General features: G+C 46.7%; 1 protein-coding gene across 8 annotated transcripts; it reads right to left on the bottom strand.

Moving 5' to 3' along the window:
- Window positions 1–49759: 49759 nt before the first annotated feature.
- On the bottom strand, window positions 49760–109139 carry FUBP1 (far upstream element binding protein 1). 8 transcript variants are annotated; one of them, XM_069641649.1, is made up of 21 exons: window positions 108902–109077; window positions 106897–106993; window positions 103189–103227; window positions 102633–102678; window positions 102444–102493; window positions 102282–102353; window positions 101348–101405; window positions 100583–100745; window positions 100401–100499; window positions 100211–100312; window positions 99837–99939; window positions 99551–99651; window positions 96604–96742; window positions 94079–94248; window positions 83550–83698; window positions 83386–83465; window positions 79745–79873; window positions 79303–79377; window positions 68694–68759; window positions 50673–50860; window positions 49760–50429 (listed from the first exon to the last, which is right to left on the bottom strand). In XM_069641649.1, exons 1-20 carry the CDS (start codon window positions 109001–109003, stop codon window positions 50679–50681), a joined length of 2022 nt encoding a protein of 673 aa, XP_069497750.1. In that variant the 5' UTR covers window positions 109004–109077; the 3' UTR covers window positions 49760–50429; window positions 50673–50678. The 8 variants fall into 8 exon arrangements, with proteins under 8 accessions (XP_069497750.1, XP_069497749.1, XP_069497753.1 ...); XM_069641648.1 differs by having other exon boundaries at window positions 50685–50860; window positions 108902–109064; XM_069641652.1 differs by lacking the exon at window positions 79745–79873 and having other exon boundaries at window positions 50685–50860; window positions 108902–109139.
- Between the last annotated feature and the right edge of the window lie 35040 nt (window positions 109140–144179).

Below are 144179 nucleotides of genomic sequence, written 5' to 3'. Positions count from 1 at the left end.
GTGTTTCCCTTTTCACTACAGAGGGGTGCGTCCGCAGCACCACCCTCTTGTTGTGAAAAGATAAGGCTGTTTGCCGGAAACAGCATGGATCTCACCTACCCTCCTGGTGGAGGTGATAGCCACGAGAAAAGCCATCTACCACGAAAGCAACTCGAGAGGGGACTGATGCATAGGCTTGAAGGGAGCCCCCATGAGCCTCGTCAGCACCACGTTGAGTTCCCACGCCGGGACAGGGGCCTTCACCGGCAGGAACGATTGAAACAGTGCTTTGAGGAACTCCTCGACTAGACGCTGACACCAAAGAGAAGACTGTCCTGGAGACCTGGTGTAGCGGGAGATAGCCGCCAGATGCACCTTGATAGAGGCACTCGCCAGCCCCTGCGGTGGCATGACCCTCAGAGGTTTGATCTTCTGTGTCCAGCACCACATTGTGAAACTTTTCCACTTGTGCCCGTAGCACTGAAGAGTCTTCGATGCTCTGGCCCTGGCAAGGACCTCCATGTAGTCCGCCAGCAGCTCGTACCCTCCGAACTCTGAGGCTGCAGGAGCCAAGCCTTTGGGTTCAGCAATCCAGGGTCGTGATGTAGGATTGCGCTTCCTTCCCTAGCAAGCAGATCTGCGACTACCGGCAGCTTGACCGGGAGCAGCGCTGACAGGCTCGGAACAACCAGGTACCAAATCTGCCTCGGCCACGCTGGGGCGACAAGGATCATCCTGCATCAGCACAGTTTTAGTTGGTCGATGACTCGCAGCAGGAGAGGCAACGGGAGGGGGGGACGCATACAGGAACAAGCCTTCCCACTGGAAGGAAAACGCATCCCCCATGCTCCTCAGCTTGTGGAACCTGCTAGCGAATCTCTGGCATTTGGAACTCATCGCCGTCGCGAACAGATCGATCTGGGGTCTGCCCCATTTAAGAAAGAGGCTGTCCAATTGATCCTGTCAAAGTTGCTACTTGTGGCAAGAGTGAGGCTCCCTGCTGAGGGAGTCTGTGATGGTGTTCTTGACTCCCGCCAGATGAAAAGGAATGAGGAACATCTCTTGGCCGACGGCCCAGTGCCACAAATGCGCCTCTCTGGAGAGCGCCGGGGATCTGGTGGGTACCCTTGCTTCCTGATGTAGAACATTGCGGTGGTATTGTCCGTGAAGACCCTCACCACCTTGCCCTTGAGGGATGGAAGGAACGACCTGAGGGCCCAGAACAGTGCCAGGACATGAATGTGGAGATCCCTCTCCTCCAGTAGCCACAGGCCTCTAGCGTGGAGACGTCCAGTGTGGGCTCCCCAGCCCTCCAGGGAAGCCTCCTTGGTGACAGTGTCCTGGTATGGGGGCTCTGGAATTCTGTGCCCCCAGCAATGTTGGAGCGCATGCCCCACCATTTTATCGCTCAACAGAACTCCTTGTCGAGATCAATCTTGTCTGTGAAGCTTCCAGACAACTGGATCCACAGAGCATCCAGGAATTCCTGAAGGGGTTGCATCCGCAACCTGCAGAGTCGTATCAAGTAAATGCACAACAACATCATGCCGAGCAGCGACTTGATGGTCCGCACCGTGGCGGTCTTCAGTGCCAACAGCTGTTGCACCTTGCCCAACATGGCCGCTATCCTCTCTTCTGAGGGGCCGCCAGGTAGGAGACTGTTGAGCCTAGCGCCCCGGAATAGCACGTTCTGCGATGGTATGAAGCAGGATTTCAGAAAGTTTACGGAGAACCCCAGATCCGTCAGCAGCCGGATGGTTCTCTCTGTGTGTTGACAGCTACATCCCTGGACTTGGCGCGGAGGAGCCAGTCATCAAGGTATGGGTACACATGTATCCCTAGTAGACGCAGATGGGCCACCACTGGCGTCAGGCACTTCAAGAACACCCTGGGTACTGACTCCAGTCCAAAGGGAAGTGCCTTCAAATGGTAGTGCCTTCCAAAAGCACAGGGACTTCTGATGCTTGTGTTTGGGGACGTGGAAGTATGCAGCCTGCAGATCCAGCGACAAGAAGTCTCCTTCCTCCAGTTGGCCGAGCACATGCTGCAACGTGACCATCTTGAATTTTTGTTACAAGGTATTTGTTGAGGCGCCGCAGGTCTAGAATGGGCCTCCAGCCCCGGGGCTTCTTTACCAAAAAGTATCTGGAGTAGATCTTGGAGCCACAGAGTCACTTTGGAACCAGCTCTATCACCCCCTTTTTTTAACATGGGCCGTACTTCCTGCATGACCTGAGGGATGTCCTGCTCCTGCCGAGCCTCTGGTGGTATCCGCGGACACTTCTGCTGGAACTTTAGAGTGTGTCCGTAGGCAAGAGCGTTTAGCACCCATCGGTCCATGGAGATCTTTTCCCACTCACTGACGAAGCCCTCCAGCCGGCCTCCCACCGGGGTGCATGGGTGGGGGCCCCAACGTCCTGGCCAGTACAATCTTGCTTCGGGGGCCTTCATGCCACCTTCGGAGCAACGACGATGGCCACTTCCACCGAAAGCAATGGCTGCTTGGGAGGATCCTCTGCCGAACCCCTTTGACTATCTGCATGATTTTCCGCCGGATACACCAAAGAATGGACGATGCTGCTGTTGTGTCCATGTCCGTCCAATGGCCTGCAACGATTCGTCAACTGCTTTCCCAAAGAGGTTGTCCCCGAAAGGCATGTCCAGCACTCTCGTCTGGACCTCTTGTCAGAAGTTGGTGGCTTTTAACCAGCCACAACGACAGAGGCAGACACTGTTCCGCATTTGTCGGAACCCAGTGTCCGCGATGTCCAGGGCAACAGTGATGGCATGGTCCGATTCCACCTCGCCTTCCTGGAGGATCTCGAGCACCTCAACCCGCTTATCTTCGTGCCATTTTATACCACAGCTCCCTGTCATATATGGCCAGGATCACAAGTGCATTCGCTGCCTTGACTGTCATCGCCACCGAGTAGATCACTTTCTTACCCGTGGCGTCCAACTTCTTCCCCTCGCTGTCTTGGGGAATGGAGGCTGAAGACAACTGAGTCCGGGGAGGGCTGCGACCGTATGGTGCGGACTCTGGCACCTGGTACTTCTTCTCTAGCCTATCCCTCTTTGTCATGGCTGAGGCTGGGTTTCTCATCAGCGCCAGGCCCTCATCCCAAACGTTGTCTGGGAGAGGTAACGGTAGAATGGTCTTCCTTTTGGTCTCACGTCATTGGTAAAGGAAACCTTACTTCTTGGTCTCTTCTGGCGTCAGCTGGAAGAGCTCAGACGCTCAGCCGACCATGACGTGGAATGACCCCACTTCGTTCGGGGGAAAAGTGTCACCATCGTCCGTGTTCGTAGTGCCTGTCCCTGTATCCCCATGGGAGGAGAGGGTGGGGTGTGCAGCGGTGCCGCTTTCACTTCCTCGCAGTCGGCGGGCACTGTGTCGTCGGCATCCTCTTCTGGATCTTCGACACCAGGGTGTGGAGAGTTAAAAGGATACCCAGCAACACGTCCCTGGGAGGTGTCGGGGGGGGGGGGGGGTAGGCTTGCTGGGCCCAGCAAACACAACGTCATCAGCGTTCCCGTATTCTTCCCCGCTGCGTTCCCACCATCGTCGTTCCCCACGTCCTCCTCATACAAGGAAGAAACATCCATGCCCTGGAGCATGGTTGAGGCCTCCCCTCCTCCTCCTCCCCTCCCCTTTTTTTGCATCCTGTCAGTCTCAGGCTTAGGGATGGCATCCTCTTCTCTGGCGTTTTCTCTACCGGCTTGGCCGAGGCCTCCTACCTTGGGCCACTCTGGGCGCCGCCGGGGTGCCCTGGGCTGGGTCAGCCCCTTTCACCTTCAAGAGGGCGGCCACCACCAGCTCAATCGATGAGGATGACTTTGTCTGGACCACCTGGGTCTTCAGGGGCAGGTCGAACACCTTTCCCTGCTCCTTGGTCTTCTCCTGCTTCTCCCACAGCTTCCCTGGGTTAGCCGATTTCCTCTACGAGGAGGAGCTTGAGCGATGACTAGAGATTGAGGCAGATGGCAAAGATGAACGTGCCCTGCCCATCGTGGGACCCGCTTGCACGGTGACCCCGACGGAAACGTACTTGTGGTGCTTGGCCTGGTCTTGGAGCGCCCTCAAAGGACTTAAAAGCCCGCTCTTCAGACCGGCCGGTCGAGGGTGAGGCATGCCCCAGCTTGCTGCTTGGGGTAGAGGCCTTGACATTGAGCCACGCCGCCAACCTACTGTGACGATCATTGACGGTGCACTTGGAGAAATCAAGACAGATTTCACAATCCGCTTCCCTGTGGTCCGGATGGAGACAGAGGCACTGGGAGTGTTAGTCCTCCACAAACACATTCCTCAGTCCACAGCTGGAGCAGAGCTTGAAGAGGGAGCCTCCCTCCTTCTCCTCCGACATGGTCCGGCATGCGATGTAGGTCCGATGGCCTTCTGGAATCTTCGCTGAAACTCTCTGCAAACCTTGTCCTTGATGGGCGTTGAAAGACACCGACAAACGGATCCCCACTTGCCAGTCAAAGGAACGAAAGAGCACACAGGCTCTATTTGACAAAAATAGAAACTTTTTAAATCAAAAAAAGGCTGAAAACATAGAAAGCTCTGAGCAAAACACAAGGACTCCAAAAACTTGAATGTGCGGTAGAAATCTGAAGATGGCTGCCAGAGGAGGGGCTTAGGGAAAGGGCAGTCATTAGCTGGGGGCAGTATCACCCAGAGCTCAGGCATTGGTTTATAGGAGAAAGACAGTTTGTAAGTGAAAGTGAAACTTTTTCTTTTATCAAGGATTCCCAGCCGGCGACGGCAAATATTCATAATCATGTGAATCCATGCCAGACCCCATGCTGGAGAAATAGCCATACCTCGTAAATGCCTATGGAAAAAATCATAAGGCAAGCCTGCTGGCTTTGCCAATGCTCAATTTAACAGAACTTGAGTGCAAGGACATAAACACAGTTTATAAAGCAAGCAGTTGAAAGCATACTTGGGAAAGCAGCACATTTACAGCATCAATTGCATCACAGAAGATGGAGCTGAAGTGCCTGTCCGTGGGGTTTTCAAAGCAAAGTTTGAGGTTCCTACTTGATAAAGGTAGCTCACAGATCCTAGGAGGGTGCGTTTTGGGCAAGACGTGGGTAGGAATGGCTATAGGGATTAGTAAGCACCCACAGGCATCACACCCTTCCTAATATCCCACATAGCCTTACTCCAATGTACCAGGTTCGGATTACCACTATCTAAAACAAAACCAAAAAACTGCATTGTTTATGACTGCCTTGGGGAAGCCTCCAACAGGCAGGATAATTCCACCACTGGGCATCCCTGAACCTCCATGCATGTACCCCTCTCTGCCGAACTCTTGTGTACCAGCCTGACCTGGCTCCATAGAAGCCCCCCTCCCAGCCCCTCAAACTGTGGCCTGTCAATTGCAGTCAAAGCAAACGGGTTACTCCGTTGCATGCCGTTTAAACACTTACTTGCTTATTCCGCTGGTCCGCACCTCCTTCTGCAGTCTTCTCTGGGCAATCTTTAGAAAGCGTACATAATTGGATCCAAAAAAGTAACAGGGGGTCACCCTTACCCGTATATAAACTGCTCCATGGCATTGGCAATGACCACTCATCATGGTTTAACACTTTGTATATTCAATTTGAAATGGCCTGGGTGAAAAGCCCATGTACATATGAACACAAGAAAAATCACACACAATTGTCAAATAAACAGTTTATTGATGTGCTTCGTCTTAGCTCTACTGTAATGCAGCAACAATGTTTGCTTTCTTGTTTCACACTTACCCTTGCAGCACAACTTCCTGAAAATTATTCACCGCAAGTCATTAGGTATTGAAAGAGTTTCTGCACCAAAGATTCAAATACATGCTTTATGATTATGGGAACGCAAAGACGATAAAGAATATTCCTTTTTGGTAGAACCTTTAAGGCAAAATACACATCCTCATATTTCAGAAGATGAAATTACATCTCTTGATAATGTTTTTCTGCTCACAAATTCCTCACTTATATCTAGATCGCCCAGCACAGCTGCTCTTTTGACACCCCTTCCTGCCCTGTGCCGGCTAGGACAGGGCCAGTATATATTGCAGCACCATGCCATTTGACGTCACTTCAGCCCCCCCGGATCCCTCAGCCGCTGATGGACTGCAGAACCAAGGTGTATCAAAGAAACAGGCTCTTAGGTGGGAGTGCGATGAGGCATCCCTGGGAGAACATGCACCTGAAATAAAATTACTGGATTCCAGATATTCCTAATCTTTGATAGACTCCCATAGAAATAAGCAGACCTGGAAGATGGAAGAGAGCAAGGACACCACCTTAAACCACAACACTGAAGGACATCCCTACCAAATCAAGTGCTCTGACCAGATTGAGACTATGTAGCTGCCTGGCACATGTCCAGAACAGGGACTAAATATGTTATGTTATTTAGCATTTATATAGTGCTCTATATATCATACCTCAAAACGCTAGTAGGTTGAACGCCCTCGTGGGACCGTAGTCCAGGTCAGTTGAGAGAATAAGGTGTTATAAGGTGCTTGGGTGCACCAGTTATGTGTGCAGCTGATGCAATTGCCTGGTGGTAGCTGCATCCTAGCATTAAGTGTGGTGGTATTGATATCAGTTGAATGTGTGCAGTCTGGAGGATGAACACCAAGGCTGGGTTCTGGCTGCGTTAGGCCTGTGTAGGACGCTTATGTGTGCAGCTAGGCCCTTTTGTCATGGGATGTAGCTGCATTTTATTAGAATGAGGTGTTCATGGGTTAATGTACGTATGTGAACATCTAGCTTGAAATTGATTGAGGGTTGTAGCTGCACTCTAAGTGTGAGTTGGTGTAGATTAGAGAGTTAGCATACTGATGTGGGAGGTGAGCGTTTGGGTGCAGTTATGATCTACGGAATCCACTCTTCTGGATTTCAAGCGTGCGTTTGCTTAATAGTGACTTAATAAGCATATTCAGTGGTGTCATTGCTAAGGATCTGATTGAGCATTTGTCATCGGGTTGCAAGGACTGAGTCGCCTCAGATGGTCATGGTCGGCATTACAGAGACAGACATGTTTTTAGAGCTTTGCAGAAGGTCATATAGTCTTGGGTGTGTCAAATATGTGGGGCGAGTGAGTTTCACAGAGTTGGGGCCAAGGTTAAGAAGGCAGATCTTCCGATCCCGACAGAATTAGAGGTTGGAATCACTAGAAAGAGGGCAGTGCTTGATCTTAGGGTGAGATGGGAGGTAGGGTTTTATGTTTTCTTGTAGGTACATTGGGCCGGTCTTGTGCACTGCTTGGTGAGTAATGCATAGGGTATTGAAGATGGCCCTTCGTCTGACTGGGAGCCAGTGGAGGGTTTGGAGAGCTGATGAGATGTGGTCTCTTTGACCCAGGGCGAAGAGCAGTTTTGTGGCAGCATTTTGGGCTCTTTGGAGTTTGTTGTGTTGGTATGCCGGAGCTCTTAGGTATAGGGAGTTCTCATAGTCCAGTCTCTCTCACTCTTATTCTCCCCTCTGGCCCGACTCACTCTGCAGGCCACACTCTGGATGTTCTGATCTCCTCTGACCTTTCACTTTCTATCCCTCTCACCACTCCCCTCTCCTGGAGTGATCACTTTCTCCTTTCCTCCCAGTTCACCATCTCTTCCCCCCCAGACTAAGCCAAATCCACCACTGCCACCCACCTTCTCAGTTATCCGACCCATGAAGCGTGGGTCAGTTGAGGCTTTCGCCACCACTTTCTCACTCACACCCTTCCCCCTTTGGCTGACTCACATCCTGACACAGACATCTGCATGCTCCACTCTGCTATATCCAATACTCGCAATGCTCTTGCCCCTGTCATGAGGATCCGCTTGAAGCCCAAAGCCGAGTGTAATTCCTGGTATGATTCAGACTGTCACCCTCAAACGCAAGTGCAGGGTGGCTGAGTGGAAATTGGTGCTTCTGGTACATCCTCTGACAAACTGGCCTGCCGCCTGTTCCAAAGGCAATACCGGTTCTCAGTCTGCACCAAAAAGAGCTCACATCCAAACCCACGTCTCTGCGGCATCTAACAACGCGGCCAAACTCTTTAAAACCTGCAAGGAACTGGCTAACCCTGCTGCAGTCTCGAACTCTCCTGTCCCTTCCCAGATGCTCTGCACGGCTCTGGCTTCTCACTTCATCTCTAAAACTCTGGATATCCTGTCCTCTCCATCTTCCCCCACCTCTACTCCCTGCTCTTCCTCTGGCCCTTCTTTGGCCACCTCTCCTCCCTCCTTCTCTGCCTTTCCCCTTTTCTTCCCAGACAAGGTTTCTAGACAAGTTTGATCTATGAAAGTCTTGTCAAAACAGGTTCATCCCTGTTCCTCCAAAAACATCAAGGACCACATTGACTCCCTGGCTTCTGCTCTGGGCGACTTCTGCAACCACTCCTTCACCACGGGAGTCTTCCCATCCCCCCTGAAGCACTCCCTTGTGCACCCTCTTCTCATGAAACCCTCTGTCGACCCATCCTGCTCAGCTAACTATTGCCCAATATCCATCACTCCCTTCCTGGGCAAACTCCTGGAAAAACTGGCCATCTCCCAGCTTAATCTTCACACTGAATCTGTTGGTTGCCTTCATGACCATCAGCCTGGCTTCAAAGCTGCCAGAAGCACGGAAATTGCTCTCCTGAACATCCGTGAAGACCTGCCCTCAAACCTTGACTCCAACACCCCATGTCCTCATCTTACTTGATCTCTCTTCTGCCTTTGACACAGTCAACCATGCCATCCTGCTCAACCGTCTCTGTGATAACCTGGGTATCACGGTCAGGCCCTGGCGTGGCTGACTTCTTTCCTCTCTGATCGACCCACCCAGGTCCAACTTGGGCTTTCCTCTCCTCTATCTATATCTCTTACTGTGGTGTCCCCTAGGGGTCTAACCTCTCTCCCTGGCTGTTCAACCTATACCTGGCAATTCGTGCCCACCACATTATTGCTCTTTGCCCCAACTTTCAGTGCTATGTGGATGACACTCAGCTCATTTTCAGGCTACCTTCGGCCACCTCTTCTCCATCTCTCATCTCAGACTGTCTGCTATCTAGGAGTGGTGTGCCGCCAATGATCTCTGCCTTAATGCCAGTAAGACAGATTCTCCTCATCAGTGCACCAACTCCCTCCTTTCCCGTCACTCTCTGGCCGGCCGCTCTTGGCCCTCTTCCTGCTCCCACCTGCAAGGCTAAAACCCTCAGGGTCATCTTCGACTCCACACTCTCCTTTTCTGCGCACATCTCTGACGTTTCTAAGAAATCACACTACCAGCTGCACCGCCTCAGAGGTATTTTCCTTTTCCTCTCCTTCCCCCAGAATCTCACTGTCTCCAGAGCTCTGGTTCTCTCTAGGCAGGACTACTGCAACAGCCTCATTCTAAATCTGCCTGCTTCTATTCTCCACCCTCTACAACTCATCCAGAACAGGACTGCTAGACTTGTCCTTGGCCTCAAGCCCAGGGATCGTATCTCTCAAGGACTGAAATCTCTTCACTGGCTCCCAGTGGCTGCAAGGATTAAGTTCGAAATCCTCTGCATTGACCACAAGGCCTTCTGGGGCCGCAATACCTTCAACTCGCTCTTCCTAAATAGCTTCCTTCTCTAGCTCTTTGCTCATCTGGCTCCAACTCCCTCAGGGTCAGTCGCTTCTCCAAGCAACGAGTTGGTGGTAGATCTCTTTCCTCGGTTGGGGCCTCCCTGCCACTTGATGAAAACCATCTCCGGTTCCGGAAGCACCTCAAATTCCTGGATGAACTGTACTGGTTACCTGGCCACTCTCTGATCTCAGGCCCCGGTCCCCTTCCAGCCAGTTACACCCCGGCACTTGGGGACCATTTTCTGTATCCCTAAAGTCCCCCTCCAGCACTTGACACCTGATGTCTGCACTTATCCTAGCACTTGCAATGAGCTGGCCCTACTTCTGATATTCTTTTTTTTAATTATATTCCCCCCCCCCCCATGTACTGCACTGTCCCCACCCCCCCCTCCGACTCCACACCTTTCCTCTTACCCTTGCCCTGCACTTGTCCGATCTGAATGATACTTGGCCTAGTAGGGTCGTTGTCCGTCTTCCCTCTGCTCCCCCTCCCTTGCCTCGTCACGCATTGAAACACTTGTGTATAGACGCGTTAGAAATACCATATCATAACTGCTGCAAGTCGGTTGTCAGTGATTGGTTGTTAGGAGAAAGACAGTTCAGACATGAAACTGAAACTGATGATTTTTTCCTTTACCGAGGATTCCCAGCCCGACGACGGGGAATATTCATGAGCATGTGAATCCATGCCAGAGAACTAGCGCTTTGGCACACAACTAATTAAACAACACAGTAACCAGACACACAAGAATATAGTTATTGAAGTTAAAATGGGGCATATTGGAGTCAGGTCGGGTGGATATGGCAGCCAACACAGCACCTTGGGGGAGTTTCCAATGGTCAAGGGATAATACATAATCAAGTTGGGGCAGATGGTAAGGGTAGCGGGTTGGGGGAGGGAGTTAAAGGGGAAGTGCGCTCAAAAATGTTATTGTCCTGAGCAATCGGGCATGTGTTTTTAAGCATGGTGTGATCAATCGTAATTTCCTATGCAGCTTACCTTAGTTAACAGGTTGGACACGGCCATCTTGTGCTAATCTTATCTGTTGCTGTATCGCCCTAATATCAAGTGTCATCGCAGCACTAAATCATATCACCGCCCCAGAAGCTGACATCACTAGATGCTTACGCCCCTTTCCATAACACCAATGCACATCTCGTGTCAAGATTCTCTGCGTGCAAGCTATTGACGTGTCTGCTTGGAAATGGACGGATGCCTCTTTCCTCAATAAGTATAAACAGACCCCTTCTCAGCAGACAACAGAGTTGCTTTTTCAATCTTTTCACTGTCTTTTTTTTGGATCGCCTGTGACTCGTTTCTGCTCTGTTGAACTATCTTCGGTGCACGAAGCCCCTGTGTACAAATACACTAGCATTACTTTTGATTTCAATCTTTACTTGCGTTTTATTTAAAAATGTGTCATATAATGGCAACAATACAGCCCTACCAGTACGAGCCCGAGTATTCTGAGAAATAAGTAATTGAAAGAGAAAGATGGGGAAATCGAACGATATTTGGGAAGATGAATAGCATGAGCCTAGTTGCATGGAAGACGTTTCTACCTGGTGCACCTGCAATCGTTGTGAGGTCATGCCAACCAAGGTGGAGAACTGCTGCTGCCAAGAAAACTTTGGATGCTTGGCCTACATATCAGGAGACACACCACCTCTATGTGTTACCGAGCAGCACGAGTTCAATGCAGCCTGCCTCACAAGGTCCGTGTTGAGGATTAGGATGGTGCTTATGCACGAACTTTGTACAACATGTCATCCTCGCAATCCAAGTAACGAGTAAGTGTGTCATTTTAAACACTGATAACATTTGATGTTTTTCTCCACATTGTCGTAACTTCAATCGATCACTGGCAAATGAATGCCATTGATCCATGAAGTAACTTTTGTACGGGCAACTATGCCATAGAATACAGGGTGCATTTTCAAATAAGGGTTGTACACTTATCTGGTTCATTTAATTACAGTATGTAGGTTTCTCTTCCACAGGTGGTACACGCTGGTGGCCTACCATTACTTTACATTAGCTTTATGGGAAGCTTGGATTATGCGTTCAATGAGCAATACCCACCTGTGTCATTGGCACCATTCACGCCAAATTTACCAGTGACAGCGGACAGTACAGGGGATTTTCACACACTGTGTTGCAACCTCAAGTATACAATTGGTCATATTTTTGAGCCATCACCATACTAAATAAATACAAATGATCATATACAAATAGTTTTTTCCATTTTTCAGTGCATCAAGAACATGCTCACTCGTTTATGAGGGACATCAAAGAATGGTTGGTGCCCTTTTACTGTCACCTCCTCCGCATAAATCCATCCCCACTCCATTATATCCCAATCTGTTACTGTGAGGATGGGAACAGCCAAGGTGCCAAACACCATGTACACTTCAAAGGGTTCTTCTGCACGGTGACCATTGTTCTCATGGCCTCCCCAGAACCAGTGTCTCCAGGCTCCCCTCTTCAAGACCCATCAACAAACACATCACACACACTTTTCTAATTCTTTATAGACTGACATTTTACAGATCATCATCTAAGCTCTACAAGGGATCTCTGCATCGTGCTACCTGTTCCCCGGCTACTTGCTCCCCCGTTTGCTGAATGAGCTTGTTTGTTTATCCAGGTAAAGGTAGGTCACCAATTTACTTCTCTATATTTATCTATTGATGATCTCAAATGTTATATCTATTTACACCTAATGTACCCAGTATTGTAATTTTCATTTATCTCAATGACTTCACTATTGTCTGTTTAAAGTATTTTGATCTCAATAAATAGCACATTGCATCAATGTCCTTTCTTTCGTGGTACATGTTTGCAAGAATGTTTCCCTTTGATGCATGAAAGTACATTCAACGAATGAGTAACACGGTACGATTTGCAGTATACCAATCAATTCTGTAAGAAAGTTAATCGCCATGTTCATGCGACTAGGTTACACATGCTTTCCTTTTTTGACTAAAACAAATACATAGAAAGCTGTGATGTAATTCCATCAATTAACCCCATAAAGTATTTTTTTTTTATACCGATCTTACAGACTTTTCAAGAATGTCTGCTTGTATGGTTTTTGGTTGCCCTTCCAAGAGCCATCCAAAAGTCCAGGCACAGTTCTGCATACATTCCCCAAGGATATGGATTTAGTAATAAGATGGGTTAAATATTGTGGTTTTCCAGTGGACGAGATTGAAAGTAGAGCACAGAATGTCTTTAAGGATGTGAGGGTCGATCGATTCCGCATCTGTAGCCTGCACTTTACCAACGATATGTACGATTAATTGAAGTACACAAAAAAGTCGACCTAGATTTCTTCAAAAATTGCTTCCAAATACAACTAAATTTATGCACATGCTGCCCCAGGTGCATCATGGATGATGAATTAGCTGTGTTTTTTGTTGGACGATGATCTGCATAAATAAGTATTATGATCTAATTAGGGTAGGGTATTGAAAAGTTAACTTCATGAATGTATAGGATCTCTCGGTGTATATTTACTTGAAATGTGTCTTACCAAAGTTTTCATAGTTGCCAGATTGTATTGAATTTTTACTACACTACATTTTACTATACTTCATCTGTGCCCGCTTTCAGGAGCTTATAATAAATCAAGGAATTAGGACCATTAGAAAACAATGCCATAGAGCCCTTTAAAGGTTGCATAATGTTTTCGTAATCGGTTGTTTGACCTGTCCCTTTTTTTCATAAAGCACACTGATGGAAGCATAGACCCTCACAGGTGACGAAACCTCTGAGACGTCCAGTATCCCAATGGTGAGCCCTACCAACATGCACAAACTGATATTCCCAAGCGTTGGATCTGTCCACATATAGAATACAACTTTAATTTTCCCTTGTACCACTTTAAGACAAAGCACTGAAAATGAAGGAGCAAGATTCCGCATCAATTTTGTTGCCGGAGTCAACATCAAGTTCACTCGCCTATCAAGTCATTTTATTGTACTTGCTCTTTAGGAGAAAGTGTTCAACATTTTCATTTTGTTTGAAATTCAAAGCATATGTATACTATTGGTTATTTACACTAAGTGGCATGTATGGGTTGTCTCTCTATATGTACCATTGTCTGCATATCATTGTCTCAGTTCTATTTTGCTATTTTTGTCCGTACTAAAAACAAGTTCTGTGTTGCAGGGGGATGCTGGAACTTAAACTACAATCACTTCCTCCTTTGCAACCAGTCCAGAGTTTGAGGTATGCAAACTGACAGTTCCCTTGCAAGAATGAAAGTAAATCCTACAAAGGATATTATTAGATAGTGACATGCATGTAACTGTGCACGGTTTCAGAATTTTCTGATTTCAGGTCTAACGTTACACTTCCTCCCCAATGCAAATACATTATAAAAAGTTTTAGGGCAACATTACAGTCATGTGTCATGATTGTACATGTGTCAACTCAGAAGGTTAGTTAGGAGGTGAAATCTGAAATTTATTTTTTTGAATGAATATTCTGTTGAAGCAACGTACACAAGGTGTGGAATAAGAAGAGGAGCCACATGGACCAGCATAACCTACAATACAAACTGTACATCTCATTGCATTTGGAATACATTTTTATGTTGTAACATTTTCTATCCAATCAAGTTGGTTCTGTTTCTAGATATGTACATATGTTTGTTTGCGTAAAAATGAAATTTGCTTGATTTTAAACCATATAAAAAGCTCTTTTTTTCCAGCATGCCTGTGTGGTGGGACAAGAGAAGCCCACGGTTTCAAAGACAATCAAGAAAACAAGGGTAACAACCAAACAAATTTGTTTGTAGAAATGTTTAGGCTGGTTTTTGATTCATATAACGTTTTCATTTTTTAAGTATCTGCGCTATACATTGAGCATGTTTGTCAACACATCTCTTAGAGGGCCAGAAGGAAGAGAAGTATAAAGACACAGACAACAAATGAAACCAAAGATGTTGCTTGCCAAAGAGATTTCCCAATGGAGCAACTACTATTTGGGGCGCAGCGTGGTCCAGTCAATAAGCAGACTTGTGATGCATTTGCCCAATGGCCTGAAACTGAATGCATTGTGACCACCGAACCATGCAAAGTGTCCATGGACAATTGCTACCATGTGACAACTAGACTCGCAGACCCCTTAACACAATCTACACCCGCTAAACATGTTCCAAGCCAGGAAACATTAAATATTAACGGTTTCTCCAATTAGAGTGTAAATATCACAACCTGACCTAACAGACTGAAGCTTCAAGGCAATTGACCGAAGAACTTGCTAAAGATCTCAACTTCAGTTTGCCTAGTTTGTGCGATTTGTCCACCACAGTTGAGTCACAAACCACATTCATGCCAGGCGATTGGCTAATAAAGGAGCAAAAATACATTGTATTTGACAGCTGCCTGCTAGAGATTGTACAGATGCTGACATGTGTCCATACATTGGGGGAGGGGGGGGCATACGTAGGGAGCCATTGGTGAATGTCTCATGTATTACAAGGCACTAACCTGAAAATCGAAGCCAGCTGTGTCCACCTCCATAATTTCATGGTCCGCTCAACCGATGCTGGGTCGACTTTCAGTAAAATTTCCAGTTTATGTAAATTTGTGGGACTCTAGTTCCTTGCTAAAACCCAGTACTACAAATATCAAAGGGAATTCTTATTACACACTATTAGTAAAGCCTGGAAAATTGAACAGATGTCAATCAAAAGCCCCTTCGCTGGCAAACGTTTCTGGTGACGGACAGTGTGCCAACCCTGGATTTTCAGTACTGCACATACCACTTTCAAGAAATGGAAAGTAAAAAAAAATGTGAGTTGGAGATCGTGCCAAATCAGTCAAAACGATGACAGCTGCTAGTAATAAAAAAAAATTTAAACATTTTTTTAAAAAGGGGGTGGGGGGGTTTAGAAAATATTGTGGTGTCAGTCTATTAGTAACCATCTTTGGTAGAGCTCCAAAACATGCGATGGGTCTGTAGAAATTCTACTTGAAAAATGGCGCTCATTGATGCACCATTGTTCCAACTTACACTCTTGGACAGAAAACCAACATTTTCATGAATGTGCTCATGGACCTTTATCGAACAAGCAGGAACGCAAGAAGAAGTGGTTGGTGCCATGTTCACCAGCACACAAAGCTTTTGAGAAGATCGTGTACAATAAAACGCTTTCAAGAGACCTGAAGAGACTCACAGAATTCTGTCATACCAGAGATTTGGAGGCGTTCCAGAATATGTGCCTAAAGTACAGGCCCAAAAGCTTGCATTTCAGCACAGATAGTATCGAGGATGACGATGGTCCGCATTCAGAAATTGGAAAATACATCTTCAGTTGGGCTCCACTGATTATTCAGTCTCTTCATCAAACCTGCCTGGAAAGCAATCCAAGAACTTCCATCCAGGCGAGTGGGTGAGCCCCCAGCCCCCTTAGGCCTCGAGTCCTTGCCCGCATCCACTCAGAGCCCCCCAGGGCCATGCGTGTCCCCAGCCCAGGCCGTGTCCTTCCTGCCTCCCACCAGCCCTGATAGGTTGCCTTTCCCCGGGGGCATCATTCCCACCTCGACCTGCACGCCACTGCCATCCGGGCCGTGCAGGTGAGTGGGTGAGCCCCCAGGCACTCCATCTATCGGAGCGCGGTTAGCCTTGCACCTGGCTGCTGCGAGTGGCTTTTGGGATCATTGTGTGTATTCAACAAGGCCAGACACCCCTTGCAGACCTTCCCCCCCCACCCCACGCCCTCTTCCTGCTTCTCTTCCCCCCCGCCTCCTGACCTGTACCCATTGGCCCTTAGCCCGCATCACTGCTCCTCCCAGGGCAGCCCCCTGCCCATGCAGCCCGCGGGTAAGGGCCTAAAACCAGGGGCAGCTCCGGGAAACGCCAGCAGGTGTCTGCAGGGGAAGCAGTGGCCAACCATCGACTACAAGGACCAGTAAGGTAGGAGCGGCCTGGGTCAGGAGTAGAGCAACCACTCTACCCCAGATTCCGAGCCACTGCTCTGTATAGACCTATACAGGTCTCTCGTCTAGCTGGGGTTTCTGTCTCCAAACTGCAGTGTAAGATACTCAGATTGCATTGATAGGCCTCTCACTCCCACTATACAGGTCTCTCAAGTTTAGCTGGGGCTGTCCCCAAATTGCTCTGTATGATACTCAGATTGCACCGATAGGCCTTTCTCCCACTATACAGGTCTCTTAAGCTTCAGCTGGGGCTCTGGCTCCAAATTGCTCTGTGTGCGGCTCTGATTGCATCAATAGGCCTCTCTCCCATTATACAGGTCTCTGAGGTTTAACTGGGGTTCTGTCTCCAAATTGCACTGTATGATACTCAGATTGCACCCATAGGCCTTTTGCCCACTGTACAGGTCTCAGGTTCTGGCTCCAAATTGCACTGTGTGATGCTCAGACTGCTTTGATACACCTCTCTCCCACTACACAGGTCTCTCGTTTAGCTGGGGCTCTGGCTCCAAATTGCACTGTATGATACTCAGATTGCATCGATAGGCCCCTCTCCGACTATACAGGTCTCACAAACAGGACGCCGGACAGAGTGGTTCACATGCAAGACCCATGGAGACGGAGGTAACAACCCCAGCCAATCCTTACCAACATCCCCAACCGCCCGTTTAGCTCCTACTGGGTACCACTGGGTTGTGGAACTGTCGAGATACCACCAATCACCACACTAACTGAGATGTGGACACTAGCAGGCGCACTAGCCATGTACGTGAGAGTGAGGAACATGCAGGGTTGTTGACGGAGCGGGCAGCGAGATGTTCAAGGGGCCTCAAATGAAAAACGGGCACAGACCATCCAGAGGCACAGGGTGCCCAAGCACCCCATCAGGTGAGATTACGCAAGCCCAACTCCTCAACTCAGGATAGAGATGCCAACTAACCGATTCCACTAACAATTTTCTCCTCTGCATACACCTCTCAAACGCCAAACCAAACACAACCACAAACCTCCAGCACAACAAACCGCACAAACTTCACTACAACAACAAAACAATAAACACACAGACTTGCACATCAGTACACAACGATTTCCAGCCACAAACACCCCAGGCCCAGCCGACTGACCCACCGGGCTGCGGCTGCCAACAGCACATCACTGCACTCTTCCAGCCTCCTCCCACTAACTCACCTTCCCTCCCTCTTTCAGAGCGCCAGGGGACCACTCCAGTGGTGATCGTGCACGGTACAAATGTCCTTTAACATTAACATAAACAGTACGAAGGCCAGAACAAGACTAGCTGTACTTGCGCACAAGAAGGTTGGGAATGAACCAGCAAAAACTGCAGGCAACTTGTGGATGCTTCTCTCTTGGCCTTTACAAAACGAGGCCAAAAAAAAAAAGTTGCCCAAGCCAATATACCAGGAAATGGAATTTGTGAAAGATTCTACATTGAATGTGTTGGCCATGAATAGTCATGGAATCGATCCCGAATTTGTTCCTCAGACACATACAGTGCCACAAACCATTGCAAACGAGCCCTGTCCACCAAAAGCAGAACTTGTTGAAAAGTTGACTTCCCGATTTGAATGATTTGTAGCTCTCTTCATAATTTGCTCACAATAAAATGTTCAATATGTTCCCTAATGTTTGGGCAATGTACATCAACAATCAAATGCTATTACACATAATTTCAATGCTATAAAAAGTAATAAGCATTTAATTATGCAGATTTAATCAGATGTATGATTAATTAATGTATATCTTTTACCTTCCCTTCATTTATATTACTGGTCCTCGATCGATAAAGCACATTTCTGTGGCTGCTATTAGGGGTATATTTCAGAATAGAATTTCCTTAGCACATCGGTGCTGCACTGCCCATTTGGTTTACTGAAGTACTGATAGGCAAATGGATATTTGCCATCAGTCAAAGGAACACTGAGGCTTGGTGTCTATCAAACTCCTCTGCTAGACCAAAACCACATCCACACATGCAGTGTATGGCACTGGTGTGGATGGCCTGTGGTGGGTAAGATTTTCATAGCAATGATCAATCACCTGACCTGTGTCAACCCCATAACATCCATAATGTTTTGCTTTGGCAATGTATTATTTCTTTCAAACACCTCGGCGAGTGGGCACCTTTTTACACACTCAGAGCATTTTAGTCTTTTGATGTGTGATTTTTTTTTGGGTTCTCCATAGCAGATCCTTTGTCAACTTTTTGGCAATAAGTGCCTGTTGCTAGGTTGCTGTGGGTGCACCACTTTTGATGTTCCATGGCTAACTGACAGACCTACAGTTGGCGAAGGGTGGACTGTATCCTTTGATCCCTTTTGGTGACAGTTTAGTTACCATTGATGTTATGCCATTCTCGAAAGTATATATAAGGTTATTTTGCTCCCCTAAGAAATAAGTTACTCACCGTAGTGACTAACATACTCTTAGTCCATAGTCCCCTTTCTTCCATATTGTATGGCGTCCCTTCCAAGGGACAGGAGACGGAACATTTTTCACCAGAAAAAAACCTTTCCCTTAAGTTTAGAGGCGCACAAGGGCACGGCCCAGGGAGCATGCGCTGCCACGACTCCGCCTGCCGGCGCCACACCTCAGTCCCCATTGACAATAGATTTAACATTGCCTAATGACACCAGTATTATTGGGGGGAGGTTGGTGGGATGTATGGAGGAAAGGGGACTATGGACTAAGAGTATGTTAGTCACTACAGTGAGTAACTTCTAATTACTCTAACGTCCCATCCCCTTTCCTCCATACTATATGGGCGATTACAGCAGATTGTAGCCCCAGGGTGGAGAGGAGACCCTCCTTAAGCAAATAGGTTTCTGAGAACCGCCTGTCCAAAAGCCGCATCAGATCTAGAGCCGGCATCCAGACAGTAATGCTTGCAGAAAGCCGAGGGAGAGGTCCAAAAGGCCACCCTACTTATGACTTGCCAAGGGACATGGTGCTGGAAGACGATGGCCGTTGCCTTAACCCTGACCGCTTGGGCCTGTATGTTGGCAGGAAGCGGCTTTTGCTGGCCCTCATACGCTTCATTGATAGCCGAGATCATCCAGCGGGATATGGAAGTCTTAGAGGCCCAATAGCCTGGTTTTGAGCCTCCAAAAGTGACAAACAGGGTGTCCGATTTGCGGAAGCCCTTGGTCCTGTCCAAGTAGAATTTCAGAGCACGCAGCAATCTTTGTGCTTCGTCCTTAGGGTCGGGAAAAAACATAGGAAGGACTATTTCCTCGTTCAGGTGAAAAGCAGACAGAACCATAGGCAGAAATGCTGAATGCTTCTGCACGACTACCATGTCCTTGTGAAAGGTGGTATATGGCTCAGAAGCGACCAGCACCTGGATCTCACTGACTCTACGAGCAGAGGTAAGGCCAACTAGTAAGGCTGTCTTGTTGGTGACCAACCTGATGTCCACAGATGCCATTGGCTTGAATGGTTTGTGTGCCAGTGCGCCCAAGACTATGTTAAGGTCCCACGCCCGCCGTGTGCGGTCTCTTGACGGGCGGGTAGAGCCTAGCGAGACCCGTCAGATGTTTGACAATAGGGTTGGAGGAGGAACAAATGCGAGTTCTTGTAAGCCCCAATGGCTGCAAGGTATGTGCGGCAGGTGTACGCCTGAATGAGGTGCGCCGAAAAGGACAGCATGTCGTCCAAAGTGCAAGCCAAGGGGGTCAATTCCCTTGCTTGGAGTATGCCCAGTGGCAGAATCTGGTCCATTTGCTTTTGTACTGGGCCCTGGTGGCTTTGCTTCTGGCGCCTTGAATGATCTCCAGATTGGCCTGAGAGGCTAAGGTGCCGAACCGTTACCTGCTCAGGTACCACGCTGTGAGGGCTAGTTTCCCTGGCAAAGGGTGGATGATTCTGCCCCCCTGCTGTGCCAGATGTGGTGGGCCCATCGGAAGGTGTATGGGGAGGCTGAGTAGCTCCAAAAACCATGGCCTGGCCAGCCACCATGGAACTATCAGAATGAGGAGTCGTCGGCGAGACTCCTTGATCTTGCAAATTACCTTGTGGATCAGAGGAGTGGGCGGAAAGGCGTAGGCTTTCATGCCAGTCCACTGGAGGTGAAATGCGTCACCCAGAGAGCCAGGGCTCTGACCTTGCCAGGATGCGAACTGGGGACACTTCTTGTTGTGCCAGGTGGCATAGAGACCCACGTGGGGGTGACCGCACCTGTTGAAGATCTCCTGAATAACGAGGTTGTTTAGCTGCTACTCATAATTGTCTGTTCCTAACCTGCTGAGCCACTCTGCTTCCAGGTTGGATTCCCCCGGGAGGTGGACTGCCGAGAGGTAAATGTTGTTTTCCAGGGCCCAGTCCCATATGATTGCCAGTCTGCACAGAGGAGGGGAATTGTCTGTCTGGATGAAGACAACCTTGCCCTTGAGAAGTGGTAGGAGTGCTCTGAGCACTAGCCAGATGGTGTTCAGCTCCAACCAATTGATGTGGTATTCCTGCTCCTGTCGAGTCCAGGTGCTGTGGACCAAGAGATCGTCCAGGGTGGCTCCCCAGCCTTCGAGCGAGGAGTCTGTGGTGATGGTGGCCTGTGGAGAGGGCGGCCGAAAGGGTGTGCCAGTCCGTAGGTTGCAGTCCATGGACCACCATGTTAGGTCCGGGTGGAGAGAAGAAGGAAGTGGATGATCTCAGCTTGCGAGCCCGATTCCATGAGGCCGCGAAGTGCAGCTGAATCCTCCTCATCCTTAGTCTTGTGTGCGGCACGGCTAATAGGACCGCTGCCAGTAGACCCAGGCGATGTTGGTACCACCATGCCGAGGTCACCGCTCTGCTGAGGAAGTGGGCGGTGGCCCTCTTGATGGCCGAGATTTTGTCCTCCGACGGGAAGACCCTCTCGGAGCACATGTCCCAAATGAGTCCCAGGAATGTCGGAGTCTGCTTAGGTTGCAGCTGTGACTTCTTGAGGTTAAGCGAGAAGCCCAGATCATGCAGTGTGTTCATAAGGTCATGGGAAGAGTGGTGAACCGCTTCCGGAGATGAAACCCTGATGAGCCAGTCGTCAAGGTATGGGTAGATGTGGAGGCTCTGAGGAGGGCCACCACGGCGTTCATGCGTCTGGTAAAGACCCTGGGGGCTGGGTTGAGGCCAAATGGAAGGACTTTGCATTGAAAATGGTAGCCCATGACCCTGAACCGTATGAAAGACCGAAGGGGCTGCCAAATCGGGATGTGTGGGTACGCATCCTTCAGGTCCAGGGAGCACATCTAGTCTCCCTTGTCCAATGTCTCTGCTATAAAAGCTGGCGTAACCATCTTGAATTTTTGCAGGGGTAGGGAGAGGTTGAGGGTGGAATGGCCCAGCACAATTCTCCGGCACGCCTGGTTCTTCTTCTGTATTGCGAAAAATTCTGGAGTAAAAGCCAAATCCTCGCTGGGAGGCTGGAACTTCCTCCACTGCCTGGCTCTTTGCAAGCAACAGGATCTCTGCCAAAAGGGTTGCTGCCCCAACCTGTGGGAGAAGAGAGGAGGAGAGGCTGGGATGGAAAGGCAGTACCCCGTGGATGCTAGAGAGGATCCAGAGGTCCGCAAAATTCTGGCGCTAGAAATGTGCATGGAGAGCAAGCCTGCACCCAACACTAACCCCCCACCCCCCAGAGACACATGGACCCAGGGGGGCACGTCATGCCTTCTTTCCCTCAGAGGATGATGCTAAGGAGGGGGACTGGGAAGGGGGGGGGGGGGGAACGAACTCCCCTCCCCCGCTTTTGTTGTTTGCGCCGGTTCTGAGACAGCGAGCAGTCTGGCTGCCTGGATCTGCGTTCCTGGAAGCCGCAGAACCCTCAATATATACAACCCTTTTCCGAGCACTAGGAGATTGAGTGTACAATTTGGGCACGGTCTTAGTAAGAATGGATAGACTTCGCCGTTTGTGAGCTGTTTTTCTTTTTGTCCAGCTCTTCGTCCATCGAGGAGTGGAAGCGGTCCTCTTCGTCCCACCACCCCCACCTCCCCCGAACGGTAGATCTAGAATGCGCTGCTGGACATCCGGGTTGAATTTTATTGCCCGGAGCCAGGCTGTTCTTCTCAGGTCCGTGGCAATGCAGATTATTACACTACGATTTCTTGCTGAGAGCCACAGTATAACCGATGGGGTCCACTAAAGGAAAAGGAATTCGATGTTGGCAGAGTTAGCCTGCGCTCACCAGCTATTTTCACCTTTTGAAAACAAGGGCACATCCTACTCAAATAGTTTGAACCAATTGTTCATCGCCTCAGGCCCCTTCCTGACTTGCTACAGCCTTCCCAAGAAGAAACGCTTTTTGCTTGACCATCGTGATTGTGCGCCCTAATGCAATGTTGAGCAGAAGGCTACCGACTTCTCAGGTATGCATTCAATTGTCTAACGCTCATCCTCACTTACCCTATGCACTCGCACAGCCGATTAATACAAGACCTAGTCGTATCATGAATGCAACAAACTTGGCATGGGCAAGCAATGTAACCTGCCTCACTTGAACGTAGACAGGGCTGCCTTAGGTGGGATTGATAGTCTGAACGGACATGCATAAATTATAGAAGACGGCGTGCAATTGACGGCTGACCCCCTGTTATGCTCACAACATAATGAATACAACCCTCTCGGGAAAATGATAACTTTTTCAGAAATTAAATCAGAGGTGTCGAGAACATGGAGACTCCAGTATGAATGATTTTGCCTATCGAAAGGCCACAGCATCATGAATGACATCACATATAGGTTCATAACCCACACTAGTGATGGGTAAGACAGTATTCATGATCGCCCCACATTGGTGGATGCCAGCCAACAATTTGTTTATCTTTCAGGCTTATTTCGAATGCCACGTGGGTCGGCTGTGCTCATCGGGACATGGAGTGATGGTCACTTAGTGGGTTGCTGCTTATGGGAATAGAAGAAATAAATCAGTTCACACTGACACCCCTTGTCCGGTATGTTTTATTATTGTTGCATTCTTTCACAAGAACGAAACCCACTACGCATAGAAGCTGAAAACAAGCTTCAATTGTTATTTCACCTTGAACGAAAGGGAGCAATCGCTAGGACAGAAGGTGTTGAATGCCCGCAAAAATGATAACATTGACTATAGAGAAAGAGAAAATTGGAACTTTTAGTTTCAATTAATGTAAACTGGTGTTCCTAAACAGACACTGCATTACACCAAGAGAATGGAACTACCAAACATAATGTAAGTTCAACTATCCATAATATTAAAAACAGCATTTGTGCTGTATGCAGATGGCACAATTCAATTTTGCATTATTGGATGTGCCGGGGGCAGAACATTTTCTGAGGGAACTTGGTTTGCTTTCAATAGATAATATTCCCAGTTCCGTTATAATGCCATCTGTCTGTTCCATTTCTCCCTCAGTTTCTCCATCCCATTGAGAGCTATACCTACTGATCAGCACTAACCTTTCATGCACATCATAGTCTCAAAGCGTGTGTTCATTATGTGTGGTTTTTGTTCGTTACGTTTCATCCGCTGAAGAATTAGCGGGCAAAAGGATACATTTGAATAAAGAACAGCTACTGAAATATATTCTTATTCTATTATCTACACAGATATATTCTACCGTTCTGCAAATGCCATAGTTTCCAGCTACCGTGGGATGGCCTCGACAGCCAGCAATGGCAGATACGGCCAAATTATCAATTTGCATCACCGTCTTCTGGGACAATAGACCGGGACCAATATGCCCTTTCGCGGTACCAGCGACAAGGAGCAAAAGGTCATGATTTACAGTGTAGCAAGAAGCTGTCGCCAAAGCCTTGCAATTGGAGGTGCTTCGAATCCACATCTACACCCGAAAGGAACACACATGCGTCATAAAGTTTTGCTGATCCAACCAAAGGACACACAATTGGTCGTTGATCATGATAATGTGGTTTTTGAAGCGTTTTTTGTTAAATAAAAACACTTGCTAAATTGCAGACTAATTTATGTTTTTTAAAAGTATTGTTCAAAAATAAGATTTGGGACACGGTGTGAGAGGATGTGTTCAGGTTCTGGGTTAACTGGCATCATGGCGTGGGTGATGACTGGCCACATTTGTCTACGCTGCCCACTAACGTCATGAAAATAGGTGGAGCATATCATTTGTAATAGTCATGTCAGTTCCAGGGGCGGGTGATATGAATTAGTGTCGCAAGGGCACTTGACATTAGGGCGATGCAGCAACGCATAACATCAACACAAGAAGGCTGCGCTCAACCCATTGTTTTTGCATGTGTAAGGAAGGAAAACTAAGGTAAGATGCAAAGGATTTATTTTTGGTAACGATCGATCACACTATGCTTAAAAACACATGCCTAATCACTGGGGACAATAACATTTTTGAGCACACTTCCCCTTTAATCAAGTTAAAATAATACGTAGGAATGGGGCCATGGGAGCCCATACAGACCCGCACGCTATAAATGTAAAGGCTAGAGATCAAATTTGCAGTCGGGTGAACGGGATGACAGGGATAATAGACAGCACATTGATACAGTAAAAGACATGATTCATACGCTAGAAAGTAATGGCTAGAAAGTAATGGCTAAATCTAAAATTGATATCGTAGAACATGCAAGGGGCTAAATAATCCTATAAAGCCAGAAAGGTCTGGGCCCATTTGGAACGTCACTCATCCAACATTGTGACTCAGGCCCTTGAAGCGACACAAATGGCACCAAGGGGGGGTAATAGTTACTCACCGTAGTGACCAACATACTTAGTCCTGAGCCCCCCTTCCTCCATACTGCTAGGGACGTTAGACAGCCATTTTCACCAGAAAAAAACGGGACTTTAAATTCAGAGGCGCGGGGCATGACCATGGGAGCAGGCGCTCCCCTGACTCCACCCACCGGCGCCACACCTCAGTCCCCATTGACGCGGACAATATTTAACATTGCACAATGACACAAGTATTATGGGGGGGGGGCGGGGCAGAGGATGCTGGGACGTATTGAGGAAAGGCGACTAAGTACATTAGTCACTACATTGAGCAACTATTAATTACTCTTATGTCCCATCCCCTTTCTTCCATACTGCCTGGGGGATTACAACTGAATCTAGCGTGGAGAGGATACCCTCCCTAAGAAAACAGATTCCTCAGAACTGCCTATCCGAAAGCCGCATCTGACTTGGAGCCAGCGTCCGGCATCCAAACAGTAATGTTTACAGAAAGCCGATGGGGTGGGCCAGATGTCCGCCCTGCTGAGGTCCTGCCCCAGAACCTGGCATTGAACTGCAACGTTTAGATGGACGGAACGCAGGGTGTGTCTGCAGGACCATCTTATCCCTGCGAAAAGTGGTATAAGGCTCTGAGGCCACTAGAGCCTGCATCTCGCTGACTCTGCGAGCAGAGGTGAGGCCCATTAACAAAGCTGTCTTAATGGTGACCAGCCTGATGTCCACAGACACCCAACACTACCATTGAGGTCCCACACGGGGTGTGGTTTCTTGATGGGCTGGTAGAGCCTGGAGAGGCCCGCCAAATGTCTCCTGACTATCGGGTTGGAAGAGTAGAAGACCTCCTCAAAATTCCTGTAGGCCCCTATGGCTGCCAAATAGGAGCAGCATGTGTCAGCCTGCACACATGAGTGAGCAAGGTGTGCAGAGAAGGAGAGCACATCATCCAGCATGCACCTAAGGGGGTCAATCTCTTCCGCACAATGACAGAACCTAGTACATTTAACTCTTGTACTGGCTCCTAGCACCCCGATTTATCAGGGTTAACCTGTGGAAGGCTCAGGTACCACACTGCACGGGCCAACTTCTGTGGGGCAGGGTGGATGACTCCTGCCGAGTCCAGACTCAATGGACGCTGTGGCTGTTCAGAGTGGCTCCCCCAGGCCCTCTAGGGTGGAGTCTGTAGTGATGGTAACCTGCAGGGCCAGTTGCCGGAAGGGCTTGTCTGTTGCAGTCCACCATGTGAGGTCGGAGTGGAGAGAATGATGGATGTTGACAAGATCCACTTGGGAGCCTCTCTCCTGATTCCATGAGGCCGCAAAGTGCAGCTGCAATCTCATCTGGAGTCTCGTGTGGGGTACGGCCAGTAGGACCACTGCCATGATACCTAATAGGTGTTGGTACCACCAGGCCGAGGTCACTTGAGCTCGTGTCCCAGATGAGGCCCAGGAAGGTCAGTCTCTGCGTAGGCTGCAGCTGAGACTGCGAAGTTGAGCGAGAATCCCAGCTCGTGGAGTGTACTTATATGGGCGGACGAAGTGAGGTGAACCGCCTGCAGAGATCTCGCCCTGACGAGCCAGTTGTCCAGGTGCAAGTAGGTGTGGTGGCCCTGTGGAGAGCTGCCATTGTATTCATGAGTCTGGTAAATACCCTCGAGCTGAGTTGAGCCCGAAGGTTAGCACCTTGTATTGGAAATGACAGCCCATGAATCGGAGAAAAGCACGATGCGGATGCCAAATCGGGACGTGTAGATACACGTCTTTAAGATCCAAGGAGCAGATCCAGTATCCCTGGCACAGTATCTCTGCTATGAGTGCTGGCGTAACCATCTTGAATTTTTGAAGTTGGAGAAGTACAACACAACTCTCAGGCCAGCCTGGTTCTTTTGTATGGCAAAAATCCTGAAATAGAAGCCCAATCCTCACTGGGAGGCTGGGACTTCCTCCGCGGCCTGGCTCTCGACGAGCGACCAAACTTCCGCCAAGAGTTGCTGTCCGAATCATCAGTAGGCAGTAACCCGTGGATACTAGAGAGGATACAGGGGGCTGCAAACTTCTGATGCCAAAACTGCATGAAGGGCAAGCCCCCACTAGAGACACGTGGATCCGGAGGGACACATCATGCCTTCTTTTCCTCTGAGGCTGCTGCAGAGGCAGGGGACTGGAAAAAAGCCCTTGCTGTTCCCCCCCCCCCCCTTTTTGTTGTTTGTGCTGGTGTTGGCTCAGCGAACGGTCAGGCTGCCTGGAGCACTGTTCTTGGAAGCTGCAGAACACTGCATATGTACACCCCTTCTCAGAGCACTGCAGGGACTGGGTGTCCAGTTTGGGTGTGGTCTTTGTAAGGATGGATGAAGACTTGGCCGTTTGTGAGCTGTTTTTCTTTTTATCCATCTCCTCGGCCATTGTGGAGTGAAAGAACAGAAGGTCTCAGACGCGTTCCTGGACATCCGGGATGAATTTCATAGCACGGAGCCAAGCCGTTCTCATGTCCGTGGCAATACAGATGGCACGGCCAGAGGAGTCAATGTGGACTGCATAATGTCCTGAGCCACCATCTTGGCCTCTGCCAATCCCGCCTTGAATCGCAATAGGCTCTGCAACAGAAGCTCTGGGAGGAAATCAGCAATTTCCCGCCAGAGCCTCAGGTTAACGGCTGCAGCATGGCATCCGCATTGGCTTGATGGAGGTGCAAGGACTCACGTGAATACAGCTTCTTCCCATACACCTCCAAGATCTTCTCCTTGCCTAGCAGCGCTGCAGATGAGGCAGCTGAGGACAACTGATGCTTTGAGTATAGTGATGCTGCAGCGATCACCGAGGAATGTGGCGGAGGATGGGCCGAAAGGAAAGAATCCCCTCCATCTGCTTATACTTTGCATCCAGGCGTTTATTCACCAGCTGGACCGTCAGGCTTGAGCCAACCCTTCTTGGCCAAGGCAACTACATCCTTCTGCATCGGGATCCCCGTTCTGTTAACGGGATGTAGCATGAGGACTTCTGCCAGGGCCCTCTCAGCTGGCTGCTCAACCTCGAGTTGAGGAAGGCCCAAGTACTCTGCCAGCACCGCAAGACATTCAAGGAAGGCCTTGGGTGAAGATGGCGTGTCAGTGTCCTCCTCCTCATCTGTGTCCACCGAAGAGTCTGGTACCGTAGGGGAGGGTGCTGGGAGCAGAGGTGTGGAGTACAGAACCACCTGCACAATCGGTTGGGGGAGGCCAGAGCAAGCTGCTGAGGCAGAACAGGGGCGCCTGTACTGGGGCCTGCGGCACCAGAAACATTGGCGGGAGCACATCCGAGATTTCATGAGCTCGAGGAACCTTTCAAAGAACCTGTCCTCGCAGGCTGGCATTGGTGGTGCGATATTGACAGGGTAGTGGGCGGCTGCTGGAGCCGTTGCGTGCACTGCCCATATGGACGCAGCAGGAACATGCCTTGCGCAAAGCTTTAAGGCCACATACCTGGTTGACACCAGTCCCACCTTAACACACGTTCCTCTGCATGCTGCCTTCCCTGAAGCGGCGTAGGCCTGATGTCAGGAATGTCTGGCATGGCAGCCATCTTGTCGAACTGCATGCCTGCGTCGTGTTGCTCAGGTCACTGGGCCCCCAGCCCGTCCAGGGCTCGAGTGCGGATCATGGGGCCTACCCTGTTCCTCAAGTTGAGGCCTGGTAGGCATTTTTGCCATCGGCGGATCTGCCAGTAGAACTGCGTATAGAGGCCCCATCTGACATATCGCCAGTAGTAATAGGGCATAGCCCCTCAGGTGAGGACCCGGTCAAAGAACCTTCCGGTCCCTCGGCACTGTCACTGGGAGGATCAACCGACCCCTCAGCCGGTAGCTGGTGTAGCCTCAGTCCCTCCCACGCAGGAGAGTCCTTGCGAAGGAGTCTCCCTTGCGGGATGCACTGGAAAAAAAAGAGCGGCCTTACTTGGGTTTGGATCGATAATAAACAAAGTCCTTTAGGTCCTGTGGAGGCGATCTCTGGAAGAGTCTGTTCTTCAGAGACCTCGAGGAGAGTGCGTTGCATGCAGTACAAGCTTGCCAGCCATGGGCATGGCATGGCAACATAAGCAGAGGACGTGGGGGTCTTCAGTCAGAAAGAGCCAGTTGCAGGATGTGCACCTGCTGAACCCTGTAGAAGTCGACATGTGCCAGGGAGGAGCGTGACAACTGAGGACCAAGTACTTGAATGATTAAATAAAAAAAAAAAAAGGACAAAAAAAGACAGAAGATGATGTAGCCATGCATGTAATTACATGGCCAAAGCCAATCCCGGGAGTGCTGGTAAATTCGGCCTGTTCCCGTCGATGCAGGAAAGGGGACTGAGGTGTGGCACCAGAGGGAGGAGTCAGGGCAGCACATGTTCCCAGGGCCACATGCCTCGAAATTTAAAGGGGAAGGTTTTTTTCTGCTGAAAAAGGTTGTCTCCTGTCCCTTGGAAGGGATGCCCATGCACTAGGGAGGAAAGGGGATGGGACGCAAGAGTACACTAAAGACAGATCTAATACTAGAAAACAAGACAACGCGACAGCAACACAAATGATGCATCAGATTATGGCACAGTATACTCTTATTGATGCATGGAGGGAGGAACACCCAAGCAAAGCAGAATTTGCATATTACTCACGGTACACGACGCATTATCCCGAATTGATTTCTAGCTAATAATAACTACGTGGTAAAATAAAATGCACAGTTCCGCCAAATTACCACTCACTTTGTCCGATCATTCACCAGTAGTGATCCATGATGAACTAACCCCTGAAACAAATCCCTGTCCCTTATGGAGAAAGGTCCCAGCAGCACTCATGGACACCACATTGGTGGATACCTTAATAGAAATTGAAAGCTTTTTTGAGAAGAAAAAAGGGTCAGTAGTGAAATACAATATATGTTTAAAGTGTGGTTTTGCGGTATGAGGATTGCATCCACAGCTGGCATACTTAACACTTGCAGGGAACTGGGTGAATTGGAAGAATCTCTAAAGAAACTAGAGAACGGATATGGTAACACCGGAGACGGAGCACTTCTGGGATTAAGGGGAACCTACATGAAATTCAGAGACTTAGCAGACCATGCAGTCTGATTCATAGTCAAACAAACCCAGGCCGAAGATACGGCAAAGGGGACCAGACCAGGTCGCCTCCTGGCGGCAATAATTAGGGGTGAAAGGGGGAACGCAGCATATCACAGGCCTCACAAGCTCAGACAGGAGCCATACTACAAACACCAGAAAGATAAACAAGAGGTTTTGAAATGATAAGAAATGAAATAAGGCATTTGTTTATGACCCATTATCAAAACCTGTACACCAACTCGGATACAGAAACCAATGTAGTAGATACCTAGGAGAAGACTCCATTACCCAGTCTGGACCGTGAGGCGAGAGGAAAAAAAAGTTAACACTGGAAGAAATTACAGAAGCCATAACATCTCTTGCTTCTGGTAAGGTCCCTGACCCGGATGGAATATCCTTTCCCCTCGACCTATTGAAGGTGTGAGAGGAATCATGTAATCCAGGCAGACTCCCTCCCATCTTACCTAACCGAGGCAGTAATAAAAGTTCTTCTGAAACCTGGCAGACCCCCCCCCCCCCAATGAGATGTCCTCATACCTCCCACTCTCACCGATAAACACAGATGCAAAAATATGTTCAAAGATCCCAGCAAATAGGCTTCTCCCATACATGACAAGTTTAGTACACCCAGATCAATCAGGCTTCATCACAGAGAGGTCGACCGCTCTAAACCTGCGCCAGCTTTTCAGTACGATGGCCCAGCTGAACCGGGGGGCAGGGGTGTTTATCTGCTGCAGCCATCATACTAGATGCCAAAAAGACATTCGACTGAATCTAGGACCTTCTTGTTCGGTGTCCTAAGGAGATTTGGCCTGGGGACAGCTTTATAAGCTATGTGAAATTATTGTACACTGACCCAATTGCCAAAGTGCATACGAACCAGAAGGACACCCCCTTTACACTAGCGAGGGGAACGTCTTTCTAGGGAGGGGACAGGGGTGTCCTTTCTTCCCCTCCGGTTCACACCGACAACAGAACCATTAGCAAGTCGGATCAGGGTACTCCATGGCAAGAGGAATACATATATGGTGTCTCCGCACAAGTCATTTCACTGTATGCGGATGACACCCTTCTAGATCTTCATAACCCTAACAAAGACATTAAGCCAGTGCTGGATGAGGTTGACTACACTCTGGGTACAGAATCAATTCAGCTAAGTCTGAACTATTACCACTAACGGAGAACACAACAGAACCAGAGAACCTGCAAGGGCTATGGTGGGCACAGACCATAGTTAAATACTTAGGGGTTAAGGAATCATGGACACGAAAGCTATTGCTCGAAAAGAACCATGAAGAATGTTTAAATACACTAGAACAAACTAAACTTGTGGGCCAAATATCATTGTATGGCAAAATTACACTCCTGAAAATGGAGGTACCAAACTATTGTATTTCTTCTACACTATCCCAATATGGCCAGAGTGAAAGTTTAAGTTGGTTCGTAACCATAGAATTTAAAGGTAAGCTAGGAGACAATCCAGTAAGGGTGCTGCAACACTATCGTATGAGCACTGCCATAAAAAAAAAAAGAAGTGGCCATCGTTCACACAGGAACCTGAACCAAGCGTATGTAGGAGATGGTGTCCCTGGGGAACAACCATAAGGGCCAAGGTACAAAATGGGAAAGACCAACACAGTGCAACAAGACTGAAATGGGAAAGGGATACAGACGCTATAATAGAGGAAACTAAAGGTAGAAATATTGTAACCTTACAAAAGTCGTCTCGTTAAATGCACGCCTTCGATTACGGCGGTGAACAGATTACACTTTACACCGGCACAAATCATTTTACCCCAACACAACACATAAATGCCCAAAATGCAGAAACGAGGTAGCAGATACCATACACATTTTGGAACGGCCCCGCAGTAAAGGTTTTTTGGCAAAAAGTTGCTGAGGTGTTGCATGAAATAACTGGGATATCCCCAATACTTATTCCCCTTAAGTACTTATTTGGAGAGATTGGGAAAGCAAAAATAACAATACGTCAACTCCTCCACATGGGGTGCATAATAGCTCCAAAAAATAAGAACAATTCAGTGGGGATCATGAAAAACTAGCCCTGCTCTGGGGGAACCGGCAGCAAGATACATCACATTGCCAATCTGCAGGACCACGCAGACCAAACGAAGCAGAAAAACCAAAACAGAAGCATTGAGCAGGTAGAGGGTTCAGATCATGGAGAGGAAAAGGATCCCAATTATTCATAAAGATAAATCACAAATCATTTATATAACATGCAAATACATTTCAAATAACAATTCAATAAGATGTCTGTGTACCCAGTTTGTCTAAAACAAGGGTATTTTAATCAAAAGAACAGTATAACGATAAGCAAAACGCAACCCAAAAGGTCCAATATCAATAGCTTAACGCATTTTGAGGTGTTCCCCTCTTATCAGTAGCCTAATCGAACGGTTGATAGATGACAATCATAAAGGGGCAGGGAGAAAACAAAATGCTAACCGTTACATTACACCCATGTTGATTTGGTCATTTACATACAAAGAATAAAATACACATCTAATTATTCAGATATAATCCCTAGACACATCAATATACTAACTCAAGGACTGCATGTATGTCCTATCCCTCCAGCCGATTAGAATGGCAACGATGCACCCAGATAGTCACCAACCAAAAGGATCAACTGCTCATAACTTGTACAACTATTGTCTATAATTTCGACTTAGTTGTATTAGCGTTCCAAAAGGTAAACTGTGTGTTGCTTAATCAACCGTGTGGCAGGGTAAACATCTGCTTGAGTCGAGAAACAGCAACAGGTTCATAAATCTATGTTGAACCGATGTCTTGAATTGTTACTGGGAAGGGCACACACCAGAAAGGTGCTCCAATTTTGTCTCTAAACGCACCCAGGGCATAAAAACTCCTGTATCATGTCACAAGAAATTGAAGGACTCTAGGTAGTCCTTATCCTCCAGGACCCGTTCCAAGGGCTATTAAAAGTGGAATTCAGAGGATTCAGATCATGTCACCCAGCACCAAGCTGAAAAACTTACCCCCGGCTACAGGCATAAATGGTTGTGGTTGCAGGTCCGTCAGCAGAGGAGCACATACAGGACATCTGACAAATACCATGCCTTTCAGCAGCCAAGCATAAAGATTCAGGCTGTTACGGTTTGTATGCAGTACAGTACAATATGCCCCCTGTGATTGGGAGACGGTCCGATCTCTGCGGAAGATACCAGGGATGGAAGAGGTCATGTTTTGCAACTCCAGATACCACATTGTCTGGTCCCAGTCCAGAGCATTCAAGATCATTGTGGACCCAAACAGGTATGGCCTCTCGAAAACCAGCAGTATGACAGCAGGAGACTATGCGTTCATCAATGCAAAGCACCCCCAGGATTAGACAAGCCTTTTTTTTTTGGAGGGGCCAATTAGGCATACTTCACCCATTGGCCATTTCAAATTGTCAAGACCAGCAGTTTTACCCTCATACTGAAAGAGGGTTGTTGTGGATTTGCGACCAGGGTCAGCCTGCTCTTAACCCAAACAAACTGATGCACCTCCGGCGATCCAACAGACCTCTCCCTATCAGGTCTTGCAGGGGACACACTAAAGACCATGGCCGGTGTTGCAAGAAAAGAAAAACCTTTCAGTAAGTTGTTTGTCAACATCTCTGCACAATTCTTGCCAAGATCGGAGGTACTTCCCTGAAACAGACAAGTCAGAAGTCACTTTACCAATCTCATGCATAGGCATTACAAAAACTCATGCTTTAAGACCTGGCAAGAACAAAACAGCCAAGACAGGAACATTTTCCTGCAATTGGAAGGCACCATCTTGGAGAGGTTAGCTATGCAATCCTCAGACAGGAATGCCCTGCACAGGCAAGTGTCCAAGAATACCCATATGAACTGGAGTGACCAGTGCGAAACAGACTACAGTAAGTTCAGGTAGACGCCCAAGTCACGCAACAGGCTGCAAATCCAGTATGATATGGCATTTATAACGTGCCAGTACACAAGTGCTTCAAGGCGCAATGAGGCAAGGAAGGGGGAACAGAGGGAGGACAAACAACGATCCTACTAGGCCAGGTGTCATTCAGATCATGCAAGTGCATGGGAAGGGCAGGGAGAAGTGCGAGAGATAAAGGTGAAGAGGACAGTGCATTACATGGGGTAAGAAAAAAAACAAAATTAAACAGTAAGTAAAAGTATGGCCAGCAGGTGGCAAGTGCAAGGATAAGTGCCGACACCAGGTGTCAAGTGCTGGTAGTGGGACTGTAGGGATACAGAAACAGTCCAAGTGCAGGGGTTGCCAGGAGGGCAGTGCAGGAGTGCGGCTGGCAGGGAGGGGCCCAAGCCCGAGATCAGAGGGTGACCAGGTAACCAGTGCAAATTCAGCGTCAGCCAGGAGGTCAGCAAGGGAGAGGGGGAGAAAAAGCCAAAGCGAGAAAGGTTTTGGGGTGCTTCCGGAACCAAAGATGGTTCTGCTCAAGTTTCAGGGTGGCTGTTCCAGGAGGCCCCAGCCAAAGAACGAGATATGCCACCAACTCATTGCTTGGAGAAGCGACTGACCCCAAGGTAGTTTGAGGTAGAGGAGCGAAGAGCTCGAGACGTAATGTATTTGGGGAGAGGGATTTGAAGGTATTGAGGCCCCAGAAGGCCTTGTAGACGATACAGAGGGTTTTGAACTTAATCCTTGCAGCCGATGGGAGGCAGTGCAGAGATTTCAGCCCTGAGAGATACGATCCCTGGGCTTGAGCCCAAGGATAAGTCTTGCGGTCCTGTTCTGGATAAGTTGCAGGGGGCGGAAAGTAGAAGCAGGCAGATTTAGAAATAGGCTATTGCAATAGTCCAGCCTAGAGAGAACCAGAGCTCTGGAGACCATGAGCTTCTGGGGGAAGGAGAAGAAAGGAAGAATACCTCTGAGGAGGTGCAGCTGGTAGTGTGACTTCTTAGAGATGCGAGGAGAGAAGGAGTCAAAGATGACCTCAAGGTTTTCAGCCTTACAGGTGGGAACAGGAAGAGGGCCAAGAGAGGCCAGCCAGAGAGCTACAGGAAAGGAGGGAGCTGGTGTGCCAATGAGGAGGATCTTACTGGCATTAAGGCAGAGGTCATTGGCGGCACACCACTCCTGGATAGCAGACAGTCAAGAGATGAGGGAAGTGGAGGAGGAGGCTGAGGGTAGCCTGAAGATGAGCTGGGTGTCATCCGCATAGCACTGAAAGTTTGGGCAGAGCACGGCGATGCAGTGGGCCAGGAGTGCCAGGTATTGGTTGAACAGACAGGGAGAGGTTAGACCCCTGGGGGACACCACAGGTAGAGAAAAAGATAGCAGAGAGGAAGACCCAAGCTGGACCTGGGAGGGTCGGTCAGAGAGGAAAGGAAAGAAGTAAGCCACGCTCAGGTGATACCCAGGTTATCACGGAGACAGTTGAGCAGGATGGCATGGTTGACAGTGTCAAAGGCAGAACAGATATCAAGCAGAATGAGGACGTCATGGTTGGAGAGCAGGTCTTCACAGATGTTCAGGAGAGCAGTTTCTGTGCTTCTGGCAGCCCCAAAGCCAGACGGATAGTCATGAAGACAGCCAACAGATTCAGTGTGGAGATTAAACTGGGAGATGGGCAGTTCCTCCAGGAGCTTGCCCAGGAAGGGAGGGATGGAGATTGGGCAGTAGTTAGCCAGGCAGGAGGGGTCGGCAATGGATTTCTTAAGAAGGCGGTGCACAAGGGTGTGCTTCAGGGGAGCAAGCACAAACAAGTAGTGTGTAGATGGGTAAAAACACGGCTATGCCCTCCACCCACGTGGAACCACTGCCAGCAGCTTTCTGAAGAAAGCTGCTAATGCAGAAGAACCTTCAATTGATCGTAGCAGTTCCCCCACTGTAAACCTAAGTCCTGTGGCTGGGGACATGGAAGTGGGCACAATGAAAGAGCAGCCAATTCCACAGGCTTAAGGGCCTAAAGAACCTGCGCTACAGTGACCATCTTCAACTTGTTCATGGACAAGTACAGGCTCAAGAGCCCCAGATCTAGGATGTCCTCCTTCAGCAGTTTAAAGTGGATACCAAGCCATGGGTGGTAGGAGGGAACTGAGCAAAAAGGGAGACTGTACCTGGTGAACACACAACACACCTAGGCAACAAACACAGTATCCATTCAGCCTCCCACATGAAAGAACAGTGGAAGTCCCATTCATAAGGGCTTCACACCAGGGGCTGCAGAGGGACCAACAGAGGGTGAGAAACCTCCCCTAGGGGCACCGCTTCCCAGAGCCCTATTAGGGTAGCACTTGCCCGAGGGAGCAGGACCTGGCCTCTCAGTGGAAGAGATGAAAGGGAAGAAAAAAAACACAAACACACATCTGTTAGTGCACCAAGCATAGAGATTTAGCATTCTCCTTCAAAGCCTTTCGAGGGATTTATTGGCCATCATACCAAACCGATTGTTGCCATCAAACACCATGTGCTAAAGTTCTGCCAAAAGATACACAGCAAAACTGGACATTCTTCGCAAAGTGTCTTCTCAGAACTGTCAAGGTGTCCATATTTCTGGCCACATAGTTGGAAGCATCTATGCCCTAATAGAGGTATTTGATGGGACACCTGGTTTCCTTCACCATGCACCTGATCTTCAGGAGTGCCTGATCGACCGAGGCGGCACAGTTTGGCTCCCATTCACAAAGCACCTTGGGGGGTGCATCGACCAACTACTCAACATGCATGTCATGGTGCCTCACCGAGGCAAAAAGACAGATCCAGTGCAGGTCTTGAGCCAGACGTCTGATGTTTGCACATTACAGGTTTAAAGGACTGCCAACAGATTCTGCATGTCAAAAAACAAGCAGGAAACCTTTGAAAAGACCTAGTACCCACAAAACAAGCAGACCGCACAGAAAAGAAGGAACCAAGGTGACATGGCACAGCATGCCATAGCCAGCACAGGGTGGCATCGGACCAAGCCTCACTGCAACCTCTGGGAGCAGCAGAAACGTTACCAAAGAGCACCTTCACTGGGAGGTCAAGATCTCAGATAAGGAAACTGCAGGAAGGAATTCCAATTAGGTTTGAGACATTTCCTACCCAATGCGAGTGGCCCTGAAGCACCCTACTGCATAACGACCAGACTAGAATCCCTAACATTTAAAAACTTAGGAGTAGTGCAGCATGCTTCTCAGCCACAGGCCGCTTCCTCCATCAGCCTAATCCTGCCTCACAGACAGCCCATGCACCCAGATTGGCGTTTCTCCCATACCACAACACCTGGCCCACTACCGGATGCCTTCTCCACAAGAAGTGACATTCGAGACATTTCCTGCCCAACACGAGTGGCCCTGAAGCCCCTGCTGCAGTGACCTGACCATAATCCCTTTAAAAACCATGTGGAGTGCAGCATGCTTCCGAGCAGGGAGTTGTCGCTCTGCAAATGGACTCTAGGGGAACATTTGCAATGAATGCTATGGAAGCCCCAGTGCCTTGGGTAGAATGCACTCTAGGCTTGAATAGCAGTTCTCTCTTAGCAAGAGCGTAACAGAGTGTGGTGCATTGAACAATCCACCTAGAGATAGTAGATATGGAGACCGGGTCTCCGCTACCTGCTGCCACTGAAACGAAATTTGTTTTTCTTCGTGGTCGAGTACTCTCCATGTAAAACATGACTGCTCTGCGTACATCAAGTGTGTACAGGCTTCTTTCTCCCATGTTTGAGGGGTTCTGAAAGAACGTTGGTAGTTCAATGGATTGGTTCACATGGAACTTTGAAATGAATTTAGGCGCAAACCTAGGTCGAGTGCGCAAAACCACTTTAGCTCTACAAAGGGGTCTAGAACTGAGAGCACTTCTAGTTCACACTCTCCTAATGGAAGTAATAGCTATTAAAAATGCAGTCTTGTAGGTGAGATCTTGGAGACTTGCTCTATGCATGGGCTCGAAGGGAGACCCCATAAATCTAGGCCACACCATGTTCAGGTCCCACCCGGGAGCTGGGTTAGAAATGGGAGGGTGAATTCTCTTTACTCCTTTCCATGAAAACCTTAATAACAGGCATCTTCCACAACACCTTCTGTTGTGATGTAGTATAGGCTGAAAGAGCAGCTAAGATTGTTAAAGACAGTCCTGAGTCAAGTAAATGAGTCGGGTACAAAACAATATATGTAGGAGCAGTCAATGGGGTTGATGCTCAGAGTTGCACCAGATGACAAACCTCTTCCACTTACTGGAAAAGCAATAGAGTTAGGTTTTCTTTCCTCCCCGAGTATGTCCATACATCTTGGAGGGAGTTGTAGGTGGCAAAATTATGACTTCAGGAGCCAGGCCGCCAAGTTCAATGTCTGCGGGCATGGGTGAAGTGTCCTCCGTTTGTCTTGCGACATGTTGTACGGGCAAGGCGGTTTGAGGAGATAGCGTCATCTCCATCAGATGAGCAAACCAGGGTTAGTCTCAAATGGGGGGCCACCAATATCATTGTGACTGGTTCCTGGTGCATCTTGTGCACTCTCGTTGAAAAGGGGAGTCAGGGGAAGCGCGCAAACAAAATTCCCTGACCAGGTCATCCAGAGTCCATTACCCTCGCAACAGTTGTGGGGATACCTGGAGGCGTAATCTTGGCATTGAGCGGTCTCCAGAGTTGCGAGCTAGTCGATCTCTGGAATACCCCTTTCCGCAAAAACATTTGAGACAATGTCTTTGTGTAATCGTCATTCATACCATCTTGGTAGTGGGAAATCTCTGCTGAGTACATCTGCCAGAAGATGGGGTTCCCCTGGAAGATGTTGAGACAGCAGAAACATGTCATGTCTGAGAGCCCACTTCCAAATGTTCTGGGACAGAGCAAGTGCCCTCTTGTTTGGCCGGGGTGCTGTCTGTAAGGATCAGGACAGTCTTTCCCTGCAGCGGAGTTAGAAAAGCTTTCAGTGCTGAACAGTTCCAACAGGTTTATATGGTTGGATGCTACATCTGAAGACCAAACCCTGCGCTGCCTGTTGAAGGTGAGCTCCCCACCCTGTGAGGTTCTCCCTCGACCACCACCCCAACGAGAGAACAAGGGCTGGCGCGACAACCACTAGATCGTCCCATTGTCCGCTGGCCTGACACCACTGGCTGTTGATCTACTCCTGCATTGGACGCAAGTGCGCATGAGGAACCAAATAAATACACGCCATCTAACAGTCACATAGACTTGCATACAGTCAGCCTTCGACTGGATACATATTGAGGGATTTGAAACATGTTTTGGACCCTCTCATTGGAGAGGAAGAAGAGGCCATCCTTTGTTCGAATAAGAGCCCCCAGGAACTGCTTGACCCGACCAGGATGGGGGGGGGGGTCTATGCTGGATTTCTTCCCATTGATGGAGAATCTATTGGATCTTCGGGTCATTTTGAACCTGAGGCCGGGGAGCCTCTGGGGGTAGAGTTACGGCCCCTTCCTCTCCCATGACACTGACCCCTTTGGGGATATGGGGTGGTGTATCAGCTGGTTCCTTGTGGAGAAGACCAATTGTTTCCCATGGTGTACTGTTTTGGGAAAACATTGGCCACGAAAAAAGGCACCTGGACCCAGTTCCTAGCCTCGTGGAGTGACTTGTGTGATTTGATCTAGCGTCTTCAAGGTGGCATGCTCCTTCTTTGCGGTGTTGAGAATTTCGCCGACCGCTCTTCCAAATAAGTTCTTCCATGGTTTTATTAATAAGTGGCGCTTGAGTTTCTGGCTTGAACCCAGAATTTCTTACCCACACGTCTCTTTAGGAGGGTGCCCTGAGCAAACTATCGACCCGCTGTCTCAGCGGAATCCAAAGTGTTCTCGAGCATACTTTGGGTTGTCTGCCCTCAGTTACCGTGGACAGAAGACGTGCCCGCAGCGGTTCAGGAAACTCCTGTAGGCCTTCCTGTAAAAAGGCCCATTGAGCATCCACGTAGTTGGCCAACAAGGTACTATTGTTAGCAATGCACATAGCAATTGGGGGGGGGGGGGGGGGGTCCTGTGCCTCCCCAGTTGACAGATAACCCTTGCCTTTTTCTTGTAGTGGTCACCACCAGTGAGTCTGGGGTGGCATGACCTCAGATATAAAGGGGAATGGCAGAAATAGCTTCTCAATCCTTGGATTAACTGCTCTTGTGAGTGCAGGTGTTAATGAGGGAGCCAAATGCTTTTTAATTGAGTTAAGAGGAATAGCCTGGCTGGCCAGTGGTTTTTCTTAAAGAATGTCCTCCACAAAGTCAACCTCAGGAACAGCTTCATTGGTGGCGATTTTGAAATGTTCTGCTGCTTTGCGCAACATGGCGTTAAACGTCATTTGATCGTCCACTGGAGAGGGCCGTCTAGTGGGAGCAGTCTGTGGGGAATCTAAACACAGAGCATCAGGATCTGGAGACTGCCAAGGCTGAGGGTCACCCATTTGCGTTTTCTCCATACAACTCTCAAACTCTAACCAAACAACCACAAACTTGCAACACGACAATCCCCAAACTTCATCACAGTGCAACAAAGCACGCATAGACCCGCACAACGCCTCCAACAGTATAACACCCCAAGCCCAGCCAACAGAATTCCGGGCTGAGGCCGCCAACAGCACATCACTGCTCTCTTGCACTTCTCCAACTAATACCCACTAACTCCCACTCCCCCACCACTCCTTTCCTTCAGAACCACCAGAGCGCATGGAGTTTTGTGTTTAGTGAGTTGCAAGTGTTTGTCTTTGTCGCCAGGGTCAACAGTCCCCATAACAGTGCCTGAGCCGTGCCTGATCATGGGAGCGCTCTGCCGAGGTCACCAACCTCAAGATGGAGGTCTACTCGAACTCAGCGCTCCTTCAATGTCTTAGGACAGAGGAGTTTGCAAGCCGCACAAACTTTTTTCGTCGTGATCGAGGGCCAAGCAACTGTTACACCGTCGATGCTCATCTCTCCAAGGAAATTTGCCCTTGCAAATGGGGCAAAACCTAAATGGAGCCCTCTCCATAGCTGTGGACAGGGAAAGTGACGAAGACCAAAGAAGAAAGCGGGAGGAAAGGGAAAGGCAATCTCAGACTTTACAGAAATGTCCACCCCAACCCCACTCTCCCTACTGTGTAGGCCGGCTGGATCAACGTCCATCCAAGGTCCGTGGAGGTTTCAGCCAAGATCCAGACAGCAGTCGAGACCTGCAGCACAATCTTGGGGAACTGTTTGTCTTGAGCCACATCTAGATCGATGACACCTAATACCAGCAAGTGGTTTCCAAGCACGGGATTCGAACCTGTGCTGTGCTGCATTGTCTTGCTTCTATGATAAACGTGCTGCCACTGAGCTATCCTTCCTCCCCATTAGAAGCGTCAGCCTAGATTCACAACTATCCACTCAAAATTGTAGGGTCAACGTAAGAAAACGTAATCTTGCAGGACATGCAACACTTAAATCCAGATGCTCAGGAAGCACAGGTCCCAATAGCTTGTGGGGGGGAGGGGAGAAATGCAGCCAATGCATGCAGTTACATGTCAGCCCACACAACTGGCAGTTAAGATGGGGCACTTTCACCAGGTAGGTCCCAGACAGGAATTTACACACATGCTGCCCACATTTTAAAATGACAGCATTCACACTTAAGTGACATTCTTGGCAATCAAAGTCACATTAAATAGCCAACAATGATTTCTCACAATTTATTAGTTTTTAATTTTTCTTTAAACAGTTCTACCATGCTCAGGGTTGGGAGAATTGCACATTTGTAAAGGTATGCAAGTGTTTACAAATATTGACAAGAGACCGGGTGCTGCTAGACACATTTTTGAAATGTAACATTTTCAAATCATTATCTTCGTTCTGGTTTTGGCCTTTTACCCATAATCCTCGCCACCATGCATCTTCAATGAAGGAACCTTTTGTATTTAAGAGCTAGGACTTTTGAAGCATGCACAGAATCAACTTTGAGAAAGACATGGGAAGCTATTACGCTCCAACGGATGATCAGTCAAAAGTCAGCTGGAGAGTGCCAGTAGAGGGCAGGTTAAGTGAGGATTGGTATATAAGCATCCATTTACCGCCATTAAGGTTCAAGACAGCTCTAGCCAACAGCCCCAGCAGTTGCACAGTGAACATTTTCAGATTTGGACATTCACCCCGGTTCTACCATGGTTAGGACATACTTACCAACGCCAGGATCTACTGCCATTTAAGCGGTGTCTGAATATGATCGGGTACACCATATTGTGGTGTAACTAAAGAAGTGTACTTGCGTCTTCGTAAGATACAAACCATCCATCTGTCCACAATGCACGTCACATGTACTGGTCCAGGTTGTATACAGCCCAACATACCCCTAACATAAATAAACTCTTGCAGCAGAACACTCAGTAGCTTATTCTGCAGCCCCGTTTCAAAGCATCGTCAGAGGATATTATTTCATGCACGCAAGCAGGTTCGATTTTTGGAAGGACTCTGGATTAAGGACAGAGCTGGAACAGAACTGGGTCCCATAACAAACAATCGTAACGGCGTCCCTTTATAACGCATCCGGCACAATATGAAGAACACTGTCAGAAGAGGCACAGACGATGGATGTTCAAGTCCAGAACGCATTGGCCACTACCTCATCCCTTCAGTTGTGTTAAAAAATGAATAATCGATAAAAAGGATGCGCAAACATTTAAACAAATTCTTTGCATTCACTTGCTTCTTCACGATTGTTGAATTTGTCAAAACGTTTATTTGGCTTGTTTATGTAGTAGAGTCTGTATATTTGGTGCGGTTCACCAGAATTATTACTCATCAGGGGTATATTGGGATCATGCAAACACACGTAACCGTGCCAAGTTATTCAAAACATTTTACAAATCTATCCATCTGGCTTGGTAATCCCACCATTCAGCAGATACCATGTAAAAAAAAAAGGAACAGGTTAATCAACAATCCAGTTCGATATCACTCATGCCTCCCGACTGGTGGCATTTCAACCATGATTGAATCTTCTTCCCACCCTCTCTCCAGCACCACGTTTGCTCAATTGCTGCAGTTGTGTAAATATGTCGTTTTAGCCAGTCCGAGGTACACATGTGCACATAATTACACACCCAGTATAGTGCTAGTTTGAAACATGTCACCTCACCCCTGCTTTCAAGTACTGGTTCTCAATGGAGCAACAAGCACTCTGAAATACCCGAGCTGTCTGGATGCCAGTCCAAGGCACAAGAGATTCTTAGGAATGAATCATCCAAAATATGTTCAAGAAAGCCTTTTTCTCAAGAGGGCGCTACCAGCCATTAATCCAGGGTCCAAAATGGGTGGGAGCCATTTCGCTCCTGCTTCTAGTGTTGGAGAGCCTGGTTAGCTTGAATGAACTGCTACAAGGAGCTACTTTCATCTCTTAGGGCCACCAACATGTGACTAACGGAGTATTTTATAATGTTAAAGAATTAGTACACATTTAAAACAATGTGCACATGGTTTGTTTAACATGTCTGCGGAGTGCTTTGTAATCTGCTGATTCCCCAGCAGTAGCTGCCTGCCTACCAGGTAATGCCAACAACCAGAAGCTGGTTTTAGCCCCTATGTGAATCTTAATGTCGAACCCTGTAACCCCACGACTCACTAGCCACACAACAGTCAACCAGAAAGGAGCATCCTTTGTGCGCAGGAAGACAAACTACTTGTGTTTTTGTCCACTTTATAGAACTTCATTTTAGACACCCAACATCGTCTAGTCGTTAAAAAAAGAAGCGGTAGCGCATCCACAATGGATGTAGCTATCCTTTGTTCCCTCCTAGCGTGGACGACAACATCCATATGTGGTGTAGCCCTTACAAATTTTTTTTGCAGTGCCTTTTTGGAAGCTAGCTTGGTTTTGCACTATAGCAATCTCATACATAAAAGGCACAAATCAAGCCACATGTTTTAAGCTGGCACTCCCTCCCCACCCCCCAGAATTTCAACTTATAGCACATCATCCAACCAATTCTCCTTAATATCTATGGGGGGGGAGGGGTCCTATTGAAGAGCAAGTGGACTTACTAAGGTGCTCATTTGTAATCAAAGCATTGGTCAGTTTATTAAAAGGTTATTCATAAGCCACACAAGAAAGGACAGGTTTTAAATTCATGTGCACATTTCAATTACTGGTTAGGCGCGCAGCCATGTGCACACTAACCAACATCCAAGGCATTGAGCATATGCAAAGACATTCCTGATCTCCGGCTTGATGGGAGGTTGGATTCCATTTTTCAGGGTTAAGGTAATCTCAGAGGTAGGACCCATTTGTAGCAGATTCTGTGCCATTTACAGGTGTTGCAGAGAACAGTCTTACACAACTCACCTAAAGCCTGCATTTCTTTGATCTTTAAGATGAAAGTAGGCATGGTAATGCAAGGTTCACTTTATAGTGCACGCATCCATGAATTGACAATTCTTACCTTCGAGGAACCGTCTTGCAATCTTAGTGTCCTACATTAACGAGGCCTAGTCATATTTTAAATGCCACATTTGTTTTAATAAGAGAGCTGGGTGGATTGTGTATTAAGCTTGCTTGCAATATGATGCTGCAGTTAGAGCAGACTCAAACGTTTGAACCAATAAATGACAAATTTGAATGTGTCCTGGTCATTTTACAGCAAACAAAAGATCTGTTTTCAATAGACTTCTTGATTATTAGTTTAGACGTTCACAAGGGTGTTATGTTCATGCTGGAAGCACTTGGGGCAATGACCAACCTTTTTATGCCGGACTAGTAACTTTAAATCTGAAAACCTGACTCCTGCATTTTTTTTAAGTTACTTGCGTTTCACTGTTGTGCAAATAAGTTTTCCACTTTCTAATAACATGCATTATACAAATAAATGGCACGAACCGCTGAAGGGTGGAGTGTTTGGATCAGGACATACATGCGTAGAGAATATACTACAGCCGCAAATGCAATAGCTTGCCAAACAGCAGCAACTAAAACTAATGAAACAAATAACCATGGTAATACTTTCAAACAAGTTCTGATGAGACAAAAAAAACACTGCTTCCGGCATTAATTAGTTAACATTTATTGAGCTGTAGCATTTAAGTACAAAATTATACAGAAGTACTTCATTATTAAATGTTTTAAACCATTGCATGTTCTAATCCACACTTTAAAGGATTTAATGGTTACCTTAAATCCAAGGGGTCACTATGCCATCACAGTAGCCTCTTAAAAGCCAATCTTCGGGCGGTGGCTGTAGAAAATACTTTGCTGGGCAAGAACGCAAATGTATCTCATATGCAAACAGTGAAGCGCGTATGTGTGCAATATACAAATTTCACATCAGAACCGTTTCTGTGGCATCTAACATTTCAGCAATCTAGTTTACATTTTATACAAATGGTGCCTTGATATTCAATTTATGTGCTTCAAGTCCGTGTATAAAGAAACACCTCCCTAGAAAAGGGAACATGTTCATTTGACATTTGTTGGAAATAAAGACGGTAATTTAGGTGCAAATGGCTATAGAAAGGGAGTAAACTGACGTTTTGAGGAGCACAGGTTTAGTAAGCATTTGAAATGCCATGGCCAAAGACATTTATACCATCATGTTTCGCTGCTAGGTCCTTAAAAGTAAAATCGGGAGAATTTTAGAAACGTATACTTGTGCAAATCTTATTTATACAAAATGTATTCAAGCCTGAATATTTCCAAATAAGATTTCCAGTTAATAGTTTTATCCATGACTGTAGAGTTCTTTTAAGTGCATTCAATTTAGGGTTAGGACCAAATCACTAAAAGCTTGCACTATCAAAAATTAACATTAATCTTGAAAGTTAACTATTGTTTTCAACTGTACTAAGCTAGAATGGCTTACACTCCAGGTTTATCAATATGCAAGTAAAGCACATGAATGTAGAAATGAACGCCATAGTGGAAGAGACTGCTCACTCAAGGCTCACTGGCAGCAAGCAAGTGAAAAGTATAGATTGGTTATGCATGTTTAAGGGTTATCTGGACAAACGCAATAGTAGGTGGCTCATTTCAGCTTTAATGCCTTTCACAGATGTGTGCATCAAGTCAACATCTATGACTCAACTGTGGTAACTTGCAAGTGTTGCACCGCAGCCGGTCAAGACTGAAATATTATTAAATGATAGGTACTCTGCACAGCCATCCACTCACCAATGAGCAGATCCATAAAACTGGCATTTGCCTGCATGTAAAATGGTACTTTATTCAAAACAATTACATAGTAAGATCAGTGCCTTGGACTGCGTTAGCAGGCAGCGTCAAGCAATCTGGCAACCGAATGGCACGCTACATGATAACTTTCAGCACATTGCCAAAGACTAAATATTTATACCTAGAAAGATTTTAGATGGTTACGTTGAAACCGCTCCATGTAGAAAAAGACATCTTGAAGCAGCCATGATGATCTGAATTAAAAGAGTGCCTAGAAAGAAACCCTCTGCAGGATTGCAAAAGGAAGTCTCAACTCTGGTGAGCAAATGCCAGCAGTTCAGCATGATTTTTAGTAATTCCGTAGGGAAATAAATGCCAAAGCATGCTAGGTGGAGATCGTTGAGCCAATTTATTATATATGCATAAAATGTGAAACACCACTAGTGAACAGGATTGCAACAACCATATTGATTGCAAAATTTATATATCACACAATACACATTCCACCTCAAATCTTGCTCACAGTTCGAAGATTTCCTGCTGGGAAACCCACTCTTGTACACAAGCATTTATCCCCAGACCTTTATATCAGGTAAAGATTAAAAAACGAAGGAAAAAAAAAAACAAAAAACACAAACATCTCTCATGATCAGTTATAAAAAAAATGGACTATTAATATTTCACAAAGATGCTAGTTTCCCGAGACGTACTCATGTTGTTGATGACTACCACCATGCTTTACTTCCCTTTCAAAAATTGGAGTTCTATTTACACAAAAATAACAACTTTCGAAAAATGCCATCAAAGTCAGCATGTGGTTCAGCATTTTCAAAAGAGCGCAAAGATTAGTTTTGAGTGCTGGGCATGAACAAGCTACAAGAGTGCAACATTAGCACATTTATATTCCAATAAATGTATCAGTAAGCATGTCCATTCAGACCAATGCAGATACTTTACAACATGCTCACATTAATTTTCAGTAAGGTTAGGCTGCAAAGAAAACTCTTGTACTCTTTGAAAAAAGCTGACGCTCGGATGCCATACCATAATAAACACCCGCCCACCCCCAAAACAAAATCCGAAACACTAATGCTCAACTGAACACCGTCAAAAACATCCCCCAATGTCAACGTATTGTACAGGAAAGCCCACTTCAAAAGCAATTTGAAAATAATCAAATGCACAAGTCAAATTCTATACTGCAAAAATAAAAATGCTACTGAGACATTGCCTCCAACTAAGTAAAAAAACAATTTCCCAACTTCTGTAAAAACACAGTAAATAAAGCCATCAACTTCATGACTATCAGATTATGAAACAAATATGGTCAAGTGAAAAGCACTTATGAAGAGTGATCAGACAGGAAAATGACACCCTACAGTATATGAAATACATTTCATAATTATGCTTTGCTGGTTTTACCTTCTACATGGAGCCCTTCTATGGTCCATGCTCATCGGCTCACCAATGGCATACACTGAAAGGATTCCTCCTTATGGGCAGTAACTACCTCAGGACCTGATTCTATGAGCTATGATTTGGTGCTTGCAGCATCTTCAGCACTGTGTGTGAAAATGAAGGCAGGAGTTTTGATTTTTTTAAAGAAATTAACAGGAATAAACAGGAATGTAGCAAAACGGATAAGCACATCATAAATTTAAGCATTAATAGAACCAATGTCACTCGGTTCCCAAACTAATACATTTTTAATGGCGTTAAAGGCAGCTACAATAACATTCGAGACATCTTGCACTAGCAGAAAAGTCAAATTATTCCGATAACGGTTATAACAGTTTAACTTCTTTTCAGATTGCATGTTCATTTAAAAAGATAAGCTTTATATCAAAATGATCAGCTGTCTCAATGAAGAAACTAGCATGCATTATTTTATTACTCAAATTTCACTATTGTTTTTAGAAGGTTGATATTTGTAGCTCCATGACTTGCTAAGCTATTTTAGAAGCGAATTAGTTAGAAGCATTAACAGTATTCCTTTATATGTAAATACTGCAGTCAACAATAATTTGCAAATCAAGTACAAAAAAACTAAGCATTTATCCTGAAATTTAATTGACGTTTTGATAACTTGCACTTTTTTGTACCAAGTCAAAATAATGCACATGTAGGTTAAGCAACAGATTGTCTTAGTGTACACAACCACAGATTTCACAGGTACAACATTAATGTACAGAAAAATGTACATGTACACTTCCTTGGGTTGTGCTTACCTGTTGCTTTTTGCAGCAGAACCTAAGGCGGAAGGTCTGGAAAGGAACTGAAGTATACATATTTTGCAGTACTTGCAATTAATGATTTACACAGCCGACAGCCTCCAATAAACCGACATTAACTGTTCTCGGTTTTAATTCCGTGTGCCCACTAGTCTATTTGTATGACAAATGCAATCTGAATTTATAGCAGCTGCCTTTTTTTCCGGAGGGAAACCATGACCCTAGTCTGCCACTATTAATCACGCATTAAAATTGTCAATTTGACCCCTTTAAGACGCAACAACCAGCACAAATCTAAAAACCAATCAAAACGAACAACTTGCACATAGAATCTATGTTCAGCCTACTTAAAATTTTACAAAGCACAAGAGCAACCCAAATATGAAAATGTCTACATTACGCAATATTTACATGTCTCGATGTCGGCAACACAACAAACCACTTCTGCATCTAACCAAATCTGGCATTTCAGAAGACGAGCACATTTGCTGAAAAACAAGCCTTGCAACTCATGAGAACCAACTAAACAATGCTACATGACTTTTGACAAACATTTTATGAGCCATTTCTAAATGTTCACAAATACTTACCTATACATTTAGCACGCGAAACCTAGTTTACACAGTATTATACATAACCGTTTCCTACAGGCACTGGATTCCAACAATTCACACAGGGTATGGCAAATTAACATTGACAAAAATAGTTTGTCAATCTGACGTACTTACAGTGCAATGCTCCTTGAAGGAACACAGCCAAGGTTGCAACACAGCACATGCCTCCTCACCTACTGAGCTATTCCTATACTGGCTGGATCAAACCTGCACTTCAACAGACAATGTATTTTCATTTAATATAACGGATGCAAAACGCTAGTAAATATGCAAATAGCATAAACAAACCCGATAACTTTAGAATAAACACAAATCAAGCTAAAAAAAAAAAAGGTAAATAAGCAAACTACCAACCCAGCAGTCCCACAATGTTGCAATACCGATTACCAAAAATTATGTTTGCTTTAAGATGTATAAGGGATCAAGGGAGGAAGCGGCAGGAAAGAGGGGTTGGGATAAAAGTTAGGATTGGGACCAATTAGGAAGACGTATGCACTAAAGTGTCAAGCCTATTAAAAATGTTAAGCTTAAAAATGAAATCTTAAAAGTAAATATGAAAACCACAAAAGTGTTAGAAAAAACAGTTTTACTGGGCTGATACAGTGGTAATGCATAAAAAAAGTCATTTATACAAGGAGGGGTGTGAAAGGTTATGCAAAAGTAACCACCTCACATGAAATTTTAAATCACGAAAAATAATTACAATTACTGGCACTGGACAGGCTAAATATATAAAAATAAAGCGTATGGTTTATCTACATTGTATTTTTGCAGAACAGGCTTTTAAAAAAAATGCAACATCGGAGCGGAAATCTTTGCAAACATTCAAATTTACAACCAATCGATGTTCACCAATTCCTTTTGAATACTCACATCCAACTTACCGACACAGGAGGTTTCATATTATTTATTGTAAAGCACAAAACAGGCATTTTTAAAAGTGATAAAGTATACATTGAAAAGTACATTTGTATCACAAAGCATTGACCACATAATAGTTGCAAATACATTTGCTGGAATGTGTACATCTACACTAATACTAAAAACAAACCATTTTTGCATTTCTACACAGAAATATCACCTCCTATCAGTAGTGATAGATATTTGTACATTTTCAAAACACTTTGAAACCAAAACAAAATAAGATCTTCATCAAGGCGTCTGCATCCATACATTTAACAAAGGTATTTCCCCACACAATGAAGCAAATACTGTATTGTCCACTTCTTATAATTGGCCCTGTGCAGAAGAGATACATAAGAAATACACAAAAAGTTAAACCTCCAAACGCAAGCTAACTCAGGAGAGAATCCTGGAAGAAAAACACTGGTCAACAAAAATCAATGAGCCTACTGAAAGTCACAACCATATCAAATGGGGGGAAAAAAAAACATTGCACGCTAATAAATACCATTTAACCCCCCCAATCAAAAACAAACCAGATTTGCAAAAATAAGTAGGTAAAAAAGTGGATCAACTTACAAATAGTTATACCTGCTGGGCCGGAGGATGCTGTGGCATGCCTTGTGGACTCGTCTGTGCATAATATGCGGCCTGTTGCCTGTAGTACTCTGCCCATGCTGCACTGTAGTCTGGTTGCGCACCAGGAGGGGCAGGAGCGGGGGCTGGTGCGGGGGCGGGAGCAGGAACAGGGACTGGAACAACTTGGCCTAAAGAGCAAGTTGAAAAATGTACAATATAATACTTTTTACAACACTACACACCCATGCCCTTCCCCCAGAGCTTACAGAAAATTGGTGGCATCGTTAGTAAATATATAATTGTGTTCCGAACGTGAAAGCCATGTTACAACCACTAAGCAAGAAGCCAATAGAAGTCTCCACCAAAATGCAAGCATGCATTTTATGTAGCAACTACTTTCTAAAGATACATTGTCCCAAGTCTTGGCTAGAATAGGTAGTCCACTAAATCTGGATTGCCCGTTTGAGACTTGCCCTCGCCATAGTGTTGGGCCGCAATGCCAAATCTACTCGAACTTTTAAATCTAGAGGACTTCGAATTTGACATCACAGCAGTGTTTGGACTCATAGGTTTAGTTTTAAAGCTTTGGAGGACGAAATCATGAAACAAAATGGAGCACAATATATGGAAACGTTTTATGCCAGTAGTAAAGTAATTCCGTTCCCTGCTTAGTCAGACCGATAGTACTACAGAATAAAAAATGCCCATGTGAGACATGCCCTGCAATTATTAGCAGAGATAACTCACAAACTACTATTCAGTAAGCTGCACATTAAGATCAGTGCAGTAGTTATTTGTGGCAAGCACAGGGTTTTATCCACAAAAGTGGATATGCAGCGACAATTGGTGAATCCCACAAAAGGGTTGAAAAAAGTCACAGGTGCATAAAGCTTAGTATGATCCTGCGCTGTCAGTTTGTAACAAAAACTGAAGGCATGTGAGAAAGACAGTTAAGAGCCTCTAGGAAATTTAAGCCAGTCGTAGATGGAAATCCCTCAGGACACCAAGCTCGTAAATTTCCACCATTAACGCTAAAAATTGAAGGTTAAGTGACTGAGTCGGTCAGAGGTGGGCGAGCCCAGGCTCCAACAGGGGCTCCAGCCGCACCCACCTTTCAAGACCGGTACCCACAGATTCCATGGCTGCCCAGCGCCGCAGGGGCAAAATGGAAAGAAATGTCAATTTTATTTCTTCACATTTCACCATTTCTTTCCAAATGCCATGGGAGCCACAGATTATGGGCTCGGCCCGTGGTGGACTCCTAGAGCCAGGCCCCACCCAGCACTACCCATGAAATCCCTGGCTCCCCCAAATTTAGGTCAGTCATTTCTGTGCTCCTGCATTCCTGCTGCTAGCTTCAAACACTGCTGCTTGCAGAACACTCCAGCAAAAGCTAGCATAAAAGTCATGCATCTAATACATCCTTCATTGCCAGCTTTCATACATTCCCATGCTGTTGAATATTCGGTCGTCATGGTAGGGATCCTCGGTACATTACAACAGTGTCAACCAGATTCCAAGATGGCCGCCAATATGAGAGCACTGTATCTACGCTCTCCCGAATCTCAGGACCAAAAAGAATGAATAGCTGAGCCGAAAACACCATTTCGGAAAGTAGAGATGCAGCATCGACGTGGGACGCCCCTTGAAATAGTCAGCCTTGCGGTAGCTGGCCAGCGTATGAGGGCGCTGGAGCGAAGACAAGTCACCCAGAGACGCCGAAGTGCAGAGCTACCCGGCGGTGCAGAAGCAGGCAGGAAAGAGGCGAAGAGACTGCAAAGTGCAATCAACGTCGGTGCGGGCAGAAGAAAAGAGCGAGTCCTCCAGCGTTTACTCTCCCCGGACCGGCTCAGCCAGTGAAGACCTTGCGGCAAGCAGGGGAAAGTGAAAAGATCCAGCAAGCAAAAGACACGCTGCGAGGGAGGAACCACCACAGAGTCCAATCAGGGGGACGAGGTACACTGGACCTGCTTCAGGAGCCCAGACAGGAGTAGATCGCATCCCGATGGATCAAGCGTTCCGGACCCACAGAAGACCGCACACGGAGCAACGGAAGCTGGGCATGGTCCCAGGCCAGACTAGCCCCCCCCCACCTCCAAATACTGTGTCAACGTTGGAGGCACTCAGTGGCTTTATGGGGGGGGGAAGGGTGTGGGGGGGTCTTACCACTTCCCCCAGATATGAGCACACCCCCCCCCAGCACATCCCTGGAACAGGGCACTCGCTGAAAGTTACAAGCAGCAACGATGTTAATCAGAACCCCAAAGAAGGGTTGTGAAGGCCAGTGCCTCTACAGGAGTGCAAAGGAAGCACACTGGCAAAGAATGCAACTCAGCAAGGGAAAAGGTAGCAGGTACCAGACGGCAACTCCCCACTGGGGACCAGGAAAAGGAGCCACCAACTCCCTTAAAGGGGACCAGGAAGCCCCACGAGAGCAACCTTCAGAATACGAGGGGTAAAAAAAGCCAAGTAGCCCAACAGAACCAGGACCAAATGGGCCGTGGGGGACAGGAACCACAACAAGACCAGGATCAAACAGTAACTCAGTCACTTAAGCAGTAGATCTGGCAGAGGCCTTGCAAGATATAAAACTAGATGTAACAAAAGATTGAAGAGTGGACACGAATGAGAAAGCAATCCAAGAACTGACAGAAGACTATGAGGACAGACACTGATTGAAGAACTGACAAATGCGACCCACAACCTTGAGCTGCAGGCTTAAGACTTATAAAATAGATCCAGGAGATCGAACATTCGACTCAAGTGCCTTCCTGAGAAGGCCCTAGACAAAGATCTTGAGGGATTGGCCAAAAGCATCTTCACAGATATCCTGGACGCAGAGGATCTGCCAGAAGTGAGAATTGCCAGTCCATAGAGTGGGTCCCTGTAGGACAGACCTGGGGCAAGACGAAGCGACATCCAGGGAGGCCTGCGCGACCACACAACAAAGTAAAAGATCTTGCAGAAGTCTAGGAAGATGAAAAAATATCCTACAATGGTGCCGACATTCACTTTCAGGACCTTGCCCAGAAAACCAACAAAGGAAACGAATGGCCCCAGTCCTGATGGTGCTCCGAGACAAAGATAGGTTACTGTTGGACCTTCCCGTTTGGTATTCGACTGGCAAGGGAAGCATCGGATAGCGTCCTATGAAGGGGCAAGAATTGTAGGACTTGAAGAGTAACATCAGACCCCAAGGGACCCTCCTGGCAAAAGCCCAAAGCAACCTCAAGAGCTGGGAGACCTAAAAAGAAATCAAGAAGGGGGGAGGGGGATAGCAACCTCAATTGAAAGGCCCTGCATAAGGAAAACAGCAGGAGAGGGACAACTGCAAAGGACACCTAACGAAAGAGACCAAGGTACACGGGCCTACCTAGAGTGCATGCCTGGGGAGGGCGAACAATAGGGTCTACACTGAAGGTTCTGGGGGTAGGGGGGTTGGCATCTGGAATGGGTGAACCTGCAGAGGTACAAGCTGTGGGCAGTAAGGGGCTCAATCCTCAAGAGGGCAATCCAAGGGGGGCTGGTTGAGCTTGCCAAGTGGAGGGAGTGGCAGGGGGGTGCAGAGATCCAGACTAGATCCTACGAGGGCAACGCATACAGGAACGCCCTTAATGCAGAGTGTGTTTACCCATTATCTTATCTCCCTGAACGTTAACGGGTTAAATTCCCTGGTGAAAAGGAGTAAAATTAAAAAGGTATTTACGGAGGGAAGGCCCAGACATACCTTACAAGAGCCCCATGCACAGACCTGCGATAGGGACAGAATAAGCCAGGGCTTCCATAAAATATGAGAATGCATTACTTACCGTAAAAGCATTTCTGATGGTTGTATCTGCTTAGATTCACATGCTGTGCATAGGTCCGACATCCAGTGGTCACTGCGGAGTATTGCATTTTGTTTTTCGTAGTCGAAAAGGGGACGTCGACTAGGCGTGTCTGAAACACTATCCCTATAGTGACGTGCGTTGTACCCACAATCCCTCACGCGTCGAGGTCCCTCCGTTTGTATTTTTTCTGCCCTGAGGGAGCCTTCTAGACGTGAGTGAGTACAGAAAGAGAGAGAGATATATAAAGGAAGTCTATGTTCCTTCCATCCGAGCGGGGAGGAAGGGTGGGCGCATGTGAATCTAAGCAGATACAACCATCAGAAATGCTTTTACGGTAAGTAATGCATTCTCTTCTGATGTTTGTTAATCTGCTTAGAATCACATGCTGTGCATAGACTAGCGAGCAGTACCCGGAGTTGGCGGTGGGTTATGAGAAGGAACAGTAGAGAAAAGGTGTCGTAATACTGCCTGTCCCACCTGGGAGTCAGATCTAGAGTGTGTATCTAGACAGTAGTGTTTTGTAAAGGTGTGCACAGAACTCCAGGTAGCCGCTTTGCAGATGGACTCAAGGGGAACATTTGCAATGAATGCTATGGATGCCCCCGTGCCTCGAGTAGAGTGTGCTCTTGGCTTAAAGGGTAGTTCTCTCTTAGCAAGAGTATAGCAGAGAGTGATGCATTGAACAATCCATCTAGAAATAGTGGATTTTGAAACCGCATCTCCTTCTCTTCCTGCTGCCACCGAGACGAAGAACTGATTAGTCTTCCTCAATGGTCTGGTTCTTTCCATGTAGAACATGACCGCCCTGCGTACATCAAGTGTGTGCAGAGTCCTTTCTCCCAAATTGGACGGATTTTGAAAGAACGTTGGTAGTTCTATAGACTGGTTTACGTGGAATTTAGAAATAAATTTCGGAGCAAACCTAGGGTGAGTGCGTAGAACCACTTTATCTTTGTGAACTGTAACAAAGGGGTCTAGAATAGAAAGAGCCTGAAGTTCACTTACTCTCCTGATGGAGGTGATAGCTATTAAAAAAGCAGTCTTAAGAGTAAGATGTTTAAGGGATGCTTTGTGCATGGGTTCGAATGGAGAGCCCATGAGTCTGGTAAGTACCACATTAAGGTCCCATCCGGGAGCAGGGTCAGCTATCGGGGGGTGTATTCTTTTTACTCCCTCCATGAATGCCTTTATAACTGGGATCCTCCACCACGACACTTTGAGTTGGGAGGTGGTGTATGCAGAAAGTGCCGCTAGGTGGACTTTAATGGAGTTAAACACTAGGCCTGAATCCAAGAGATGGGTCAGGTATAGTACCACATGTGTGGGAGAGCAGTCAATAGGGTTGATGCTTTTACTCCTGCACCAGATGACAAATCTCTTCCACTTGCTAGAATAGCAGTGGCGAGTGTTCGGTTTTCTGGCTTCCCTGAGGATGTCCATGCATCTTTGCGGGAGTTGTAGATGTCCGAACTCTATGACCTCAGGAGCCAAGCTGCTAAATTCATGTTCTGGGGGCATGGGTGCAGAGTCCTGCCCTTGTTCTGAGATAGCATGTTGTACGGGCAGGGGAGTTTTACTGGGGGAGATAGAGACATCTCCATCAAGTGAGCGAACCATGGCTGTCGGGCCCACATTGGGGCCACCAGTATCATGGTCACTTGTTCCTGGTGCATCTTGTGCACTACCTTGTTGAGAAGGGGAGTCGGGGGAAAAGCGTAAACAAATTTCCCTGACCATTGCATCGATAGACCGTTCCCCTTGGATTGGTTCTGGGGGTACCTGGAGGCGTAACTTAGGCATTGAGAGTTCTCCAGGGTTGCGAACAGGTCTATTTCTGGGAATCCCCATTGTGTGAAGACGTCGAAGACGATGTCTTCGTGCAGACGCCATTCGTACTCTTCGGGCAGGGGGAAATCTCTGCTGAGTCTGTCTGCCAGCAGATTGAGTTCCCCGGGTACATGTAGTGATAGTAGGAACATGTCCTGTTTGAGAGCCCACTTCCATATATTCTGGGCCAGTTTGGACAAGCCTGGAGAGTGGGTGCCCCCCTGCTTGTTGATGTAGTACATGGCTGTAGTGCTGTCCGTAAGGACCATTACTGTCTTGCCTTGTAGGTGTTCTTGGAAGGCTTTTAGCGCCTTGAATACCGCTAGTAGCTCCAGTAGATTGATGTGTTTGGATGCTACGTTCGGAGTCCACACTCCGTGAGCCGTCTGATGGGATAGGTGAGCACCCCATCCTGTGAGGGATGCGTCTGTGGTTAGAGTGGCTTCCGCCGCGGGTGTGGCAAAGGGTTTTCCTTTTTCCATGTTCCCCTTTGTCCACCACTGTAGCGAGAGAACCAAGGCCTGCGAGACCACCACTAGATCGTCCCATTGTCCGCTGGCCTGACACCACTGGCTGTTGAGCCACTCTTGCATTGGGCGCATGCGCAGGCGCGCGTGAGGTACCAAATAAATACACGACGCCATCATTCCTAGCAAGCGCATTGCTTTGCGTACCGTCACCTCTCGGCCGGTCACATATTGGGGGATCTGAAACAGCATGTTTTGGACCCTCTCTTTGGAGGGGAAGACGAGGCCGTCCCTTGTTTGAATTAGAGCCCCTAGGAATTGTTTGATTTGACTGGGGTCTAGACTGGACTTCTTTTCGTTGATGGAGAAGCCCAGTTGGAACAAAAGGTCTACCGTCTTTTGGGTATTGGAGAAACATGTTTCGTAGGAGTCCCCTGTTATGAGCCAGTCGTCGAGGTAAGGGTAAACTGGGATGGACAACCTGCGCAGGTGGGCCGCAGCCACTGCCAGTACCTTTGTGAATACCCTTGGTGCTGAAGCTATACCGAAGGGTAGCACCTTGAACTGGTAGTGTTTGCCCTCTATCATGAACCTTAGGTATTTTCTGTGTGCTGGCAACATTGAAATATGAAAGTATGCATCTTTCATGTCCAATGTTGTCATGTAATCTCCCTGTGAAAGCAGCGGGATCACCTCCTGTAAGGTCACCATACGAAACTTTTGGGGTTTGATAAACTTGTTCGCTGGGCGCAGATCTAATACAGGGCGCATGGTTAGATCCTTTTTGGGTACAAGGAAGTACACTGAATAAATACCTTCCGTTACCTGAGATAGAGGCACGACCTCTATGGCTCCTTTTTCCAGCAGTTGTTGTACTTCTTGAAGAAGGATGGCAAGATGTTCCGGCGTCAACCGCCGTCCCCTCAGGGGTCTGTAGGATGGGGAACTGTTGAATTCGATACAGTATCCGTGGGCTACGGTGGAAAGTACCCAACGGTCTGACGTTATCTCCTCCCATGCAGGAAGAAAGGATGTTATCCGGCCCCCGACCGGTGTTGCATGGGAGGGGACGCGAATCTTCGCGTCACTTGGAGTTGTTGGGGGCTTGGGAGCCTCTGGGGGTGGATCCCCGACCTCTCCCTTTGCCCCGGCGTTGGCCTCTTTGGCTGTACTGCCCACTATTGGCTTGGTAATTGGTGGCAGGGTATTGCTGATGCTGACCTTGTTGTTGTTGCCGTTGGCCACGAAAAAAGCGCTTGTTGCCATAGCCGCGTCTGGTAGTGGGCTTAGAGATCTGGTCAAGAGTCTTGATAGTGTCGAACTCTTTTTTGGCCATCTCTAGGGCTTCATCTACCGCTTTTCCGAAGAGGTTGGCGTCCTCGACAGGTTTATTTATTAAAGACGCCTGTGTCTCCGGTTTAAAGCCTGAGTTGCGCAGCCATACATGGCGCTTTAGGAGTATTCCTTGTACTAGGGAACGTCCTGCTGTTTCTGCCGCGTCCAGAGAGTTTTTTACAATGCTCTGGTTAACTTGTGTTCCTTCGCCAATAGTCGACAGTAGGCGTGTACGTAAAGGCTCCGGTGCTTCCTCTGCGTCTTTGCGCAGTTTGGCCCACTGCGCGTCTGCGTAGCTCGCAAGCAAGGAATTGTTGTTGGCAATTCTTGCTGAGAAGGCAGCCGAGGAAGTAACTCTTTTTGCAAGGGCATATAGCCTCTTGCCCTCCTTGTCAGGGGGTGCCTCACTGGTGGAAAGTGGTACCCCTGCCCTCTTTCTAGTATTAGATACAGCTAGGGAGTCCGGTATGGAATGTCCCCTAATGTAGAGCGGGTCTGAGGGTGAAGGAGCGAAAAGTTTCTCAATCCGTGGATTGACCCCTCTGATCAATGCGGGAGTGGACAGCGACGGGGTGATCCTCCTTTTAACTGAGGCGAGGAGTGGAATGGTCTGGCTGACCGGGGGTTTTTCTTTAATGACTCTTTCTACAAAGTCTAATTCTGGAGAGGGTTCTCCCGTGTCCAGTTCGAAATGCGCTGCTGCTCTGCGCAACAGTGCATTGAAAGTAGGCTGATCGTCAATTGGAGACGTGTTCCTAACTGGAGAATTATCCGGAGGAGTTAGATTTAGGGCATCAGTGTCGGAACACACTGATGGTGATTGCCAGGGGTGCGAAGGTCCTTCTCCTGGGCTAATCCCGAAGCCTTCTTCTATAATGTTTGTTCTGTCTTCTAGACATTCCTCCTGGTTCTGTCCTTCGTTGTCCATGAAATCATCTTCTTCCTCGAAGTATTGTTCCTCCCCAGTGAGGTCATATACATCTTGGAAGTCTGAGGCTGTGTCCAGCAGGGGATCGACCAGCCTCGGTTTTTTGGCTCTGGGGTCGTCTTGAGGCCCTTCTCTAGTTCTTCTGAGAGTTAGAGGGGCTTGGGTACTCATAAACTTTTCCATCCTCTCCATAGAGAGGTGGAGTCTTTCCATAGTTTCATGGGGTACCCCAGAGCGGTCTAGCGGGGGAAAACTCGAGTTGTCTACCTCGAAATGGCTCGACCTCTCCCAAAGCATCGAGGAAAGTGTCCCGTCGCCCTCCTCAAAACCCTCAGGTGTGTCGGGAGACTCCCTGACTGAAGGGGGTAGTCCCTGCTTTCCTTCGGGTGTTTTTGGCGTATCCTTTGATCTATGCGTAACGCTCGACGAAATCTTCGGCGTACGCTTTTGGGCGTCGGCTACAACGATCCTGGCTAAGCTATCGGCGACATTCTTGTCGGCGGAAGCTTGAGTTTTCGACGCTATGGGTATCGAGCGCTGTACGGCGGTCTGCGCCTTCTGTTGATGCGCACCGGCCGATGGTTTGGTGGTGGCGCCCTTGTTTGCCTAAAGCCCAGTCGCAGGTCGCGGCTGCGGTTGCAAGAGGGGCTTCGAACCCGAACGGTCCGAGGAGGCCGCCGGTGGAACCTGCGTCTCCTTGGGCGCCGAAGCTCTCTTCGACTTAGACGAAGAAGAGCCATGGGTTGTGTGCTTACCTTTATGTGAATCTTTGTGTGCGTCAGTGTCGCCGGGGTGTTCATCCCCATAAGCAGGGCGTGAGCCGAGCCCGTCGGGGCCGGGGACAGACGACGAAGCGCGTAAGCGCTCCTTAGAGGGGGTTTCGACTTCCGTGGCGGAGGTCGTGTCATCGCGTTCCTCGTCACTGTCGGTGGTAGCAGCGGCGGGTGAACCTTCGGCCTTCGACATCGCGTAGGCCGCCCACCTTTTAACCCTACGGTCTTTTAGAGTTTTAGGCTTCAGAAGCCGACAAGCCGCGCACCCTTCCTCTTTGTGATCGAGGGGCAAGCAGCGGTTACACCGTGAGTGCTTGTCCTTCCAAGTGAATTTGCCTTTACAAAGTGGGCAAAACCTAAATGGTGTCCTCTCCATAGCAGAGGCAATAAATCGCGATAAACACCCCCAGGGAAAGGAAGGGGAAAGGGAAAGGCATTCTCAGAAAGACCCAGAGATGTCCCACGACCCCACTCTCCCTACTGTATGTGGCCAGCGAGGCCAGGCCACGTGTTCGGCAGCGCCGAAGATTTCCTCCGCTCGACCCTCCGTCGACGATTTTGCTCGGCGGAGAACAGCTACACTGCGTCGAGGGAGTGCTGTATTAATCTTCGTAGAAGAAACGACCAAAGGTCGAGGGTTGCAATGTCTCTCGAGGAGCTCCGCGTGAAGGCGACCAGAAGCTGGGCGGAAAAAAACAATCTGAGGGACCTCGACGCGTGAGGGATTGTGGGTACAACGCACGTCACTATAGGGATAGTGTTTCAGACACGCCTAGTCGACGTCCCCTTTTCGACTACGAAAAACAAAATGCAATACTCCGCAGTGACCACTGGATGTCGGACCTATGCACAGCATGTGATTCTAAGCAGATTAACAAACATCAGAAATCAATCTACTCACAAGAGGAAGGGGGGGGGGGGGAGGGGAATAGCCCTTTGGAACAACCTGGACCTTACAGTTAGAGACTGACCAATAGGGATCCATGGGGAGATATGTAGCCTTGAAACCTCCCTCACTGCCTTGCGCAAGGGACTTAAGACCAAGCTGTTCAACTAGGCACTTCCGTCAGGCAGTACCCCATGTAACCTCATTAACGCACAACTCCCCATCTTGTTAAATTGTCTGTACCACTGTCTTTAGCTTAGGTACGTACAGGGATAACCGTGTGGTACAAAGTAATCTTGCTTGCATCTTCTGTAACAGCGCCACAATACTTCAGGGCTGATGCGCGCTTTGTAAATTCAAATATAAATAAATACTACCCCATAGCAAGTCTCCATATCCACCTCAGAATGTAATAGTTCCTTTGATACCATACCTGGTAACTCAAATTCAGTAGAGTTCGGGGGGGGGGGGGGGGGGGGGGGGCAAATCACCCCATCCATGGAAGAGGTGAAGATAGTCCCAATTCCAAATGTGGTCAAAGACTGGCTCATACAGGCCGATCAGCAATCCGTCTGGAGCCCCTACTGTCTGCAGTTCGATCTAACAGGGAAATGGCAGGGGTACCATTTGGGGGAAGGGACCATAAAATAGTAACATTGTCCGCGAAGACTGAGGTCTCCCTTGAAGCCATGGACAGAGAAGCAACAATTCGGGACAGTCGCATGACTAACAAACGCCCACCAATTCTGAAATCCTGAACCTGACGATATCAAGAAAAGTAGAAGGTAAGCTGATGGGGTCCCCCGTATATTTGGGTCGAGAAGGCTACAACATTTAGGAGTTAAATTGACTTAAATCAACGTAGGAGCTTTTACCAATTACCGCCTCTTCAAGATCTGTCATTCCGGAAGGTACACTAGGTAGTACTACTGAGACTATGGCTCTAACCTTTTACCCAGCTGTGACATCACTCCTAGGAGGGACAAAAATATGCAAGGAGGGACACAGAACCTATAGCTTTACCCTCCGTTTCACTATGGGGTGCTAGGCCCATCACTTCCCAATCAGATCATAGTGCCTCTACCCAATGGCCACACCCCAGGGTGTGCATTTCCAAAGAGCTCCTCCAATGTAACAGCCTAACTGACCTTTGCTCCGAGTGACTTATTGGTTGACTGACATACGCCCGTCTAGAGGGAACATGGTGTCTCAGATGTACAACATAACCCAGTTGCACGGCTGCAGCTGGCAAAGTCAGACAACGCCTGTCAAGTTTACCGTCAATGGGAGAGGGCGGACCAAGCTTCACAAACCACACCAGGGGGGGTGACCATCCAGTATCCACGGGGAAATACACCTGCTACTAATGAAAAGGCAAAAACTCCCACGGTCGACATTAAGGGTCAAGTCCAGGAAATTCTTCCATCAATCCGGTACTTTATCCTAAACCCTGCCAAATCCCTGCTAAACAAAAACGTAGTGGTGAACGCCAAATTCAAGCAGGTGACCTCCCGCAGCTTGCACATAAGGTGGTCACAAATGCCTAAAATCAATAACAAAATTCCTTGATCCATAACAAAAGGCTTTAGTACTCATGTTATCAACAATGAGAAGGAAGAGTCTAGAGAAGCGTTACGATATAAGGTGCTTGCATGGTTACAACAAACAGGGCCTGGAGTTGTCAGACCTGATAATTTTATGTATGATTGACCTAGTGATTGGTGTACGCAAAAAAAGTGACTGTCCTAGTGGGTTGTGGGTTCAGCACTTCATATCAGATCGTGTAAATCTCTCCCCAGAGGAAGTTCAAACTGTAAACTGATACTTTGATGTCCCCGCTCGATCAGGCACCGCCATATGTTTGCAGTGACTATTATCATTGTTTCTTGGCGATTGTGCTGGTTTTTAGATACTGTATCCTGCTTTCTCTTTTAGGTTCCATATTATTTTGTGTTATATGTGCCATCATGCCTCTGGGTTCATTGTGCGCGATATAATTGTAATAAAGTGAGGTCAAGCTTGCCCGGTTGGCCTCTGGTTTGCCTTCACTTTGTACCCATCTCCCACGGCATATGTAGCTGTGTTCAGACTGGCAGCAATGACTACCTGTACCCATCTCCCACGGCATATGTAGCTGTGTTCAGACTGGCAGCAATGACTACCTGATCTCACCAAGTGATATCTAGATTGAAAAGACCTGTACTGACACCTCTGCTCCAAGTGCTCAACGTCCTGGCTATGTAGCCTGGAAAAAAAAAAAAATGATTCACCTGAAAGACACTGAAAATGTCTTCTCTGCAGCTCAAAACCTCATGGCTGAAGCTCGTAGCCTTCAATGAGCGGTTTGACCTTCATTACCCATAAACCTTTATATTCTATTATCAAAGGCCACCCGTAGCATGGTCTGAAGGAGCTCCACCTTTTGATAAGTTTAAGGCTTCTTGTTTATAGACGGCAGAAATTCAAGAAGGACCCAATTTTATACCACAGATCTGGTTCATCAGGAAAGGAAAGCCAGAAAATGTCACTATCAAGTTGTCTGCCTTGCCTGTCTGCATAGTCTGCAGAGTTATGTACAGTCAACCCTCGCCTTCTCTCCTCCCCACCCCCCAACACACCCTCCGATTGGAGCCTGTGTTGGGTCATGTGACCTATGTAGAGGGCTCCAAGGCGCTTATATCTGGATTTCAGCTCGCTCCCAGCTGAGAATCGGATCACCACCATTTCTCAAGGCCCCAGGCCATGTGAGACCACAGATACCCTTGCTGCCTGATCTCTACCCATCCCCCCTCCTCACGGCCCACCATGATTGGAGCCTGCATCAGGTCACGTGACCCATACTAGAACTCCACCTCCCCAGGGCAGCCAGCAATGGGGCCCCTCCATCACCTGTTTGCCATGGGTGCCCCTGACATGCCACAAACCCAGTCGGCTGCAAAAACCAGGTATCTTCCAACGGTTCATCTGTACAGTAGGCTAGTATGACTCTAGCTACCACTTTTGCATCAGTCATAGTATTATGACTGTTGTACCACTATTTTCATCTATTACGACAGTAGGCCAGTGTTTTGAATCTAGCCACTGATTGGCATCTTTTTCCACAGGGATGGTGCCATGGGCCTATATTTTGTGTCTCGCTGTATTATGAATTCAGCTACTGTTTTGTAATACCGTGCTTCTTTCTCCACAGGAATAGTGCGGTAGGCTGGTATTTTGTATCAAGATACTGCTTTACATCATTTTCAACAGTGATTGTGCTTTGGGACTGCATTTTGGTCTGGGTGCATCTTGAATCTAGCTACTGCTTTATGCCACAACCCTATCTTTTCCCACAGGGAGTGCGCTGTAGGGTTGCATTTCGAACCCTACAAGGTCCCCTGGTACATATAGCACTCCACCTCATTCGAGCAAAGCAGCATGCCGCCCGGGGCACGGCAACTAACCCATATGCATCTTCAGCAATTCACTACTTAATGTTTGATTTGATATATTGAAGCGCTTTACACCAAGGTACATTACCTCTGCCACCAGAATATAGCCGAGTCCCACAACAAAAATTCAATCCAGCTGGGCAAGTCTCCTTGACTCGCCTATTCTCCGGAGAGTCTTACCAAAGCACCCATCCACTAGTGTTGGGACGGAGGGATGGTTGTCCCAATCCCCCCTCCCCACCCACGGTGCTTTTGGATGAGATTGAGGCCTGGAAGTGTGCAGAAGGGACTCTGAGGGGATTGGGGAAAGGGTGGCAGCGGCAAGGAATATAAAGCAGGGAGGAAGGGAGAGGTTTTTGTTCCAACGAACATGGGGACCACAAACGCCACCTTACACAGTAGCAGCCATATTGGAATCTAGGCACAACATTGTGCCGCAGCCCCGAGCCACAGAAATTAAGCATATGCCACCGACCTTTCCTGTCCAGCTCCAAGTAAGAGCCCAAAACCCCCAGGACACCCAGCATTCCAAAATACCAGCCAGACCACCAACAAACTGTTAAACCATCAATCGATCAGAAAAGATCAGTTGCGTGATTTATGGCGCCTGGCTGGCTAAAAAGGGTGGGGGGGGGGGGGAGGGTGGGGGAGAGGAGAGGAGAAATCTTGTTGGTCTTTGAAATCTTTGAGCTGCAAGCTTTTCCAATCAAACTTAAGCTACATGGGATAGATTCCTTTATGGTACTTTAACCAAAGAACTTGAAGCAATTTTGAATCCATCAACACATCTCGAATTGGGATAACTTCTTACCAAGCAAGGATAACCAGATCTGACGCATATGGTGTGGCAGTAGCCACTGAATTGGACAAGCAAGTATAGCCCTATGGAATTGAAAACAGTGCAAGGAAAACATGTTGATTGAAAAAGCGTGCAGCCCAAATGCACAACAGATGAGTTGCCTTGGACAACCGAAGGTCGAAACACGCGGCTTGTTTGACATCACAATTAAAACACTTAATTTATTGAAGAAATCATCATTCTTTGATAAGCAACAAAGCATATGAATGTTTATGTTACAGCCCAATTTGTCAGCATTATCTTAAATTCTACGGGTATTATGTAACATGTTGTTCGTACTGATTTCAGCAGTGCTGGTCTGTGGCAGCAGAGTCTTTTGCTGGCGCATTTCTATTTTTGTGGAAATCTCCTTGCAAGAGGTGTGCTTTTTCAATAGTGGGTTACATTTTTTCTGGCTTGAGCGTTCAAGGGCTTTTCTACTCTAGCCAGATCTCCATGGGTCGCTAGCCAGAACTTAATTATCCCTCCCCATCTTCGTGCTGGCTATAATGCAGACGCATTCTGAAAAACCTCCATTTCTCAGACTACTCCAAGGGCAGTCAAACCAATGGCATTGGGCACTATACAAATACCAAAACAAACAGTGTGAGGTGTAGTCCAACATATCTAGAGAGCCACAGATTGTAGACCCTTGCCTTAAACACTTAGTATTATCAGATCTAGATTGTTTTGGGCCGGGGCAGTGAATGGGATCCTCATGGACACTAAGCCAGCTTCCAAATGACCATAATGGCTGGACCCATTTTAGAAGACATGAGCTGGTACAAGAAACTCTCATCTGTCCCATTGAGAGCAGTGCAACATTTTGCAGCGTGATGTGATCCAGTCTGAGTTACACCGTATTAATGGCTTGATATGTCCGACTATGCATGTTGTCTAATGTATGTTGACCGAGGAGTTACTGAGGACTGACTTGATGAATGAACGGTAGGTGCCTGGGAAGCAGTAGGACTAGATATGAGCCAGGGTGGAATAATCTTGCCTTACCCTCTTGTCCATGAGGACTGTGTAATCTTGCTCTTTTGGGGGTGAAGTTGTTCAGTGGCTTTCTAGGACAAGGTGAGGCACATCCACTTACTGAGGCAGTCAAAGGCAACAGCCTTAATCCAGCCATGCAACAAAGTCTTCTGTGCCAGTCTTTCACGGTTTTAAACGAGTCACACATTCGGTCACGGTACAGACAGAAAAGGCACTTGTGTTTGTCATCTACAAATATATTAACTTACAGGTATATCCAAATTTAGCAGGCTTTTCTTAATCAGGGGGGTCCTGGGGGGGCGGAGCAGGTAACTAGGGTGGGCTGGAGTTGAGGGTACCCCAGAAAATACACAATAAAAAAAATACCTTATTTTGAAAATGTACATTTATGCCCGAAGAAACTGAACTGGAGCAGACTATCCACTGAACGTGCAGTAAAGAATCTAGTGAGTGCCTCCAGGAATGAGCTTAAGGTGACTGCAGTAAATGGCCCAAAATGAGTGACTAAACACTAGAGTGCAGTTTTTCTTTAGATCGGAAATGCTTCATCAATGGATTCCCGGCCTATTGGCAGCCTCAAACGGAGTGCCAACGCTTGAGAACCCATGTTTGCATTTCAACTGAAACCTCAAAGATGGATAAATACCCACTGATCTAAATACCAGTGTATACCAAGCCCTTTACAATCACAAATATGGGGTCTGCCAGACCCCAGTCACGCTCCCTGTTGTCTTCGTACGTAAGGAAATTGGACATCCCTCATTGGTAAATCGGCGCATTCTAATAGTCGCAAGATGTATATAGCGGGACTGCCAACCCTTGGGCCTGGTAGTTAACATCTGGCGATCCATCAACCCTAACCACAATAGTTAATGAATGAAGGCTCGGCAATTGTAGTCCAAGCCAGATCCAGAGGTTGCAAACCCCTGGTATACAAATATTTCCCTGTAGTCCTAGTTCAATATTCGAAAAAGATCACACGGAATGTTCTGGGTAAGTCCTTAATCATTTCTGTTGGGTTTAATCTTGCAGCAACATCCAATTATAGAACTATCAAAATTAAACCCTGAATGAGGAGCTAGTGGTGGTCATAAAATGTTGGGACTTTATTTGGACATATGCTTAAATGTACCTGCCTGATATTAGGACAATATTCGCCAAAGGCAAATGGTGGATATCACTGGCATTCGTTGACTCCCCACTAATGCATTGAACATCTTTCCCAGGTGAGATAGGTTTATGGAAACATTTTGGATTAACACCCCCTACCACTAGACTTAGAATTTCCCCCCTGGAGAAAGTTCCAGAGCTTTTGGGAGGGGGCAGACAATGGACTTGCGGCGTGGAGAAATGCAAGCATGGACTAGAAATTTGCAATTTGTGCAAATTGGGCGTTTAACCCGAATGCGATTGTCCTCTATTCCCAAGCACTGCATGCACCGCCCACTTCCACAGTTCGTGATCACATTTGACGTCTCCATGGTGTTGAGTTAGTTCTGTTGCCTCGGTAAGGGAGATAATCATCCCACAATTGATCTTTCTTGCACTTTGGGGAGGCTTAAACTTCACAGATTTTAGGATTGGCAGATTTGGCACCTTCTTACTGCTAGTCACCGTCTTGTTTTAGCTTGCAAACAAGGGACAGTTAAATTGGGGCCTTTTGTTTTCTCCTGTGTATTGGCAACAAGTATTGCACAAGCACATTTAAGATTTTTTTAAAAAAGGAACCTTTTGGGACATGTCAATCACAGGTTTTCAACCAGTGAAAACAAGGGGTACTCCATGCTAAACATTCATGAGTAATACTCCTGCCCATGCTAGCCATAGCAGTGCCCCATGCAACAGGACTACTGATATTTAACTTTACCACCACTTCCCCTTATTGGGGCTACAAGCTAGTGCAAACTAGAAAAAAATATATTTTAAGGCCAAAAGACACTCCTCACAGGGGGAATCTGAGCATGTACAAGTCAAATGAATGATCTACCCTTCGAACCAACAGAGCTTCAATGAGTAGTAGTCTACATTTTGAAGTTCAGCAAGCTTATTGTTTACCTAAAATATTTATATATTCCTCCATTGCCTCCAACATGCCCATTCCACACCTCATCAGCGCAAATACATAAGGCGGTCAAATCAGCAATCTTTCTTATCGAATTTGTAGAAGACAGTTTTGCTGGACAGCATCCATCTTTACATGTAGCTGTACCAGACCACATTAGCAAATGCTTCTTTACCAGTTTATAGAGCAGTTGGCAATAAATAATGGAATGGTTATGGTATGTACTGGGAGCAGAGTGAATAGTCTGTTTTAAATGATCATCCAGCAGATTAACAATTTGATGAAAAAAAGCCTAAACGAGCTCTCCAGCTTCATGCTGGCAAAAGATGTTAAACCACTGATAGTCCCGCACCTGACCATGCCAGATTCTATTGCCACCCAAAATTCGAACAGCATCTTATCACAGCATAAGTGAGATGTGAGGATAAAAAAAACTAAAATGCTGATACTTTTGATAGTCCAATATGCAAAGCAAGAACAAAACTTGCAACCATTCAGAAAGGAGAATTTTCCACTTTGGCAGTTACTCTGCAAATAGGAAACTGCCACCCCAACATTCGAGAAAGCGCAGCTACACTTGAATGCCATACCCAAGAGCCATTGGTATGGATTAAAGTCAACGAACAAATTGAGAAAAGGAATTACCTTGTTTTTTGTAATATTCTTCCCACGCTTTTGAATAATCTTGTTGTGGCTGTTGACCTTGTTGTCCTAGCAAGAAAAATGGGTCATAAGCTTAAAAAAAAAAAAGCTTCACAGTTGGCAAACTTCATACTTCCAAATCTCACCAACAGCACCAGACTTCTCACAAAAAAAAAACAATGTGCTCGAACAGTCCAGTTTGATATTTGTATCATCACTTAATTAAGTTACGCTGGTGTTAGTAGGATCTTTGTCACTTCCTTTCAATTAATGTAAAGTCCCTTCAAGTAGGGTGCTGTTTCTAGGGCTGGAACTAGATTAGCAGTTAGTTGCAACACAAAAATTAGGGTTTTGAAAAAGATTATTGAAGTCCAATAGCCCCTGCTGTTCTCTACTATTCTAATCACATTGCTGTGCTGCCCACTGTAGGAGCCTAGCCAACAAGGAAAGTAGGTCTTTACATTGAAGGTTTGTTGAGAACGATTGATTACTTATTCGAGACACTGCCAATCCCAGTTTGTTGTACAAGCAATGGAGTGAAATTGTGGGGTGTAGTTATGGATTGAAATGACAGCAGGGTGAAAGATGTGGGGTAAACTGCCAATTCTCTATAAGGTAAGCCAAAATATCAGCAACACAGAAGCACAAAAATTACTTGGAGGAACGCAAATGAGGTACACGTGTTTGCTCAAAGAACATGGGATGCCTGCAGACAGTACTCTGGTGACTATTTAAATGCAGGGCAAAAGTAGTGCAGGCAAATTGAAATGCTCGGGCGGTCTAAATCATATTGTGCACGCTGTGCGTCAAATGATTCCTCGAGGTTTATATAGAAGCCACTAAGCATCACCTCAAAGCATACTGCATTAGCCACCCACAATCAAGGAAGGTTTGAATGAGATCAGAATAGCCCCGAATAATTTCGCTACTAAGGCACCCACAAGAAACGAAAGCCAAATAAATCAATTGCCAATGGTCAGTGAAACAGTAATGCACCTTTGCATAAGTGAATCCGCAAAGCGTATAGGCAAAAGCATTTATGAAAACTGAATTCAACAAATACAGTACACTCAGATTCCATTTCAGACACCGCTTGTGCACACAGTTCTATCAGAAATTTAAATTGGGCTAAAGATTTAACAAGTTGAGCAAACGACGTACAATTGTCGTACATCAACTTTTGTACGGCCAAGCAAAAAAAAAAAGTGACCCGCCCAGTAGTTGCTTGCACCAACTTTGGATATTCAATGAAATATCAAATCTGGTGTGCACCAAAAGCACTGTAAAAAACGACCATCCTTAATTAGTTTAAGGATACGTTTTATCAATCTAGGCATTGTATTACTCGTGGGAGGTGAATAATTGACCCTTCTAATTCTTCACAGGAGGTTACAGCACCCCATGCCGAGAAATCTTGGCCTGCAAATGTATTACACTGAACTTATTCCAAGGACCAAGCCTCATCTCAGAATTTACAAGGCACCCCTCAAATGTAATCCATGAGCACAGGTCACGAGCAACATCTAGGCAGACACCTTATACCAATCAGATCGCCGATAGCCCATTGCCAGAGGATGAATAAACGCTTGCACACTACTGTGGCCTATAATTAACAGCACTAAAGTGACCACCCCAGTAAAAGCACTGGTCAAACATTTCACTCCATATCCAGGGTGTAAAATATGCACTAGCCATTGGCTAGTGCTCTCGGCGAGTAAGAAATGGTGTCATCTATGTATTGCACAGTGTGACTTATGGCTGGCTAGTAGCCATGTTCCTGCACAAATCCAAATTTCAAATGATTTAGCCATTCAGTAGTGTGTAAACAAAAAGTTTGTAGCAATCACCAAAATATGTCTGCATTCCGACCGTCCTTCGTCGGGGCCTTATACCCTTCGCTTGATACAAATACCCAATTAGTGAAAACTACCATAAAATCAATAAATATGTCGAGATTAACCACATTAGGTCGTGTCAGTACACAATGAACAAAAATCCGTTTTGATGCGACATCTGTGAATGTTCACACAATGTTCAATTACATGGGCGCCCACCAAGCTACACAACACATGCATTAACATAAAACGTCTAAGATATTAAAAAAGGAGAAAAACATTACAGACTCGATAATGAAAATGAGTCATTCTTGGGGGTACTGAACACTTATTGCCATTGCAGCGCCTACACCACGTGTGCTGATTTCCGTGTGTCTGAACAGATTAGCTAGTAGGACAAATCTTGTTGCTCGTGTTATGCGGCCATATCACCACCTTACAGTGCATAAGTTTCCAATTGTGAAAATGTTCAACTTAGAAAAAATATCTTCCATGACTCAGTGAGACTAGTTGTCATGGCGTGTATAACTGAAATGTGTGCGATCCCTTCTCCATAGTTGAATAAAACACGGGTCACAATCTGGCATAGATCAAACTGACCTGTCAAGTAGTCGAGACTACTGGCTGCGCACGGCTCCATGCGTCACGATCTAAAAAGTAACATGGTATTAACTATGTTGTATCCGTGAATGCCTAATGCTAGTGTATGCGCTACAAGCGTTCCCTACCTCTGTATGCGGCCAGAGTGGCGTGTGGGCACGGCAGCAGCAAAAACCAATTGTTGTGCCATCCCGATTTGTGCAACTACGTTGACATGGGGATGGCTCAACAATCTTGCCTGACAAAATGGCCGTGCCGATGAGACAGTGGCGGCCATCTTAAGACAGTGTACGCTCCAAGCATGCCCCCCACACCCCCAAAAAAAGTCAGCTTAACTTTCCACATTAGCCACCAAGCCTCACACGGAAGGGAGCAGAAGCAACAGCAAAAGGTCTGCCTCCATGTACCAATCAAACAATGCTCAGAATCATACAAATTCAGCTATAGTTATGGTGCAACTACACAAAATTAAATGTCATGGAGTGCCTGCTTTTAGTGATGGCCATCAATCTCTGCAATTCAATGTTAACAAATCACAGTACTAAAACTAAAGCAGGGCAGCTCATCAACGCCAGAACCAATTCATAAAAGGAAAGACCTACTACCACTGAACACAAATACTCAAAAGAAAGCCAACAACCAGCCTAATGTGCTCCATTTGAGTCCAGGCCAAGTTGCCAACAAATTCATGCAATCCATACAATACCGCACAGCCAGTGTCTACACCTGGACACCTCGTCCCTCTCAGCCATCCCCAAAGCTACAACCAATGCCCAGGCAAGAAACCACATTTCAACATCCGATCAACGCTTGTCAAATACTAATGCATGGGGTAAATGTATACCTACATAGTAACTTGCAGCTTTAAACATCACTTGTCTCCCCCCAAAACCACACATGCACTACTCACGAAGCGAAGAATACATCACTAGCCAAAAGTGGAGAGTACACATTTGGAGGCTTGATATGCTTAAAAAAAAGTCAAAAAAGCCAAAAAATAAAAAAGCGCTCAATTCTAATACTTCCCCATTTGCACAGGGCTAACATGGCAGACCTATTAGCATGCACTCAGTTTAATTTTGCTTACAGAGGGCCTCCAATCCTTGGAGACTGCCCTCAGCAAAATAAACTTTGCACACCAGCCAAAGCACTTTAAACACCACCTTCACTGGTGCGCAGACTTTATTTTGTACAGAGGGTCTGCAAAGAGTGTATATGGGATGCTGCTGCGGGAGAAGGCTGCAACAGCCACCCCACTACTGTGCCAAATTTATTTTTTGCCACCGGTTCAGTAAGGACAAATATGCACACAAGTAGCTTTGCCCCAGCTGTTAAACTCTGCGGTTGCTCATCTCCGAGTAGCTTGATTTCAGCTGAATACTCGAAGTCTACCACACCCCTAGCTGAGCCTGAGTGTGGGTCTGCATACCCACTGATACTTCTGGAGCTGAAATCTGGTGAACCTACGCATGGTGCAAAAGGGCACTTTGACTACACCTCAAATGCAGGGATTCCATATAGGAATTTACACGATTATCCCCAACAATCTCAGCTGGTTAAGTACTGTGCCATCCAGTGCACAGACAGAAATTCATCCCACAGTCACTTCATGACACTGGGAATCAAGTGAGCCCCAAGAACAATTGTTCATGTTGAATAATATGCTAAATAATTTAGAATCTAGTCCAACGTGAACCATTAGACATTTTTGGGCATGTGCAAAGAATTCAAAGATTATAATTTATATTACTCAAGTAATCAAAACTCTGGTGTACACCACCTGCCCCCACAGATCCATCAATCATTAACCCAAACATTCAGCCACATATTCACGCCAAACATGGAGGCAAATTAATCCCAGCGGACACCACCCTTTTGACGACTGTACGCCACTGCTCAACACGCGTACATTGAAGACCTACATGCATCACAATACAGACCAATCAATATTTTTGAAAATCAAAAATATTGCCAATGCAAATCACAAAAACAACCCAATACTGCCTCTGCAATCAAGTGCGGGTAAACACTCACAGGGACTAGACCAGTGTTGTCTACAAATCTGCAGTTTAAAAAAAAAACAAAAAAAACAGGATGTCTCCATGCATCAAGCCACGTTCATCTCTGGCCCGAGCAGGAGGCTTGAATCCATGTCTGAAACTAGCATTCAGTATAGGGCACAGGTGAGATTTCAGTGCTCAGCGATACGATACCTGGGCTTGAGGCCAAGGACAAGTCTCGCAGTCGTGCTCTGGATGATAGTTGTAGAGGACAGAGTAGAAGCCGGAAGATTTATAAAGATGCTGTTGCAGTAGTCCAGCATAGAGAACCAGAGCTCAAAGAACAGTGAGCTTCTGGGGGAAGTGAATAAAGGAAGAATACTGAGATGCAGCTGGTAGTTGAGACGTCAGATGTGAGGAGTGAAGTCGAAGATGACCCCGAGGTTCTTAGCCCCACAAGTAGGAGCCGGGATATCAAACCAATCCTCAAGGAGACATGAGGACCTTTCAACTACAGGCCGATATCAAACAATGCCTACCCAGCCAAACTAGAAATCTACCTCTACGAACACACATGAACATGTAGGAAAAACACCAGCTACTAAACCAGGCACAATTCTGCTTCAGACCTACAAGAGGGACGGAGACAGCTCTTTTCTATTTGGGATGACCGAAAGATCAACACCGACAACCTCAGCACTGATACCATCAGCCGGTCAGATAGCACAGCGAGTAGAGCGCTCGCTTTGACATCCATGCAGAGCCTGCTGATGGAGGTTCGAATCCCGGCAGGGCCAAACTCAGCCTTTCATCCTTCCGAGGTCGATAAATGAGTACCACACACCGTGGGAAATAGGCAGCGCTCAGATACACCAGAGGGTTCGTAGCCCTATATAAATGCACAACAAACTAGACCTCGCCACAGGGTTCGACACAGTTAACTACATCCTCAAGACACTGGAAGAAATGGGGATCAGCGACACTGCACTGATAACCGATAGAACAGTTCGGACAAAAGCGTTCAAATCCACTCCACAAGACAAGACCAAATGGAGTACCACAAGGATCCACCCTATACACAGTCCTCAACATCGGACACCACTGATCTACCTCGTCACAAATGGCACTGCCTCTTATGCTACAACGCCGCAGACAAAATACATAGTCTACAAAATCAAAGATAAAGAGGAGAACAACGCTGGTAGACTGTTCATCCACTCTAGTACCTTTGACAAACAGCCTCAAACTCAACAAAAGGCAAGACAGATCACAAATAACCATTACATCTCATGGCCTACAGAAACAGCGCCCATACAATATCAAATAATCAAAAACCTTAGAGTCCTAATGGACAACAAACACTAAAACTGAAAGTAAACTCATCAAGAAATATTTCTTCCCCTACACACTATCAAAAGGATCTCACCATTCCTCACTGTTCGCCGCAAAAATATATAGAAAGCCCTTCAACAAAACATACTCGTGTGGGAGTGAGTCGGGGGTGCACCAATTCCCATGTGGAACCCTACCCAAGGCATCGGACGAGACGGGAGCGTCCGACTGTACGACGAACAAAGGGTAAATAGCACCTTTTGAGCTAGGTATTAGAACTAGCCACAGTCCCCTATAGTCATGCAGACAAGCCATAGCGCCACACACAACTTCCAGAGTGACCCATCACGGAGCGCCTTAACACCCAGCACGGGCAGGGACGCCCAACACAGCTGGCCAAGGCAAGGAGGTACGATGGAGCAACCCACTAACCCAATTTGAATGTCTCAATTCTCTACATACACCTCTAAAACGCTAAACACACAGCCATATGCACTTCACTGCAACAAAACACCCTCGCACAGCTGCACATGACAAGCTACCCACCATGCTCGGCAACAGTCCCTCACATGCAATTCCTGTATAATCCATTCCTCCCCATCTGTACTCGAATGCAATAATAGCTCAAACCAAAGACAGCATCAAGTCTAAACATGGTATGGAAAATAAGTACACCCCAATATTCCTTCAGGCCTGTGTTCTAAACAAATAGCAACAATCCTCAATTTGAATGAAAGCTCCCCTTCTATCCTCCCCCTGGCACGACTCGCTCTGCAGGGCACACACGTGATGTTTTGATCTCCACAGATCTCCCCCTCTCCATCCCTGACCACTCCCCCCTCTTTCCCATGAAGCGTGTGTCAGTTGAGGCTGTGCAGCCACCCCCCCCCCCACCCCGACAGCCCTTTCCATGGTCTACTCTTCTATCGCTGATACTTTTGCCGCCGTCATGAGGATCCGTTTGAAGCCCAAAGCAAGTGTAATTCTTGGCACGACTGACCTAGCTACCCTCAAGTGCAGGGTGGCTGAGAGGAAGGAGGGCTTCTTGTTCATCCTCTGGCAAACTGGCCTGCCGCCTGCTCCAAAAGGTAATACTGACTGTCCATACTAAAGAGTACAGATCCAAGCCTGTCTCTCCGCGGCATCTAACAACTGGGCCGAACTCCCCAAAATTGGCGAGGAGCTGGCCAACCCAAACCCAGGACATCCTATCCACCCTCTCATCTCTCTTCTGAGAAAGCTGGCCACCTGCAGCCATCGCCCCCCTCACTCCCCTCTTCCTTTCCCGACGAGATCTCTAGACAATTCCAATCCATCAAAACCGGTTGTTCCCTTTTCCTCCAAAACCAAGGACCACATTGACACCCTTGCTCCTGCCTTAACCGCAACCTCTCCACCTCGGGAGCCTCCTCTCCCCCCCCCACTGAAGCACCCTTGTGCACCCCAAAAAACCCAGAGCCGACCCTTCTTGTCGGCAACCGATCGCCACCACTTCCTCCCTTGGCAAACTCCCGGAAAATCTTGCAGCTTAAACTTCACTCTGATTCTGTTGGCTGTCTCCATGACCAGGCTGGCTTTAGAGCTGCCAGAAGCACGGAAACTGCCCCCCTGAACATCCGTGAAGATCTGCTCTCCAACCTGGACTCCGCATCCTATGTCCTCATCCTACTCGATCTGCCTTTGACACGGTCAACCATACCATCCCGCTCAACCATCTCCGTGGCTCTGGGCTGGTTGACCTCTTTCCTCCTTATCGCATTGCTGTTTCCTGCTCCAATTTTCAGGCTCTCTTCGGCCACCTCTTATCTCCGATTGCTTGTGCCAAGTGGTGTGCCACTAATGATAGCTACATAAATGCCAGCAAGACTGAGATCCACCTCATTGGCACACCTTCACCCTCCTTTCCCGTCACCTCTGGCCGGCCTCCCTTGGCCCTCCCCGCTAGGCTAAGAACCTCTGGGTCCTCTTCGACAGCACTTTTTTCTGCCCACATCTCTGATGTCTCTAAAAAGTCAAACTTATTGCACCTCAGCGGAAGGCTGCCTTTCCTCTCCTTCTCCCAGAAGCTCACTGTCTCAAGCCCTGGTACTCTCTAGGATGGATTACTCCAACAGCCTCTTTCTAAATCTACCTGCTTCTACTCTCCGCCCTTTGGAACTCATCCAGAACAAGACTTGTCCTTTGCCTCAAGCCCTGGAATCTTATCTCTCTAAGGCTTATAATTGGCTCCCAGTGGCTGCAGACCCTTTATATTGTCCACAGGGCTTTCTGGGGCCTGGGTCCAAAATACCAACTTTACCTCTGTAAACACCTTCCCTCTCGAGCCCTTCACTCGAACTCCCTCACGGTCGGTCGTTTGTCAAAGAAACAAGCTTGGGGTAGATCTCATTCTTTGGCTGGGGACTCCCTCTGGAACAGCCTCCCTGCCACTCATCTCCCGTTACAGAAGCTCTTCAAGACCAACCATCCCCTTTGCTTCTGCTTTCGTTTCTCCCCTATTGGATCTGCTCTGCTTCGGCATTGTGCACTGGGACCAGGAACTTGCTCACTCAGCAAAAAAAAAACCTGCACTGCCTACTGGCAACCCTTGCACTTGGGTCTGTAACCCTACAGTCCCCCCTATTCTGCACTTAAGACACCCTCTGTCAACCTAGCACTTGCCGGATGCACTACCACTTTCCCTGCTTAGCACTTTCCCCCGTCCCCCTGCACTTGTACGTTCTAGTAAGATTGCCGTTTTTGTTCTCCCTTGTTCCCCCACCCCCTGCCTCGTCGCACAACACTTGTGTATGAGAGCGATACAAATAAAATCAATATCAATGGCTCGAGCATACTAAAACAAGGTCAATTTTCGAAGAAGCACTACCACCACTAAACCGGCCAGGCCACACTCAAGTCTCACAATCTATTGTTAATGGGTCTTGTACCGCGCACACTTGCCACTTGTGTGGTCTCGTGGCACTCTAGCAGATCTGCAATGGAAGGAGGGGTTTGCTTGTTAGTGGAATGAAGAGCTTTGATGTGCTCTTGGCCACTTCAGTTCGGAAAAAATGGCTACTGAACGTAGATGCGTTTTTGGCTGGTAGCTGTCATGTGGTGTTGAGGTATGGTTTCATGTAGGGCGTTGTGAAGTGCATGCGGTTTGTGGTGCAGTAGAGGCATGGTTGGTACAATCTCAAACATTAGATTCCTTTGGGGCCGGGAGACTATAAAGCACTGACGGAGAATATTCAACGCAAACCTAACAAAAAAAAAAAAAATACAATAAATGCATAGCTAGCAAACAGTGTTTGCCAATTTACACTACACAAAAGAAAAGAGATTAGCTGTTACTTAACCCTGGTTTCATAGCGGCTCTAAGGAATCGAAAAGGCGACTAAATTAGCTTTAGCTAGCAATTCTTTAGGTTTGCTAATCAAACTTACACTTGTGTAGCAAAGTTGGCCATGTTCAAAGCACAGCTATCCCTGCATTCTGCCCTTGCCCTCGGCTCTTTTGTCTGTTCATTTCAAGTGCTAATGGAATGCGCAGCAGTAACTATCGCCTCCACGTGCAACTGTGCGAGTGCTATGCAAGATTGCATTTTTCTGTTTCCTTTTCAAATAATTGCAAACAGAAGTAATTGGAAGGATACTTTTAAGTTCACTATACCGAGTCCGGCAAAGAACGAAATATATGTTTGACAGTCATGCAATTCCATTCCTAAAAATGTAAGTTGTCACATAATACAGCATTGGCACCATGGATAATAGTAAAGTTTAGGTTAGTGCATCTAAATTTGTGTCAATTATATTTCATTTTGTTGACGAAAATATATCATATTGACAATGGAATACTTTTTAAAGTTCTGTAACTTGCTGGTTGGAGCTCTGTAACTTGCTGGTTGGAGCTGTGTAACTGGTGACCAACCCATGAGCTGACCCCATACTCTGATCACCCTTTCGCTTTATTCCAGTAACCCTGAAAGCAAGATAACCACAAACTACAATATTCCATCTAGCTTTCCCAGTTCTCTGCTTGCTACCTCATCTACTCTGCAGTCTTACTTTCTTCTTACATAATGAATCCACAAAGCTAACTTGATGTTTACACAAAGTAGTGATCAATAGTTCCATCCAATTGGTAGATCTACTGCACTTCGCATCCAGAGCTCGCTTTGCTTTATAAATAAAGGTTTCATTGTACATGGCTGGCTTGTGTGAATTTAACTACGAAGTGCACTTAAGGGTATAATTGAACGGTTTAGCTCCAAGTAAGTTAAACAGTTCAATTATACCCTTAACATACACACAAGTAAAGCCTGATAAGAACTACTTTGGATACAAGTCCACTTCCACAACCCAAAAAAAATGGAGATGTAGAATTTGAGTACCTAGGCAGTGGGAATACAAGCCCCAAGATAATCAAGCAGTTGCTCATGTGGGCTTTACTCATGCAATCTACCTGCATTCCCAGCATGCTTATTAGTGGGACAGCACATCTCACAAGAACCCCAAATCCTCACCAGACTGGGCTGCACAACCAGCCCATTCACCTACACTGCCAGTTGCCATGCACACTGCAGCCGACATCTCTAGGATCCTTTCATTGAAGACCCCACAATAGAAAGCTACGGTAGCAATATTTTCAGAAGTGAGACTCGCAATAACACAGAAGACCACTGCTAATTCTTCACAAAAATGTAAAAGCAGTTTTCTGAGAAATGACATACTTGGCTGTCCAAGAAATTTCTCACCAACTGATATGGCCAATATCGATACAATCTTGATTAGTTGCTGCTGCAATAGAAAGAATGCTACTAACAAGAAAGTTTTGTTGAATAACCACAAAAAAAAAATAACATACCCATTTTTTTATAGTACTCTTCCCAAGCTTTTGTGTAATCAACTGGACCAGCTGGGTGCATATTTTGTTGATCTCCTGAAGAAAGGATGGATATTACATTAAAGTTTGAAAGGTGGCAAGCATTTTCTACAAGATCAATTACAAACTCATGGACATTACTCCGCTTACATTCAATACCACAAGTGCTGTGCAACATGTTTTAATCATTTCCGTTGAAAACTCACAGCAACAGCCAACAAGCCTCACTGAACTTTGAGCTGCAGTTATGCTCTTTTGCACAGCACATTTAACATTTTGATGCCAGAAAAAAAAGTGACGGAATTGCCAAGTGTACCAGCACTGCAGGAAAAAGACATCTGGCATCAAAGGGTTAAAACGATGTCATAGCCCACTACTGGGTGATGGGAACTAGGCTTTCCTTTTAGTAAAAGGATTTTGCTACCTTGTCCATTAGTTTGGGCTGTACTTGGTCCACCAGATGAAGCTGCAGGTGGCTGCTGCGCTTGCTGCTGATAATACTGAGCATAATAAGCTGCCCATGCTGCCGAATTAGGGTCTGTTGCTGGTTTACCTAAGAAATTAAACATCATACTCTTATGCTGTAAGGTATGGTTTAAAACATTGTCCTAACAAGCAGTCTATTGTCACATTTGTTCACAAAAATCATACAAATATATTTTGAACATCTGAAATAAATGAAGTTGATAATTTAACAAAAATCAATGTTAATATTTAAAAAGTGTCAAAAATCCAAGTTGTCAAAGGGACTGGCACGTATTATCCAAACAAAACATGGTTACAATGCAATTCATAAGTTAAAAAGTTCCATGCAGCGCAGCCTGTGAGTTTGCAGCCAACTTGGTAATGCAATATAGTAGCGCGCCTTTACAAAGAAGTTTAGCCATTGACCCCACTACCCAAAGATAACTTTTGATGGTGCTTCTCATAGTTGCTAAGGTTGTGGTATGTAAGCTGGCAGAGAGGGAGTTCTTCTGCCAAATCAAGCTATGACTAGGCCCTGTACAGTTATTTGGACGTTGGTATCTGGAAGGGCACAATTTTCTAGGAGGGATATTTGTCAATGTGAAGCCCGTATTGGGTATGCCAAGTGAGGAGGAAATTAAGAAAATTGGCAATGGGTGCGAGTCGCTGTGTGACTGCCTTAAGGTTTATGACCCACGGGCAGCAAATTCCATCATTGTGATGTAGAGCTCTTGATGATGCCTTTTAAGGAGGATCAGGTTGAGAATTTAAGGCCTTAAGAAAGCTCAGCTCTTCCATGGATAATATTTTTAATTCTATTGTCTAGCTATTGGTGGGTGTTATAGCTAACTAGAAGGGGGGCGTTCCATGAAGTTTGCAAACCGATATACAACTCAATGGTGATGGCTAGTCTGAACCAGCCCCAGAAGCTTAATGGTGCTCCTGCACAGTAGGTTGAGAATTATGCAGACAAACTGATAATCAGGGCCCTGGTGTTAAAGGATCCATAGTCAACCACTTTGACGTTGGCCATGAGTGATGCATCTGAAGACTAAGATGGGTGCGTAGAAGTTCATGGCATTTGTGGATGCCATTGCTGTTGAAAAGATCTTTCCTATGAAAGGAAGGTGCCCGTGCAGTCGTTAACGAGGTCCCGTTGAGGGTGTACGATGCCCCAAGGATGAAAAACAAATGTTAATTCAGCATCACTATTCTTCATGGCACTGTAGACCATTTGAAATCACAGTGACCAACAGTGCAACCACCAATACTAAACATGGCATGCACACTCTTGGTTTGGCCATACAAGATGGCACACCTATGTGATATGGCACAAACAAAACAAATCCCCACTAATCTGCTGCATAGTGGATCCCATTGGCCTTCTAGCTGAGGATCTAGAATTTAAATATGATTTTAAGGAAAGTAATAACCTACATGTCCTGCCATCACTGCATTGCAGAATTGTAAGATTTCAAGTTTGCAGCCTTACAGCCAAGGCTGTAAGGCTCCACATCAAGAGGTAAAACCTATGAAGTAGTACGTTTTTGAAAGACAAAAAAAAGGGGGGCGGGGGGACGTGGGGCAGAGGAACGGACATCTTCAATTAGAATCTCAAACCCACCTACATAAGTTTTTAATGCATATTTAATTAAAAATGGACAAGGGAAATCGCTGCAGTAGCAAAGCCCAAGCCATCACATTCTAGCATCCCAACTCCACAACAGCTTTTCTCGACGGCTTTCGACCCAGCGCTAAAGACTGCTGGTTAACGCTGCACTTGGTAAATCTGTCCAAACAATACCCCCATTACGCAATATGGAGTTTTAATGTGTGCAAGAGCACAGGGAAAAACACGGGTCAAACATGGAGATTTATAGCCACCTTTCTAGCTTGGTTAAGTTGCAAAAATAAAGCCCGATCTGTGCACCGAGTAGAAGACTGGAGGAGATTGTTAGATGCAGAATCATGGTGGTTTAAACCTGCTCAATGAGCAGAGCATGCGGTCAATTTCGCCAACAGGTTTAGAACAGCACTGGAGAACTAGCTAGTGGGCAAAATGTGGGGGGGCGGTGCGACCTCAAGCCCCCATATGGATCTTCGGTAATAAACACTGCCAGTGCTTGACAATTTGCCATGGAAAAACTGGTCAAGTGCCAGGTACCCCACCTCCATTTTGGGTTTTAATAATTTCCATCAATGATTTAAGCCTGGCCACAATCCAAAAAGGTAGCAGGCCGAGAGCTAAACCAACCCACCCAGTTTTCAAAACAGTGCTCCCAAGACCCATTGTTGCCATGACCACTGAGCAAGGAAACTGGAGCTCCTCCACCTTTATTGCAAACCCAAATTAACTCCTACAGGAGAAAGCGTTGAAAACGCATATGCACCTTGCCCCTGGGATTTGGCACTGGTGAGGTGTGGTGAATCCCCGTTGAAGGCTTCAAGGTTAATGGCTTGAGGCTGGGAAAGTGAGTGTCAGTCTCAGTTTCTACTCCTAAAAATCTGCTCCGCTAAGATCCATACAATCTAGTCTGAACGACATGAACCGTGCCCGACTTTGCCTTTTGGAACAACCAATGAATAACTTGGATTGCAAGCCTGTTTTCAGTGAAAGTCTCTCCTCGAATATGGGGTGGATAAGCCATATGCAAATGCATACCAGCCACTTCACTTAAAATGGGCAAAAAGCCGATCCCCAGCAGGTTTTAGTGTTGCCAGCAAAACAGTGCCATGGGAAATAGCATCACGGTTTACCTTTTGCTCAGCTAGCAAGACAAAAATGCATCTTAAATTTGCAAAGTGCAAGTACGTATGGATAACAAAATGTACTTCTCCAAAGCCACAACTACTGAGAATACCGTACGCCCATTTAAACAAAAAAATTGGGGATAAAACTAAACTTATCTGGAGCCCGAGCAGAATTGAATAGCCCAATTTGAAAATGTTGCAGAGTCTAGTGATTCTGCCTTGTATGGTTCACTCCTACACTACTCTTAAATCTCTTTACCAAGTTAACAATTTGATTTTGAACAACAAAGGCCCATAAACACTTGCCTTGGTAACCATTATGGTTACAGTACCAGAGACCAAAACGACAGTTTCTGCAGTTTTGAGGGTCTGAAGTCTGTAAAATCATTTATGGTACATTTCAACCCCCCCCCCCACCACCTCCTGTCAAACCAAAAACGTTGAGATTCCTTTGATTAGACTGAAAATATGCGTAGATGTTAGAAGCATTAGATTTCAAAGTCCCATAAACTTCAGATGGTGGTGGTGGTGACAGGATAAAGGATAAAATGAGCAAAGAAAAGTGAGTGTGAACTAGTGACAGCTACGACAACATGTAGACCTAGCTCCTTGCAAATGAACCATCTTCCTCAGACCATTAAGGACAAACTATCGACAATCGTGGTATGTCTTATTTTGTACGCGATCCTCCCACTCTACCTGCGGATGTATGCTGCAAAGATTGTACAAGATTGTCCATCATACAAAACCGTGCATTTCCCGTTCTGCAGATCACATCTTTGAAAATACAGGTTGTAACCCCCCCCACCCCACAAGTTAAAGGATAAACAATGATCTTACAAACTGTACCTGGGTCTGGTTGGTTTTGTGGTTGCCAGTGTGGATAGGAATTTCCCCATCCTTGTGGAGCATACGGGGCAGGAGGACCACTGTAAAGCAAGTCTTAAGTGAGTAAAAGGGGTAGGCCTGCAAAGAAACACAGAACACAATGATGGAAAAGTAGAATGACTTACTGCGCAGCAGGACCAGGAGGGCCTGGATTATAAGGTGTTGGATTATAGGGTCCCATTGGGTTACCAGGGCCTGGACCAGGCGGTCCATGAGGGCCTGGAACGCCATGAGGTCCATGTGGAACTGGAGGACCGAGAGGATTCACTGGACCCTGCAAGAAATTATAGGATAAAGAAAGTGTAAATGGAGTAGAACCAGGACAGCTTCATTAAAATATCAGAATTTAACATGAAAATCAAATCAACCTAAAGCTAGGCGACACTACATAAACTCCCATTTGACACAGGGCAGAGGAAAAGTAACCCAGAATATTACAAGACGGTTCAAGGGTAGCAGAGAAGCTGGGATGAGGGGGAAGAAGGTTCAGAGTAATAACCAAAATGTTCTTTGAAGAACAGAATAATCAGGTTTAAGTGTAGGGAGCCAGTCTTCTCTAAATTGGTTAACTTATTCCAGAGGGCACACAGCAGAGTGCCCACATATAGCAAGTAAATACTAAGTCAGATTGGAGGGCACGGTTAAGGCACAGCTGTAAAAAGTTCAAAGTTTGAGGACACTTTCAGTAGCAAGCAGCAACCTTTGTTTGAAAAAGAATCAGCACTCCAGCTGCAGGTAAGTCTCAGTACCTAGAAGTCAAGAATAGGCTGCAGCAGCAGACCCTGTCCCCAGATTCTTGGTCAGGCAGAAGAAAGGAGGGACACACCAGAGTGGATCTTACAGCAGCAGTTGAGTAAGACTTCCAGCAGAGGATTCTTTGGGTTTCTGGGATTTTGGCAACTTTTGGGAAATGAAGAATGATACTGCCCGGTCTATTCATCTCGCTTTCTCGGTTCAGCACTTTGGTGAGGGGGGAACTTAAATATGTGGTATCTTGCCTCAGGAGGTTCAAGTGGCCAGAGTTGATTAGATCTTCGAAGACTAGGCACTGAACAGTGGCCACATGTCCCAGGCGGGTTTGCAGCCCACGAACATCAGCTTATTTTGAGATGTCTCGAAATGCAGGTCGTCAGACCCACTAGGCTTAAGGGGAGAGTTGTCCTCTTCAGAGTTCTGATGCTAGAGAGGGTGACAGCAACAATTATAGGGGGCATCTCTGGACATAGCGTCTGCGGACAGCTCTTCTTCCTCGTCAATTCTTTTGTTCCAGGAGTCAGCTTGTCACCAGCCTTATGATCCATGCCTTTTACGCAGGAACCCAGCCAGCCAATCAGCACCCATGCACCATTCAAACTCTAGGTGTAGGCGGTCCTTTTAGGACAGCCAGCGCCCCAGTTGGAACTAGGCTGGCACAGAAGACAAACAGCAACGTTGAGTCCCCCACCGTCCTCACAGACAGTGGAGCCATCAAAGGATTCCCACAGAAGACAAGTCAAACCAGGATATCACCCACACAGCACAGCAGGAAAAGTAAACAAGAAATGGGAGCAAATAAAAATACTGTCATCATTTTGGTTGAATAGTAACCCCTTCTGTGCATTACCGTGGCAGAGTACAGCAAGAGAGTCAATTACTCTAGCAACCTTATTAACCAATACCTTAATGACCCAGCGCTGTGGCTGGAACACTAAGTCAGGAAACCTACACCTAACCAACCATGCCCCCTCCCTCTTAGAAACAAGAGGTTAAGCACCAGATTCCGCCTTCGACACTCCCGCAATAATAACACCACCAAGCGAACTCCACACTCACCCGATAAACCCGCCTCTACAGCCACATGCAACTCCACCACCAGAGGTGAAACTGCTTGTGTTCAAGGGCGCCCTTATCAACGCTAGATCTCACAGCACACGCATTAGACATTGCTGACCTTATCACCACCTCTGACCTGGACTTCATTGCTATATCCGAAACATGGCTACATGCTGCATCCGGCCCCTCACAATCCCTGGCCTTACCACCGGACTACGGCATCACACGTTGTGACCATACCACTGCCCATTCCAAAGGCAGTGGTGTGGCCTTCATCCATAAAAACGCTCGACCTAAGAGTGGTACCCGAGTACAAACCTGAATCAGCCGAGTCGCTGTCAGTCAAACTATCACTAACGCCTAACCAAACAGCCACCCTCCACCTTATCTATAGGCCCCCAGGTCCGGCACCAACCTTTGTCGGTGAAATATCCACTCTCATCCTTGACAAAGCTAAAGGGAATAGTTTCTTACATGTAACTCCATTTCTCCAGCATTGGTATCTTTCATGGATTCACATGCTTAGAATATTCCCCGTCGTCAGACTGGGACCCCTCGGTACACATATATAGCCTTTTCCAATAGGAAAACTTCCGACACTTTTGTGTCCTATCTACGTCCTTTTAGGACCCGCCTACGCATGCTCCGTAGGCCGTCCCCGTATAAGAGGCCCGCCCCCGCGGTTCCCCTTCAGATTTCGGCCCCTCCAAAGTAGGAAGGGTTAAATTTATCAATTAAATACATTACATTCCGGGGAGGTTGGCGGGCGCATGTGAATCCATGAAAGATACCAATGCTGGAGAAATGGAGTTACAGGTAAGAAACTATTCCCTTCTCCAGCATTGGATCTTTCATGGATTCACATGCTTAGAATAGATTGTATAGCAGTAACACTTGAGACGGCGGTGAGAATGTAATGTAATATACCCTCAACATACTACACAATGCATATGTACAGTAGGAATAAGTTACCTCATATAACCTTACCCACATAAAATAAACTGTCATTAAAAAGGTAGACAACAGATTCTCCACAGCGAGGAGCTTACCTTACTGAAACAGATGGCGCAGGACAGCTCTTCCCATCTGCACCTCGTGCCTGGCAAGGCAGTAGTGGCGGGTAAACGTGTGGGGCACTGACCATGCCGCAGCTTGGCATATGTCAGTCAACGGAATTCCTGCCCATAAAGCTGTTGAGGAGGACATCGATCTTGTAGAATGGGCTCTAGGATGTCCTTGCAGTGGCCTTCCGGCCTAGAGTGACAAAACGCAATCGTCGATGAGACCCATCGAGCCAATCCTTGTTTTGAGATTGCTTTTCCTCTCGTCGACTACCATCCGCGACGAACAGTTGTCTAGTAGACCTGAATTCCTGTGTACGATGTAGGTAAAATTTCAGAGCCCTCTCAACGTCCAGGGTATGAAGAGCTTTTTCTGCTGCCGATGATGGTGTGGCGAAGAAAAGTAGGGCGAACAATGGACGAGTGTTTGTGATACACTGTCGGAACTTTTGGGACGAACATAGGATTAGTTGCCAGGACTACTTTGTTAGGTATGGCGGGTCTATGACCAGCGCTTGCAGTTCCGAGATTCTTCTAGCTGATGTGATAGCAATCAAGAATGCCAACTTCCACGAAATGAATTTTATGTCGGACGTGGCCATAGGCTCAAAAGGCGGTTTCATTAAGCCTGCCAACACTGTGTTGAGACTCCAAGTCGGGGGGGAAACGTTTTTCCGGGGGAAAAAGCTTGAAATAAACCCCTCATGAAGTGTTTTACAAGTCTGTCGCTAAATAGGAGACGACTGCCTTTCCCTTGTGAACCTCGAGATGGCCGCCAGGTGCACCTTTATTGATGTGAAGGATAATCCCCTCTCCGCTAAGAGGAGCAGGTAAGGTAGAACTTGTTCCGGCGTCACCGACAATGGTTGTAGGCCCTGTTGTCCCCTACACCATTCACAGAACCTCCGCCACTTATAGGAGTAGGATGTTTGTAGAAGGGGCTCTAGCCGCTTGCAGAATTTTTTGACAATCCTCCGAAACGTCTAAAGCACCGAACTCCGAAAAGTCAGGAGCCAGGCTGTAAGGTTGAGACTGTCCGGGTCGTGATGCCACACCGTGCCTTTTTCCCGGGATAGTAGGTTCGGGGCTTTGGGAAACCCTATGGGATGTTCCAGCGACAGGTGAAGCAGGTCGGAGAACCACGGTTGCCTTGGCCAGTATGGTGTCACTAGAATTACCCGGCAATTGTATCTGCGTATCCACTGTATTGTCCTCTGTATGAGGGGGAACGGGGGAAAAGCATAGAGGAACATGTCCGTCCATGGGAAGGAGAATGCCTCACCCCTGGAGCCCTCAAGGCCATCTGCTTGCGAATTGCTTGCATTTCTTGTTGTCTTTGGTCGTGAAGGCGTCCAAAGGGGGGTGACCCCATTTCTCGAACACTTTCATCAGGTGAACTGTGTCCATTTCCCACTCGTGTATCTGGGCCATGCTTCTGCTGAGGGAGCCTGCTTGGGAGTTCCTCACTCCTGGAAGGTGATGAGCCACGATGGAAATGTTGTGCTTTACTGCCCAATGCCATGTTTTCTGGGCTTCTATGGAAAGAGTTCTTGATCGCGTCCCTCCTTGTTTCCTCAGATAAAACATGGCCGTTGTATTGTCGGTCAGTACTCGCGAGCCCTTGATGTGTGGTAGGAATGCCTTCAAGGCCCATCGTACTGCTCGGAGCTCTAACACGTTTATGTGTAGGAGTGTCTCCGTTGGAGACCAGCGACCTTGCGTTTGGAGAGCACCCATGTGAGCTCCCCATCTGGTTAGGGACGCGTCCGTGACTATGGTTCGCTGAAACTCCGGCTCCTGTAGGGGTACGCCGTTGTTCAGATTGTGGAAACTCTGCCACCACTGAAGGGTCCGAAGCAGCTTGTCGTCGATGGTTATCTTGTCTGACCACGATCCTTGAGCCTGCGTCCATCGGTCCGCAAGGAATTCCTGGACTGGCCTCATGAATAGGCGACAGTTTTCCACCAGATGGATGCAGGATGCCATGGCCCCTAGGACCGAAACTATTTTCTCACTGAGATCTTGGTGTTTCGCCGTAGTCGGCATGCTTGTTGATTGAGTCTTGAGGTTCTGTCGAGAGAAGGTTTCACTAGCCCTAACTGGGTCTCGAACTGTGCCCCCAGGAATACCAGCGATCTCGATGGCTGCAGAGAGGATTTTTCGAAGTTTATGGTGAATCCCAGCTGTTGTAGAAGCTGCATGGTGGCTTGTAAACTTGTGTTGGTCGACGCTGGGGAGGATCCCCTTATCAGCCAGTCATCGAGGTATGGATATACATGGTGGCCTTGCTTCCTTAGCCAGGCCGCTACTGGAGCCAGGCATTTCGTGAACGTTCTGGGGGATGTCTTGAGCCCAAAAGGAAGAACCGTGAATTGGTAGCAAGTCCGCCCTATTACAAATCTTAGGAATTGCCTGTGTTTCCGACACATTGGAATATGGAAATACGCGTCCTGTAAATCCAGGGACGCTAGAAAATCCCCCTCTTGAACGGCGCGGATCACTTCCTGCAGAGTGAGCATCTTGAATTTTAGGCTCTTTAAAGACTTGTTGAGATCGCGTAAGTCTAAAATGGGACGCCATTTGCCGTTCGGCTTTTTTACGACGAAATATCTTGAGTAGACTCCTTGACCTCTCTGATGTTGGAACTAATTCCATCACGCCCTTTGCTAACATGAGTGTTACCTCTTGTTGCAGTATCTTCAGATGGGAATGAGCGGTGAACGCAGATGGAATTTGCGGAGGGCTGTGTTTGAATTGTAGTGTGTCCGTTTCTTATAGTATCCAGCACCCATTGTTCCGTCGTTATTCGTGCCCATTCGTCGACATATGCTGAAACTCTTCCCCCCAGAACGGTGTGTTGTATGTCACTGCTGATCTTTATTTTGCTTGTCTCTCGACGGATATGATGGTCTTTTCCTGGAAGTCTGGAAGTTCCGGCGAAGGTTTGCCGTTTGGGAGGCACGTCTGTATCCCTGGGAGGGGTAAGCTGATCTGCCAAAGGATCTGTCTCCAGATGCAGAGAATCTTGAATTACCTGAAGCCCCTATAAAAGGGACGAAAAGACTTGTAGTTTCTGCCACTCTGGATGGCACCCAATGAACGTGCCGTGTCCGAGTCTTCTTTCATTCCCTTTAGGGCTTCGTCCACCTTCTCACCGAAAAGAAGGTTTCCCTCAAAGGGCATATCTAAAACTTTGTATGGTACTTCTGGCCTGAAGTAGGTACACTTAAGCCATGACTGTCGAAGTAATACGACCCCATTATTGACTTGCTTGAAGCCTGACTCAGCGAGGTCCACCGCAATGTTTATTGCGTGATTTGAGGCTTCCTCACCTTCTCGGACGAGTAACATCGCTGCCTTCCTATGCTCTTCCGGAAGATGATCAAGCAACGGAGCTAGCCTGTGCCACATCTCCCTATCGTATCTGGCAACAATTGCCAGAGAGTTTGCGGCCTTTACTGTGGTCGCTCCCACGGATAGCACTTTTTTGCCAAAGGCATCTTGGCGTCTCGCTTCGTTCTCAGGAGTCGTCGTGCACTTGTGCTGGGCCTTCGCCTTCCTCGCCGCCGACACCACCGAGTCTGGCATTGGTTGGGAGGATAAACACTTGGGGGTAGACTCTGGAGCCTTCCAGGCGTCCTTTCACTGCCGGCTCTGAAAACGGGTGAAGCATTGTCTGCAACCCCTCCTTCCATACATGGTCTAGTATTGGTATCGAGAACACAGACCTCCTTCTCTTACCCATGTGGTCGAACAAAAAACAGTCCTTTTTCTGTTCTTCCTGGGACAAACCAAATTCTTTGCATGCCTTCTCCATCATAGAATGGAATGACGCAATGTCGTCCGGAGGGAAAGGGTGAGCTGGGCTTCTAGGGGTTTCCAACTCCACCTCTGACTCCCAGGTTGGATCCCTGGAGGGGGATGATGAGATATCTGACATGGCTCCCCAGTCAGACTCCGAATCTGGCAGCTCACCTTCCTCTTGTGCCAGCGCGGAGATTGGCGTGCGCAGGTGCGTCAGTTGACGGGACGGGCCCGGCTCGCCGACGGGTGACTGTGGTAGGTTTGCCTGAGGTAGTCTCTGGTCCAACGACTGAAGCGTGGACAGAATTTCCAACGACAAAACAGATTGAGGATTGAGAAGAGGGGCAGATACCGGTATAACGGATCCCCTCGTCGACGACTTGTCAGCCACTCGTAGCCCTAGGTCTGCTAGGCCAGCTATTCTCTCATTCTCGTCCTCCGAGGACAGCAACACAGCCTGTTCTTGTAGTAAAGTATCCGGGGGGGTCGGATCAAAAACTTCAGGCCTCCTGTAGAACCCCCGTCGACGAGGCCGTCGACGTCGTTGGGACGGTGGATGCCACCTGCGTAAGTGGCAGGGTGGATGCCGATGACAGTTAGCAGGTGGTTTTGGCGGTCCCGCCTTTTCCACACTTGGCTTGCTTTTATTTGACTCGATCTATGATGATCGCCCGAGGAGGATTTCCTTTCCTTTTCATGCTTTTTTGATGAAGATGATTTCTTTGATGAGGAGTCTCTAGTTGAGTGGCTTCCAGACGACTCTTTTTCCGTCGGTCGAGATTTCTTCGCCGGTGGTTCCGACGAGGTAGCGCGGCGTGATGTTTTCGCCGATTGTGTGGAGCCTACCTCCGAAGGGGGTATGCCCCCGCTCCATCATTCAGCCATGCCACCAGTCGTCGACTGCAGTCCGAGGGTTTTTTGAGAAAACCCTTTGCATATGTCGCAGTTATCCGCCGAATGATGAGGGTGGAGGCAATATATACAATCCATATGTCCGTCCCCCTCAAACTTTTTTCAAGCCGCACGTCGCGCATGGTCGGAACAGTTCGCTTTTCCTGACACGGAGGACATTTTCTGTACTCAAATTCCAGTAATGCAACCTTGTACAAAATAGTAAGACAACGCGAGGAGATCCCACTACTTTGGAGACGGTTGAAATCTCAAGGGGAACCGCTGGGGTGGGCCTCTTATACGGGGACGGCCTAAGGAGCATGCGTAGGCGGGTCCTAAAAGGACATAGATAGGACACAAAAGTGTCGTTGGTTTTCCTATTGGAAAAGGGTATATGTATACCGAGGGGTCCCAGTCCGACGACGGGGAATATTCTAAGCATGTGAATCCATGAAAGATTCAATGCTGGAGAAAATAATTTACAAACAATCATCCTAGGCGACCTTAACTTAGGTCTCGGTGACCCAAAAGATCCTGTCGCCATAGATCTGGAGAATGTTCTAACTGACCTCGGCCTCACCTTGTACATTCAAGAACCCACCCATATCAAAGGCAGAACCCTTGACTGGTTAGCCGGCTCCAACTGCAATATTAAGGTTCTTGACAATACCCCTTGCTGACGGTCTGACCATCACATCATAACTTAATATCGAAGCAACCCCGCGAACTCTGACACCGATAGCCCCAGCACTCCCAACTAGAAGCAAAAAGGACATGGAGAAACTCCTCCCACTGTTACTCCCTTCACTCAATGCGGCCACCAACTCCTGCTCCGACCCCACTTCCCTAGCAGACACTTATAACCAAACTATGCTTACGGCCATAGACTCCATAGCTCCTTTCCAATCCTGATTTCGCCCTATACACGGGACCGAAACCACTTTAATAGACCCAAGAACCCAAATTGAGGTATTGAAGGATCAGGGCAAACTAGCAATGCTACTACTTCGACCTCTCAGCCACATTTGATCTGGTCAACCACCAGATCCTATGCCGGCACCTCCACTCTGCTGCCAACTTCTCGTCCGCTGTGGCCTGGATCAAATCCTTTTTGAGCAATAGATCCATGAGGGTCTTTGCCCCATCCGCAGACCCCTCCCCTATTCACTGCGGTGTTCCTCAGGGATATTGCGTGTCACCCACTAACATTTTCACGAAACCCCCCTTTGATGTGCTTGACTATCTGGGTGTCTCCTACACTAATTATGCTGACACCCAGATACTCATTCCCATCACAGGTGACTATCTAGCCGACACCAAGGCCCTCAATAAAGTCTACCTGGTCATCCAAGCCCGATTGGCCCAACATCAGTTATGCCTAAACGACAAGACGGAGCTCCCGATCCTGGGCACCGCACAACGCCTGAGCAAACTAGAGCCGCCTTATCAATCATTCACCATTGACGGTAAAACCATACGAGTCCCGAAAGATACTAAAACGTTAGGTTTCTACCTTGACGCCACCCTATCGTTATCCCGACAGATAAATGCAGTCAGATCTGCCTCGGCATACACCTGCAAACTTATTGCAGCTTGCAGACCGTTGCTTACCACCCCCAAGCGTTACACTAGCTAGAACCCTCATTGTAGTGCTCTCTACCTAGGCACCAGCCAAGAGAACCCGAATAAACTCCAAACTACCCAAAACAATGCCACCCGGGCAGCACTACACATTCCCTGCAACCACTACATTTCAGAATCTAGAACCAACCTAAAATGGCTACCTGTCCAGCAGAGAATTTCACTAAAAACTCTCGCCCTTAGGCACAAATGCTTGGCTAACAAGGCCCCGATCTACCTCTGCAGTCGGTTGTCGCGCCACTCGATTTCCCAACCACTAAGAACTGCCCAGTCGCACTATCGATCCCTAGGTTTAAACTGCAAAAAGCGGGGGCTCCAGCTTCCCTGTCCTAGCCTCCAAGCTATGGAACTCCCTCCCCGCTACAATCAGAGCAGAAGACTCATTCAACACATTCAAGGCCAATACCAAATCTTGGCTGTTCGACCAACTTTAAGACATGTTTAGAACCCCTGTTTTACATGATCTGACCTACCGACCTACGTTACTTCGTACACCCTATGGTATATACTCTGTTAAGCCTTTAGCGGCACTGAAACCACTGTATTTGTAGATAGGAACCTACTTTCTGTAATCCTTTATGTCTGTATCTATGCATTTTCGTAACTTTGTACAAATTGCGCCTTGTTGCCTCCGGCCCTGATGGTTTGCGCGTTATAAATAAACAAATACTGCATAAAAGTAGGTAGGATAAAACCACTGCCACCAGATATTCAGGTTAGCTTGTCGCTAACAAAAAGATTCAGTGAGAAAGGGGGTACAATGAAACCTGTTGGCACTCCACATTAGGTGGAAAGAAAAATGTATAAAAAGAGAAACAGGGTAAAAGAATGGGTGGGTGTGGAAAACGGTTGGGGGCGAGGACACATGTAGAGGAGATTCTGCACACAAAATTCTACAACATATCCATAGGTGCCTTCTCCTGTACATCTTCCTCCAATGTGACCGATGTCCATGTGCAACACACTGCTGCTCAAATCCCAATCCAGGGTAGCTGGAGACCGATGCTACCACACAGGCACACCACAAACAAGGGAATGGCATGGCCATAAATGCAAGCAACCAACTTTACGCCAACCTTCTAGCAACAAGCATACCATGCTCGCACCAAAGGGCCAATAAGGCCCCTCTGGACACTAATACTTCAAGTGCTAGACATGAACTGGCCAAAACCCCCCACAGTAAATGGTACTGCTGAAATGCAAATAAACCGCTCTCGAATGCATTTTTATCTCTAGTCTCACTAACCAAGTCAAAACATTACACTTTCAGATGTGCAGGGTGCAAACGGCATGCAGTCTGCGGTGTACTGTAGTCTAAAAACCCAACAGCAACATTGGTAGCACTGCAAATAGAAATATTGCTGCTGTAATAGGCCAAATAAAGCCCACTTAGGTGCAGCAATACGGGTCAAACATTACAGAAGAAATCTTTTAAGTTAACATACCGTACTGACTCCAATCTTCTCTTCGATCATTTGCCTGGCATAGTCAATCTGCTGTGGTGAGCCTCGAATGGTAAATAACTTCATGTTGGGATCTGCGTTAGGTGGAGGATTTCTTTGAAGTTCAATTCTGGCACCAGACTGCTGACTAATACTTTTTATTGTTTCACCACCTAATCCAAAAGAAAAAAAAAATGCATTTTAATAATTCCAGATGAAGGTTTTGGATACACACAATGAGCAAAAAAAGAAATTAGAGTGTTGGTCACTATACAGGACTCAAACCTATGTAGCCCCCCTCCTGGTTTGATCTACACGGATACCAGCTACAGCATGAAACCTAGTCCTATCGGTATAGGATTCTCAACTACAGACCTGGACAATTATTCACCCCGGCAGAGCAAACTCAGCCCATGGTACGTATACCTCACACCACTAGTGTGGACATAGGCCCCAGGCGCCATATCCTGCCTAGTTCGCACATAGCCATCCTGACTGAAACGCCCGATGTACCTCAACCTCTCCCACTAGCATACAGCAACCACCACCCGAAAGAAAACCGGTATAGATGGTCACACGGACTCAATAGCAATCCCATCTCCAACCCTTAATAGCACCCACACGTGTCTGACCTCTCTTTGGCTGCTCAGTGGACCCTTGCCAGTCTTAGAACGGCAACATGCATCTCCTAAACTATACCCCCTAGAATCTCCAACCACACAGACTATGGTCACCAAGGGTGTTCAACCAAGAAAAAAGCGCTATATAAAAAAAAAAAATACATTAATCCCCCCTCCCTCCAACCATCATGCTACCAGTCATCTTTAGAAAATGACCCAACTAACAGCCTCTTTGTTAGGAGCAATGTTGGCCTTGGGTCGCATTGCAATCCCACTGACCAAGTTACCGAGAGATGCCCGAAATGCTTGAAAAGCCTGCTGGTGGGTGTTTGGTTCTGTAAACCCTTCTTGTACTCCCATGCCTTTGAAGGAATGGGCGTATTCTTTTTCATAGCCGTACCCCCACTTTCCTAACAGGCTCCATCATATTTAGAGGCCAGTTGCCACTCCTGCAAGTAGCGCTTGCATATCATTCGACGTTGCTGTACATCAGTATATTGGCTATCCAATGTTATGAGCTTTGGTGCTGGCCATATTCTTGCCAATGGCATGTATACAGCTCAGAATGCCACCCTGAAGAATGTACATTTTTCACATTTACACTATAAACCTGCCGTCACCAGTAGGTGCCAATATGCCTGCACTACATCAGCATTTCTGTGGTCCGTTCTTTGACACGAATCACAGGAAATTAAAACTACAGTGGACGACTTCCAGTAGGTAGCCTGTACACAGTAACGCCTATAGATTAATTACTCCTGATTAAGAACTAAACGTCAAACTATGCACATCATGAGAGCCAGACTCAACCACCATTGTAAAAACCAGCTCAATGCAAGGCAACCAATAAAACGAGTTTCATAACAAACGCTCCAATCACACCAAGTAGCCCTCAAGTCCAGGATTTGTATAACAAAACAATAAGGGTACCATCAATCATAGCGTCGTTGGCATACTCCCTGAAATTATGTTAACCAAAGAAATAAAAAACACCTTCTGCAGCAGTACGCACCCGCTATGCAATTGGAGAAATTACAGGCAATTTTAGAACGTTTGCCCCAGTGTGGAAATTGTGCAGATAAAGGGATAGGTACAATAACTGTACCACAAATTAGGCTATAGAATGTTTAATTACTGGCTACGACAGAAATACCCAGCACCCCCCACACCCCCAACAAGAGAAAGGGGACACGCATCAGAAATATGCAACCGCTATAGACCACTGTGTTAAAGGACATCTCTTGCCAAAAGAAGCAAACTGAAAACCTTCAGGGAACACTGCCAAAGAAGGGAGTACAACAAAGAGAAACAAAAGCCTGCCCCCGGCTTCCACCCTCGGTGCTCCAAAGTGAATGTTGGGATAAGTTGCACCAGAAGAGCAGTTCCACAGGAAGGATCTCCATTACTAGTAACTGTTCTGAAAAGGAAAGATCAAATATATTTTACTGGCCAAAAACCCCACAATGGGAGGAATGGGCTGTATTACTTGAGAAATGTACTCCAACTAATACTCCCACTTAACTGGAATCACTGGCGGTACTTGACACTAGCAATTCGTGCATATAGATACTGCCATTAATGCTGGGCCACCCATGCCCGACGGTTTGCAACTTAAAGCCTCATTAAGCCCAACTCACTGGAGCACCATCTGCTTTTGAACCAGCAAAATGATTTCTCAACATTACCCATTTGCGGGACAATAGTGAATCCTGTATACTTGGAGAACTGAATGGTCAAAGAAAGTCAATGTTTCGGTTCAGGAAATCTGGTCAGCCAGATACAATTTAGAAATTACCCTACCCCCTCCCAGCCCGTTGTAATGCACAATGCAGTCAGTTGAAAACTCCCATGCACATCAATGCATCTGTGGTACTTTAGATGAGGCTTAAAATCACGACGTAGGTTTACCTTTCCCAATGATCAATCCAGTTTTGATAGTAGGAACTATGAAACTAAACTCTTGTAATCCACCAGGAGGACCCATGTTCCAGTTGCCTTGGCCTCGGCCTCTTCCTCGACCAGGACCACCAGGACCCGGGCTGCCTTGCTGTAAGAATAAAATGAAGTCAGGAATCCGAGCAATTACATAGCTAAATTACATTAATTACCTCCTTTCGATAGCCTTTCAGGTAGTCCCCAACCCCTGTGTGCACGAGCAAAATGTGCATATCAAGTGAATGGTGAGCACAATCCGTTCTTCGACGGAACATATTAGTGCTCAGTTGGTGGGAAAATTATTGTTGCATAAAGTGTGATCCCCCCCAACGTGTAGCTCAGGAGCAACAGGTTTGTTCGCGGCACCCTAAAATGTTGCTCGCTAGTTGGTGAAGAGGGTGCTGAAGGGATCAGAACTTAGTAGCAGTAAAGCCAGGACAGCACTTTCTAGCGCCTTCCTTAGAGAAGCTTGGCCGCTGTCTACGCTACCAAATAGGTGCAGGGTTCAAATTCGCTGGGAGCTATTTAGCTACTACTTCTAGCTACTTTGTCTCCTAGGACCAACTTGTGCTCTCAAAACATGGCATTCACTTTGAAAATGTTAAAAAAGAAAAAAATTAGAACACAATGGTTCATAGGACATGGACAAAAAGTTAAGGGAAATCTCTGGTGGCTCCCGGTTCGCCTGCCATAGCTCCTGCCTAAAGGGTGATGCCCGACCCACAGGAACTGGTTTCAGCTCCTGCTCATCGAATCTCAATAGTTTTTGTACTGCCTCAGATGTTTTCGTAGGACTGAAAACACCTTGTGTTGCTTATTGGAGACTAGCCAGCCCTTCAAGCCCCAATCTTGGCCAAATGTGCACACACACATCATAGGCTTCCTCTGAGAACTTTGCCATACTTGGAATGGCCCCCGGGGGTGATCCTACCTACCACAAAGCACCGAGGCCACACAAACGGTATCAATCAAGGCATAAAATAAGCAGTGTCGAATAGCAATTTGCTATGCAATTCTATAGGTTTGCTAATCAAATGGACACTGGGTGGCAAAGCTAGCTATTTAAGTTGCCCGCATCAATGATGCAATCCCTCTTGCCCTCGGCTATTTTCTCTATTCACTTCAAGTGCTCAAAGAGAGTGCAGAAGTAATCATCTAAGTACCAAAGGCATGTGTGGGATTGTGAGGCAAGAATGTTTCTCTTTCATGTAAGTGCAAACCAGAATTAATCGCAATGATACTTGTATTAAGCTTTCTATATCCTGTCTGGCTTTTATTTTATTTTTTAAAGACAGTCATGCAATTCCATCCCTAAAATATAAGTACACAATGCACAATTACAGTAAGACTGCACCTCTATGCTTTACAGTTAAGTTTCAGATTGGTGCAACTAAATTTCAGAGTGTCAACTATAGTTCATTTAGTTGGTGCATCATATTGACGAGTAAACACTTGAAAATGTACATGATCAAATGCTTTTGATGGCAAACCTAGTTCTGTAACCTTCAGGTTACATACATCTTGCAACCGGTGCGCAACCCACGAGTAGACCCATACGCCTTGACATTCTATCACCATGTTGCTTTATACCAGCTAGTGTGAAAGTGGGATGGCAACAATGTGCCACCTAGTTTGCCGATTTCTCTGCCCGCTATGCCAACACGTTTAGTCTTACTTTCTTTACACGTACATAATGAACACAGCTTTATGCGAATTAGTGATCCAATAGATTGTGTCCATTCATGCAGCTAACCTTTTACATCTTACAGCCATCTATGGCTCGTAAAGTCTTTTCACCCACCCCCATAGTCCTGTAGATTTTATGAAAGGCGAGCAGCATTTGCAAGAGATGTTTGAACCTTATTATTTTCACTTCATTGGGGCTTTGAGGATTAACCAAGAATTCATTTGGCATGCAATGGCAAATGAAGCACTGGGGGGGGGGGCGGCTTGTCAATTTGGTTAGGAATAAAACATTTAATTTAAGATTTGGGGCCTCTCTTCACCGCACAAGAGTGATGGTACAAAATGTATTGGCAAACATTGGTCAAACAGAGCATTTGAAGACCACTTTAGAGATGGTGTGGTGGCAACAATATTTTATTTTTTCAATTGGCGTGTAAATTGTGTAAAAATTTGAATACACGGCAAATTATTTCAGAAAAATCTGACATGCATTTACCACATCTGCCCATTATCCACTAATACAGTATCAAATGACATTTTCCACACGTACCAATGTAGGTGACACTGAACATTTCTGATAAATGTAAAGCATGGTGGCAACCAACAAACTTTGCTTGTACAAAGAGCGAATGTAAATTATTGAATAAAGTGAAGTTGGCTATCCATGCAATCCATGTCCCCTTTTACTAGCTGTACAAAAAGGAACAAAAGATTACGATTTTCTCCAGGACCCTGGGCACACCGGTTCAATTATTTTGCTTAATGCTTTCACCAGCTGGGCTAAGTATCTGGACATAACTTTAACAATCACTTTAACAATCACTGACAATAAAATAAGTGTAGACATTTTCTCAAAAATAATTGCATGGTGGCCACACTTAAATCTTGCAGCTACAAAAATGATGAAATTGAAATCTCAGCAGGCTCATTGGCCAAAATTGCAGCACCACAGTAATGGCTCAATTGCTAACAAGTCCCCCAGGCCACAGCAACTGCCCAAACAAACGTTTTTGGGGTGCCACGACCAACCGGTTGCCTTTTAAACGTATGAGTGATCTGAAGGACACCATGTGCCCCAATAAAATGCATCTGGCAATGGGAGGCAAATCAATATGCCCCCACATCTATGTCCAAATCAGCAGAAACAGCCAATTACAGCTACAGAACAGACATGGGGAAGTAACAGTGCAGAATCAACTCTAAATATGAACTTCACCACTAGAAAACATAATACCTGTACACTTCGAAGGAGGTCTGTAATGATTTCTGCAGCATGTTGACATCGATCTTGGGGTCCTGTTATTTGTGCTATTCTTTCTGGAGTCGTTCCATCATCTGGAAGTTGAAAAAGTACACTTGCTCATAAATCAATGAAGGCCTAATCAAAACACCAAGTCACCCAAAATCTAACAAGCAGTAGCCCTGCCTGCAAACGTATTACCTCTGCATGCTTTACTTGTGTTAACTAACTAGGGGGCAAGCACTGTTATCAGTGTATCAAATAAAAACCCAAGAGATACCTGGTTTAAACTGTATCCGCACACCAGCATCATTCTGTATTTTCTTGATCATCTCACCACTTCTTCCTATAACAATGCCAACTGCAAATCTTGGTATCGGAACCTAAAAGAAATGATGCCATTAAACAAAATGTCTGAAGACCATAAAGACATTCAATTACTTTCCCAGCAATTATAATTAAAAGTTTTAAATTGACGCAAAACTATTGTGGATACATCCAAACACAAAATTTGAACAAATTGCCCAAAAAACGTTGAAGCCTGATTTTTGTACATGGGTTAAAAGAAAATGTAGAACATCTTGTCAGCTATGAGTTGCCCAAGGCATGCAAACCTAAAAATACTGGAGAATGAAATCTGCTAAAAATACTTACATCGATTCCTTCATTGCTTCCTAGTCTGGACCCGTATTCACTACGCGCTTCTCTAAATCCTTGTTGCTCTCGTATTAACTCCAACACCATATCTTTGGCTTGCTAAAAGATCAATGCAATTAGGTTAGATTCTATACTACTTTTTTTTTAAAAAAAAGTTTAACTACGTGGTTATGGAAATGAGCTGTACCTGGACTTTATACGGATCTCCTGTAATTCTTAATGGCTTATCTGCACCAGTATTCTGTGGTCCTTCTTGGATCATCACCATCTTAACACCTGCTCGCTCCTGATAAAAAAAAATAAAGGTGTACCACATGCAACAATGTCAACACCAGCAATTATATAAACTGGCAGCAAGTCCAACCCTACCTGAAGCTGCTTAATCGTCTCTCCGCCTTTGCCAATAACAAGTCCAGCTTTACTAGATGGAATCAGCATTTCATGGACTGCATTTCCAGGCCCATCCCCATGATGAAACCCAGGTGTAGGTCTTCCTTTCTCAACTATCTGATCAAGAAACCTCTTCGCAGCCCTGTAAAAAAGGAGTTGCGTGTGGTTAATTTACTAGATAAATAGCAGCTGTACAGAGTTGCACATAAACTTATTACCTTGCGTAATAGAAATAGATTGCAAACTCACCCATCTCCCCAAAATTGTCTAAACATGCACATAGCCAAAGATGTACAATACCAGGTTATCCCTGCAGTAACTTGGTCTACAGAGGTAACAGCAGAGCAATGCTTGAGAAAGGAGCTTTAACTATTACTGCAGGATTTAAAATATGTTAGCTGCCTAAAATCACCCCCTTCGGACTGGGGAAAAACCATCTACGAATGCATATACTTAGGGAGTAAGATACGTCCACCTCAATAATCTTCTAAAAATGGAAGGTACGCAATACTGTGGGTTAGGAAAACAAACCATAAGCATGTTGTTACTACCCCATCTGCTCCCATGTTTGATTAGGTACACTTGCAGTTTGAACCACCCGGAGATTGGGGCATCCACAACAGAGAGCAGTCCTAAAACATTGAATATGGCAAACCGGGCTTGGCATAAAACCATGCAGTACCGAAAACGAACTTTAAGGTAAAACTAAACCAGCCAGCTCTATACAAAAGTGGTCTTACTCACTGGACAGAATCGGCTGATCCAGTCAGCATACATGATCTCTCGGGAAGACCGCCACTATCTAAATACCGGAATTAAAGAGAAGTTACTGACTTTAACAGATGCAACAACGTTTACCAGCAATATTTCAACAGTCATAAGAGGTTTAAAAAACGAGTCTCCTTTGAGAGTATACCACGTTTCTCACAAATTCGGGTTCAAGAAGAGCACCACAGAAACCCTCGTTCGTGAAATGAATATCCTCAATTCATAAAACCGTTATAGCATAGTTCCAGCAAAGAAATAGTGAACCACCCGCAAACCCTCCAGCAACCAAATTGTGCCCACACACGTAGACCATTTGCATCCAACGTTCCATTCCTCATTGTCCAGTAGCAGCCATTGCTTCCGTTGCTTTTAGTGCCGATCTCAATAGTAGAGGTACGATAATTCACTGTTAACTGGCGGACGTCAACCAGCATTCCTTGCCGAGAAAAAGCCAAACTTCAATTGCCAACGACCAGTGGCATAACGTTTCACAGTTAACATACAGCAAGCCCTTGAAGGTGGCTCCTGTCAGGTTTAAAATGACTCGGGGTACACATGCTGGACAATGTGTAATTGTGGGAAGAGTACAAAGCTGCCAGTGTTTCTGTACATTCACTGCATTTCTATACAATGGTAATATGGGGGCGCGGAATCAAAGTGAAACCTGCCCAGCATACATAGGCGAGATATCCATTACTCCCTCCATTATTGTGGGGACTGGATTGTACGATATTACTCAACTAGTCCTTCCCTTGCTTTCTACCAAACACATTGTGCCCTCCAGAATCGCGGGATGAGATCCAAGGATTCTACGGCAACCATTTTTAAAAGACATGCTGCTGAAAAATTTCAAATATTACTGGCAAATGCAGAGATATAATTAAACAGTAATATACCAAACAAAACTCACCTGGTGCGATCTGTATTTTGCAACCAGAATCTTGCTGTATCCTAGAGATTTGTTCCCCACCTCTGCCAATTACTAAGAAAAAAAACATTGAGCTAAGTTTACCAAGAAAACAAACTAGAATTACTCGGTTGTGGCTAGCGAACAAGTGTAAAGGATACTTACTGAAACCAACCATTCCGTCTGGAACTTTGTATTCCTCGGTGACCACAGTTCTAAAATAACAGAAAGCATGAATTATGTAGAAAATAAGCTTATGGCGACACTAAGCTGCCGACAATCAGCACTAGTCAAACACGTTAAAGATAGTTCGTAACCATCATTGACAATGTGGCAGGACACGGCATATTTTACCTCTGCTGCTGTTGATGTGAAGATGGCATCTGATTTCCGCCAAAGGCTGTTAAGAATAGAAAACAGTGAACAATGAATTCCAAGACGGTAAATCAACCAGAGAAACTGCATAACTAGCAATGGGGATGATTAGATTCGAGTGCCAATGTAAAAATGTCATGATGGGGAACTATTCGGCGAACGTGGTAATTGGGACGCACACTGAACACATTTCATTTCAGTGGGAAAGGGAGCACCAGCACTAAGCATGTCATCCCCTGGCAAGTGTAGAAAGATGTACATGGGATCCTTATGAAAGGACATGCTTGTGCCGATTTAACTGCCTTGTAATGGTGTCAGCAACATGAGAAATAAAAACATATTAAATTCTACTTTTGAAGCTTTATTTTACCATTTGGTTTTAAAACATCTACTTTTGAAGCTTTATTTTACCATTTGGCTTTAACTGCTTTTGCGACCGTGCCCAAAAAAAAAGCCCACAGTTGTAATCACCGACCGGACCGTCAATGTACTCTGCACTGGCAAATATGTATTACCAAATAAACTAAACACTCACAATCATTTTGAGGAGCAGCTTTCTTGGCTTCGGGTTGATCTGCAAAACAAATTTTTATTCATTCATATTCGTTAAGTTCGCAACAGCCCGTAGGCAAAGTGGCGCTGGTTACAGACAATGAGGAAAACTTGGTTACAGTGGGGCAAAAGGTACAGTTTGTACAAGTTTAAGAATACAGTACAGTCCTAGATACAGTTAACACATGATACAGAGTGCAATGAGTTGGGATGATGGTTAGTTGAAAAGTACTGTTTTCAGGTTCCTCCAAAAAGCGGGGACTGAGGTTTCCGCTCTGAGGGAGGTGGGGAGCGAGTTCCATAGCTTGGGAGCCAAGTAAGGGAAACCTAGCCCCTCTCCTTTGGTTCCGTCGATGTGTGGGATAATGAGTTGATTCATGTAGCGTGTTCTGATGGGTCGGGCTGAGTTGGGTCTGGATAGTGTGACAGGTATGAGGGTGCTGTGAGGTTGATGCACTTGTGAGCAGTACTGAGGATTTTAAATGTGATGCAGTCCTTGGAAGACAAGGTTGAAGTGTGGCGCGATTCTGAGGCGCTGGGATTAACAAAAATTCCACACGGGACAAAATCCAGTAAGTGAAACCTTAAAAAAATGTATTGCAGCAATTAGTTTCCAAGAAAACTTTAAATGCACTATACAGAAGCTGATAAAGATAAGCAAAAAATGAACAAGTTAAAAATTACAACTACTACATAGGAAGGAAAAGTAATAAGAAAAGGAACCAGAGAGCTAAATATCGAACTTTGTAAAAATCTCCCACAAAGTTCAACAAGGCCAAAGTCAAGGATACTTTTCCCCCCCATTTTAGGATTGACCACCTCTCACGCGGAGATTTAATACTTAGTTTTTGAAAGTGTGTTCCCAACCATTTTTCTCTAGAACCCGAGAGTGGAACACAGTTCATCACCAAATGATGTAAAGTTTCTGCCTCCAGTCCACAACGACACATCAAAACTCGTTCCTCCCCTTTTTAGTCCTCCTCCCTAATACTTCTCTTGTAGGGAGGAGATTTAGGCGGAATCTCAGAAAGTATTGCCTTTCTGAGTATGAAGGGGATTTGTCCAAATATGGAAGCACGGTGCCGACAGTAGTGTTCATCCATACCCAGGGTTATGGATGGGTAGGGGGTGTAGAAGGATGCAAGAGCCCAGGGACTAGGCAAGTGCTGCAGGGTTGGGGGCACCACGGGGAGGACCACTAAGTGTGAAGGGGTGGACCAGACCCAGAAGGCATGCCCAACCCACCAGACTAGTCAGGCAAAGGGGCATGGAAGGACAGTGCTGGATGCCACCAGTTGCAGCAGTAGGGGGCATTAGCAAGGGACAGCCAGGGGGAATGAAGTAGAGAAGAGCAGAGTCTTGAGACGCTTAAGTAAGGAGGTCAGGGGAGGAGCCCATTCGAGAGGCAGGCACCTGCCGAAGATCTACCCCCCCCCCTCTGCTTGGAAAAACATTTGATCTAGAGGAGCAATCGACTCTAGCGGGGAGGTATTTAGGGAGAGAGTTTGATGCCTCGGGGTCCCAGAAAGCCATTTGGATGATGCAGAGGGTCTTTAATTTGATCCTTGCAGCCACTGGGGAGATGTTTGGTCTGGAATGCTGCCCATGGGCTTGAGGCCAATGATAAGTCTGTCCTATTCTGGATTAGTTGAAGGGGGTGAAGAAAGGAATAAGCTGTTGCAGTAGACCAAACTAGAGAGCCAGAGCTCTGGAGGAAGGCAGAGACGAAAGGGGGCATTCTTGCCAAGGACGGCGGCCAGTGAGTGGGAGGGAAGCAGGGGTCCCGACGAGAAGGATCTCGGTCTTATTGGTATTCAGACAGATTAGCTGTTCACCTTGCCCCGATATGCCCAGGAGGGTATTACAGTAATATTTCAACGGTAATCAGGGTGTGAGATCACACAAAACGTCCCGGTATATTCTTACACTCACAATTAACATGTCACCAAATTCTGTTACTAATGGGTCAGCTGTTGACCCTTGGTTGTTTATTTTTTCGGCAACTCAATTTTCTCATATTCCACAATAAACCCCATACCGGACATTTTTGCAATTTTACTATGTGGTAGCACCACCGTGTACCATCTAATTTAATCGAAGAGGATTTGACTAAAAATAATGCACTTTTTCTAACATAATATTTACATACAAATATGTGCTCTCCAGAGCATGTAGTGGATCTGGAGTGCCAAACAGCACAATGTGACATTCAATACATAACACGGACCACCCCATTACAATGTTATGTATGGAATGTCACATTGTGCTAGGTTTGGCACTTCAGACCCACTTCATGCTCCGGAGAGCACATGTTTGTATGTAAATATGTCAAATGTTAGAAAAGGTGCATTACCGTCAGTCAAATCGTCTTGGATTAAGGTGGATGGTACACAGTGGAGGCATGTTTCTTTTGAGTGTGAAATAATACATCAGAGCACGTTGTGTGTGATATCACACTCCGATTACATGTGAAATATTACTGAATTGCAGTCAGTAATGAGGGAGAAGATGTAGTGGAGGGAAGCTTCAAAGAGAGCTTAGAGTCAGCACAACACTGGAAATGAGAGAGAGATAAAGTGGGTGGGGGAAACCACAGCTAGAGGCGGAGAGAAAAGTCCCAGTTGCACCCGGGAAAGTAGATCGGAAGGTCAACCAATCCAGTGCCAGGTATGTGATACCAAGGGAATCGCGGAGCCTATTTCTGAGAATGGCATGATTGACCATGTCAAAGGCAGAGGACAAATCAAGGAGGATGAGAACAGAAGGAGAGTTAGAATGAAAGTCTGAGAGCAGGTGTTCTGGAGAGCACTTTGTGCCTCTGCATGCTCCGAAGCCAGACTGATGACAGCCAACGGATCAGTATGGTGGGCCAGTTCAAAGATGACCAATTTTCCTAAGAGTTTGCCCATGAAGTGGAAACTGCTTTAGGACCGGCGAATTACTTGATCGACGGTATTGCATTTGGAGCAGGCGACAGGCCAGTTTGTCAGTGGATGTGCTTGAAGCCTGCCATTTCCGTTCAGCAACTCTGAAGGCATAACAGATGTTGCGCTTGGAGGCAGGCTTCATGAAGATCCTCACGACAGGACAAGGGCGGTGAGGCGAAGGTTAGCGAGGGCCTTATCAGCGGGATAGTCAATTTCAGGGGCGGGGAGTAAAGGTGGCGGAAGCAACCGACACGATTCATTGGTTGAATGACACTTGCAATGCGGGCATGGGCTTAGCCAGGGAGCCCAGGTGAGAGGAGGGCATGGTCAGACCAGGAGATGTGTAGTGAGAGAGTTAGAGATAGTGATGTCCGTTGAGATCAGCACATCCAGGGTATGAGTGGATCAGAGAATGGTGAAGGAAAGAGTCAAAGGTCACGAGAGCAGTGGCCAAAACAGAAGAGTCAAGATGAATGTTAAAATCTCCGAGGAGAAGCTTGGACGTAGAGGTGAGGTTGGCCCATTCAGAAAGGAAGAGGTAGGCCAGGAGCATGTAGATGGTGACTAGGCATTTGAAGGAAGGATAGAGTATGATAGTAGCAGGGACCCAACATCAGGGCCACTATGCCCCCAGACTGGTTTTTTAGGGGGTCGGGGAGGTGAAATATTGTAGCCCCCCAGTAGCAACCCCCACTGCAACATTTCAACTCAGGCGCCACAGTACTATTTTTTTTAACAAAAACAATATATCGACTTGCTCTTACCTCCGTCATCAAGGGGCCTTTTCTGTCCACCATAGCCATAATCATTTGAATTCACAGTGGGGGTAGTTCCTGTATCACCACCAATTTTTGCTGCAATCTAGCAGAAATGGGAAGGTTTAAGCATCAGAATGCAATCAGGATTTAAACCATGCCCATGTAAAGTTACATTGTTTTTGTGTAGAGAGGTATTAACCTGCTTCACAGGTCTCAGCAATTCCCCCAACCCCGCATTTTTGAGACCCTATCACACCCAACACCGACTAATCTGGCTATTCAAAAAGCTGCGCGGTAGTGGAAGAATTTAGAAGCAGGGCATGGTTGGTTGCACACAGGAGACCTAGGCACATTAGTCCAATTAGTCTTGTGTTATAGCAAATTGTGTCGGTGTACCTGCTACTGGTTAAAGACAGCCATTGTTTTTGCATCTAGATGAATTTGGAAGGTAGGTAAATGAACTGCAGTTAGATTAATCTTTGAGGGCAGGCATTGGTAGGTGCATTTTATATAGCCAATTTCCATAAGTTAACTGGGCTTTGATGTCACTGCCTTCTAAATTCAGCTAGACAACCGATAACCAGCCAAGACAGTACGTTTCACAATGTATGCATACGGATACCAGCCAAAGGCATGGCCAGCCACCATCATGCTCTACACCAAGACAACACCTCTGCCATTAGACTCGTGCAACCACGTAAACATGCCCGTTGAAACCCGCAGGGACTTGGCCACCCCTACCTACCTTCGGATTGGCTAAAATGCACACGCATTCTATAACTGATACCCCATGGGCGTTCAACTTACAGCACGCTGGAACCATACCAATGAAAGGAGCTTTATACATGATATCCAGCCCAGACCACTGCCCATCTGTTTATTTGGGCAAGATGTACCTTCGGTAATTCTAAAACTATGCAGTACTGAAACAAAGCTAACCAGATCTGTAAATACGAATCGCTTTCAAACGATAGCCAGCGTGGGTCGTATTTACTTTGACTTGCTAACCGAAGACACCATTCAAGTGTGGGAAGGTGCGGCGTTATAAACAAAAAAAAAAAATCCACGAATGCCAATTAACCCAGCTCCGACACCATTGACTTTTTAAAAAAAATAATTAACTACAAGCAGACATTTAAAGCCTAATTTATTGCGGTGTGGCGTCTTTAGATGGCTGCGAATCTCAAGCAAAACTTGGGCTTTTTCACTTGCATCAATCCTGTGGCCAAAAGGAAAAAACGGAGCTAGTTTCCGCAATCCACCATCAACCGATTTTAAATTAGAAAACGCGCGCTAACCATCAACTTCGCAAACACAGTGTGTCTATACTAAAGCATAACCTACATTGGGCGTCCATCTACAAAATACAGGAAGTGCATGTTATCATTTCAAGTCGTAGGAGCGAAATATCAGCCAACCTCAAAATGACAGGATTGTCGTCTCTGGTGTTAAAACAAGGGCTCGCACCTTTATTCCGCACACATGCGGCAAACTCTTGAAAACACCACGAATTGTAATCGGACCATATAACAGCTGGACGACAGAGTGTACAGATATCTACAGACCACCTGCAATAACGAATTGTATAAAAACTAATCTAGTGGGGCAAGGTAATTTGGATAAAGGTGAAAATACAGCTGCAAGCGAGAATACTAGAGATAGCGACCATACCACGACGTCGCACAGTGCCCGAGTTCCAACGGAATCAAAAAAAAAATCCCACCCATATGGTGGCGTGGCTATTGTAGGCAAAACAAACGCGTTACTGTGTTTTATCGGGACAAGGAAATCTAAGACGTTTTACCTAAATCGACAAACGGCCGCGTAAATCGAAATGATTTGCCCCATCACAGAAGCTGTGGGGGCTTATGGTTGTTCCCACCGCTTAGTACGTATTACCCCTTAGTAACGTGCACTGTACCTCTCGGATAGGAGCTTTAGGCCCCATCGACTTCAAGCCCGGTATTTGTGCTCCTCCACGTCCCCATGTTAATCCCGCTTCCGTACCAACCTGTCGAGCTCTTTGTAACGCATCCTTGAAAGCGTCGTTGACTCCACCGGGAGGGGCAGTTCCGCCGGCAGAAGGTGGTGGCACGGTGGAATAGTCTGTCATGGCTGCAGGTACTTCTTCCTCTCTCACTGCGTTGCGAAGAAAGAAAGAAAATGGCGGCAGACGGGGGCCTACACATTCCGACGAGAGGACGTGAGGAAATCTCACGAGAATGGTCGCAAACAACGCGAGATTTGTGCTGCCCAATCCTCCCTCACTAACAGTCCGAGGTGTGGCAGAATCACAGAGTTCTACTATACAACTAAAGGGATAACGTTCCACCAGGAAAGTGAGGCAGCACTGGACGCCATGCTGGTGTATAAGAAACAATGCAATCCTTCACTTATCTACACAGCCAGCACCATTTAAACCAAAAAGTGGACCTTGTCTGTGCTGTACTGCATTTTAAGATTAAAAGGGGGTCTGAAACACATTAGATTTCATTTGTCATTTGTACACATTTAAAGTGTATTTGGACTGTATGTGTTTTTCCTACTGAACAATTTTCAGAATGTGCAATGTTTTTACAGTATCTACTGTCGATAGTATTGGTAGTTTTTCAAATAGCATATATATATATGTGCATATATATTATTATTATATATTTTTTTTATTTGCATTTTGAAAGCACTGACACAGCCCAAGAGCATTGAGGTGTTGTTACAGGAATATGTCTTAGTTGCGTATTTATAATGCGTTTAATACCCAGATGTTTCTAAGCTCAGACACGGGGAATCAAACCTGTGTGGCTTCATGTCGTCTTGTTTCCAAGAGGAGCACGTTGCCGCTGAGCTATCCTCCTGGGACATCTGTATTGCTGTCCGCTGTCCTTTAGTTAAGGTGAGCCAGACAACATTCCGAAGCACATGGTAGGGGGTTTTCTTCAGAGAAATTATTTCTATTATAATTATTATTATTATTAGAATGTAATTTTCCCATAGGTATGCATTGGTGCTATAATTATATTAGGTGGGAGAAGTGGAAAATAGCAATATTTTTCATTTCAAAATCAGGACCGCCTAAATCTGTAGGGTTGGCATCAGGGCCGGCCTGAGAGGCAGCAGCGCCCCGGGCAAATTGGTGCAGTCCCCACTCCCTGTGCGCCCCTGGTCAACAGGGGGAGAGTTGGTGGGGGGGCAAGAGCGCCACATTTGTTTTATCTCTCCCTGCTCTGGCGCCACGTAGGGGGTTAATCACTGGAATAGGACGCTCATGCATGCTAATGCATGAGCACCCTATTCCATTGAAAACCTCCTCGCTCCTGCATCAGAGCAGGGAGGTAATCATCATGTGAATAGGATGCTGAGCATCTTATTGTTATTAAATGCGCCCACCGTCGCGGGCACTTTTAATAACATAAGGGCACCTGCTGCGCCTTCTCCCACTACACCTGCTCGGGGGAGCCTTTAAAAGACTCCCCCGAGCTGGCGTGGCAGGGGGCTATTGGTGCCCTGGGGGGGCAAGGTGCCCCGGGCGGTCGCCCGGCCCTCCCTGCCCTAAGGCCGGCTCTGGTTGGCATGTATGCATAAGAACCTCGACACATTCTATTGTGAATAACTTTTGATTTGTGGGACGGATTAGGACAACATTTTGAAGTTAGGAATGCATATACACCTCCAGACTGCGAAGTTTCGTTAAAAAAATAAAAATGTTATTAAGAAGACAACACAATTTTTCCCCCAAAGTTGCGGCCTACTTTCCCTTCATCTTCCCATAGACAAACAAGGTACATTTTTGCTGGACCGTACAGCCCAAACCGCCCCTTCTGCTTCCCTAGTCATCTTCCCCTTAAGTTTTAAGAGCACCTGCGCTGCTATCCACTCATTTGTGGTTATCCCCCCGAACTCATCCTTCACGCGTTGCAGCCCCTCGTCACTCATCCCTGCGCCACTAGCTGGTTGTCCTGTGCCTTTCGGTTTGTCCTCTTTAGTATGGTGGTGGCTTATATGTCGGATTTCAGTATCCCTCTGTGGCTCTTAGTTCCCTTATTGGGTACATCGATCCCTGTTCATCGTCTGTGTCATCTGATACTATGCCTGGAGGGGCAGGGGGAAGTGCGGAAGGGTGCATCTCCTCATCCTTCACCTCATGCTGGCTTAGCACCCATTGACGCCTCGCCGTTTCCCCTTCCCCTTTTTGGAACATGCACCCCAATTCGAATATGGCCATGCATTTAGCCAATTTCTTCCCTTTGTAAGCACCCTGTATGTGTGTCAATAGCGAATGCTGCACGTCTTTGTAGAAACTGTGTTAAGGAGGAGAGGAATTCACTGACAGGCCCATAGGTCAGCGCTCACCCTCTAGAACTTGTAAGACAAGATAGCTGCACCATGTGAGGACAGGGGGTGCAGGATTCACTTACTCCAACACGACTCAATGATGAGGACTCAGTAAGTTGGCAAAGGGAAGTCCGTTTAATGACAAGTACATCAAACAGAGAAACAAATGGAAATCAGCAGCATTGCGATCACCTGTCTCGCTCCGACTTCCTCGAACTTCAGTTGAACAGCAACTTTTATGCATAAAACTCGTCATCATTGACGTCTAACTCAACAAAACTCGTCATGCAATATAATTGGTTAGGAAAGGTAACTTAAGTATGGGTGCTATATCTGTATATAGTAACAGAGCATGCAGATTGGGTAACTCTTATCGGGTGGGCGTCTACGTCGAACCCTCTATATCACGCGTGATAGACGTCACTGTAACTACGACGTCCCATTGGTTCTACGATCTATAGGACCCTAGATTACTTGGTCCATTGTGATTGGGCGGGTTACACCCCTAGACATAAATCCCCATTTTAATTAGCAGCATGCAGAATGGACACCCAGGTGCCTGGTGTCCCAAGTTTCACCCTGCCTCCCTTCCATCAATCAGTATTTTAGGGCTATATGTCAATTAGTTGGCTGGGTATGGCCTTGGAACTGTAGCCTCTTATCAGGAAAAGTTATGGCATCCTCGGGTTCTGGGTGACATCAGGCGATGGTACCTCTTCGCGCCTGGCTGGTCACGTGTCTGTTCACCATGAATCTGCTTCAGTTTCCAGCTTTTATTGTATTTAATTCTGCTTCGGCCCTGCCACCTGCCTGGGCCTCTCTTATCTTGACCTTCACGGGCGAGCTGGTATGTCCGAAGTTTGATTCTTGCGAGTTGACGCTCTCCTCCTTTTCTCTGGGTGACCTCGATTTCCCAGGCATGAGCTGCTCTTTGTTGAATTTCGATTACACTCTTCCTCTCTGTCCCGGGCTGGGTTGTGAAACTTAGCCTGTTGGACCTCCGGCAGCATGGGCACATTTCTGCTTTACAAAATGGAGTCGCACTTGTATAATGTACTTCTTGAGGTAGATATATATATAGTTGGCGCATGCCGCTTCTATTATTCTACTAAGCATAGCAAGCAGTATCGTTTTCTTAGCTTCTTGCGTTCCAAGCCTATTTACACCCGTTTGACTGGTTGGTTACTTTCATCCTGTCTTGTAACACGTTTCCTTACATTTTAGCATCGTCTCTCTCTTGTGTCCATTACATCTATTTTCATAACTGCTTGCGCTGGCGTGTTATCTTCGATAGCCATTTTTGTTCATTTGCGAGTCTGTTCGGGCACTTATGTCATTTCTACTGGCCTTCCATTAAGGCTCTTGGGGTCTCTTTGTGGACCGTATGTAGGTACTCCTCATTTCGTATCAGCGACTGGTATGGCTGTCTGATAGGGTACCGTGCTGCCCAGGGTTGTCTGGTTATGGGCGCTTCAACAGGTACAGATCTTCGAATGTACACTGGGCAGAGTCCCAGTGTGGCTCTCTGTTGGTTCATTTGCTCTTCATACGTCACGTCCCTTGGCGAGTACCTTCCTGGTAGCCGGAAATGAGGGGCAGGGGTGCAGGTCATGTCTGGGACCTCCTCTACACTCCCCCCTCTGGTCGGTTCATCAACCACTTCTGCTTCATTTTTTGTCTCTATTTCTTTTGATTCTTCAGTGTTTTGTTCATCGTCTTCAGGGTTGGCACATGATGGCGTGAACATGTGCGTCTTTGGAGTCCATATTTTTATCACGCCTTTCAAACTCCCTGCTGTTTTGACATGTTCATCTTTGTTCTAGGTCATTAGCTGGCATTGTCCATTTGGACTGCAGTAGATCCATTTTCCTTCATACCTTCTTCGCCTTTTAGGAGATGAACTTTGTTCCTTCCGGCGCAAATTTGCTGGCCTTCACAAAGTCTCTTATTTCTTCATCAGACAGGTATCTAGGCTTCCATCCTGGTTCAACATCGACCATTATTTTCATCCCTATGGCTTTCTTCGCAGTTTTCTGGCACTGTGTAATGATTATCTTGATAACACAGAATCATAGCAATACCATTGCTAGTAGAGTTCCCAGAAACTTGAATATATCTGCCATCCATTGTGAGACCCACGAGAATAGGTCTCCAAACCAGCTGTCATCGTCCACTTCATCACTTTCATTGATCATCTGGTTTTTCAGGCTTGTCAACATGCTTATGGCCTCTGTTAGGGTTCCGTTTTCTTCATCGTGTGATGGTTCAAATGTGCAACATGATTCTCCGATTTTTGCACAAACACCTCCATCCATTGCAGTGATCATGTCAAGCACATATCTGTTTTGGAGGGTCATCAGTCTGATTGCTCTCAGCTCTTCTTTGATTGCGTTGAATCCTTTTATAGTGGTATTGATGGTCTGCAATAATTCCCATCTGGTTATCTGCAACCATTTAGCATTCACTCCAACTTGGATGTGGGGCAGGAGTAGTGTTGTGAATACTGTTGAGGTGAGGCTGAACAGCCTGTGTTCGTACGGGATTGCATGGAATGCCTCTTCGGATTTGGGAGAAAAGTAATTTTCCCTCTTCATCCTGGATGCCAGTTCCACAGATCTCCTTCTTCTTAGATGAGCATCTGCTTTCCGGAAACTGTCCAACTTCAGGTCATTCATAGGGATCACTAGCGCGGGAACGTGAACGTTCACTAGTGTGCATATGCCTCCCCAGTTTTTCGGCAGCTTTATGTATGCCTTGGATCCACACGCCCAGTAATGGTCCATAATAACTGCGGTTCCTTGTGTCATTCCTGGAGCTTCAAAGATTCGTCCGCAGTTTTGATTCTCTCCCATCTTCCTTGTGCCATTGTTTCTGAAACATAGTTTCGGGCTCTCCAGTGGTACTATCTGCAGGGGTCCCCCTCTATCTTCGACCCATGTTAGTAGCTTTACTAGCTGGCCACAGGGGTTTGCACAGTTTTTGAGGGTTTTCTATTGCTTCTTTGCAGGCTCCAAGGACCATCCACGCTCGGCAGATTACTACTCCGTCCTCCCATCCATCTGGGGAGGCCACTGAACCCCAGATCTGCATTTGGCCTCTGTTCTTCCAGATTTGAGCCTCTTCTGCAGTCTTTCCTTGAACGTTCAGTCTCAGATTAACTTCCCATATTATCCCTGATCCTTTGATGCCAGGGTTCTCGTACCTGATCACGTGATTTCTGGTGTGCGCTCGGTTTCTTGTTTTAATGTCCTGACGTAGCCATCTTCATCCGGGTAATCCTTTTCGTTGGCCCATATCAACGAGGCGTCTTTTCCCATAAATTGTCCTCTGGTGTTACACATTGCTACATGTGACATACAGTGTGCTGTAGGGACATCAATTTCTACAGCCACGAAGATCTTGGATTTTCTCATCCTGTATGGTAGGAGAGCACAGACGAAGCATTCTCCTTCTGATTACCTTCTTCCTACTTCCTTCATGTGCTGGTACCATATGTTGTTTCCGAGATGGGCTGTGCTGTTCAGGTAATCATTAAATTCATTGTATCTTCGTGCAGGCTTCTCTTGATTCTCAGCGTTCTTCTGTAGTTTGCTATGACTATGTCGCTAAAAGCATCTGTGCTGCTTTTCCTCTCTGGGTGCCTCAGTGGAGCAGGCTGCCTCGACTGCATCGCTGTGGTAGGAGAAGGGTTTGTGTTTCCTTTCCTTCATTTTTGTATGTCGTCATAGACTTCCTCTAACAGCCATTGGCTCCCCAACCTCCCAACGCGTGGTTGTTGCCTGAGGCTTGTTCCTTGCGTTGGAGCAGGTGTGCTTGCTGTTATAGTCTCTATAGGTGTCCGGTCATTTGGTCGAAAATCGAATCAAAATGGTCGAAAAAAAAAAGGTCGAATTTATTTATTTATTTATATATATATATATATTTTTTGTTTGGTTGCTTAAAAAATATTTTTTAATAAAGAAAGAGGGAGGGTTGGGGGAGAACACCCCCATAAATAAAAAAATAAAAATTCGACCTTTTTTTTTCTCGACCATTTTACATCGATCAAATGGTCATTCGACCATTTATTTTCGACCAAATGACTGGTAACCGTCTCTATAGTCCCGCCTTTCAGCTCCTCGTGCAGTTTCTTTGCTCTGATTATGAATGGAAACAAATACAAATAGTCTATCAGCATTTGTGTTTTCTCTGTGAATTCCTTTGTGGCTACTTCTGTTCTTTTGAGGGATTTTGCTATGCCCTCTGTTTTTGGTGTATCACTTGGCTTCTCTTGGTCACTTCTACTGTTTTCTGGAACTGATTGTTTGGCAGGCAGTCTCCCCTTCTCTGCTGCCTTCGTTGGAGGCCCTATAGCCATTGACACTTGCGCTTGTCTGTGTGCATCCTGTGTGTGAGTGTGTGCAATGGTCAATGCAGCGTTTTCATTCATTCCGTGCTGACCCTGTCTCCAGCTTTTCTCTTCATTTGTTACCTCAAATGTGTCTAAATCATTGCTTATTACATTTAAATTTAATTCGTTACTTTTATCATCAGGTTTTCTTGGGACTGGAATGACTATATAGGGTCTGGGTGCTTTCGTAGGCCCCAGATGTTCATTATCTGGTGGGTGCACTGAGATTGGGACCCTTTGGGCACCAATAAAGAAACCAGTTCCGATTGTTAATGACAGAAAAATAATAATAATAACTATCATATACACATAATCGTTCGGAACGCCAATTTGCAGCATTTTCTTCCAGGGAAGTGGGGGCGCCCTTCTTTTGGGGGGTAAAACCAAGTTACTGTTCTGGGCCCCCATTTCGAATGAGTTCATTGTCCTTCTCTTGCTCTGGTCTCCTAGTTCGAGAGTTCCTTACTAGTAAAGCGACGAGTGCTTCTCCAAATGTCCCCCCTCATGTGAGTGACGACGGTAGTCTCTGGGTACTCAGTACAGTTCCTGTGCTAGACTATGGAAAAGGGTTAGGCTAGCAATTTTGGTGCATCACATTCATTATGCATATCGATAATAGGTGAGGCCCCAATGCACGCCTCGAATTTGCCTTGGTCCTGAGGACATGCTGGAACTTGCTCCATGTGAAAGAATGAAAAGATGGAACTGCTAAAAATCACACGAAAATAAAATATTGTAAAAATAAAAACAAAAATAAAAATAAAAGTGAACATATGAAAAAATAGGAAAAAAATGAGAAAAATGAACAAAAAGGAAAATAAGATGGTGAAGTTCTTGTGTCCGCTCTTTTCGCTCGGTCTCTCGGCGACAAGTTTATTGGGTTTTCCTCTTCACAAGGCTCTCCTTAGCAGTTGATGAACATAATTACTTCTCAGTTGCGCTATGATGGCTCTCAGGAGCTTGTTTAATTGTGCGTTCTTTACTGGGTCTCTGAGGAATGCCGGTACGTCAACATTGTTGGGTCTACCCACTAGTTTTGAAAAGTTCTCAATGAGGTGGAAGAAGACATGGTATGCATATCTGCTGTCTTCTGGTGATAACGACATTTGACCTGTTTTTGCTGGATTCAGCATTACAGGCTTTTCCTTTTACGTGAACAGTCTCTGCACTTTCCTGCTGCGTGGATTGCAATCACGTAGCTTAGTTTGTACCACACTCGGTTTAGGAATTCGTTGTTTCTTGGATCTCTGATGAAGGTTAGGGTATCTGTGGTTCTCCCGACGAGTCCTGGGCACTCCTCTGTGATGCAGAAAAACAAAGTGTATGTCAGTTCATCGAGGATCACTTGAGGTGGAAGCATTTGTGTCCTTATTCTCCATACTCTGGCACTTCGGCAAAAGCCTCCGTGAGGACAGTCAGTAGTTTCCGTATTATCTTCCTGTTAGCTGGATTTTGAATGAAATCTGGGATACTGGTGTCTCTCCCTATAAGTGATGGATATGTCTCTAATACTAGCTGAAAACAGGAAAGCACATCCTTTGTAATATTTCTACTGGGGGATACCATAAGTTCTATGAACAAAGTCTTGGTACTGGTTGCTTCAGGATATCGTTTTTGGTTCTCAGAAATGTCTTATTTTCCGCTTATCAGAGTCTTAGGGCTTTTTCAATGCTTTGTGTGGCTTTAAACGTTCATATGAGTAGCGTTACTGCAGCTTTGGATGTGCGATTCTCGTCTTTACCCTGCACCTTTGGCTGCACAGAGTGTCCGTTTTATTGTCTTTTATCCCTTTCAGTGCTTAGAGGAAATGTTCAGTGTAAATCCAAGATTTTCACAAAGAGCTCTCTCGTCTTGCCTTTTCTGCTCATGCGTCCTTCTTCCTCGCCATGGATCTTGTCTGCACCTGCTGAGGTTCTTCCCCGTTGTCTGTAGATTCTTCGCAGCTGGATGCAGCTGGAGGGCTCTCTCCTATATAGGGTTTAATGTCATTTAGGAAGATCCATGCTCTTCTGCCCTGGAGCTTGACGGCGGACTGGGTGCAGTCCTCTATGATAAAGGGGCCATTAAATCTTGGCTCGTCCCACCTCTTCCTGGTAAAGTTCTTCACAAGCACACTGTCACCAGGGAAGACGAGGGGCGCATGTACACCTTGCTCGGTGTCTGCTTCAGCACTTCCTGCTGTGTTTCGTGCTGCGCCATCCCCTTTTCGCCATCGCTGCAGCTGGCCTGTAATGACAGAGGCACTGGATGTCATACAGCTTAAGTAGTCCTGCATCTCTGTTCCCAGAACCTCCCTAGTCGGCTGTGCATCACATCTAGCTCTATCTTGGGGGGTAAGAGGGGTCCTCAACTTTCTGCCTGTAACTATCTCGTGCGGCGTGAGATGATGGTCAGAGCCAGGTTGGTTCCGAAGTGCATACAATGCCAGTGGTAGACAATGCAACCATCCCTTTTTTAATGTGAGCTTCAACTTGGCTATCCTTTCCTTCAAAAGGCCGTTCACATCTGCCATTTCCCTCCGGATGACACGCCGACGAGAACCTGTGCTTTATACAAAGCAACACGCTGATCTGCTCGAAAACTGTATTAACAAAGTGAGCCCCATTGTCTGATCTCATTACCTCGCTCACCCCCCCATCTAGGGAGCACTTCCCTCACCAGGAACTTGGCAGCACAGGTAGCATTGGGGTGTGTGCAGGGACCTGCTTCTATCCATCTAGAGAATGGACACACCACCACAATTAAATACCTGTACCCATTGCATACTTGAATCATATCGACATAATCGATATGTAAGTGCTGGAACGGTCCATTTGGTCTGGGAATGATTCCTCTCACTACTTTTAATGTGTGCCCAGCGGTGAACTGTTGGCAGATAATGCAGTTCACCATGAAAAATGCAACATGCTCTGCCAAATTCGGTGTGAACCAGTCTTCTGCGAGCATTGCAGCAAGATTTTTTTTGTCATATGGATGGGGTAGTGTAGTTGTTCTAATGCTACTTTTAGAAGGGCGACAGGCATTACTGGTTTACCAGTGCTGTCTTGCCTCCACAACCTGTCAGAGTGGTTTAACGAACACCCTCGACGCTTCCACAACTTTTTCTCCTCCTGAGGTGCCTCCCCCTGGAGCTCCATTAGCTGAGTCTGCCCCGTATTGCTATAGGCTTCTGGCGTGGCTCGCGCTACGATCATCCGCTCATGGGTACATGTCACCTCCACGTCCATGATTGTTTCATTCCTGGATGCCATGCGCTTGGCTTGCGTGTCCGCTTCATGATTTCCTTGTGACACGAAATCTGTCCCCTTGCTGTGAGCGGCGCATTTCATGACCACTATGCCCACTGGGAGCTGTAGTGCTTTTATCAGCCTGTCCAATAAGGCTGTGTGCTGCACTGGCGTGCCGTCTGCTCGGAGGTAGCCCCTCCTTTTCCAGCGTGCTAGTCCTGCGTGCACTGTGGACGTCACATAGGCAGAGTCACTATATACCGTTACTTCCTGGTCTGCATGATTCTCAATGGCAAGTATCAATGCCAATAGTTCTGCAGCTTGCGCAGAATAGTGAGAGGGTATTCGCGCACTGATAAGTACTCAAAACTCTCCATTCGCTAGGTGTTTTACCACGGCCACGCCTGTATACCTTTGTCCGTCTTCTTGGTCGATTCTCGAAGACCCGTCAATGAAGACAATCTCTCCACTCGCCAGGGCATTTTCCTTTACCCTGGGGATCTCATCATAGAATTCCTCATAGTTCGCACAGTCGTGTATAGGTTCTCCCTCTGTGACTGGCTCAGCTATGAACGTAGCAGGGTTTACAGTTTTACATCACACTATTTTGATCGATGGATGGAGATAATCACCTAATAGGCAGATGCTCTCTGAGATGTCAGTGTGCCCTTTGGCTTCTCTAGTATGGCGAACAGTGAGTGCTCAACATACAATGTCATGGAGCACCCCATCACAATGGATGATGCCTTTTCGATAGCGAATGCGGCAGCAGCTAGGTTTTGTTCGCATGGGAAGTGGTCCTACATGACCGGGTCCTGACTCCCGCTGTTATATGCTAAGGGCTTGTACCCCAGAAAGGTTTGCTGCGCGAGCACTGCCGTCATACAATTACCATCGATATGTGAGAACAGATCAAACTCCTCTGCATAATTAGGAATCCCGAGGACTGGGGCCATACAAATTGCCTCCTTGAGTTCTGTAAACCCCTTTTCCATTGCCTCAGTCCATTCGATATCTTCCCTTGTCGCCTGGGCCTTTTTTAGGGCCTGAAGCAAGGGCTTGGTATATGAGCTGTAGTCAAAGACCCATGCTCTGACATAATTGCACAGGCCTAAGAAGCTTTGCATTTGTTTTATTGTGCGCGGCTTGGCCGTGTTCATGATAGCTTCAGCCCTTTCTGGGGTTACCTTTTTCCCCTCATGTGAGATCAGTTGCCCTACGTACAACACTTCTTTTTGAGAGTACTGCAACTTCTCTTTATCAACTTTGTATCCCTTCTCAGCCAGTATAGTTAGTAGCTGGATGGAGTCGAACCTGCATTGCTCTTCTGTGGTGCTGCAGATCAGAATGTCGTCTACATATTGCAACACAACACTGGCCACCGGAATATTGCTTAGATCCATTTGCAGGACTCTGTTGAAAATAGACGGGGACTCGCAGTACACCTGTGGCAACCTTGTGCTTTTCAGGTGCATTTGTCTGAAAGTGAATGACGTCAGGTCTTGTGAGTCACAGTGCAACGGGATTGAGAAAAATGCATTTTTCAAATCGATCACCGTGAAATATTTGATCTCAGTGGGTATGTTACACAGTATTGTGGATGGATTAGGGACTAGAGGGAACTATATCGTTTAATGCTTGTAAATCTTGGATTAAACGCCAAGACCCTCCCTTTGATTTTTTGACAGGGTATATCACCGTATTGCAAGGTGATTCTGACGTTACTAGGATGCCCTGCTCCATCATGGCGGAAATTGTCTTCGTGATCCCTTCATCTGCTTCTCTGGACATGGGATATTGTCACACTCGTGGTAAAATTGCTCCTGGTTTCGGTTTAATTTTCACTTCACCTGCCCCCTTCAAGAGACCTACGTCATAGGGCCCTGTAGTTCATACTGTGGCAGGCACTTGGGCCATGTCGTCATCAAAGTATTCTGGACGTCCCAGCGCCAACATCATTCTCTGTGGCACCTCCCGTTTGATCATTTTGACCCAAAATGTGAGACTTACTTCCACTCTTGTCTCCTCTAGGTCAGGATGCTCTTCGAACAGATCGTCATCAGTGACGTCAGTCACTGGATACCCTTCTTCGATGGCGATAATCGCACACCATTGTCTGCCTTTGTCATCATATCCTTCGACTAATACCACTTTCCCTCGCACTGTGGCAGATTGTATCATTAAGGGAAATACTTGTCCCTCCTCTTCGTGCATGGGTATTCTTGGTCTGAACAGAAACTCATCAGGGGTTCTCATAGTTTTGTCTGCGAAGCCTGGCAGTCCCACCATAAGCACCCGCACACCATATGCAAAGGCTTCTGGCTCTAACGGTACAGCTCTCATGGCTATACGTCCTGAGTATGCTCTGATCATTTCGCACACGTTTGAATAATGCATTCCTGGAGTGGAGCATGCCATACCATTCTCGGTAAACAAGATGGTCATGTTTAATTTAGTCATCAGGTCTCGGCCCAGAATATTTACTGGGGTCTGACGTGAATATAAAGGGGGTACATTCATTTCGCGCTCTCCCACTGAGAATGGGAGTGCGTCTGTAAAGGGAACTCTACTATGAGCTCCATTGAAACTCTGAGTATCTATAGCCTCGCCGGACAAGGAAAATGTGCCCTCTCGTACGCATGAGCGCGTTGCACCCGTGCCAACTAAGAAGGAATATTCTTTACCCCCTATGGTGACATTCACCCTAGGTTCCCTGTTAGGGTCTGGTGTCACTGATAGGATAGAGCACATCAGAGTCCCCCGTGAGCTGTCCTATTTCATATATAAATTTGGCCCACTGTTTACTTGTTGATTTCCCCCAACCCCAGGATTGACTCCCCCTCCGGACTTGCGCCCTGTGACATTTGCGATAGTGCCTGCCGGGATTGTCCCTGTGGCAAGTTCCCCATGTTCGGTGGTTGAACCATTTGCTGTGCACCTTGCTGCACGCCTGACGCCTGCTGCTGTAAGGTGTAATTTTGTGCACCGCCCTGTTGTGGGACGGCAGGCTGATTCACCATGCCTGCCCCCATCCCTTGGCTATTTTGCCACATGCCTTGGCTTCTGCACATGCGCGCCACGTGTCCTGTCATTCCACACAGCCAACACACTGGCGGTGGTCGGTGCATCTGTCCATCTGGCATAGCTGGACTGCCCATCTGCACGTTCTGAAAGCCGTTTTGATTATTCTAAAAGCCTCCCTGATTACCTCAAAACCCTCCTTGATTACTCTGCCATCCTCTTCCTCCAAAACCCCTTCCTCTTGGGTAAAATCCTGCGTTACCCTGATTATTCTGCGATGGGTTGGTCGCGTGTTGTGCGCTTGATTCGGCTGGGCTGGTGAGCATAGCTCCCTCGAGAGCATACTTCAAGAGCTTCTTTTGCACCAGCTTCGCCTCCTCGCCCTTACGAGTTGCCTCTTTTTTCTGGTTCTTTTCTTGCAACAATCTACAGTAGTGTGCAATTGTCAACTGTTTTTCGGCCCATGGTTTTGCTTCTATTCCTACCAATTTCTTGAGCTGCTTCTGCACCTGTTCAGGCAACCCCTGGCATAATATGTGGTAGAATACAGGGATAGATTTCGTCCAAGACTCATGCATTTCGAGTACCCACGCGTCTTGAAAATTCTGGATATAAATCAATTCTGATTCTTTCATTTTTTGAGTCATTATAGCTCCCATATCAGACGTGTCTGGATATAGCGTACGCAGCGCTTTCCACACTGCTGCCCTACAGTTATTAAATGGTGCTCCGTCATGGGAGGTGTTAGTTAGGGTTACCCTAGGATAGCCTGCCCGTTTCCATGCATCATCTGCTCTTTCACCAAGTATGGCAATTAGGAGGCCCTTAATGTCCCCTATAGCTAAGGTGACATCACCCGTCATTTTCTCTAACTCATGTATCCACTTTCCGGCTCCCGATGTCAGCTTCGGAAGCTTATTTTTAAGGTTCTCTCGGTCTATGTGTGGCCATGGAATATATTGTGGTCTTGCTCCCCCCTTTTCTAGCAACAGGAATTGGAATGCACAGTCCTCCTTCTCTTTGCCCATAGCTCTCCGGTCTATCGCCGGGGTGGCATTCCCGCCTTGCCGTCTACCTGGCAATGCCCTTAGTCTGTCTGCATAGGCTGGTGCTGATGCTCCCCTCTGGCCGTGGGGTGTTTCTTCATGCCGGCTGGACTGCATAGCAGACTTTGGTGTCCTCACTACGGACCCACTAGCGTCTGACCAGCGTACCCCCTGGTACCTTCAGAGCCGCTTTTCACACTGTCTCCCTCCTTCATAGGTCTCATCCTCCGTTTCTTCATCGGAGTCAGATTCTGAGTGTTCCCAATTTACACAACTCCTTGCATCCTCTTCATTCTGCCTTATCTCTAGTCTGTCTAGGGACAACCCCCTGTTCCCACTACTTTGAGTGACATCTTCAGTGTCATACAGCTGAGTGCTCTCTAAGCGCTCATCTTCCCTTCCCCCATCGGATATCTGCTGTAGCCCCACCTAATCGTATATTTTATCCATCGTTTCCCCGATGCTTCTGGTGTCGAAGTCATCTTCAATATTTGTCCCGCTTGTACCTGGTACCGCATCACTTGTAGGAAAGAATTCTTCTATGTCTTCCCATTCTACTGTAGGTTTGGGTTTAATCACTTCCTGATCCAAATATTCAAGATCCTGTACCCTCTGTCTGCACTTACGTTCCATTTCCTCGACTATTTCCTTTCGCTTCTTCGCTTTTTCTCTAGCCTTATCTACTTCCCTCATCCGTTCTTTTGCCCTTCTACTTTCCTCGTCTTCCCACTTTTTTACCATCCTTTCATGCACTCTCCTTTTTTCCTCTAACTTTAGCATGTTCTGCCTGAACTTTTTATAGGCTGCGCGGTATTCCTTGCTCTTTGCGATATAGTTGTTCTCGCCTTAGCCTATCTTTCTTTCTTGTCCTTTCATCCCTTACTTCCATCCCTTTCTCTCTCTCTCTCCTTTGCGTCTCATCAGACCTCTCCCCTGGCCTCAAATCATCACTTCCTTTTCCATCCAATTTCAGTAATATCTGACCTCCCATCCATTCATCTTTCGCGAATGCTATCTCATCACCTCTACCTTCATTTCCCTTCTGTTTATTTCCCTCTTTCCCTTTATCTGGTGGTCCACAACTCTGTGCCCAATCTTTCCCTTCATCTTCGCATCTCTCTTTGTCCCTTGAGACCGCGGAGGCGATATTGTTTTCCTGTTCTTTTCCCTTATTATCGTCACTACTGTACATAGGCGACTCATATGCGGGGTTGCTATACCCCGTGGCTGCCTTAAGTTCTCTTAGTGGGTAAAGACCCTCTGACTTACTCCCTTCAATGACTGGCTCAGGCGGTGCTGGTGGCGCGGTAGGCGTCTCACCCCCCTCCGTACATACATTTAGTGTCCAGTCTGTGGGTGGTTCTTCCACCTTTGTTTCTTCAAACATCTTCCACAATTCTATAACAGCAAGACATTTCTCTAGCTTCTTGCCTGAATATGTGGCATGTAGGAAGGTTGTCATATGCTGTAAAACAGCCTTAGAAAGTGACCCATTCTGGGGCCATGGCATAAACATCTTATTGGCGGTACCCTTGACCCACTCCGTGCTGTATTTCTTTAGTTTTGGTGCATGCTTGGGCAGCTGCTTGCACAAATGCGCAAGCGGGGTAACTTCGTCCTTTTCTAATTTCGTCACTACCAGTATTTATTTACAGTTTATTATTTAATTTAATTAAATTAATTTAATTTAAAATTTAATTTAATTTATTTATTTAAATTTATTTATTTACAGTTCTTTGACCTCTCAATAGTATGAGCGAGCACCAGATACACAAGCTCCAATCCAATGTTTTCCTTGCAAATTTTTACCAACTATTTACTCAAAACCCAACAATTCAATGGCGATTCCCTCTTAGTTACAGAATCGCGGAAAGCCAGAATGCATTCCAAACAATCATCAATACAATTATTTTACATTTGACATAAATAGGACACATATGACAGAAATTTGACAGACTAGACAGACACCAGCAGGTCATACGTATACCTGCCTTCTAATCAATACCCCGTCATGGGATGTAAAAGAACTCCCTTGATGACGTCTTTAAACGTCACCGTAGCCTTATTGTCCCCCCTCTGTGGGCTATGAGTTCACGTTTCTTCTGACCACTCTTTAAAGCGCAGGAACAAGACGAATCCTTATGTTTTTATCTCAGGTGCTCCCCTGGTAATCCTTACGTTTTTATCTCAGGTGCCCCCCTGGTAATCCTTACGTTTTTATCTCAGGTGCCCCCCTGGTAATCCTTACATTTTTATCTCAGGTGCCCCCCTGGTAATCCTTACATTTTTATCTCATACTCGAGTCATTAACCCCCTATATATATATACAGTCTTCTCTACTTCTAACTACTTTATTTTTTCTCCGCCACCCTCCGTTACCTTTCCCCCTACTTGCTGTAATGCCTACAAGACATTTGCCAAAGTAACGAGTTTATTGTTTCACTCACCGTTTGCATCTTTTCCTCCCTGGGACCTCGGGATCACCGCCCCTTCCTCTTCCAGCTTCCAAGGTTTTCGTCCGATCGGCTGCCCGTGGGAATGAGAAAGGTTATTCTTGGAAGACAGGTTCCTTCAGACCCATTGCAGATTTTTTGAAGTTTTTTATTCTATCATTGTTCACGGGAAGCTTCTCAGTCTACTCAGCTGGAATGGCGAAAGGACTTGTGATATTGCCGAAGGCCCAGAGTTACTTCATGCCGTCGGTCTAAAGGTGTCTTATAACTATATCAATCGATAATCAATAATTGATGGCCGAAACCATCCTCAAGCTACCAAGTGTTCAGGAGCAGAGGAATTCACTGACGGGCCCATAGGTCAGCGCTCACCCTCTAGAACTTGTAAGACAAGATAGCTGCACCATGTGAGGACAGGGGGTGCAGGATTCACTTACTCCAACACGACTCAATGATGAGGACTCAGTAAGTTGGCAAAGGGAAGTCTGTTAAATGACAAGTACATCAAACAGAGAAACAAATGGAAATCAGCAGCATTGCGATCACCTGTCTCGCTCCGACTTCCTCAAACTTCAGTTGAACAGCAACTTTTATGCATAAAACTCGTCATCATTGACGTCTAACTCTACAAAACTCGTCATGCAATATAATTGGTTAGGACAGGTAACTTAAGTATAGGTGGTATATCTGTATATGGTAACAGAGCATGCAGATTGGATAACTCTTATCCGGTGGGCATCTACGTCCAACCCTCTATATCACGCATGATAGACGTCACTATAACTACGACGTCCCATTGGTTCTACGATCTATAGGACTCTAGATTACTTGGTCCATTGTGATTGGGCCGGTTACACCCCTAGACATAAATCCCCATTTTAATTAGCAGCATGCAGAATGGACACCAGGTGTCTGGTGTCCCAAGTTTCACCCTGCCTCCCTTCCATCAATCAGTATCTTAGGGCTATGTGTCAATTAGTTGGCAGGGTATGGCCTCGGATCTGTAGCCTCTTATCAGGAAAAGTTATGGCATCCTCTGGTTCTGGATAACATCAGGCGATGGGACCTCTTCGCGCCTGGCTGGTCACGTGTCTGTTCACCATGAATCTGCTTCCGTTTCCAGCTTTTATTGTATTTAATTCTGCTTCGGCCCTGCCACCTGCCTGGGCCTCTCTTAGTCTATGGTGGTACACACAAGTTCACGGCTTGACCTTCACGGGCGAGCTGGTATGCTCCGAAGTTTGATTCTTGCGAGTTGACGCTCTCCTCCCTTTCTCTGGGTGACCTCGATTTCCCAGGCATGAGCCGCTCTCTGTTGAGTTTCGATTCCGCTCTTCCTCTCTGTTCTGGCTGGGTTGTGAAACTTGGCCTGTTAGGCCTCGGGCAGCCTGGGCACATTTCTGCTTTACAAAATGGAGTCGCACTTGTATAATGTACTTCTTGAGGTAGATATTTATATATAGTTGGCGCATGCCGCTTCTTTTATTCTACTAAGCATAGCAAGCAGTATCGTTTTCTTAGCTTCTTGCGTTCCAAGCCTATTTACACCCGTTTGACTGGTTGGTTACTTTCCTCCTGTCTTGTTAACTCGTTTCCTTACATTTTAGCATTGTCTCTCTCCTGTGTCCATTACATCTATTTTCATAACTGCTCGCGCTGGCGTGTTATCTTCGATAGCCGTTTTTGTTCATTCGCGAGTCTGTTCAGGCACTTATGTCATTTCTACTGGCCTTCCATTAAGGCTCTTGGGGTCTCTTCGTGGACCGTATGTAGTTACTCCTCATTTCGTATCAGCGGCTGGTATGGCTGTCTAACAGGGTACCGTTCTGCCCAGGGTTGTCTGGTTATGGGCGCTTCAACAGGTACGGATCTTCTATTGTACACTGGGCAGAGTCCCAGTGTGGCTCTCTGTTGGTTCATTTGCTCTTCATACGTCACGTACCTTGCCAAGTACCTTCCTGGTAGCTCGAAATGAGGGGCAGTGGTGCAGGTCATGTCTGGGACCTCCTCTACAACTGCGACAAGGCGGTCATGATTTAGTTAATTTACCTTCTGTACTTTTGGACCATTCTATGCTGTATTTACAAAGTTTCTCCCCCACTGTTCGTTCCCCTGATACATCTCAATAAGCTTTTTTACCTGACCTCAAGTCGAGGTTTTCGATAATCTGCTGTTCGGGGAAGAAAACTCACAGTGCAATAGTGGTATGTTTCAATTGCAACGAGCCTCTCTGGCACTGCACCTTATTTGTCGTGCTCGGTGCACAGCCCCACCTCCACAATCGCTGCCTCCTGAGGCACACAACCACAATTCTGCCATGCGCCTTCTGCGCACCGCCACTGGTTCACCTTGTCTGCCAATCTCAATTGGTCAACACTAGCTCCTCACTGTCAAAACTCTCTGTGTCCTATATGCAAACCCTAAGGGTGACATCACTAAGCTATCAACACGACATAGGTAAAGGAACTTCGCGCGTACACAATAATAGCCCGTTACTTCCAATCCCACACAAATCCCCACAGCTGTCTTCCCGCTCTCCAGGCAGAGTATACTGATATTTCTTGTGATCGAACTGCACCCGTTGCATCACCTAACGTGTGAAACGTCTTGCGCCAGGAGACTTAACCAGTCAATTCACCTTCCACAATCTAGGATAGCTCCAGCTAACCCTCACGGGAATACTTTCATCCATGTCCCAAGCTACAACGCCCAATTCACAGGAATACTTTATTTACAGAACTTCTGTCATCCAAGCCCCTCAAAGTACTACTCTCCATTACCAACTCCTTATACCTCAAAGACCGAATGTACCTTAAACATAAAGAAAGGACTTCTACCTCCTCTTTTGTCACTTCTCACTACAGCAATACTAAACAATGCTATGATCCTCGTAGACAATAATCCACCAGTACTTCACAATACCCTTCGGTACCCCACAGTACCCAACACCCTCCCTCACACCCACAATTGCTGGATGTCTGGCCCAATACTTAAGTTCCGTGTTACTGACACGGCTCGGCTGTCGGCTCCCTGTCAAGACGCTCGCCTCCCTGTCCTGGACTGACTGGACAACTCGCTGATCCCGGGCAGTATGATTTCCAAATGGCTCCCGACGACCTTTTAACGTGTATGCATATTCCCGTCTCTCTCGAAATATGCAAGGATCCCACAGCCTCTCAGGTCCAGCGTGAAGGAGTCAGCTTAGTACCGGGCTGGTGCAGTAACCATCCTCTGGCTACCACCTTGTTGGGATAAACTCCCAGGTAGGTTCGAGGGCTACTAGGAGATTGCGGACTCAGACTCTTGGAAGGCCCAACATCTCCCCCCACAAAGGAATGCAGGCCCGGCAGACAGCATGTTCGAACTGCGGTTTATTACAGCCAAAAGCAACAGGTATCAGTACAAGGCTCAATTAATTCCTGGAATGTCTCAGAGCTCCCTGGCTCGCAGGCCCATTTTGTAGGCCTATTGCATCAGAGTGACGTCACAACCTGGCCCTTCTCCAGCAAAACCTATTGCACCCTGGGATTGGGCGCTGAGTGATAGTCCACTCACAGTGGACCCTATACATGTTAGTTCACTGGCTCTTCCGTGTTGGGTATCTGGACTGGCCCATCCCCAAAAGTGCTACTTCTACAATATTGCAGTGTGAGGGTCTTACCATTGGTTCTTGCCCGTTGCTACCCTCCCCTAGGGTACTAAACCGTGATTGGCTAGAGCTGACTTTCCCCTAGGCCTGGGATCAAAAGTGGTTCTCAGCTTGTGGTGTACCTTCTCAAGGTAATAAGAACAATTATGTGTCTGCATTGTAACTTGTGTGTACCACCATAGACTATGTGAGTGCCTGTTCACATGCAAGGCTCGTCTAACGATGTAACATCTTTGTTGCAAGTCTTTGTCTGGCGTTGTGAGAGAATTCCTCTTTCTCAGCTGCTTGTTTCGGTTCATCATGGGCTCGGCCAGGTCACATGTTCAGAGACCGTGTTTTAGGCTTCTGCAGCTCTGATTTACTCGGAATTAAAAGGATCTATTTGCTTTTACTGTGGCTGGTGTTACTGCGTTCAGGGAATGGAATGTTACCGGTATCTGGTGGCCTTGGCTATGGGCCTTGTCTCACATGTTTACTCTTCTGCTCTGTTCGAATTCACCTTAGCTCAGCTCCTGCCGAGGGTCTGTGGCCTGCTGTAATTTTCCTAAACCATAACATGGCTGCTACATAATTTGTGTTATCCTACATTCTCCATGTGTTAGTCGTACATGGCTCTGTTAGGTCCCATAGGTTCTCCTGTGGTTCTAGATGGTTAATTCCATGTAAGCATCTGCAAGCTTGTTCAGGATCTCTTGTTTCTTGCGGTTTCTTTGCTGATGTGGTTAAGCTAATGACAAAATAATAAAAGCAAAGGTGGTATGTGTGTGTATCAGTCCTCCAACTTATAAGTTACACATATGTTCTTCATGTATTCGGGTGCGTGTTTTGTGTCCCAATGTGCGGAGGGCACGTGCGCTTCTTGTCTAATGCATTCATGTCATGGTGTCCCTACCAACGTCAGTGGCTTTGGCTTTGTGGCGCTTTAGTCAATACTGTCAATGGAAGTCTCCTTAGCTGCTCCCTGGGGTTCTTCATCTACTCTGGGCAACGTTTGCACTGCTTCTGGGCTGTATGGCTGGCTGAGTGGGTACCCTTCGACGTATTTGTCAACCATGGGAGCACTGGGAATTGGTCCGAAATGGTTTAGGCGATCCCGGTATCTCCTGTTCTTCTTTTGTGCCATGTAACTTATGGGAGGGGGAGCAGGGGATGGACAAATAAATTCCTCCCAATGCGTTCCGTAAGAGACTGCTCTGCGCAAGCACGGGAGACTAGCATTCAAAACACGTAAAGCTAGCTTACTCCGAATGCGCGTCAGAGCTACCCTTATGGCACCCATGGGTGGGGGTACACCTTTGTACCCCTTATGTGTGTTTTTGGGCACTTGTGTGTGGCCCACAGAGCAGGGTATTGGCTGGTGGCAGATACATGCTGGCTTGGCAGTTGCTCTGAGTATCCTCCATTTTGGGATACCCATGCCCTGGCATAGGAATCAATGAATTAATGAATTCCTACACAAAGGCATGATGGCCCCTGTGGCCTCTTGGTTTCTATTGCCTTTTACCTTGTTTCCCAAAGTCCTGAGAAGCCCTGTCTCTGTCCCCTTCCTCCGGAAATGCCTTTGGGTGGAAACGCCATATATGTCTAATGTTCCCTTTTCCCCCTGACTGGCTGTTGGGTGGAAATACCATATATGGCTCTGGGGCTGCCTCCTGTCAGACATACTGGAGTCTTCCCTGGGGCTTTGTGTTGTGGGTACACCTTAGGCGTGGGACCTGTGTGAATGGAGTTGGGAGTCAACTTACATTCTCTGTTGTGGGTGTCTGGTTTCTGTGTGTGTAACACAATGAATGGGACAGCCCTGACTGAACTGACATGAATGCAGTGTAGTGTGCTGAAAGGCTGGGTGCTTACTCCAATCCACCTCCTTTGTTATGGGTGTCTGAGTAGAGTGAATGCCCTGAATGCCTGTGAGCCTGATTGGCTGTCTGCCTGCATGAATTCCCTTTTGGGTGATTGGCTGACTCTGCCTGGCTCAGCCAGAGTTAATGGGGAACAGATGTGTATATCTGGGGACCTCTCACTTACCAATTTGTTCAGAAGCTGAAGTTGAAGCTGAAACAAGAAGAAGCTGTTCCTTGAAGCCCAGCTGGAGAAGTCTGCTGTTGCAATTTCTTCAATGTAATCCGAAAGCTGTTGTGTCTCCCAATGACTGATTCAAATAGGACCTGCAAAGGAGACCTCTCCCCGATCTACGAGAGACCATCGTAAAAAACTGCTGCTCTTCATCCGAAGTTCTCCGGAAGCCAGTCCTGTGTGCCTGCTGTCCGGAAGAGGGGTCTTTGTGAGTCCTGAAGAGGAGTGCTCGGACATCTTGAGTCAAAGAAGCCCATTGGTGTCCCTCAGAGTCGAGTCCAGAGGTGCTTTTGTGACCGCTGGAAGCCGTTACTGTCTACCAGCCAGGAGAGGGGGCACCCTGGCATAGTGCTGCTGGACACCTGGAGCTGCGAAAGTTCCAAACTGCCTAGGAATAATTTAAGGGACATCCTTGCCATTATCACTGACCACTTTTTCCCCGCCAGAGAGAGTCCAGAGTTGCTGAGTGCAGAGGAAGGTCCCTCGGGGGGTTTCCTGCCAAGAGAAGCTAATGAAGATATCCTGAGGGTCCAGACTAGGTGAGGGTACGTGGTCGACTCCAGTGGTCGAGTTCAGGTCATCAGAAGCCGTCCAGAGGTCCAAAAGTCGGAAAACGTGATATCCCAAAACCTGACACCAAAAATGACCTTTGCATCCGTCACCGCCAGAATTCATCGGAGAGTCCCAGGGGAATTACTCTCATCTGCGAAGCCTTTAAGGAGCCCAAAGTAAGTTTCATGTTCCCAGGACTTCTACAGTCGGAGAAATCGTCGACCAAAGGAGAGCAAAGTAAAACTGCTGCACTTGGTTGAATTTGGTTCAATTTTTCTACTTGCACTCAGAATCCCAGTGTCTCCTTCTTCCGAGGCGGGTCCATCTTTGGAGGGAATTGTCGAGGGAAACCGAGAAACACTGTCACTTTGCCAGCCAAGGCACCAAAGGTACTGTGACGAGAAAGAGCATCTTCTAGCCTCAGGAGTCGTACAGGGATCCCAGATTTGTATTGGATCCTGTTCCCCTGTGGCCTCTCAGATACTTTGGGATGGTATAACATTTTAAAGAAAGCAGAGGGTTATTGAACATTATTGGACTGCGCTGTAAAAGACAAGATAAGTTACTCCCTAACTTTTCCCTTGCAGGTTGCCCAGGTGAGTGGGGTTCTTTACCCAGAATTGTGTATCTAGTCTAACCAAAGCATTCTGTCACTGTTCACAACTAGCCTGCCCTGCTTCTCTATTCTTTGCTGATACACTTCACTTACAAATTCACATGCCTATTTAAAACTGTCTGCCATTAGCGCATTTCTTACTGAATGTAAGTATTGCTTGGTACCACACAGAGTGTATATATTTGCCATTCTTTGAATAGGTATTTCCAAGTACAAAGTGTTATTAGTTATATGTGTATACCTGTCGGGGTAGCAACCTTATTTTATATAAATAATCTGTGTTATCACCTAACATAGTGTGTGGACATTCCTTTGTCGGGGCTTTGGGGAAACACCGTATTTAAGAACTTGCCTGCATTACCTCCTGAGAGCTAAAGTCTTGGTTGCTCGTCCATTCTACCATAATAAAGAAGCTTGGATGGGGTGTTCTGTGACATTACCCTACCATATAGAGAGCAGAGGTACCTATACCCCCCGCCATTCTTTACAAGCCCAAAGCCAACAAAAAGCATTTTATTGCAAAAAAGTCTCCCTTAGATCATTTTCCATCGGGCATAAATTCTTTGTGCTTCTCCCTACCTCAGACAACAAACTTATTTCGAAATGGCATGGGCCATATGAGGTATTGGAGAAGGCAGGACCTTGCAATTATAAAATCGCCCTACCAGACCACCGCAAGAAGAGGCAGGTCTACCATGTAAACTTGTTGAAGGAGTGGAAGGAAAACAGCTCTGAGTCTAATGCCACCATATTATCTTGATTAATACCGGAAGAGGTGAATAATAACATTCTAATTCCCTCTGACATAACTAACAGCCAACAACAAGATCTCCTTGAGTATATAAAACAATTTCCTCATGTTTTCTGTGAAGAGCCTGGCAGGGTGAAAGGAATATACCATCAACCCCGCCCCCCTGCAAGCAAAGTAGTTAATCTCAAGCCATATCGACTACCTGAGGCCTGTAAAACTATTGTCATCAAAATGGTAGGAAAAATGTTCCAGGCTACCGTAATTGAGCCATCTACCGGTCCCTGGTCCTCTCCCATTGTTGTAAAAGAAAAAACAGACAAGAGTTGGAGATTTTGCATAGACTTCTGAAAGGTGAACAACATCTCAGCCTCAGCCTTTGACGCCTACCAATGCCTCGTATTGACAATACCACCCTAGATTTAACCAAGTGTTATTGCCAAGTTCCACTGCATGGACCAGATAAAGAAAAGACCACCTTTTCCACCCCAATATGACTATATCAGTTTAATGTCTTACCCTTCGGGTTACATGGTACCCCAGCAACCTTCCAGAGGCTGATGGGTAAGATTCTTCAACCTTATTCTGAATTTTGCGGGGCATACATTGACGGCATTGTAATCCACAGTAAAACCTGGGAAGACCATCTGTACCATCTATACACTGTAGCAAGAGCCTTAAGAAAAGCGGGATTAACGGCCAAGAAATGCAAATTGTCCCAAGCTGCTGTTAAGTATCTGGGTTTTAGTGTCGGAAATGGCAGTGTTCAACCTCAAGAGGAAAGGGTTACAGCTGTTTTTGAATCACCCACACCTAAGACCAAAAAGGATTAGAGATCTTTCCTATGGTTAATTGGATATTATCGAAGATTCATACCCAACCTTTCCAGAAAAACTGCCAGGATGACCGACTAGCTATGAAACGCAAAATCCCAGAAACGTACATGGGATGAAGAGGAAGAAATATGCTATCAAGTTCTCAAACAAACATGTCCTATTCTCAAGGTAGCAGACTTTTCTAAGGACTTCATATTACAGACTGACACTTCTTTGGCTTGGTTAGGTGCAGTATTATCCCAAAACCATGACTGGCTGGAACATCCCATTCTATATACTAGTCAAAAACTGTTTTCCTGAGAAAAGAACTATTCTGTGATCGAATTGGATGCCTTAGCAATAAAGTGGGCCATTTTACATCTCAAATACTACTTGTTAGGCCGAAAGTTTAAACTGGTCACCAACCACTCCCCCCTAATATGGAACAGTCAAAGGAAAGAGTCTAACCAAAGAGTCATTCAGTGGTTCTGGACCTGCAACCACATTGCTTCTCAATGGAACATCAAAAGGGCCGAGAACAAGGGAACGTAGATCCTTTCGAGGTTCCCCAGTGAAGCAATTCAGTCCAAACCGCATAGGGGAAGGGTCTATGAGAAACCTGACGGTATTCTCTCACCTACTTCCCTGGGCAGGTGGCCAGCAAAGGGCCATCGCTTTTGGATCCCAACCCTGGGGGTGGACAAGCGAGGGAGGATTCCTGAGTGGAGGGTCATGGGGGATTGGGAGGAGAATGCCTAAAGGCAAGACATGGTATTCCACCTTTTCCCATTGTGTGGGACTTGGAGTGAGTTTATGCTGTACTCCTGATGAAGTCCATGACCTCATTGATAGCCCAATTCTGGGTTGGGTTGGTAGTCATGCATGTCCAGGTTGGGTTGGTAGTCGTATGTATCAGAGTGACGCCTGGGTAGCTCAATGATCAGGTCTTCCATGGCCCTTATGACTTCTGGTCGGGCTGTGGGTGGGCTTAGGAACCACTCTTGGAATGATCTCTGTGGGTCCCTCTCTTGGGCTAGTCGGTCGCTGGGTTCTCTTGTCTGCTCCAGTCATCTGGTTGGGCCCAACAGTGGTAATGGTCGGTAGGTAGCAAGATTGGGTAGCTTTTCTCTGCACATCTCCTGCAAGTGGTTCTCCTGGCCACATTGTATGCACTTTTGTCCAATGGCCGGGCATGGGCCTCTGGGGAGGAATTCAAACCCATACCTGTAGCATTGCTTGTCGCTCTGGGGGCATTGTTGTGGGCCTCTGAATCCTTGTCTCCCCAGGAGCCCTGGATTCCTGGTGTATCCTGATGTCTGGCTGCCATGGCTGCAATGGTGTCATTCTTTTTGGGGTTCTCAATGGCCACTGCTTGAGCATCAATCCGTTTGTATATTCTTGCTAGGTCAATGATCTCTTGTAAAGACAGGGGTTTCTTTAGTAGATGCTTTCTGAACAATGACAAGGTGCATCCTTCAATGATTCTCAGACGGATCGCCCCCCTCATCATTAAAGTTGGCGAAGTCACAATATGTGATTTTCCTCTTCAGACGGATGACAAATTCTCCTATGGACCAGTGTGGCAGCTGTGTGCATTGATTGAATGCATATCATTTATAGTCTCTATTGGGGAGTACTATCAGTTTGCTGTTGACTGCAGCAAGAAGGCGCTGATGTGATGGTCCATTACTGTTTTGCTTGTTCAGTTTCTTCTTCATTGGGCGTTCTGCGCTATCAGCCGTATGTGTAGGCTCTGTCTACTGCAGTTGTGGGCCTTTTCTTGTCATGGCACTGTTGCAACTTGGTGTTACGCTCACCTGGTCTCCACCGGGGCGCCGAACGAAGCTGGACTACAGCGATCTCCACCAGCATGACTCGTAGCGAAGTGATGACTGCCTGCACCCGCCCACTCAGTTTCGTATTTCTGGCACGAAGGAAGATTTGCCTAAAAGGTTGAAATGGTATGTTAACTAGCCGTAAGAAGGAGGACCGACTTCCACCTCCCGTGACCTCCTTGTGCCCCCTTCTACTATGTCTCACCTTAATGTTATGAATGGCGGGCTCTCCATCCTGCAACTGTATGCAGGGGTGAATCAAGATACAGGGATCCAGTTAACTTCACTGATCCTGTAGGTTGAGTGCAGAGTTCCAGACAACGATGACTCTGAGGTAAGTCTTTATGCCAATACTCGATAGTATGGATTGCTTTAGAATTCAAGTTGCCAAAGTTCACTCCTGTGCCTTTTCTTTGCAGATTCCACTTTGGGATGCACCAGATGAAAAGCGACTTCTCTCCGGAAATGGTGAGTAGAATGCCAAGATAAGTTTCTATACTTGCACAATGCGATAATATCTAAACATGCGATATTGTTCTTCTGTGCAACTAATCTGCTGTCCCTTTTCTTTTCAGGCAGGTGCGTAGAGGTTTGTGTAGAGGCTTCGCATTCTGTTACGCTCACCTGGTCTCCACAGGGGCGCCGAACGAAGCTGGACTGCAGCAGTCTCCACCAGCATGACGCGTAGCGAAGTGATGACTGCCTGCACCCGCCCACTCAGTTTCGTATTTCTGGCACGAAGGAAGATTTGCCTAAAAGGTTGAAATGGTATGTTAACTAGCCGTAAGAAGGAGGACCGACTTCCACCTCCTGTGACCTCCTTGTGCCCCCTTCTACTATGTCTCACCTTAATGTTATGAATGGCGGGCTCTCCACCCTGCGACTGTATGCAGGGGTGCATCAAGATGCAGGGATCAGGTTAACTTCACTGATCCTGTAGGTTGAGTGCAGAGTTCCAGACAACGATGACTCTGAGGTAAGTCTTTATGCCAATACTCGATAGTATGGATTGCTTTAGAGTTCAAGTTGCCAAAAGTTCACTCCTGTCCCTTTTCTTTGCAGATTCCACTTTGGGATGCACCAGATGAAAAGCGACTTCTCTCCGGAAATGGTGAGTAGAATGCCAAGATAAGTTTCTATACTTGCACAATGCGATAATATCTAAACATGCGATATTGTTCTTCTGTGCAACTAATCTGCTGTCCCTTTTCTTTTCAGGCAGGAGCGGTAGAGGTTTGTGTAGAGGCTTCGCGTTCTGTTACGCTCACCTGGTCTCCACAGGGGCGCCAAACGAAGCTGGACTGCAGCGGTCTCCACCAGCGTGACTCATAGCGAAGTGATGACTGCCTGCACCCGCCCACTCAGTTTCGTCTTTCTGGCACGAAGGAAGATTTACCTAAAAGGTTGAAATGGTATGTTAACTAGCCGTAAGAAGGAGGACTGACTTCCACCTCCCGTGACCTCCTTGTGCCCCCTTCTACTATGTCTCACCTTAATGTTATGAATGGCAGGCTCTCCATCCTGCAACTGTATGCAGGGGTGCGTTGAGATACAGGGATCCAGTTAACTTCACTGATCCTGTAGGTTGAGTGCAGAGTTCCGGACAACGATGACTCTGAGGTAAGTCTTTATGCCAATACTCAATAGTATGGATTGGTTTAGAGTTCAAGTTGCCAAAAGTTCATTCCTGTGCCTTTTCTTTGCAGATTCCACTTTGGGATGCACCAGATGAAAAGCGACTTCTCTCCGGAAATGGTGAGTAGAATGCCAAGATAAGTTTCTGTACTTGCACAATGCGATAATATCCAAACATGCGAGATTGTTCTTCTGCGCAACTAATCTGCTGTCCCTTTCCTTTTCAGGCAGGTGCAGTGCCTCCAGAGCAAAGATTGTGTGATGGTGACTCGTGGAACCGCAAGCGAATGCAGCTCCAGGTGAGTATTTATGCTGCATGAGATTGGATGTCTTTAGAGAGGCGGAGCTCAGCTGATGTTTTCTTTTCCATTCAGCAGGTGCGGCAGCTCCGGAGCGGCGATCGCGTGCGTGTGCATCGTTGGATCGCTAAAGAGAACTGAATTCAGGTAAGTATCACGCTGCTCAATGCTCAATGTCTTGAAAGTGGTTCTTTACTCGGGCGAGGGGGGGTAGTTTTCCCCTCTGATTCAGCGCTGATCTTGTCGGCGACCCCGACTGCCTTCTTGGGTGGTTTCACAGGACAGTCTCGTAAAAAATGGCCAGCTATTCCGCAATATATACACAATTGCTGCTGCCTTCTCTTGTCTCTTGTTTTAGATAACGGCCCCCGAACCCCCCAATTTGCATTGGCTCGGACGTATCTGTGCTTTTGGAGGTGTAGTCGCTTGTTCGCAACAACACCCGATTCTCACAGCTAGCTCGGTCAGCCTTCCGGTTCTGTAGTCTGTGGTCCAGCTGAACCACCAGGTCAATGTACTCAGCACAGTCTTGAGGTGGGTTGACCACTTGTGCCAAAACGTCTTTTAATTCGCCTCTCAACCCACGATGAAATAACGTAGTTCTATTGTCTTCGGGCCAGCTGGTTTCCACCACCAATCTATTGAAGGTTGCAATATAAGTTAACAGATCCTGATTCCCTTGGCGTAGGGACAGAAGTTTGTTATCTTAAGCTTGGCCTTGGGAATGTCGGGCAAACAACTTCTCCATGTTCTGCTGAAATCCCTGGAAGTCTCGGAGAAGGGGGTCATCTTGATTAACTAGTGGTATAGACCAATCTGCAGCACTGCCACTGAGGTATGACAGTACAAAGGCCACTTTTGATTGATCATTCGGAAAGGCTCCAGGCCTACATAGGAAGTGTAGGCGGCACTGGTTCATAAAAACTGCAAACCGTTTGGGGTCTCCCGTAAAGCGTTCTGGTGGAGCCAAAGGTATAGCTCCCGGTAGGACTACCTGAACTGGGTTGCTTGACTGAGTTGGGGCTGATGCCCCCAATCCAGGTAACGACGTGTGGCCAGCTTGGGATTGGAGTAGTTGTCTGGCGAGGTCGTCCGTACGCTCTTTTGCCACAATCAGTTCTCTCCTTAGAGCATTGGTTTCTTGTCGAGCTGAATGCACCTCAGCTCTGAGTTTCCGCAGAAGCTGGGCTAATTGGTCAGTCTCTGAGGTTGCCATGGCGCCCGGGTAGAGGTTTGTGTAGAGGTTTTGCATTCTGTTACGCTCACCTGGTATCCACAGGGGCGCCGAACGAAGCTGGACTGCAGCGGTCTCCACCAGCGTGATTCTTATCGAAGTGATGACTGCCTGCACCCGCCCACTCAGTTTCGTCTTTCTGGCACGAAGGAAGATTTACCTAAAAGGTTGAAATGGTATGTTAACTAGCCGTAAGAAGGAGGACTGACTTCCACCTCCCGTGACCTCCTTGTGCCCCCTTCTACTATGTCTCACCTTAATGTTATGAATGGCAGGCTCTCCATCCTGCAACTGTATGCAGGGGTGCTTTGAGATACAGGGATCCAGTTAACTTCACTGATCCTGTAGGTTGAGTGCAGAGTTCCGGACAACAATGACTCTGAGGTAAGTCTTTATGCCAATACTCGATAGTATGGATTGCTTTAGAGTTCAAGTTGCCAAAAGTTCACTCCTGTGCCTTTTCTTTGCAGATTCCACTTTGGGATGCACCAGATGAAAAGCGACTTCTCTCCGGAAATGGTGAGTAGAATGCCAAGGTAAGTTTCTATACTTGCACAATGTGATAATATCTAAACATGCGATATTGTTCTTCTGTGCAACTAATCTGCTGTCCCTTTTCTATTCCGCAGGTGCGGTGCCTCCAGAGAGGAAGATTGTGTGATGGTGACTCGTGGAACCGCAAGCGAATGCAGCTTCAGGTGAATATTTATGCTGCATGAGATTGGATGTCTTTAGAGAGGCGCAGCTCACCTGAGGTTTTCTTTTCCATTCAGCAGGTGCGGCAGCTCCGGAGTGGCGATCGCGTGCGTGTGCCTCGTTGGATCGCTAGAGCGAACTGCATTCAGGTGAGTATCACGTTGCGCAATGCTCAATGTCTTTAAAGTGGTTCTTTACTCTGCGCGGTTAACCTGGTGTTCCTTTTCTGCAGATGTGGAGACTCCCGGACGATCGAGATGGAGAATCAGGTAAGGGTCTTGTTCTATTCTCTACTCTCTCTTCCTTTGCAGGCACGGATCGCGATGAACAGGACGGCGTGGCTGAAGACAGGACTGGAGCTTGCAGACACGGTGAGCGGTACGCTGCAGGAGTGCAGAATAACGCGAAGCGTGTTCTGTTCCAAGAGTGTGGTTTAAATAGCCTAAAAGGTAGTCCCTCCAACCACACCATTGCAAAGTAGTTCCAGGTAAAGTAGTCCCTCCAGTATGCCTCAGACTAGGCTGCACATGCTCCCTCTTTTCCTGCAGACTGTTTTGCTTGAGAGGGCAGTATGAACCTGCCGCCAACGGCACTAGGACTGAAGGACTGAGTCCAGGAAGCCCTCTGATAGTCCTTTGGGGCCTTAAAGGTCCCCATAGATGCTAGTACCTGGGGCTGGTTGGTCTGCTTCCCCTGTCTGGGGGCAAGTACCGTGACACTTGGCCTCCATCTGCCATTGTGGGCACTATCCTTGAGCTCACGGTCTTGGGATCTTCCTTGTGGTTTCCGCTGTGGGCCTTTACTGTTATGGCTGCTGCGATGGTGTATTTTGAGGCATGGTATGTGATGTCTCTGGGGTCTGTACATTTTGCAGCGCGTTAGTGCCTTTATTTTGTGGTTTCCTTCTCTCCTGATGGTGACCTGCTACCCCACATGTGCTGCTGGCTACTGGCGCCTACACTATTTGGAGTCTCTTTTGGTGGGTGTTTTTTCTTTCTTGTGGCGTGCACAGCTGCGCTCGCTTGACTTGACTTGTGGGGTGGTGCGTATTTTCACTTGCAACACTTGCGGTCTGCTTCTCTGCATGGTGAGGGCCCAGGTCCTCCTTACCGTCTTCTCTTGAGCTCCTAGCGGGTGTGCACATGGCATGTGCTCTGCTCTCAGCATGCTCACTGTCTCTCCGATGGCGGGCGCGCAGGGCTGCTCTTCCGGTCCACGCCTCCTCTGTTGGGCTCTCTGCCTCCACTGTTCTTCTTGCGCCATTCTCTGCGTCCTCGCTGGGCACCGTGTTGCTTCAGCCACGCTGTCTTCACGTGCTACTCCTCCTCCCCAGAATGCTATGCTGGGCTCTCTTCACCCGTCGTTCTGCTGGGCTCCGCTCTGCTGGGCTCTCCTCTACCTTCACTCTGCTGGACCGTGCTCACGTGCCGCACCTCCTCCACGGTATGCTCTGCTGGGCTTCCCTTACCCGTCACTCTGCTGAGCTCCGTTCTGCTGGGCTCACCTGTTCCTCCTGCTGCACAACGCGGGCACTCGTCGGTCTTCGTCGCCAGTTGTTAGGCCCTAATTAGACCTCGGCGCATGCCTCATACAGACAACACGTGAGCCAGATTACATTCAACCTTCTCTTCATTTCTCCTCTTACATACTGCCCCTTTCTTCCCACCATCCCTCCCCTTCCTCCCACCTCCTGCTCCCTCCCATCGTCTTCCTCTTCCATCTGGTAACATGCCCACAGTTTGTTTGTTTCTTTGTTTGTTTGTTTATTTATTTGTAGCGCGCACTAGACCCGAAGATATCAGGGGGCGGGAACAAGAATACTTTAGGCTTACAAGTTGCTTACAGTTACATAGGTTACAAAGACACAAATGCAGATTAGTACGAATACAGCAGGTAATACATATGCATTACAAATGAATATTCAATACAATAGGTAGTCCAAATGCAGTGCAGGTGCGGGTCACGCACGAAGGTCAAAAAGTCCAATTTGTTTGCTAGGTCAACTGGGTCGTGTGCTGGGCTATCGGTCATTTTCTTTAAGCCACTTAATCACATTTGTTCTAAAATGCGGGTATGATTGGTCCGTCCTTAATGAGGGTGGGAGGGAGTTCCACAACTGGGCAGCTTTGACGGCAAAGCTATTTCCTCCAGTTGTGGTCATTTTGAACAATGGAACTGATAGGCAGTTCGTATAGGCAGCTCTTGTGGGTCTAGATGTAACTCTTATTTTAAACCTCTCTGTTAGGTAGCTTGGTGCTAGTTTGTTGAGACACTTAAAAGTTAGAGAAGCAGTTTTTAGTTTAATTTTGTCGACTGTGGAAAGCTAGTTAGATTGTCCTCTAGTCAATGATATCTGTACTCTCTTGGAGATTCCTAGTGCCGCTCTAAGGGCATTGTTTAGCAGTATTTGGATTTTTTGCGTGTTGTATTTATTAGACCCCAAATAGAGGGTGTTGCAATAATCCAGTTTGGATAACACGAGTGCTCTTGCCAACGTCATGCAACTATTTGTAGAGAGGTAAGGTCTAGCTGATCTGATCAATTTACAAGTATAGGCTGTGGAGGATGCCATAGTGTTTACTTGCTTAGCCAAGGTGAGACAGGAGTCGAGGTAAAAACCTAGTGTTTTTACCTCCTTGGCAACTTTAATTGTATGGCCATCTATGACAAAAGTTGTGTAATCTTGGCTACATTTCCTGATGTTCAGTGTAGTCCCCAGAATGATGTGTTCAGTTTTGTCATCATTCAGGCATAGACCATGACGTGCCATCCATGCATGGATGATGAGGTATATCTTATTCACCAAGGCCAAATCCTTTTTGTAATCCCCAGAAAGTGGGATGGGAATCTGTGTGTCATCTGCATAGTTAGTGTAGGTGACACCTAGAAGGTCCAAATCATAAAATGGGGGCTTAGTAAAAATGTTATACATAGTAGGGGAGATACATGATCCTTGGTGTACACCACACGTAATAGGAGCAGGGTCTGCAGCCGCTGAGGTGGAGAAGACCCTCATGGTTCTTTCACTTAAGAAGGATTTGATCCATGCTATAGCCTGGGGTGAGAAATGTGCTGCAGACTCTAGGTCATGGGTGCACAGCATACGGCCCGCGGGCCAGTTGCGGCCCGCCATGCTCTTTTGTCCGGCCCGCGAGGCACAAAGACTTTCCTAATGGAGGGCGGCCCGCGGCCGCCCTCCATTAGGAAAGTCTTTGTTGTCTTCCGGGCCGGACAAAACACTGGCCGTCATTGGCTCAGCACACATGCACCACGTTGCTCCTACGAGCCACGTAGTGTGTGTGTGCTGACCCAATGGAGGGCCAGCACTACGGCTTGCGTGGTCCATAAGGCTTGATGCCGGAAGGCATTTCAGCCTTGGACCACGCCAGCCGTAGTACGATTCCAGCGTTCCTGCTTACCTGCCTGCCTTCCAGCACGTCTCCGGTAAGTGGTCTGTTTGCGTTTGTGTGTCGGGTCTGTTTTACTTTATGTTTGTCTGTGTATGTTGCGATGGAGGGACGGGGGGGTGTCGGATGTGTATGAATGTTGGAATTTGAATGTATTTTGTGTGTGTGTTGAGATGCAGGGATGGGTGTCGGATGTGTATGAATGTTGGAATTTGAATGCATTTTATGTGTATGTTGAGATGCGGGGGTGGGGGGGTGTCGGATGTGTATGAATGTTTTGATTTGAATGCATTTTATGTGTATGTTGAGATGCGGGGGTGGGGGGGTGTCGGATGTGTATGAATGTTGGAATTTGAATGCATTTTATGTGTATGTTGAGATGCGGGGGTGGGGGGGTGTCGGATGTGTATGAATGTTTTGATTTGAATGTATTTTGTGTGTATGTTGAGATGCGGGGGTGGGGGGGTGTCGGATGTGTATGAATGTTTTGATTTGAATGTATTTTGTGTGTATGTTGAGATGCGGGGGTGGGGGGTGTCGGATGTGTATGAATGTTTTGATTTGAATGTATTTTGTGTGTGTGTTGAGATGCGGGGGTGGGTGTCGGATGTGTATGAATGTTGGAATTTGAATGTATTTTGTGTGTATGTTGAGATGCGGGGATGGGTGTCGGATGTGTATGAATGTTGGAATTTGAATGCATTTTATGTGTATGTTGAGATGCGGGGGTGGGGGGGTGTCGGATGTGTATGAATGTTTTGATTTGAATGTATTTTGTGTGTGTTGAGATGCGGGGGTGGGGGGGTGTCGGATGTGTATGAATGTTTTGATTTGAATGCATTTTATGTGTATGTTGAGATGCGGGGGTGGGGGTGGGTGTCGGATGTGTATGAATGTTTTGATTTGAATGTTTTTTGTGTGCTGAGTTGGGGGGGTGGGGGTTCGGGTCTGTATGGGTGCATGTTTGTGTGTGTGCTGAGTTGGGGTTGGGGGGGTTCGGGTCTGTGTGTGTGCTGATTTGGGGGGTGGGGGTTCAGGTCTGTATGGGTGCATGTGTGTGTGCTGAGTTGGGGGGTGGGGGGTTCGGGTCTGTATGGGTGCATGTGTGTGTGCTGAGTTGGGGGGTGGGGGTTCGGGTCTGTAAGGGTGCATGTGTGTGTGCTGAGTTGGGGGGTGGGGGGTTCGGGTCTGTAAGGGTGCATGTGTGTGTGCTGAGTTGGGGGGTGGGGGGTTCGGGTCTGTATGGGTGCATGTGTGTATG

Source organism: Ambystoma mexicanum, chromosome 1q (genome assembly GCF_040938575.1).
Source record: "Ambystoma mexicanum isolate Mex_15411 chromosome 1q, UKY_AmexF1_1, whole genome shotgun sequence".
In the NCBI taxonomy this organism is placed as follows: Eukaryota; Metazoa; Chordata; class Amphibia; order Caudata; family Ambystomatidae; genus Ambystoma; species Ambystoma mexicanum.
The sequence above is the reverse complement of the archived record's forward strand: the minus strand, read 5'-3'. Positions and strand labels throughout refer to the sequence as shown.

What these genes read in the sequence shown, in the direction of transcription:
- FUBP1 (XM_069641648.1), bottom strand. Translation starts at nt 109,003, where the DNA reads ATGACAGACTATTCCACCGTGCCACCACCTTCTGCCGGCGGAACTGCC. An exon ending in ACCTCCTTCGAAGTGTACAG is followed by an intron (nt 96,743 to 99,550) that starts GTATTATGTTTT and finishes TTATTCTTACAG; the next exon opens with CAAGGCAGCCCGGGTCCTGG. An exon ending in TGGATTGATCATTGGGAAAG is followed by an intron (nt 94,249 to 96,603) that starts GTAAACCTACGT and finishes CTTTTGGATTAG; the next exon opens with GTGGTGAAACAATAAAAAGT.